Source organism: Hyperolius riggenbachi, chromosome 3 (assembly GCF_040937935.1).
Source record: "Hyperolius riggenbachi isolate aHypRig1 chromosome 3, aHypRig1.pri, whole genome shotgun sequence".
Classification (NCBI taxonomy): domain Eukaryota; kingdom Metazoa; phylum Chordata; class Amphibia; order Anura; family Hyperoliidae; genus Hyperolius; species Hyperolius riggenbachi.
Window position 1 is genome coordinate 363,833,180 of NC_090648.1, and position 144,179 is coordinate 363,977,358.

At 43.5% G+C, this 144,179-nt stretch overlaps 1 protein-coding gene across 4 annotated transcripts; it reads right to left on the bottom strand.

The window, feature by feature from the left end:
* Window positions 1-40,463: 40,463 nt before the first annotated feature.
* CSNK1A1 (casein kinase 1 alpha 1) lies at window positions 40,464-113,344 on the bottom strand. 4 transcript variants are annotated; one of them, XM_068277129.1, is made up of 11 exons: window positions 112,915-113,344; window positions 77,720-77,826; window positions 69,076-69,202; window positions 65,518-65,616; window positions 56,071-56,154; window positions 53,968-54,107; window positions 52,808-52,886; window positions 49,409-49,483; window positions 49,196-49,302; window positions 48,138-48,286; window positions 40,464-41,591 (listed from the first exon to the last, which is right to left on the bottom strand). In XM_068277129.1, exons 1-11 carry the CDS (start codon window positions 113,038-113,040, stop codon window positions 41,584-41,586), a joined length of 1,101 nt encoding a protein of 366 aa, XP_068133230.1. In that variant the 5' UTR covers window positions 113,041-113,344; the 3' UTR covers window positions 40,464-41,583. The 4 variants fall into 4 exon arrangements, with proteins under 4 accessions (XP_068133230.1, XP_068133232.1, XP_068133233.1 ...); XM_068277131.1 differs by having other exon boundaries at window positions 48,174-48,286; window positions 112,915-113,343; XM_068277132.1 differs by lacking the exon at window positions 56,071-56,154 and having other exon boundaries at window positions 112,915-113,341.
* Window positions 113,345-144,179: the final 30,835 nt, after the last annotated feature.

The window sequence follows — 144,179 nt, forward strand, 5'->3', positions numbered from 1 at the left end:
CTTGTGTACTGTAGCATCTATGCCCCCTGATCACCTGCCAATCACCCATCAATCACCCCGTCACTGCCACCCATCAATCAGCCCCTAACCGGCCTCTTGCGGGCAATCTGATCACCCACACCATCAGATCGCCTGCAGACCCAACGTCAGATCACCTCCCAAGTGCATTGTTTACATCTGTTCTCTCCTCTTAACACCCACTAATTACCCATCAATCACCCCCGTCACTGCTACCCATCAGATTAGACCCTTATCTGCCCCTAGGGCATCCAATCACCCGCCCACACCTACAGAACGGCCTCAGACCCCAGCCCTGATCACCTCGCCAGTGCATTGCTTGTATCTATTCCCCCCTCTAATCACACCTCGAGACACCCAATCAATCACCTCCTGTCACCCCCTAGCACACCTACCCATCAGATCAGGCCCTAATTTGCCCCGTGTGGGCTCCTGATCACTTGGCCAAACCCTCAGATCCCCCTCAGACCCCCTTCCGATCACCTCCCCAGTGCATTGATTGCATCTATTTTCCCCTCTAACCACCCCCTGAGACACCCATCAATCACTTCCTGTCACCCCCCTAGCACTCCTATCCATCAGATCAGGCCCAATACAACCTGTCATCTAAAAGGCCACCCTGCTTATGACCGGTTCCACAAAATTCGCCCCCTCATAGACCACCTGTCATCAAAATTTTCAGATGCTTATACCCCTGAACTGTCATTTTGAGACATTTGGTTTCCAGACTACTCACGGTTTTGGGCCCGTAAAATGCCAGGGCAGTATAGGAACCCCACAAGTGACCCCTTTTTAGAAAAAAAGACACCCCAAGGTATTCTGTTAGGTGTATGACGAGTTCATAGAAGATTTTATTTTTTGTCAAAAGTTAGCGGAAATTGGATTTTTATTGTTTTTTCACAAAGTGTCATTTTTCACTAACTTGTGACAAAAAATAAAATCTTCTATGAACTCACCATACACCTAACGGAATACCTTGGGGTGTCTTCTCTCTAAAATGGGGTCACTTGTGGGGTTCCTATACTGTCCTGGCATTTTAGGGACCCTAAACCGTGAGGAGTAGTCTAGAAAACAAATGCCTCAAAATGACCTGTGAATAGGACGTTGGGCCCCTTAGCGCACCTAGGCTGCAAAAAAAAAAAGTGTCACATGTGGTATCGCCGTACTTAGGAGAAGTAGTATAATGTGTTTTGGGGTGTATTTTTACACATACCCATGGTGGGTGGGAGACATTTCTCTGTAAATGGACAATTGTGTGTACGAAAAAAAATCAAAAATGTGTCATTTACAGAGATATTTCTCCCACCCAGCATGGGTATATGTAAAAATACACCACAGAACACATTATACTACTTCTTCTGAGCACGGCAGTACCACATGTGTGGCACTTTTTTGCAGCCTAACTGCGCTAAGGGGCCCAAAGTCCAATGAGTACCTTTTAGGATTTCACAGGTCATTTTGAGACATTTGGGTTCAAGACTACTCACGGTTTAGGCCCCCTAAAATGCCAGGGCAGTATAGGAACCCCACAATTGACCCCATTTTAGAAAGCAGACACCCCAAGGTATTCTTTTAGGTGCATGACGAGTTCATAGAAGATTTTATTTTTTGTCACACGTTAGCGGAAATTGATTTGTATTTTTTTTTTCACAAAGTGTCAATTTCCGCTAACTTGTGACAAAAAATAAAAATTCTTCAATGAACTCACCATACTCCTAACAGAATACCTCGGGATGTCTTCTTTCTAAAATGGAGTCACTTGTGGGGTTCCTATACTGCCCTGGCATTTTAGGGGCCCTAAACCGTGAGGAGTAGTCTAGAATCCAAATGCCTCAAAATGACCTGTGAATAGGACGTTGGGCCCCTTAGCGCACCTAGGCTGCAAAAAAGTGTCACATGTGGTATCACTGTACTCAGGAGAAGTGGTATAATGTGTTTTGGGGTGTATTTTTACACATACCCATGCTGGGTGGGAGAAATTTCTCTGTAAATGATCAATTGTGTGTAAAAATACAAAAAATTGTCATTTACAGAGAGATTTCTCCCACCCAGCATGGGTATGTGTAAAAATACACCACAAAACACATTATACTACTTCTGAGCACGGCAGTACCACATGTGTGGCACTAAGGTGCCCCAAGTCCAATGAGTACCTTTAGGATTTCACAGGTCATTTTGCGACATTTGGTTTCAAGACAACTCCTGGTTTAGGGCCCCTAAAATGCCAGGGGAGTATAGGAACCCCACAAATGACCCCATTTTAGAAAGAAGACACCCCAAGGTATTCCGTTAGGTGTATGGTGAGTTCATAGAAGATTTTATTTTTTGTCACAAGTTAGCGGAAAATGACACTTTATGAAAAAAAACTATTAAAATCAATTTCTATTACTTGTGACAAAAAATAAAATCTTCTTTGAACTCACCATACTCCTAATGGAATACCTTGGGGTGTCTTCTTTCTAAAATGGGGTCATTTGTGGGGTTCCTATACTGCCCTGGCATTTTAGGTGCCCTAAACCGTGAGGAGTAGTCTTGAAACCAAATGTCGCAAAATGACCTGTGAAATCCTAAAGGTACTCATTGGACTTTGGGCCCCTTAGCGCAGTTAGGGTGCAAAAAAGTGCCACACACGTGGTATCGCCGTACTCAGGAGAAGTAGTATATTGTGTTTTGGGGTGTATTTTTACACATACCCATGCTGAGTGGGAGAAATATCTCTGTAGATGGACAATTGCGTGTAAAAAAAAAAAAAATCAAAAAATTGTTATTTACAGAGATATTTCTCCCACCCAGCAATACACCCCAAAACACATTATGCTACTTTTGAGTACGGCAATACCACGTGTGGCACTTTTTTGCAGCCTAACAGCGCTAAGGGGCCCAAAGTCCAATGCGCACCTTTAGGATTTACAGGGGTGCTTACAATTAGGCACCCCTCAAAATGCCAGGACAGTAAACACATCCCACAAATGACCCCATTTTGGAAAGTAGACACTTCAAGGTATTCAGAGAGGAGCATAGTGAGCCCGTGGCAGATTTCATTTTTTTTGTCGCCAGTTAGAAGAAATGGAAACTTTTTTTTTTTTGGTCACAAAGTGTCATTTTCCGCCAACTTGTGACAAAACATAAAATCTTCTATGAACTCACCATGCCTCTCAGTGAATACTTTGGGATGTCTTCTTTCCAAAATGGGGTCATTTGGGGGGTATTTATACTATCCTGGAATTCTAGCCCCTCATGAAACATGACAGAAAAGTCAGAGATGCTTCAAAATGGGAAAATTCACTTTTGGCACCATAGTTTGTAAACGCTATAACTTTTACCCAAACCAATAAATATAACACTGAATGGATTTTTTTTCTTAATCAAAGACATGTAGCACAATAAATTTGGACAAAAATGTATACAGAAATTTTACTTTATTTGAAAAATGTCAGCACAGAAAATAAAAAAAATAAAAAATCATTTTTTGACAAAATTTTTTGATGAATATAATAAAAACTAAAACTCGCAGCAGCAATCAAATAGCACCAAAAGAAAGCTGTATTAGTGACAAGAAAAGGAGGTAAAATTCATTTAGGTGGTAGGTTGTATGACTGAGCAATAAACCGTGAAAGCTGCAGTGGTCTGAATGGAGAAACAGGCTCTGGTCCTTATGGGGCGAAAAGACTGTGGTCCTCAAGTGGTTAAAGGAGACCAGAATTTAAACTATAAACCTCCCCTTACCCCCAAATTCTTAAAGCACACCTGAAGTGGGAGGGATATGGAGGCTGCCATATTAATTTCCTTTTAAACCATACCAGTTGCTTGGCTGTCCTGCAGTGGGGTCTGGATTACACATCTGAAAAAGGCATGTAGCTAATCCAGTCAGAGCACCTGATCTGCATGATTGTTCAGGGTCTATGGCTAAAAGTATAAGAAGCAGATAATTAGTACGACAGCCATGTAATGTGCATTGGAAATAATAAGGACATCCTTCATACTCACTTCAGGTGTTAATTCATAGGAACCTGAAGTGAGAGGGATACGGATGCTGCCATCTATATTCCCTTATAAACAAAGCCAGTTGAATGAAGATGGCAGCCTCCATATTCCTCTCACTTTAAAGGATACCCGAAGTGACACGTGACATGATGAGATAGACATGTGTATGTACAGTGCCTAGCACACAAATAACTAGGCTTTGTTCCTTTTTTTCTTTCTCTGCCTGGAAGAGTTAAATATCTGGTTTTTAAGTGGCTGACTCATTCCTGACTCAGACAAGAAGTGACTACAGTATGACCCTCACTGATAAGAAATTGCCCTTTTTTTTTTTACTTCTGTCTTGCTCTCAGAATCAATTTTCTGCTAGTAAAAGTGTTTTATAGTTGGAATTTCTTATCAATGAGGGTCACACTGTAGTCACTTCCTGTCAGAGTCAGGAGTGAGTCAGCCACTTACATACCTGATATTTAACGCTTTCAGGCAGAGAAAGAAAAAAGGAACACAGCCAAGTTATTTGTGTGCTAGGCACTGTATGTACACGTCTATTATGTCACCTCGGGCATCCTTTAAGTTAACACGTTTAGGCATGGTCCATGATATGCAAATCATTCAGAGGTCATATTTTTACTATGCATATTCTGCATGCAAATATATTCAGCTTGAAAAAAACCAACCAATGGAATTTTACCTTAGCAGTATTTGATTGGTCCATTTTCAAGCTCCATACATTTACATACAGATTTTGCATAATCCTGTATGAGCTCAGAACTATTTGCATCTCATTGACCATTCCTAGTGAGCAAAACACCATGGCATTCTCACTAGACACAAAATGCTGCAGTATTTTGTTGCAAGGGGCGGGGAAGTCGATGAGCACAAAGCTACAGGAGATACTCTGGGCAGCTCATTATAAAATTAGGATTGGTAGAATGTTAAGTATTCACTGGATTTCCACTTTAAATGCACTATAAATTAACGTTTCCTCGTGCAATGTCATTTACAATAGCTTGGCAGATCTGACATTTTGGACTATTATATCTCCTAATGGGGGAATTCTCTGGGTTTTCTTCATTTTCAAATACATTTCCAGACAATATACTCTGTACAGCGCTGCGTAAGGTGTCAGAGCTATAGAAATACTAAATAATAATAAATGGCAGTAGCTCAGTCCAACTGGCAAAATAATGTGTGAGTAGGAAGGCTGGCATCTGTGCACAGATCCTATTCCGGGAGTAATTTTGAAGGGGAAGAAAAAAAAAAATGAAAATGAGATTCCCCAGGAGATGATCTAGTCCAAGACCTCTCGGGATTTGTCAGATTTTTATTGCCTGCTGTAAGCTCTAACAGCTACATAGGAACAAAGGTAATGTACAATGCAATTACTCTGGGAGAAAAGTACTCGTACACGAGTATTTAACAAGACACAGACAGAACAATTCTATCACGCTTTTCTCCTGGCAGACTCAAAGCGCTTGAGCTGCAGCCACTGGGACGCGCTCTATAGGGAGTCTTGCCCAAGGTCTCCAACTGACTAGGTGCTGGCTTACAGGAAAAGCTAATATTCAAACCCTGGTCTCCTCTGTCAGAGGCAGAGCCCTTAACCGGTATACTATCCAGCCACTGCTATTGACAAATTTTTTTTTGCAAATAGTGGTACTTTAATTACAGAGCACAACTTCTGCATTCATTTATAATTTCCATCGCAACATATTCTACCACATTCAGTAGATAATGTTAAAAAAACAAAGGATTTTACAGTTTTCTGAAATAAAAGAGGGCTACCTACACCTCCAAGCTGAGTGTTGATTCATGAAAATTATTCAATTGTCACGTGGAGTCATAAGAGAATAAAACCCTTCTCTAATAAGGCTGGTTTCACAGTGGGACGTTAAAGTCCCATGTTACAGCAGCCAGTAACGCAGCCTAACTCACAGCACTGTAAAATCAATGTGCTGTTCACAGTGCACACGTTGCGTTACATAGTAACGCAGCTCGTTTAAACAAAGTGCTGCATGCTGTACGTTATACTGGGCTAAGCAGCGTTAGAGACTGTTTGCACATGCTCAGTAATGTTGGAGGAGGAGGTCTCCCCTCCTCCGCAGCCAGCCACATGGCTAATTAATATTCACTGCACTGTGGTGACTCGTGGTGGGACTGTAATGTTGTCCGGATCATGAACGAATCGTTCATTTGATCTGGATCTTTGTGAGTCGAATCATCCAGATCACCACAATGAACGATTCGGTTCACAGTGGATGTCTGTCTGGAAGAAACAGGAACATACAGAATGTACAGTGCAGGGAAAGTCCTGTCCTGCTAGTCATTTCACCCAGTCTGCTTCCCTAGTAAAATGATTCAAATGATTCGGTTCAATGATCCGATTCAAATGATCCGAATCAGTAAAAAGATCCGGACTTCCTATCACTAACCTGGAGCGGCTGCTTTGAGAGCTACATAACGCAGCTCAATCTGACGTCCAACTTCAACACCTCCATGCGTTGCGTAGAGTTAGGGGCACTTTATGCGACCATAACGTCCCCTAAAACGCAACGTCTTGGTGGGAAAGTAGCCTAAAAGTAAATTGCCCCCCACCTTGCAAGGCTGTTTTAGGCCTTCATAATCATCTGGGGCCTTTGAGACTGCCAGATACATTTTTCCCCTTTGATGTTTTTTTCGATCTCAAAGAACTCATCTGTTTTTTTAAACCAAACTATGTAAATATAGTTACACAATCAGTGTTTTGTAACATGTCATGGCAACTCCGTTAATCCTGCAGGTTCAGATCACAGAATCATCTGGCATCTCGGTTTCTCAGATTCCCTAAACACGAAGTAGATACCACAAGTAAATAAGACATGCTGATCATTTTCTACAAATGCAAAACGTATGAATTTTATGGAAATGTAGGCAGCTTGGAATTGGACCAATGCTGTAGGTGATTTTGCCTGGTCCATTTCCTAGTTTCTTAAAACAGAATCATAATACTATACTATAACATTTGTAAAGGTCTTTTCTCCAATAGGAACCAAATCACATAAATGAACAAGGTGCTCCTCAGTGGCCATGACTGAGGAAGTATGGAAAACACGGCTGAGATGGTCAAAGTTCTAAAGATAAAAACCTTTATCAGGCCAGTGGATGGAAAGTGTACTGGTTAAGGGCTCTTCCTGTGACAGTAGAACAGGGTCAGAATCTTGGCTCTTCCGGTTTAGTAAGCCAGCACCTATTCAGCAAGGAGACCTTGGCCAAGACTCCCTAACACTGCTACAGCCTACTGAGCAGGCCCTAGTGGCTGCAGCTCTGGCACTTTAGTCCGCCAGGAGAAATGCGTAGTATAAATATTCTGTGTCTTGTCTTCATGTTGATCAGTGTGATAATATGCAAAATCACTGCTGAAGATTAAAGAGAAACTTTAACCCAGGATTGAACTTCATTCCAATCAGTAGCGGATACCCCCTTACCCACTAGAAATCTTTACCTCTTCTCAAACAGATCATCAGGGGTCTGTATGGCGGATTTTGTGGTGAAACCCCTCCCAGTGTGATGTCATAACCAAGGTCCTGACAGTTTGCTGTCTGTGAACCTCATTTCATTGTGGGAAACAACAGCTGTTTCCCACTGCCAAGCAAGCAATATTTCCCTCTGTGCATATAACTCAGCAACGAACATGCTGTACAGATCACCTGGAAGGACTAAAGACATCACCACCAGTGTTAATTTTACAATGTAAAGCAGAGAGTCAAGTTTCTTAATTGTAAAAATCTTTCCTAAGTAATTTATAAGTTAATATTGTAAACCAAAGCAATTGTATTCAGTGTTATTTTCACGACGGTTCCTCTTTATTGCACTACTTATCTGCAAGTTCATTAAAGAGTAACTGTCGGGCATAAAATCAAATCTTTATTTTTATCTGGTAAACAAGTAATAAGGATGCTTAATCAGGCAATCCAAAAGTTAGAATCATTATTACTTTTCTTGTTAAATTATTCCCCAGTTTACATGACTTATTTGGTACACAGAAAATTTGGTACACAAAAGAGAAGTTGCAGGGCATGCTGGGTTGTCTTTTTTTGCATCTCTACTTGCCCTCAGACTTAACTAATGCAGCCTGATTGGCTGAAGACTCTTTCCCTCCCGTTTTCCCCTCCTACACCTCTGTTCCTCTCTGATTGGCCAAAATTTCTCAGGCTAAAACAATGCACTTTCTATAGTGAAGGGCGGGCAAATCAGGCAGAGGAGACTAAGTCCGAATATTACATCACGACTGGCTTCAAAGTAGCCACAGTAAATATGGAAACTCAAGAATAGGATTCTCTACTTTTCCTTCATAAAATTCATAGGAATCATAACGTGGACAGTGCAATACATATGTTAAGTAGAGCAAGTATTTATCTATTCTACATATATTTGTTTTTTTTTCCTGAGATAGTATGGCGACAGCTTCTCTTTAAAGGGGAACTTCAGCCTAAAAAAAACATACTGTCATTAAGTTACATTAGTTATGTTAATTAGAATAGATAGGCAATATAATCTCTTAATCACCCTGGTTTAAAAGAACAGGCAATTGTGATTCATGGGGGCTGCCATCTGTCATGGGGCAGCCATCTTTTTGGTTGAAAGGAGGTGACAAGGAGCAGGAGACAGTTCCAACTGTCCTGTGTCCTGATTACCCCTCCCAGCTGCACACGCTAGGCTTCAAATGTCACATTCAAAATGTAAGAAAAAAAAATTTGCACCAAAAAAGCAGAATGAGAACAACATTAGAAATCCCATCATGCTTTGCACAGTATCAGGGGAAAAATGCCCGGGCAGTTTTCTTCTGTGCAGCTAAAAATGAGGCTTGCATAAGAGAAACAACGTTCTGATACTGTGAATCTGTTAAAGAAACACCAGGCCTTTTCAGTGCTGCTGAGTCGATTCTTAGTCTGGAGGTTCACGTTAAGTGAAAAGTCACATTCTGTAATTACTACCTTTTCTGTTTCACTTGCTTCAATGATTGCAGATAGAGCGCGTTCCAAATGTTCAATATTCTATTCTAGTGCAGACTAATATTTTAAGAAAACAAAACAAAACAAACAAAAAAAAAAAGGGGGGGGATTACTACTACAGATTCTGCAGATAGGAGTTTACGGTCACACAGAGACATCTGTCTGAAGCCATGTACACACATGGGAGAATGGACACCCAATATGACCTTTCATGATCGCTTCAGATGACAGTTTATCTAGGATCCCTGAAAAGAAATGTTCCCTGGCTCTCCTCTCCATATGACATCGAGTTATAAGGAGAAAGGATAACGAGCAGGGGACAACTCACAACAGCAGCCACATGGGGTGGGAATTTACACTAAATGGAACACTGAAAAGGAACAAGCTATCACGGAATGACATGTACTTACTATTGACAACAGTCATAAATGTAGAATGTGTTTATAAGAGTGAAAGATGCTGCCTGTACCCAGCTAACAGGCCTTGTGCTTCTTTTGAGAGACTGGTGTCTCTTGAAATGAAGCTGAATGGCTGTTGCTCCAGGTAAGATTTGCACCCTGCAAGTTGGACTGCATGGCTGCTCCCAGCAAATAAAGCAATGTAAAAAAAAATGCAAGGGGCTGGTTTGTGTACATCTAATTTTACTTGCCTATAGGAAAGAAAAAGATAGAAAAAAAAAAGTCGACAGTACAGCCCAATTAGCACCCGGAGTGATCTTCCAGGTATATACATATCCACAGGTCATCCAGAAAGTAGCAGCCGTCTGCTTTTACCTTCCACACAAGGCATTTGTTCATATCCATTTTTTTGTTTTTTCTTTGGTGGGTGGCTGGTGATCATGCAGCTACAGCATTAACATTCATTTCAGTCTGCACTTTACTATCCATTTGAAGTCTTCAGAGATTGGTCAGTACATGGTGGCAGTCACAAAATGCTTATAAGGTCCTTTTTTAATTTATGTTGGGAAATAAAATACTAGGCAGTTTCATTTACAAGTGCAATATTTCAAATAACAGTTCATTGATTTAACTGCAGCAACTATAATCAGACATCTATGGATTCCTGCATTTTGCCTAGTAGTTGAAGCAGCTCATGTAATATGATAGTGGGACAAATAGTTTCCGTAGCTGAGAGAGTCTTTCCAACCACAGAATGCTATGGTGTCATATTAGCCATACTAAAGTGCTTAGGAAGGATTCTATGCAGGTTCTACACTACAGACCTTGCATATCATGCAATTTAAGTCTATAAATCTGAAAAAAAACAGCAGTGAAAAAGTGTAAATAAAAATAATGTTCATAGACAGTATGCATGTGTGGAGTCATGCATTGGAATCATATGGTTGAAGTTAGCAATAGCCAACTCATAAGGTTCTCCAACACAGACCCAAACAAGCCATACAATCAACACTACACCTTTTATTAATCTAATTTGGAAAGGTGCAAGAAGCTATACATTTTAACTCATTCACTGAGTTGAGTGGACCACTATAATCATTCAAAACGTATGAAGCATCAAGATGATAGAGAAAATTTATATGTGCTGCCATCTGTCCCAACACTGTCCAATTATCTGGTAAAGGTGTTAATACCATTTCATGTGAGCACTGTGGTATTTGCAGACTGCAGTCTTCCTCACCAAAAGTCAGTGGCGATTTTCATACAAAACCAACTGGAGGAATCTATAAACCAACTGTCATTCTAAAAAAGGTACTAATAGAAATGCTAGACTAGAGTGTCACTCCATTGTAACCACTTAAAGGGACACTGTAAGGGGGGTCAGGGGAAAAGGAGTTGAAGTTACCCGGGGCTTCTAATGGTCCCCCACAGACATCCTGTGCCCGCGCAGCCACTCCCCAATGCTCCGGCCCCGCCTCCGGTTCACTTCTGGAATTCCAGACTTTAAAGTCTGAAAACCACTACGCCTGCGTTGCCGTGTCCTAACTGCAGCTGATGTCACCAGGAAGGTACTGCGCCTGCCCAGTATGGTCTGTGCATGCGCTGTACATTCCTGGTGACATCAGGGGGAGCGAGGACACGGCAACGCAGGCGCAGCGGTTTTCAGACTTTAAAGTCTGGAATTCCAGAAGTGAACCGGAGGCGGGGCCAGAGCATCGGTGAGTGGCTGCACGGGCACAGGATGCCTGCGGGGGACCACTACAAGCCCCGGGTAACTTCAACTCATTTTCCCCCGACCCCCTACAGTATCCCTTTAAGTACCTAAAAAATTGCCCATATAGAACTGATAAATGTTTATTTTAACACAAGAGTAATTACACTTTGAGGCTGCAGAAGTACGGAAGAGAAGGGCCATTTGAAATGAGAATACATAATGGAGGCTTAAAGTGGACCTAAACTCAGAAGTTCCTCTCGGTTCTTAAATATAAGCAGCAGCATAATAACCATTAAAAACAAAAACATTTCTTCATTACCATTTACATAAATCTTACAAAAAAATAGCAGTTCTTAATTCCTGGTATCCTGGAAGCACAGAAAGGGTTAACCTGCAGTGTTTACATATAAGCACAGAACAAGATCACGGCATGGCACAGTTCAGACAGAGCTGACAGCCCTGATTTAACGTACCCATACATCTAGCAATTTTTGCGGCCGAGCAACCATGAGACAGATTGCTCTCCAATTACAACACAGGTGTTGAACTCCAGGCCTGGAGGGCTATATCCATGCCAGTGTTTAGGATGGACTGTAAGAAGAATGTGTTCTACCTGATGGACCACACCTTTACTGATTCAGATTCATCAATTAATTTGAGCGGTGTCAAAAAAATGTGTGAGGACCTCAGCCCTCGAAGGACCGGTTTGACATCCCTGGATTAGAGAGAGGTATATTGGCCGCCATAAACCGCAGGCCAATTTCTCATCTTTTTCAGCATGAAATACTTTGGGAATCAGCCGCATGACGCCACCCTCACAAATGTTAGTTGAACCCCCGTCACCCATGCATTGATTTCCTTGTTCAGTCCCCGCATTCTTCTTCCTCATTGGTGCCCTAAGTGGTTGCCAACGTATTGCATGTGACCACTCGGGGCTCCAATGAGGAAGAAGGCAGGTACTCGGGGGACAGCGTGACACAGGTAAAGTAATAATGCATGCATGTAACATTTGGGGGGAGGGGCGTGGCTGGGGTTTTTGTCACATTTGTGATAATCACACGGCCGTTACAGCTGCACACCAGATAGAGTATGTCGGTGCAAGGTTTTCCAGCATGTCCGTTCAATGCATGCAAATAATTTCAGCCCAAGATTGATTGCATCGTTGATTGGACATGCTCTTGGCAGCACACATTTTCATTTGATTCGATTTATAAATATTGAATTGGATTGTTGATGGCCACCAAGTCAAGAGAAGTATGGCCACATTTACACTTGCTAATAACGCGTAATTAGACAGGCTAATTTCTCTAAACACACACACACGGAATTTCTCAGCAACTAAATGCGTATGCGGGCAGCACGGTGGCGTAGTGGTTAGTGCTCTCGCCTTGCAGCGCTGGGTCCCTGGTTCGAATCACAGCCAGGTCAACATCTGCAAGGAGTTTGTAAGTTCTCCCTGTGTCTGTGTGGGTTTCCTCTGGGCACTCCAGTTTCCTCCCACATCCCAAAAACATACGGATAGGTTAATTGACTCCCCCTAAAAATAAATTGAAATAAAAAAAGAGTAAAAAGCGCTCACTCCACAGGTGTGACAATTAATGAACTCATGCAATATTGCAATGTGATATCCACCTCTATCCGCTCGCAATGAGCAAATGACAGTATTGTCCACAAGATAGGTCACCCTAGCCCGATGAGTTGCTAGGCAACGAAACACAGGGCGGAGCCAATGAAGTGATGTCATTACGCATAGGCACAGGCTGGGATACCGGCATACAGTCTCAGCGAATTTTTTTTTTACGAGTGCATAGTATTAACAGCACAGGGGACTTGGATGCCAACTGGGAGCTGACTCCACCTATCCCCAGTGTTTACTGCATTCCTATTTGTTTCTAATTTTGACTTTTATCGTTAAACGGAATCACACTATTGGAAGCTGGCATACACCCCAAATGTGCTGAGTGGTCTAATCTAGACCCCATCTGGTGAGTGGTTTCCTGAAAGGGGGCATGGTCCATGCATGTATTCATTGTCAAGAGCGCAACTTATTTTGCTATTAAAAATAAATTGGCCCTAGACTGCAACACCGACACTACACATAAACATAGGACTATGCTCGGGAATTAGATTGTGAGCTCATCTGAGGGACAGTGACAAGACAATATACTCTGTAAAGTGCTGCGGAAGATGTTGGCGCTATATAAATACTAAAATAATAATAACAAATCTGTTGTGTTCACAGTTAAAACCGCAAATCACGATAGCAACCCCCTAGTGATTGTGGTTATGCATTGCTGTCTACCGTGATTTTTCAGCAATTGCGTTTTGCAATTCTTATTCTGGGAAATGCCCATCACCAGAAAAATGCTGCATGCGACATATTTGAGATCAGTAGAAAAATCACAAAAGCACCGCAGTGAGTAATCCCATAGTGATTACCAGCGATCAGCGAAGGCTGAAAGTGCCTGAGTGTGAATAAGGCCCAAGAGTTTAAGTCCACTTTATTAACATCAATTCCCAAGACTACTCATGAGAATAGTGGTTCTAGTCTATACCAGCATATCCAAACACTACTTCCAGATGCTCAATTCCCTCCTCCATGTCGGTTAGCTGGAGAGAAGGCAAAGCAATGGGGTGAACTAAGGAAGGAGAAATCCATTTTAGCTCACAGGGTATCATGTATTCAGACACTTAGAAAAAAAAAAATAAGGCTATAGCTACATCCACACGCTATATTACACAGGACAAAAAACCAACCTATGTACAGGAACCCCCCCCCCAAATGTCTCCCAATCTTTAGCAGTCAGATGCTTGTGCTTAGTGGTTTCCTGCTGGAAACCAATAAGTCAGACACTGCACATGGTCCTTGCCCCTCCATAGCAGCCGTGTTTCTGGCCTGTAGGCCAGTGACATGTCTGTACATGCTCAGCTCTAAACAGTCTACTGTAACTTGGATCGTGCCCGGACCTCTGTGCTCATAAGCTTATACAAGGGTTGCAAGGTGTTTTGCTGGTCCACTCAAAAGCTACAGAAAAAGCAGTCACAGGAGAGAGAACTCAGAATAGCAGTATTGTATTCAGAGAATTATAGGATCCACAAGAAAAGTAAAACAATGACACTTCATATCAGAACAGAAATTTTTCCTTCTTAACCACTTGAGGACCCACCCTTTACCCCCCCTTAAGGACCAGCGCTGTTTGTTTGGATCTGTGCTGGGTGGGCTCTGCAGCCCCCAGCACAGATCCGCGGCCACACAGAGCGATCAGATCGCCCCCCTTTTTTTCCCCCTATGGGGATGATGTGCAGGGGGGGTCTGATCGCTCCTACCTGCAGGCATGTTGCGGGGGGGGGGCACCTCAAAGCCCCCCTCCGCGGCGACATTCTCCCCCCTCCCTCTCCTACCTGCTCCCCCGGGAGATCTGGGCTGCACAGGACGCTATCCGTCCTGTGCAGCCAGTGACAGGACGTCCCCTGTCACATGGCGGCGATCCCCGGCCGCTGATTGGCCGGGGATCGCCGATCTGCCTTACGGCGCTGCTGCGCAGCAGCGCCGTACAAATGTAAACAAAGCGGATTATTTCCGCTTGTGTTTACATTTAGCCTGCGAGCCGCCATCGGCGGCCCGCAGGCTATTCACGGAGCCCCCCGCCGTGAATTGACAGGAAGCTGCTTCCTGATTAATCAGCCTGCAGCTGGCGACGCAGTACTGCGTCGCTGGTCCTGCAGCTGCCACTTTGCCGACGCACGGTATAAGCGTGCGGTCGGCAAGTGGTTAAAACAACATCAACAAGGCATTCGGGATTTTTCAGGTTGGAGTGAGCTTTGAGGTGGCCCACAATGCATCACTGCTGAATATGCAAACCATCTTTTTGTTGCCTGATGCAGTGTTTCCCCAAAAATAAGACACTGTCTTATATTAATTTTTGCTCTAAAAGATGTGCTGGGGCTTATTTTCAGAGGATGTCTTATTTTTGGGCAAACACACTGGTATTTTTCCTATACAAAATGTACATACTTATCCGTAATCTGTGTTAACAGTCGCGCTTTTCTATGTAAACGCCAACTTATTTGCTTATATACCACTTATTACAACAATGTTGCTGTTTTTTACATGCTATGTTTAAATTTAAAAAACTTTAATAAAAATGATTGAAAACAAAACAAAATGTACATACTGTCATGTGCAACCTACACAGAGCCTGTGGTATGCAGATATTGGCTCTCACTTACAAGAAGTTGATTCTGCTGATCATGTGGGTTAGAGTCTATTTCTTGCAGGCAGAGAACTCTGGCAGTCTCCCCAGAGCTATGATAGGATAAGCTGTGTGTGTGTCCTGGGTAGAGGTGAAGTGCTGGTGATGCTTATCACCACAACAGATCAGAAGGGCTGGCTCCAACAAAAACACAAATTGCCTGACACATATAGGACTGTGTAGAACTCACATTATACTGCTGCTCTCCTGTATCTAGGCTTTGTATTGAGCGTGACTTGCTGGTGTCATGTGGGCTGCTGCTAGGGCTTAAATTCAGAGGAGGTCTTACATTTCAAGCATTCTTGAAATTCCGGCTAGGTTTTATTCTCAGGGGATGTCTTACTTTAGGGGAAACACGGTAGATAAACACACCTCCAGAACCGCTGGCATGCTATGATCTGTCAGCTCGTTTATATTTGTGCCAAACTAATCTAACATGCATAGACCGTTCAGGATAGTTTGTTCCACATGGGTGCATAACATGGATTAATATGGCTCTACAGGATAGAACTTTAAACACACAGTCAGGAGTGTAACTCGAAATCACTGACCCCCCCCCCCCCCCGTTTTGCCAGGTATAGGTGTTCCTAGTATAGCCAACCAAAGGTGCCCTGGTGCCCCCAGTATAGCAAGATTTAGGTGCCCTCAGTATAACTAGGTATAGGTGATCACACTACAGCCAGATATAGGTGCCCTCGGTATAGCTAGGTATAGGTGGGCCCTAGTATAAGTGTCCCAGGAGTGCAGGAAGGGTCACAGCGCAAGAGGGGGGGGAACAATGGCCACACAGAGTGGCGGGGAGGGGAGCTCCCCCGTTAGCACTTCCCCCTCCAGCAGTGACGCAGCATCAAGCAGGCATGGAATGCAGACATACCTCTTAGGCGCGTGTTAAGGGCTGAAAGATTATTTTTTTTTAACCCTCCTCACTAAATTGCTATGCAAAACAGAAGTTTGCCTTCTGTTTTAAGTGGCAAAGTAAACCTGAGGCACTCCTAAAAGTGACTTCACACAACGTAGTTTTATTGTACATAAATAAAACACAAAACAACTTAAAAGAAGGTTTAATGTTTTATTGTCTCTGCTAAGGCCCGGTTCACACTTGCGGTTTTGTAAAAACCGCACCGGATGTCCGGACCGCACCGCATCCGGACCTGATCCGTACGGTTCCTATCCGGATCCGGTCCGTTTGCATCCGGTTTCCGTGCGGTGTGAACACGGTTGCGGTCCGGATCCGGTGTCTTAAGGAGATATACATCCTGTAAATACCTGGGGTCTGGGAGGTCAGCAGAAGGGTCTGGGGTCATTGTTGGAGACAGGTGGACGTGTGGAGACCATCCGTGGATACAGAGACTGCAGTTGGGACCATGGATCCAGGCATTTTTTACTCGTAAACCTGGGAATTCTCTCCTTCCTGTTGTTCGCCTCCTGACATATCAGACATGTTGCTGCCAAAAAGAGCTCCAGCATGACATTGCTGCTGCCCCACTAACGCTGGGCCCATGTGGTCCCCATCAAAAATGCATAGGAAGTGGGGTAGAACGTCCGGTTTTTGTAGCCAGTGTGTTGTGCGCTCTCCGGCTCTCATTGCTTTGTATTGGCCGGATGGTGCAGTCCGGCTCCGCTCCGGATACGGCTGCCGGAGGAGCCGGACCAAAAAATAGCGCATGTTGGAACGGACGCCGGAGTCCGGATCCGGTCCGGCTCCGGCAGAACGGACGCATGTGAACGGACGCATAGGCTTTCATTGCCATGCCGTGCGTCCGTTCCGTCCGTTCTGAAAGCGGTCCGGCTCCGGCACGGCGATTCCGGACGGCCACCGCTAATGTGAACCGGGCCTAAGACCGTTAAAGTGAACCTAAATTGAGAAGGATATGGATTTTTTCCTTTTAAAATACCAGTTGCCTAAATCGCCTGCTGATCCTGTGTCTCTAATACTTTTAGCCACAGCCCCTGAACAAGCATGCAGATCAGGTGCTCTGAATGAAGTCAGACTGGATTAGTTGCATGCTTGTTTCAGGGTGTGATTCAGCCACTATTGCAGTCACAGAGATCAGCTGGACTGCCGGGCAACTGGTATTGTTTAACAGGAAACATCCATATCACTCTTAGTTAAGGTTCCCTTTAAGTGTCCCAGCGCCAACATTTATGAACTATTGACCTTTATGTATAGTTTGTATAGGCTGTTAAAGCAGCAGGGACAGCCATACTATCCCAGGGAAGAAGAAGAAAAAACATTTTCTACTTACATATGTACTGTACTGACCACATTTTGATTTCAGTGAATTCTATGTAAATAGCAAAAGCATTTTCCATCTTTACTGCCTCTGACTGAAGCAAATCCTTATGTAATTCCCCCCCAAGAAACAGCATATCTAGCTTGCCTTGTAAACACATGAGAGCACAGCATAGATCATATTTCAGGAGCTTCACACTGATCTGGCCTCAGCCGATCGGTGAGAAGCAGGAATGTGGGTGGAGAGATAACAAGCTTCCCTCTCAGCAATGTACCAGATAAAGCCAGGCTGACTGGTAGAAGATTTATTACAGCAGAAAAATGTACGACTATATCAGAATGCTTGCAATGCAGGGTCAGGTCGCAGACAGCATAACACAGAGCAGTGGGTAAATTGAATTTGATTTTATGGTTAACAATCCCACTTTAAGCTATAGCCAGACCAAAAAAGCAACATTATTAATACACTAGGCTTTGTGTGTACATATCTATCACTTATCACCTCAGAGTACAAAATGAGATACTGACCTAAAGAAAGGGAAGCCCCAGAATCCTAGAGGCTCTCCTCTGTATTCCGATGTCCCATTGTGTGGTCTTCCTGAATATTAGCGACAAGACATTGTTGCTGACCACATCGGGGCGCACAACTCTTCTCCCTGTATCGTGGCCGTGCAGCAGCCACATGAAACCGGCCATGCACAATAGGCCAAAGCCACGGACTCCATGCTACTGCGCAGCCCCGACGTAGAGGGGGCCACGTTCAGCAACAGAGGGGAGGGGGTGTTTTGTGATTTGGGTCCACCAAGGGAAGCCTCAATAGAATCTTGAGGCTTCACTCTCTTCAAACTTTAGTATCATTTTGAACCAAAGCTTCGGCTTGGGATTGCTTTAAGGGCACAGCAATAGTTTAAGATTATAACATTATAAGAGTATAATGATCCTAACATTTGTACAACACCTTTTTCCTGTTCGACTCAAAGAGCTGCAGCCATTAAAGGGGAACTTCAGCCTAAACAAACATACTGTCATCAAGTTACATTAGTTATGTTAATTAGAATAGATAGGTAATATAATCTCTTACCCACCCTGTTTTAAAAGAACAGGCAAATGTTTGTGATTCATGGGGGCTGCCATCTTTGTCATGGGGCAGCCATCTTTTTGGTTGAAAGGAGGTGACAAAGAGCATGAGACAGTTCCAACTATCCTGTGTCCTGATTACCCCTCCCAGCTGCACACGCTAGGCTTCAAATGTCAAATTCAAAATGTAAAAAAAAAAAAAAAAAAAAAAAATTGCACCAAAACAGCAGACCGAGAACAACAAAATCAGAAATCCCATCATGCTTTGCACAGCATCGGGGAAAAAAGCCCGGGCAGTTTTCTTCTGTGCAGCTAAAAATGAGGCTTGTGTGAGAGAAACAAAGTTCTGATGCTGTGAAACTGTTAAAGAAACACAAAGCCTTTTCAGTGCTGCTGAGTAGAGTTTTAGTCCGGAGGTTCACTTTAAGGGTGCTCGCAAGAGGCCAACCTGCAGTGTGTTAGGAAATCTTGCCCAAGGACTTCTTACTGAATAGGTACTAGCCAGGATTTTAAATCTGGTCTCCCATGTCAGAGGATAGTGGTTGGATAGTGTAATAGTTAAAGGGGTTCTTTGGTGGTTTGAAAAAAAAAAAAAATTACACTTACCTGGAGCTTCTATCAGCCCCCCTGCAGCTGTCATGTGCCACGCTGTCCTACGATCCTCCATTCCCCACCACCAGTCCCCATCTTATATTCATCTAACAAGATGAATAATGCGCGGTCCCGTGCGCGTCATCGGGAGCTTACTGCGCAGTACGTTTTCTTGTATTGCGCAGTAAGCTCCCGATGACATGCGCGGGAACGAACATGTGCACACCCACGGTCTAATTAGATGCTTAATTAGACCGGGACCTGCAGAGGAGAACGAGGATCATAGGACGACGGCGTGGGACATGACAGCTGTAGGGGGCTGATAGAAGGTCCAGGAGACTTTTTAAACCACCAAAAAAAACTCCTCTTTAAGGGCTCGTTTCCACTATCGCGAATCTGCATGCGTCCAACGCATGCAGATTCGCACGTGGTATGCAAGTGAATGGGCCTGTTTCCACTGTTGCGTTGGTGATGTGCGGTTTTTTGAGCGGTGAAAAACGCACAAAAGAGCCAACGAATTCGCCTGAGAGTGGAATGCATGCGAATCGCATGCAATGTATTTAATAGAGAAATCGCATGCGTTTTCCCCATGCGGTTTTTGCCGCAAATTCGCATAGGTACCGATGTAAATTCACACAGGCAGTGACATGGTTAAAATCGCATATACCCTCAACTATGCGAATTTGCTGCAAAAACGCATGGGGAATCGCATCCGCATGCGATTTCATCAGCAGTGTAATGCAGGCGATTCCACATTAACGAGCCCTCAGAGCTCTGCCTCTGACACAGGATACGAATAAGCCAGCACCTATTCAGTAGAAGACCTTGGGCAAGACTCCCTAACACTGCTAATGCCTATAAAGCATGTCCTAGCCACGTCAGATCCGATGCTTTGAGTCTGCCAGGAGAAAAGGCGCAATATAAAATGTCTGGGAAAAAAAAAAAAAAAAAGTTTATAACACTTCGTTATAGCACATTTACCCGAATTCAATTTAAAATAACCCATGACTCATCATACTAGCACCTGCAACCCAATCTGCAATTTCCCTGATCATCTTCATCCTCTCTCAACAGGTATGTGATCATTTCCACCTTTGAATCTGAACTGCACTGAAATCTGCAACCAAACGCTTAATCTCATCCTGCATCTGCCTGTGTATGTCTGAACATTTCCATCTTTGGTATTTGTTCACTTTTGCTTTCTTGATCTTCCTCTATTATAATAGTGTTAGCACCTGAATAACATTACAGACATTATTGTAATTGCTATTGAATTCTGGCTTTGTGTGTTCACACTTTACTCCTGGTGGCTGGCCTGCAATTTCCATCAAAGCCTGTATTACATACAGATTTGTTTGAACTTGCAGGAGACAAGCCCACCCCTATTACTTAATTTGCATATTGTCTGCCAGCTGACCAGGCCTTCCTGATAACACATTGCTCTAGCTGTGTATATAAGGAAAGCACATTGTCGGTTCGCCTACAAATAGGTTTGCTATCTAAGGACAGCTTTCAAAGGGCCGAAAACGAATTTACCCGAATTCACCAGTAATTCAGCAGAAATAAGCACCACATCAAGGTAACATTAACTTTGTTGTAATTTACTTGCATTGCTGAACACTATTGCTGTCTAACTAGATCATCTCTGCCTTTGAATCTGAACGGCACTGTCAACAAGCCACCCCACCAAATAAAAAACAAAGAAACTGCACTGATAAGCTACTAAACGCTGCTCCATTGCCCTAGTTCAGCCCACCACCAAGTATTCTCCAGCCTCTACTACACCATTTTCCCTACCTACCTCACCACTACTCCCAGTGCAACAGTATGTAGCCCCAACACATTATACGTACCCCCCCTCATACCTGCTCCTCTTTCCCCTGATCACCCGCCCTTTGGTGCCTCATGTTCTGGCTCCATCTGCCCATCCCCCTGGTCCCTTGTCAACTTCTTGCCACACATCTTAACCTCAGGCCCACTACTGTCTCCCAGCCCTCTCCCATGCCCCTCCTCTTCCCCCCTCGCCCACAACCAAAATCACCCACTAAGCCCCTCTCCCCGCCGCACCTCCCACCCTCCCCACAAACATTCTTGCCCCAATCTCATTCCCATCCACCCCATACTCAGACAATCTTTTCCTCTATCCGGCGGTCTCTGGCATGCCAGATCTATCCGCAACAAGCTTACAACCATCCATAACCTCTTCATCTCAAAAACCCTCACTTTCTTGCCCTGAGACCTGGCTCACCCCCTCTGACCTGCCTGCGGCTGCAGCCCTGTCCTACGGGGGTCTACACCTCAGCCATACCCCAAGACCAGATAAAAGGCCTGGGGAGGGGTGGTCCTACTCTCCCCATCCTGCACTCTGTGTCCTTACCCCTCCCCCTTCTCTTTACCTTACCTCCTTTGAGGTCCATGTTATCCGCCTCTACCCCCCCTCCCAGCCATTATTGCAGTCATGTAGCACCCCCCCCCCCCCCCCCCCATCCAGTACAATATTGCACTTCCTAGAAAACCTTGCTTCCTGGCTCCCACACATCCTGTCCTCCGACCTCCCAACAATCATCCTCGGAGACTAACATTTTAATTGATGAGCCTACCACCTCTGGTGCCACTCGGCTTCTCTCACTCACCAACTCCCTTGGCCTCACCCAGCATACTAACGCCCCCACCCTCAGCGCTGGTAATACTCTGGACCTAATTTTCTCCAAAGCCATTACACTTACAAACCTGGACATTGCACCATTCCCCATTTCCGACCACCACCTTATCACCTTCACCCTCACTCCGTCCCCCTCCCCAAACTAGACGCTGGCAGAGAGATCTGCGCAACCTTGACGCCAATGTACTAGCCACACCCCTCCACTCCCTCTCCTCCTCCCTCCCCAGCCTAACCTGCCCCAACGAAGCGGCAGCTCAAAACAGTAACCTTTCTGCAGCCTTAGATCATGCTGCTCCCCTGACCTTTCGTACAAATTGTCGCCCCAACCCCCGACCTTGGCACACTGCCCTCACAAAAAACTACAAAATGAGACGAGCTGCAGAACGCAAATGGAGGAAATCCCGCCACAACCATGATTTCCTGGGATACAAGACCAAGTTGCAGATGTACCATACTGCCCTCGCTAATAGCAAACAGATATACTTCACTCACTTGATCGCTACCCAAGCCTCCAATCCACGTCTTTTTGCCAGTGGAGGAAGTCAACCAGCTGATGGCAACTTCACCTGCCACTTCCTCCCCCCTATATCCAGTCCCATCTGATTCTCTGCACCCACATTTTTCTGATCTGGCCCCTGTCCTCACCCACCTGTTCAACCTCTCCTTCTCCACCGGCATCTTCCCCACCTTATTCAAACAGGCCACTGTGCTCCCCCTGCTAAAGAATTCTTCACTTGACCCAGCTCTGCCATCCAACTACTGCCCAATCTCTCTCCTCCCTTTTGCCGTGAAAATTCTTGAACGCCTGACCAACTTCTTCAATTCCAACTCCCTTCTCGATCCTCTGCAATCTGGTTTTCGCACAGCCCATTCTACAGAAACAGCCCTCACCAAAGTGGTTAATGACCTTGCCCTTGTCAAACCCGAAGGTAAATACTCCATCCTGCTCCTCCTGGACCTCTCAGCATTTGACACTGTCGACCACTCCCTCCTCCTCCACTCCCTGCAGTTAATAGGCATTCAGGACCTAGCCTTAGCCTGGATCTCCTCCTACCTCTCCAACCACTCCTTCACAACATTTTTCAATGGCTCCTCATCCACTCCTACACCCCTCAGTTGGTGTTCAAGGTTCCATCCTAGGACCACTACTGTTCTCACTCTATACTGTCTCAATTGGCAAAATCATCTCCTCCATGGGTTTCGATTACCACCTGTATGTCGATGACACCCAGATCTCTCCTCCTCTACCATGGACATAGTCTCCGCCTGCCTCACATCAATTTCCTCCTGGATGGACGCCAGTTACCTGAAGCTTAATTTGGACAAGACTGAGCTTCTCATATTCCATAGATGGGAGAGCTGGCTGGCACTCGGGGATAGCTGTAAGTGACTGGCATAAACGTCATGCAACCAGTACAACTATGTGCTCAAGACAAAAAAGCAAAGAATTGCAATAATGGGAGGAGCAGAAAAAATGTCTGGCACTATAGTTTAATATTCAGCATATAAAAAGACGTGTAGTAAAAAACATCATTGTAGATACATTGCAAGTGGAACACTCAATGCAACAAACACATGTGCTGTGGATGACGTCTAAGCTGTACCTGGGTGTGTGGGAGGTAGCCGATGTGGGCGCCAGGAGGCGCACGGTCCTTACGACCGTTTCGCGAGGCGGCTGCCAAGCTTCTTCTGAGGTGTGTGCACAGACCTCAGAAGAAGCTTGGCAGCCGCCTCGCGAAACGGTCGTAAGGACCGTGCACCTCCTGGCGCCCACATCGGCTACCTCCCACACACCCAGGTACAGCTTAGACGTCATCCACAGCACATGTGTTTGTTGCATTGAGTGTTCCACTTGCAATGTATCTACAATGATGTTTTTTACTACACGTCTTTTTATATGCTGAATATTAAACTATAGTGCCAGACATTTTTTCTGCTCCTCCCATTATTGCTTCTCATATTCCCACCACGCACAGCTGCACCCCTCCCAGATCTGTACATCACTATCGAAAATAAAACCATCCGTCCGACCTCCCAAGCCCGTTGTCTAGGTGTTGGCCTGGACTCTGAACTTTCCTTTACACCCCGCATCCAAGGTATTGCAGATCCTGCAACTTCCACCTCCGCAACATCGCCAAAATCCGCTCATACCTGTCCGGACACCACTACACTCCTTATCCGCGCCCTTGTCATCTCCCGCCTAGACTACTGCAATTCTCTTTCGTCTTGCCTCCCCTCTAACCGTACTGCCCCACTTCAATTGGTAATGAATGCGGCAGCCAGATTGATACATTCTTCTCATCGCAGCGCCTCTACAACTCCGCTCTGTAAAGCCCTACACTGGCTCCCCATCAGCTTTAAGATCAATTTCAAAATCATGGGCTTACAAATCCGTGCACAAGACCTGCCAGACCTACATCTCTGATCTGGTCCACAGGCACATACCAGCCTGCCCCCTCCGATCCTCCAATGACTTGCGCCTAGTCGCACCACGCATATCTAAGTCTCATGCACGATTGCAGGACTTCCCCTATTTTCTGGAACTCGCTCCCACCAGCCATCAGACTCGCCCCCACCTTTAATACCTTCAAACAAGCTCTCAAGACTCACCTTTTCATGCTCGCATACCCCCCTACACCAGCACCATAATATGTTCTGTTAGACACTCTCTCAAAAGATGAACCTATTGTCTCCACCCCCACCCTTTAGATTGTAAGCCTCTGGCAGGGCCCTCCTCCCTAGTGTTTACAGCTTGATTATGCAATCTTACTGACAATCACTTTTGTGGAATAGAACACTATTTTGACCTATGACACTGTATTATCAAATCATTTGCATGATCTTGTTTTATTGTGAGTTTCCTGTATGTTCTACCTTGTATGTTAACCCATTTATCTATTGTGCAGCGCTGCGTAATATGTTGGCGCTTTATAAATACAATAAACAATAGCACAGAATTGAGACGGCTCTAATGGAATAAGATGGTATAAACCGTAATAGGTTTAGGGCAATTAATATGAGGAAATAACTGAAACTGGTGTCAGCCAGTGTCAAGGACAAACATCCAGCCTCCCGAATGAGCAATCCTTAATTATTTAAAGGGAGTCAAGCAATACAAGACATCTAATTAAAGGATGACACCTGTCTGCCTTAAACAGATGCGAGTCTGGAGACAAATGATTCCTGGGTAAGAGAATGCCAACACAGCCCTTTCTTAAACCAGAAAGCTATTGACTTCCATTATCTAGTCTAATTTCTGGTTCGTCATAAAACCACTTCTTTGGCGTCACACAACTGTTTTCCTACTCCCTGACTGCGGACTAATTACAGGGATCCGTTTTAAACAGTTTGTCTCAAAAAGGTGAGTCCGCTACTCCTACATATGCCTGCAGTGTGCTAGGGTTGAATCAAGGTATATACAAAAGAGAAAAGAAACCCTGTAAAACTAGCACCACTCAGAACAATTATGAACGGTATCAAAATATGTATCTTTATTGTATCAAATATAGCAAAAATGTTTGTGATTGTAATTCAAACAACGCACTTCACATAATATTCATGGTTTAAAAACAATTAAAAATACTTTATTAAAGTATTAAAATTATTTTTAATTGTTTAATAACCATGAATATTATGTGAAGTGCATTGTTTGAATTCCAATCACACAAACATTTTTGCTATTTTTGATACAAGATACATATTTTGATACCGTTCATAATTGTCCTGAGTGGTGCTGTTTTTACAGGGTTTCGTTTCTCTTTTGTATATTGATTAAACAGTTTGTCTGCTATAAGACATGCCCATTAGCCAAACACTTGACAAGTAGATGTACAGAGGCGCCAAAAGGATAAAATATGCTAAAATGTTTAAAATATTCGGGTGGCGGCGGTGGACCGGCCACTCAGAAATAGGCTCGATGCTGTCGCTTAAGATAAAGACAATTTACAATTTATTCACATACTCCATGAACAGAACCGCAACGCGTTTCACGGGTATATTCCCGCTTCCTCAGGCAATAAACAGACAGGAGTACACAGTACAGTCTCAAGGTCACGAATAGCGCCTCTGTTCGTGACCTTGAGACTGTACTGTGTACTCCTGTCTGTTTATTGCCTGAGGAAGCGGGAATATACCCGTGAAACGCGTTGCGGTTCTGTTCATGGAGTATGTGAATAAATTGTCTTTATCTTAAGCGACAGCATCGAGTCTATTTCTGAGTGGCCGGTCCACCGCCGCCACCCGAATATTTTAAACATTTTAGCATATTTTATCCTTTTGGCGCCTCTGTACATCTACTTGTCAAGATATCCACCCTTGGTGGTTGGGTGACAAACCCTCCTTTCCTTCTTCAGGAGAGCGACATCTTAATCCTGAGTGGGGACAGGTCTAATCTCCCCACCTGCCTATAAAGTGGTTGCCTAAACGGTAACCCATGTTTGTAAGTATAATACTTACTCCACACTAATTCTCCCTGATCCAATACATACTACACTATATTGGGCTCTCGGTTTCTCTGTTTTATTAGCCAAACACTAGTCAGCAAAAAAAATAAAAATGTAGAACAGCATAAAACAATTCTTGTCAGTGTTGACCTATTCTGCAGGACATTAAGTATGGTATTATTTAAGTTAGGAGCCAGAACAAACTATGGGGAAAAAACTAACTGATCAGCAATCCCCGACCAAACTGTGTAGCCTGAAACACTACTAAAACAAATGCATGCACAGTAGGGAAGACTAATGCTGGCCTTAGAAATGCACCAGTTTTATAAGCTTTATAAAAAAAAAAATACAAACTTGCATACAAAAAAATAAATGTTGATGTAGTTTAGAAATTTTCATTGGATTAGAAGATTAGCAAACAAAAGCCAGCCAGGCAAAAAAAAAAAAATGCAAAAAAACCCAGTGGTTTAAGTGCAATGCATTTGTTATATTCCACTCAACATGCACTAAAAAACACAAGCTCTGTTACAAATATAATGGTATCAGTATCCTGACCATACCGGATCTTGTTCATAGAATAGAATGACCCCAGTTAGTTGTAGGAAGACTAGAACCAATTTTGCATGTGTAACTGAAGTTATTTGCTTTCATATCCATATCAGTCATTGTCTTTTTCCTATAGCATGTCCAGAACAATTAGAAATCATATTTTGCAGCTTTTTTATAAAACCCTACAGTATGAATTACACTGACAAAAGCCAGTTCTTCAACCAGTTTAGTCTTGCCGCAGACTCATAATTATGCTGAAGAATGTAGACGTTGGGGGGGGGGGGGGGGTTTGAGATTATGAAAGCATTACGTGTACAGGGCTGCCATTAAAGCTTGACAAAGGTGGCCAGGTCAGCTTTCACCTTGTGCTCCAGGAAACGTGCAGTTCCCCAAAGAGGAGAACTGTTTCTGCAACAGAATTGGTTTATAAAAGCTAGTCAGTCAGCTGATTTCAGTTCAGGTGCCCATTAATGATACAATATTTATCAGATTCGATCACTTGATTAATTTGCAAAATCTACAGTAATCTGAAGGTAATGGATTGTTCACGCAATCCAGACTCTCTCACGTTCGATATGGCCGAAACGTTCTATCCCATAGTATCGTTTTGTATCTTTTTTCTCCACATACTACATTATTTTCTGTACAATTTGATGGCAAAATCACAACTAAGGAAAATATTGTAATGTTAATAGGCACCTTTGTAGCAATTGTGAGGGGTTTTCTGAACTGGGAACTGCCAATAAATGACCTAGCAGTTGAGACATTTGTCAGTTGGTGACTAATTAGCTTAAGCTCTCATTTCTGCTAAGATCCTACAGGTTTCCATTGCCCATTCACTAAGGTCTCTTTCAGATGGGCAGCTGCTCTTTTTCACCAGCCAGGTGCTTGTTAGTACTCAGTACTGGCATCACAGCTGCTTTCCTGCACCGGCCAGGTGCTTATTAGCACTCAGTACTGGCGCTACCCCCATGGAGTCTAAAGGGGCCCATACACTGGTCGAATTCAGCCATCGATCAATTCTATAGAATCGATCAGAAATCGATTCTATCAAATTCCCCAATCGATTTGCAGCAGATTTCCATTGATTTGATCTGAAAGGATGGAAAATCTAGGTTGATTTGCTGCTGGCAGCAGATCAATGGCCCATAGAGTTATATTGGATCTAATGGTCCAATAATGAATTTAGATCGTTTTCCAATAAATTTCATTCTGAAATCTATTGGAAATCTATTCCTCGAGCGTGGCACACATCAGATAGATTCCTGTCCGATTGGACTTGACAGGCATCTGCCAGAAATCTGTCGAATCTGCTGCAAATCTATAAGTGTATGACCACCTTATACGAGTGCAGAGTGGGGTTACAAACACTAATTTGGCTGCATTTAAATTTCACTGGCACGTGGCAAACAGGACGCTGAACTGCTTGGCAAGCGCTTAGTTCAGCCTCACTAATAGAGACCTGAAACATGCATGTGGAAAACCTTCTGCTCACCACTGCTTATTGTTTTATTCTAGATGTGACTAGGTTCCAGTTTTAAATATTCAGCTTATTTTATTAGTTTATTCGTAGCCACTAGATCGACGCGGGGGTGCAGTAGTTGTGATTTGCGGCACGACAAGAGCAAAAGGATTAGAATAGTGCCCTTGGCCTGCATTCAGCACAAACGCCTCGACCAAGAATTACATAGGATGTGTGCAAGGCTTTAACCTCCCTGGCGTTCATTTGTTGGAGTTTCGTCCGCGAGAGGGCTTTCTTTTTTTTTTTTTTTAAATCATGTAGCTAGCACTAGGCTAGATACATGTGTCCCCTGATTGCCCCGCCCCCGATTGCTGCCGGCTATATTTACCGCTCCGGGAACCCGCGAGAGACGTAACTTATTCATTCAGCTTCGGTCGTCGCTATAGCAACGATCGGACATGATGTCTGACAATCTATGTCATGCACAGTCCTGATAGCGACGCCTGGTGGTGATGGAAAAGGCTACGCCAGTGCGGGCTCCTGAGGGGGGGGGGGGGGGGGGTAGGGGCGTGCAAGTATAACGTTGCGGCGGCAATTGGACAACACATGTAAGTGCTAGCTACATATACAAAAAAAACCCCTCCGGTGGTAAAGGACGAGCTGAGCTTGTCCATACCGCTCAGGGAGTTAAGCTAGAATTGGCCTATTTTACCACTTCCATGTAGTATGAGAGCTTTATCTGCTCATAGTATTCACAATCTGCTGGCCCTCAAACTACATGGAGGTGGTAAAACCGGGCAATCAAAATGGATTGTGCAACAGGCTTTAGTTGGCATCTGATGCAGTCCACACGTTCTGCAATACATTGAGACGGCACCACTTATGTTGCACAACACAATGCTGCATACATTTCTGGATTTGTTGTGGTCCCATTAAAAAAGAACTACATCTGTGCTATAACACTCACAAAACAAGCCTTAACCCAAGCCTAGGGCCTGGAACCCACTGAAATCAGCAAACGCGAAACGCAACCGTTAGCGTTTTGTCTGAGCGGTTTGCAAGCGGATTCATGTGCGTTTTTGGTCATGTTTTGCAACATTGTATTTTTTTGCCCAGCGGGAGCGTAGCGTTTTGATCCTGATTGGTCCTGTGAATTTTCATTTTGTTACAGTGTGCTGAACCGCAAAACGCTAGCAAAACCGCTCAGTTTAGGTTTTGCTGAGCGTTTCCGCTAGCGGTTCAATACTTTACATTGAAGCGCTAACGCTCCCAAAATGCTGCAGGTCCCGCGTTTCCGTTTGAGAAACGCAAACGCTCCTGTGGAAGTTGCCCCATCCATTAACATTAGCCCAGCGTTTTGGCAAACTGCTAGCGTATCGCAGTGCTGCCAAAAGCGCTCCTGTGGGTTCCAGCCCTAAAAGGACACATCCATAAGATGATAAATACATGCAACTTGGATCTGGAGCAATCAGCATAACAGGAGGCCACACTTCTCCCCACTTCCTATGGAAGAAAGCAGTGAGCATTGCAACATAATGCTAATTTGGCGGGCACACTTGTCAAAGTCAGAAATATGGCCAAAGGAAGTGGCATAGGTCAGATCTAGGAGATGACATCGCACCGTGGCTGGCGAGATGACGAAAAAAAAAAAAAAAAAAAAAGTGTTTTCTTCCAGCCCAACACCAACCTTCACCTCTCAATTGTATACCACTAATCTCTCCTCTCCCTCAACACTAACCTACCCTCTTCACTGCTTAACCCTAACTTTCCCATCTCTCCAGATTGTCATGGCACAAAAATAAATAAATAAAACCAGGCAAATAGTGGAATGGCGGGAAATCCATTTTGCACTTTAGCCAGTGATATTAAAAATGTTGAAAAACGGCTATTTCCAATTTGTTTTAATTGCAATAAATAAGCAACACTGCTGAGCTGTTTTTACAATTTAAAGCAGTCTAACACCTAGCCTTACAACTTTGCTTTAAAAGATTGCTTACAGCTTAGAAACTATTATGCCAGATTTTTTTAAGCAGAAATTCACTGAATGGGTTAAACATGGCATTTTAGTTTTGGATTTAGCTAGAAATCCACATCCGTGCTGAGGTTTTGTAACAAACGTATCTTTGTTTGGAATGCAAATAGACCTCTGAAAAGCCTGTCTGGGAAGCCCTCTGTGCTCTCATCACTGAGGAGGATTTCTAGCTAAATGCACCACTAAATGTCATGTTCAATCCATTCAGTGAATTTCTGCTTAAAAAAAAAAATAATCTGGCATAATAGTTTCTAAGCTGTAAGCAATCTTTTAAAGCAAAGTTGAAATGCTGGGTGTTAGACCACTTTGGGAACCGTCACAAAAATCTTAAAATTTAAAACTTACAAATAATTGCATTTCTTCCAGAGTAAAATGAGCCATACATTACTTTTCTCCTATGTTTCTGTCACTTACAGTAGTAGAAATCTGACATTACCAACAAGTTTTGGGTTATTCCAGCTCTTCATGGGGGATTCTCAGCATGGCCTTTATTCTTTACAAAGATATTCCCTGAAAGATTTGTACAAAGATGCTGCCCAGCCTCCCTGCACACTTTTTTGGCAGTTAGACGGAGCAATAAGATTAAAAACAAGAGAACCCACCATGAGAAGATGGGCTAGTCCAAAATCTGTCAGTAAGGTCAGATTTCTTCTACTTACTAAGAGATAAAAACAGGGAACACCAAGAGCCCCAATAGTGTAATTCGTACTGGACAAGGTGGCAATAAGTTTGTGTTGCTAGATACTCACAAGTCAGGGTCACCAGCAGGCAACCACTGTAAAGGCAGGTGGGGAGATTGTCCTGACCCCACTCAGGATTAAGAAGTCGCTCTCTGTAGACAGGAAGAAAGGGTAGCAACCCTCCACCAAGGGTGGACTCAAAATTGTATACAATGAACAGAGGCGCCAAAAGTATAAGATTAGATTAAATGAGCTTAAAAACCAACTTAAATGGCAAAAATTGGAGGAAGTGGTGGTCTTACCTCCCTCAAGCAGACACGACAACGACTGCGATTCAGACAAACACATTTATTAGGAACTCCAAAAGAAATGCAACACGTTTCGCAGGTTCAACCCCGCTTCATCAGGCACTATAGGGAGGAGTATCAAACAATCTGCACAAGGATTCAAATTAAGCGCCTCTACTTACTGTAAGTGAAAGCAAGATAGGAGAAAAAGTAATGTATGGCTCATTTTACTCTGGAAGAAACATTTTTGGTATAGGTTTACATTAAAAACGTTATGATTTTCGCCACAGAGGTCCTTTAAAGGGGGTAAGAAAAAAAAGTTAATTCTTCAGAGATGTGATTTAAGTGGAATTATCACAGACTGTCAAGACTTACTGGTATTCACAATATAGTCCCACTGTGGCTACTGGATTTGTCTCTTACTTGCAATATACCTTTCACTACATTGCACAATCCCGCTAGAATTCACTGGGATATTGCTTTTTTTTTTTTTAGAGGCTGCGCAGCCATATGAATCTCATGTGCACATGATAGACAAAGCTTTGTTCCTTCAGTGGGGATAGGAGTAGGGGGTCTGGGGATAGATGGGTTGGGGGTATGTGGAGGTGAAGTGACCATTGTGGGATTTTTATGCTGTTATAGTAATTATTATGAGTGTTCAATAAAGTTTGGTATTTTTATAAACTAAGTTGTGCTCAATCAGGTCATACCCCTCCTTTACCTCATCTCAAAGTTGGTTTCTAATTCTTCAGAGAATTTCCAAAACAAAGTATGCTCAAACTCAACTTCACTGCAATCTTGGCCACTGTACTAGGCTTAAAAAAAAAAAAAAAATATTACAGTGTACAGCGATTCCAACCTTGCTTCGCTTCAGAAGTAAAAATTTAGCTACACAGAGCAGGAACCTTTTTGTTACTAGTTTTCAACACCCATTGTAGGATTTCAACTTTTTACATCAGTTTTGAATCCATATAACAGTAAGCAAGAAAGCTGAAAAAAGGCCATGGAGCCAATCTAAGGAGAGGAATGGCCAATGCACTGAGGTATGTGGATCTAGGATAAAACATCCCTTTGCTTACCTTAGGTAGCGGTGCCTTGAGTCAGGTATTCTTTAAAAGGATTCCTAAAACAGTTTCTCTTGTCGAAAACTGTTTAGGGGGTGTTTTTGATTTGTAAATCACCGATTTGTTGTGCATACTTCCTATTTTAGCCAACACAGTAAACACATGGGACAAATCATTGTGACCAGCAAATCAAAGCTTACAAAATATATTACCGTATCTGCTTTGCCTCAAGTTTTACTATACAGGAGCAACTCTACTGCTCAGGAATCTTGAAGGGTGCCAGTAATGTCCAGACTAGCACTGGTCCAAATATGCACCAAAAACTGGTAAGTAGTTAAGGGTGCTTATAACAAGGAAAGAAAAATAAGTAGGCAAGAATTGTGAATCCAGTAAAATTTACAAATTTTAGTAATTTTAAAAAGCAAGGTGGCCATTGTTTACATTACAAAAAAAGTGACCTCTAAAGGTGGCCAGTAACGATCAACGAACCAATCTGGACTTCTTAACAATCACCTTTTATATGGGTGGGGGGGGGGGGGGGGGGGGGGGGAAAGACACGTTTCAGAACAAAATTGCCATTGAACGATCATTTGCAGTCAATTTGGAACATAACCGAGTTTGTATTGTGCCAATCCAATTACAATTATCTAATTGCTTGAATGATTCTTCACTAAATCTCCCACTGAAGACTCCTGCGGCGGGAGATTTGAACGGAGGAGCCTGAGTGGCAACAAGCAAATGAGGAGAGGACCGGGAAAGGCTCTATAGGACCCTCCTTTTTCATTTTAAACATCGCTTTAGATTCACTTTTAGAGGTTGTACATAACATGTAGCTGAAGAACTGATAAGAGCCAAATTTAGAAAGAGCATATAGAACTACGGAAGCAGAGAGAACACTATAAAACCACATTTTAGTAAAACTGGTATCTACACACACCACAGCTAGTTTACTATCAGTATAACCACAGTAACAACTTATACCATACATACTGTACTGGTTGATGACATGTACGCATCTTAGAAGAGAATTGTATTTTCAGATGAAAAAAGTTATTTTCCCCTTATTGTATATAAAAACAGGAAAGGACACTCCTCTTACTAGGAAGCGACATCCAGCGCAAATAATTACTGAGGCCTTCCTTAATCACTGACAACTCTTCTCACAAGTAAAGAAGCACTACACTAACGCACAGGTTGCAGTGTAGACCAGTTCCTATTCCCTACAGGAGTTGTGTCTGCACTGCAGTCTGAGCTGGCACTGTAGTGTGCGGCTTCTTTGCTTATACCAGGCACACAGGTCAGGAACAAATTGGGCCTCAATTATTATACATTTTAACACGATTTTTATTTCTAAAGGAGGGAGAAAGAAAAAAATTAATTTCTTTATTAAAGTACAGCAATCCTTTAAAAAGTTAAACCAGTTATGTAGCTAGAGCATTACTGATTAGATCCTAATTTAAGACATTTCAAGCATACATGGGTATAAGGACAGCAGCACTTGTTGACAGGATGTGTCCTATAAAGAGAAAAGCTTTATACCTCATCCAAAGGAACTCAGATGGGTGGAGCCTTCCCCTAATGGTTCTGGGGGCACTTATGGCTGCATCCTTCAATGATGGCTGAGAAGAATTGGTTGTTCGTTACTGCTTCTCTCAATAACGGCATATTTAAAGAAGTGCTACTCTCCAACATCTTAGCCACAGAACTGTTGGAGATTATGCAGCTTTGTATGCATAAAAAGGACCACAGGAAGAAAAAAATCATACAGGATCTTTGAATGCAAAAATATCAAAACTTTGACACAAAATTGAAAAAAGGGTCTATTAAAAAGTCCTCAGAGAGGTTCCTTGCGGATGTTTCAATACAGAATGACAGCACAAGTGTAAACTTTCTTGTAGACTTAATGCATTATAGAAAAAGGCAACGACACGTTCGTTTCGGGCACAAAAGAACCCTTCATCAGGCCAAATTGCAGAAAGCACTGTCTGTTAATTCTGTAGACTAAGCATGGTCAGAACACCAAAGGAGCAAGGAGACATTTGAGCCGACCAGATGTAAAGTACACAATCCCAATGGCTGACATGTCATAGAATAGACATATCTTGCTGCAACGAAAGGAGTGCACTATAATGCATTTTTCTTCCTGTGGTCCTTTTTATGCATACAAAGTTCTGTGAAAGGGTGGAGTGGATGACCCTTAAAAGGACGGAAAGGTTTTTTGTCTTCTTGTATAAAAAAGACCAAGACTCCCAATTATATTTAAACTGGAGATTATGCAGCTGACAAATGACAGAGGAATCCCTCTGGAATGTCACTGCATGACCCAAATTAAAGACTTGACAGATAACAGGAAACCAGCATCAAGTAGAAATGTTACTGCAGTAGTCTACGATAAAGCTAGGCACACATATCCAATCTAAATTGGCCAACAGATTTTTAGTACTATGCACAGATTGGGAAGGTAAGATCTTATACCACATTACAGTGGTAAAATGTGGCAAACAAGAATGGCTGTGTGTACACGCCTTAGAGACACTGAAGCGAACAAACATTTATGATATAATGAATTGGTTGTGTAGTATGGATAATTACTAGAACATTAGTAGGAAAGAAAATATTCTCAGATTTTTTTTTTTTTTTTTTTTAACATTGCATCATTCTCTAATATTTACAGTTTACACACTACTCAGCATTTTAAAAGATTTTTTTACAGAGCAGGCTAGTGAACTTTTGAACTGTCCTCTGCAGAAACAAAAATACAGTGACTGACACTAGATAATAAGCTTCTGAAGACAGAGCTCTCTGCGACTGAAAGTCGTGGAGCTCCGTGGTTCTTTTGCAGATAACTGGAGTTTTTTTTACTCTTCCTGTACTGGAAACAATATTAGATTTAGGTCTCTGCTCATGTTTTATTTCTTAGCGTTACTACACATACAAATTTTTTTTTTTTTGCTTCAGTGTCTCTTTAAGGCCTTTTCTCAGAGGTTCTATATTTCTCTGATTGAAAGGGGGGCAAAGTGCTAAACGTAACATTTTTGACATGGAATAAAATGATTTTGTGATCAATATAAGGGAAAATAAAATACAAGCGCTTAAATTACATTTAGTCAAATAGTTAATACACTATGTTCATTCAACTTTGGAAAGTTCTTATTCTCCAAGGGGACAGGTAACAGTTTTATTAAAGCTGAATAAAATTTATTCAAAGAATTTCATTAATATGCACAGCCAGCTACGTTTCTATATTATGGTAACAAAAGTAACCTATGGTCATTATTACCAATATTCGCTTATTAAAGCACACCTGAACTGAGAGGTACAGCAAGACTGCCATATTTCTTTCCTTTTCAACAATGCACATTGCCTAATTATCTGCCTCTAATACTTTCAGCCATAGACCCTGAACAAGCATGCAGATCCGATGCTATGACTTAAGTCTGAAAAGATTATCAGCATGCTGGTTTGAGGTGTGTGATCCAGATACTACTGCAGCCAATTGAGATAAGCAGGACACCAGGCAGCTGGTATTGCTTGAAAGTAAATAAAATATGGCAGCCTCCATATCCCCCTCAGTTCAGGCGTCCTCTAGTCAGCCTCTAGCAGAAGACGTGGCTACAACAATCAGCGCAGTCAGGACTAGAACTAGTGTATGAATCTCATTTTCTTGTTGATGCCAACTGTATCCAGAGTGGAATTGGACCAATCAGATATAGTTATTTGGATTTGCCCAAATCCAAACTGCATACATATTGAAACAAAACGTGTACCAAGTCAGAAACACAAACATCTCACACATTCACTTTCGTTAAAATTATTCAATGAATTATTGAACAGTGGCCCCAAGCTGAGGCTGTGTACCAATCAGAGATGATCAAATGAGATAAATTCTCCCGAATTGATGCAAATTGTTATGCAAATATATGCAGTTTGAAAATGGACCTATCAATTTAAACCTAGTTTTATATGGATAGGCCCATTTTCAAACTACATACATTCACATAATTTTGGAAAAATTTGCATCTCATTGATCATCCCTAGTACCAATTGCTAGAGAAGGCCACTGAGAAGCTAAGAATCTCAAAAAGCATATGAACTATGGGCTGCCTGACATTGGGTCAACCAAAATGGGAAGGAAGTGCACCAGACTGACCCAATGCCAAGCTGCACACACATTGCACACAAGCCGGAATTACCAGCCTTTCATTACCCATTAGTGTTGGTGTTGAAATTCAAAACTCATTTGGAACACCGAATACTGCTTAACACCACGCTTCAGCACCATTTCAGTAACAAAGTCGGGGGAGATCACTACTTGCGCTTCACGGCGTTTCATGGAACTCTGATACTTCCTACTTTGGAAGGAGGACGTATTAGAATCACAAGAAATACATCGTGACGCAGAAGTAGTGACCTCCCTCTGACCCGGTCTGCTTGTTCGGTACTAAAGTGAGGCGGTTCAGCAGTATAGGGGAGTTCTGAATTCATTATGCCGAAATCAAACACTTTTCGCCATCTCTATCATTGACCTTTATTGCATATCCCAATTTGTGAATTATTGGGTATACTGTATTTCATAGTAACAAATTTCCCACCTCCAACAGAAGAGAAGACACCCTTCTAGCAGTCCCACAATGCTCTAGTACATGGTAAATAAACATATTACACTGCTGAATTACTAGAAGTCTGATCTTTATTATTTCAGCTGGGCGTTGAAAATACAAGAAAAGCAGCAACCAGTCTAGCCGGTCCAGAATACTGCTTTTCTAAATTTAACTGGGGTCACTTTAAGGTCCATAAATTAGGCAGTTCTTGCAAAAAAAAGTGTCCAAGTAGCAGCTACATGCATAATGTGTGCCTCTAATTTTCAGGCCAGGTCTGCGAGTCATCCCTCCAGGCCTCAGACATACACAGGAATAAAAACAGATGCTTACACCTTTTTAACATGAGCTAAAATAAAAATTTTAATTAAAACTGTGCAGTTCAGAGCACTTACATTCCAATATGTTTGGATGTTATTAACACTACAGTGAATACTAAACTTGCATGAAACCTATTTTTTTTTTTATCCGAACAGGTCGGGAGGATTCTGGGTGTGCTATGGATTTGTGTACACAGCTATTTCCCATCAGGTTTATCATATGGTCCGATTTGTCTATCGCACCGCAATCAAAAGTGACCTCATGTCATGAAGAACCATTTGGTGGTAAGCAAGGGCAATGGAAGGCATCTATATAGTGCTTGGCAATACTAGAAACAGAGATACCGCTCTTTAGTGAATAATGGAAGAAAGTGACCAAGTACACAAACCCAACATGCAGTTGGACTAAAGCTTGTAACATCCTTGGGTAAACTGACAGAGCAGTGTCTAGGGCAGGCATGGAAAAACTTGGCCCTCCAGCTGTTAAGGAACTACAAGTCCCACAATGCATTTGCCTTTATCTAAGACTCCTGCAATGCATTGTGGGACTTGTAGTTCCTTAACAGCTGGAGGGCCAAGTTTGCCCGTGCCTGGTCTAAGGGCAGCACACTTGGCATCAAAGCAGAACTATAGTAAACAGAAAGTGTACAGGTAATTTAATGGCCAGAATGAATGATGCAAATGCTAATTGTGTCTGCCTATCAGTTTTGCCAGAAAGGTCAAAGGAAAACTATTTAGAAGCACAGTTTGGGACAAAGTATTTGGTTCATTGGTATACAGGAGATCTGACAAAAGTGGTGGTGGTTATGGCAGACAGGTGTTCATCTGTCTTGCTTGCTCAGTGCTGTGAGGTTTCTGACTGCTGTACAGAATGACATTTAGGGATGTAAAAGCTTCTATAGCCTGTCAAGAGTTAGACCAGATGGAAACCCTAAAATACCCACAGCCATTTTAACTTTTTTTTGAACAATGCAGACACCTTGCATTCGATTTGAAAATAGTATTAAGTTGTTCACTTTTGCTGCTTGGGAGTCATGTATAACAAGCCCGGCCCCCACCCTGATTACATAGCAGCACAGTACTGTCCCTTTACAGTGATAGTTCCATTATTTGACTTGTTTGGGACAAAAGACTAAAGTTCCTCTTCCATCTCTAATACAGCTAAATGTTACCCAAAGACAACAATTTTTAGTAAGTGCATGTGAAGGACTATGTGCTAGTATCCAAAGAAAGAGCTCATTCCCCCCCCCCCCCCCCCCCAAATAAACTTCATGACTAGAAAGTGGACTCTGGCCTTATATGAAACAGTGAGCCATGAATTATGTAGAACCAGCCCACCCACAGCTTCAATGAAAATGCATATACATTATTAACAGTCAGAACCACAAACAAAACAAAAACCCCCAACAATTTGAAAATTTTGTATAGCTCATTCCGCATAGAACTGATAGAGGCTTGTGTTAAATCATCCAGTAACAATTAACATTTCTCCAGGACTCATTTTGCCCCTTAGATTCCATATCAGCTCTGCTGCTATAGTCTATGTTCACTTGCCATTAAGGTAACCACACATCACAATCTGGTTGCACAATAATCCAATTAACACATTTCTATGTAAAAAAAACAAACCAATCTATTCATTTTCTTATTTGGTCTACAAAATCAAAATCTTGTTCAGAAAGGATGACAAATCTCTGTTCCAGTTGGATTTCAATGCCTGAAAGCATTAAAAAAAGTCAGCTGAGCCAACCATTATCGAAAGGCGAATTGATGCAAACCGGATGAATTGAGTAGCCAGCATTGTAGTTTTTTTAAACATTCTATGTTAAAGCAGAACTAATATAGTCTTAACAGCTTTTAGGATTCATATAATAAAATCATAGCATGTTACAGAAACCCCCTTAAGTGGGGCAACATAATAAATACGTTCAAGGTTGTATATTGATCAGCTTTATAAGCTTGCCCTTATCTTGGCTACAGCAAAGTGCCTCCTCCAGTAGGAATCAACGATGTCACACAGCTATCTGAGCACCAATGGGATTGTTGCAGCCCCCTTTCGCAAGCACTTCAATTTGTATATTTTTCAGTCTGTAATTAAATTAGGTCTCTGTAACAAGGTTAACAGGAGTTTAATTTTACATGTTTGTGGTGCAGCCAGTCTATTTCTTCTTCTCCTCCTCCTCAGAGAAAAGAAGGGGTATTCAAAAGATGTACAATGTGTGAGTTCAGATACACTAGGCATTAAGAAGGGCAGCGGGGGGAGATGTGGAAGAACAGAACTTTACACAACTGGATGAGGATTAGGCCTTCTGATGTGAATGCAACTTTATTATTTTTGTTTTTTACTGATTAAGTGCAAATGTTAAACTCCAAACAAAAAAACCTTTTTCGCTTTATATAGTCTTCTAATGGGTTAGGACCCTAGTGTTTACTGCCTTCACCCCCAATAGGAAGAATTTTCTTCACATCTCTAGCCTTAATATAAACCCTTGTGGTCGTGCGACATTGGATAACAGTTTAAACTCTTTCCAACTTGACAAGTGTTTTATTTGTTGAGGTCTGCATTGGAGAAGCATACCCATTCTGACTAGACAGGAGTGTATGCAAATTCTCTCAGATGAGGGTGCAACTGGCCATATGGACTGCTAAGAGCTCCTAAAAATATTCCACACCATTCAAAACAAGTTTTTGGGAGTTTGGTTGTAACGACTGGTTAATCTAAAATTAAAATGTGGAAGGAAGAATTACACTCTATGGCAAAGGCCATCATAAATGACTGGGGGAGGGGAGTTGATCCCTGCTGGAGTCCTGTAGTCATACAAGCAGCCATTGGATGATTTAAAACACCAGTGTCCATTCACTGCTTTAACAAAAAAAAAAATAAATGCAGCTCTGGGTGGACTGACTATGTTTAACTACACAGGACTGTCGTTTTTTTGATAGAACAAGATTGACCTCTCAGAAGACATATCTGAAATCAATGTGCAGAAACTAGGCCATGGCCACCAAGGCTCATTGTGTGGCACTAAATAATATACATCTCCTACGTCATTTAACTCAATCTTGTAATGACACCATGGGAAAAACAAAATCTAATCTATATACAGGAACTGGATTTTTCAGTTTTTAATGTACTTGTAAACAAACGAAAATAGTTCAAAATAAAAACAAAGATATCCCAGATCATGTTTACAGTGATTACATTTCCTAAGCCACTTAAACAAGCTTTTAAATTTTAAGGATGTTAAGATTTGTTTTTAAAGATTTGTGACAAAAAATGCTGCAGTTTGTACATGTTATTCTTCGATGTCCTAATCTCTAGGATTGCTAAGTGTTTTCAGATCTGTGACTAAGGAGTTCTTTTTGTTTAAAAACAGAAAAAAAAAATTGCTCAGTTATATCATCTGCTTAAAATTGCAATCTTTGGTTAAATTAGGGACGTCTATTGCTTTCAGATTATCAGGAACTGGTAGCCTGTTGTGGATGTCTAATGGGTGACATCCAAAGTGCCGTCTAGGAGGAAACGCTCTGCCAATAGGTCCTAATAACCTAAAGCCATGTGGTCACCTTAACAACCATACAAAGTGACAAACATTTGGAAACAAGGAAAAGGTCTAGTAATGTTACTCATTCACTGCAGGGTTACCTGCATGTGCAACAGGTAGGCCAAACAGTGCATCAGTTAAGAATGTTTTAAGTGTACAACATGATACAACAAAAACAAAAAAGGGGGAGAAAAGTGAAGTAGTAGTTGTATATGTGAAGGAACAGAGAGTTGTGTTTCTTTTAGACAAGGGCCGTCACAATTGTCTTTAGGAAACCACTTCATGTTGCTCTTCTGAAGCAGCAGGAGTTGAAAGCTGTGTAAGGTTCAAGAGATTAACCATAGGAAAACAAAAAAAATTGGCATATGCACAATTTCTTCCACCACTCTTCAACCGCCGGATAACTGATCCACCTGTCCCACTTTCACGGGGAGGAAAAAAATTGCAATAAAAAACTGGACACCATGTTTCACTATTCTTAGTGATATTCACAATTATTAACAGCAGCTACGAGTCGGCACAGCGGACGCCGCAGGTAGCCAGTATAGACTGAAATTAAGTTCCATTTTACACCAAGTAAATGGTCTCCCACAACAACTGGCAAGTGTACATATGAACTAAAAATCTCTAAAGGGAGTGACGGGTCCAGCTCGTGCCAGGATCTGCGATGTTTGCTCCTTTTCTATTCAAAATCCTGTTGGAAAGAGGAACAGAGGCAGCAGTTTTACTTAATTCATATGGGACAAAACAAATCAGAAATGAATATTTGAGCAAGACCAGAACTAAAGATTGGGAGGAGCCAGTGCGTCACAAGTAAATGGACTTTTGCAAAACAGGGAAGGCAAGAAACTACCCTTCAAGTCATTATTAAACATGGTCTGTAGGACAAAGTCTGTAAATTCTAAAAAACACCCCACCACCACTGAAGCCCTACTAAAGGCTTAAAGCAAACTTAGGAGGTTTGCAATGCACCTTAGGGCTCGTTTCCACTGTTGCGACGCGATTTCGCCGGCATTCCGACGCTTGTAAAAACGCATGCGGATGCGTTTCCGCATGCGTTTTTACCCGCGATTTCGCATGGCAGGGTGCCATGCGAAATTAACCATGACACTGCCAGGGCAAAACAACATTGAAAAAGGTCGCGAAATCGCGGGTAAAAACACATGTAACAAACGCATGCGTTTTTACTATTAAACACATTAGCGGCGATTCGCACGGATTCCCGACGCAGGCGAATTCTGTGGGTCCCGTCGTGCAGATTTGGCCCGCCGCCAAATCGCTCCCGCACGCCGCACATGTGGAAACAGCACCGGCCACTTCAGTGTAACAAGCGAATCCGCATCTCGTCGCCGCATGCGGATTCGCTATGGTGGAAACGAGCCCTTACTTGATACTTGCCTCAGGAGAGGAAAGCCTCTGGATCCTAATTAGGTCTCCCCAGTTGTCATCCGCAGCTCCATTCCAGCTCCACCCATCCCGCTCAGGCAGAGATATCCAACCACCATCAGGTCCTTGCTACTGCACATGTGGCTCCCACAGCAGTAACGTAGCCCCAATCCAGCCAGGCTACTTCAAAGAAAGCCAAGTGGGACAGTGTTAATGCGCCTGTGCAAGCTGCTGAGAAGTTCTCTTCCTGGGATCAAAACACTTGAACGGGGCTGCAGAGAAGGACGAGGGAAGCTTCTATAGGATCCAAAGGCTTTCCACTCCAGAGGTCCCTTTCTCACTTTACGGTCACTTTAACATAAGTAGGGCTAGTGATGACCAATTCAGCACTGCCTGGCATGTTTCCTAATCTATCCCCCTTCATTTTCAATAGCAGTGGAAGGATGAGACATTGGAGTTTATCGGTCACCAATGTGCAACTGACCAAGCAACTTTGAGCGGGATATTTCCAGCATGCCGAATACATTGTTCTGATTGATTTTAGATGGAAAATCAATCAAAAGAACTAATGGGCAGCCACATTAAGACACCCATCTTTTGGCAGGATATCAATGCCACAAATGTATAGGCACCTTCTACATACATATAGCACACTACACTTTTTCTTTAATAGCTTAATTTATTGCTTTTTATAGGCATCAGTCACAGATGATTTAAGTTTAGCAGGCCTAACTATTGCCAATGAGGACGTCGTGGGGGGGTTGGTCAAAAGTACTTCCTAAGAATTTTCAGAAAGAAGTTTTAAGAGCTACTAGGCCTGAGACTTAGAGGGGAGTGACATTTACAAAGCAGGATCCCCACCATCTACCAATTAATCTTTGTGGAACTAAATTCTTCAATTAAGTCCAAGTTGATAATCAGTGTAGATACAGCCGTAAGATACAAATTTTACTCTACAGTGTCGCACAAAAGAAAACGAGTTCATCCTAAAGTCAAGGACTATTGCGAAATGTACATGTGGACAGAAACAATATGTACCCCATTTAAACAGATCCAAAACCAAGGAATTACGCTGAGCACATAATCCTCAAATTCTCTGGGAGAACTCTAGGGAGATTAGCAGCATGCTTGCAGGAAAAAGAACCTTCATTATTTTTGCATTAATAATAAAAAAGGGCTGTCTGCACCCATACACACACCAGCAAACAAAACATAGTAACTAGAATACTCTGACCAGCAACAGCTGACACTCTCCATATGGTGCAGCTTAGGTGGAGTCACAGCAAATATCTCCTGGAAGGCTGCTTTTTTATTATTAAAAGTAACAATTAACTTAGTCCAACTACATCGCTGTCAAGTCCATTTCAGAATTAGTATTAGCTTCCTCTCCAAGCAATGAATCATGAACTGCTTTGGCAGAACTTCATGCCACAATGACACTGTGTAGTAAATGTCATGGCACACGCTCAGTCACCAAACAAGGCTTTACCAATGTTTGTATGGCCTGTGACTAACTGTAAATGGAGCTCTGCTTCACTGCAAACACTCTGCTTAACAGCCACAACAAAACAAAAACCTGATCTAGTTCATCTAGAAAACACATGCTCCACACTCAAATCTATCTCTCTATCTCTCTATCTATCTATGCCTTGGACTTCAAGTTCCCTATAGTCCTTTAGGTCACTCGGTCTTCTCTCGGCCCCCTCTGCTGTGCCATTGCCCCCCTCCAAAAGCTCACCAACTAGACTAGTGATGAGCTACAGTGAAAGCATGGCTCTTGATCGGGCTCCCATGGCCAAGAGCACCCTGCGCATGCACAGTTTATGAGACTTTACAAACTGGGCATGCACCGAATGCTCCCGGCCACAGGAGCTCAATCAAGTAGGCACTTGGTCTGAGCAGCGCATGCACAAAAAAAAAAAAAAAAAAAACTTGACTAGTTTAGTCACCAAGCTTTAGGAGAGGCAGAGCAGCACAACAGTGGAAAGTGGGAGAAATCCAAGCTACCTGAAGAGTTTCAGTGGCTGGAATAAGCCTCATGTAAGTAAAACTCCAATCCCCCCCAAGGGTTTGCTTTAATACACATACCTTTTACACCTTCCCGACTGCGTAACGCTGATAGGAGACAGGAAGGTGGCAGCCCCAGGACCGCCTAATGGCATCAAGAGCAGTGGGGGGAGATTAGCGGGGATCGCACCCAGCATTGCTTTACTTTCAGAGCTCAACTACGTTAACGGCCTGCTAGCCCACGATTGTGGCTAGCTGGCTGATAGAAGAAAGAAAATTGGCTTTTTACTGTTTACAGCGCTGCAATCTACGCCCATAATGTGATCCCCTCTCATAGGCTAATGTCTGAGTGGTGATCACTGATAGGATCTCGGGGGGGGGGGGGGTGTAAAAAAAAACACACAAAAAAACCATATACATATATACACACATGTCAACCACATACAAGGCTTCCTTCTAAATAGCCGCAAAGGATACCAGAAGGGAAAAGACAAAAGGGGGGGGGGGGGGGGGGGGGTATGAGGCAGACCTGTATGGCGACCTGTCTGATTGCCCGAAAAAACACCAAGTTTTTGAGCAAGCACCATTCACTATACGATAAAATATGGATAAATAACCAAGAGTGTGCAGAAAGGAACTGATATATCATATACACAAAACAAGAACAAGTAGTTCCCTAAAAAACCGCACCACTCAATATATCAGAAATACAATTAATCTTTATTCAGTACAAAAATCAATAAAAACACTAAAGACAATACATAGTGGGGCACTCCATAATATTAATCAATGAAGATTTATACATAAAACCACAATGCCTGTTAACTATCCCATAAATAGTATATAGAGTAAATATGAGGTAGTAATCAATTGATCCACAGATAAGGTGTCAGCTGCACTATTCAATGCAAAAAATGTGTACTATAGAATTGGCATCTATATATGACATACCAATATAGATATTGATAGGATATTGGCATGTCATATATAGATGCCAATTCTATAGTATTCACTTGGGAACAGTCCTTTCTTCCTTTTGATAGGGACTTCTGTCCCCGTTTTCTTATTCTGTTACTTTTTATTTCAGTGCGTCCTCTACATACCCGGCAACTACATTTCCCAGACTCCCTTAGGACAGTCACAGGAAATGGGGCGGCGTCCAGTGGTGCGGCTTCCGGTTGTGCGCGGCTGCGCACACTCTATAGAGGAAAAGGGCTTCCCCTGTCACCGCCCACATAGGTCCTTTGGTAAATAAATGGCCGGCCGAAAACATAGGTCCTTATGCCCAGACGAAGCTGCGCATTGGAGGCAGCGAATCGCGACGGCGTTTGCGGGGCACACTTTTCTCTTGTCTGATTCTCATCCTCTTGGTAAGCTGCAGCCTCATATCTTTGCCCTTACTGTTCTTTCACACACTTGTTTGTCTTCATTATTGCAGTCTTGCACGCTGGTTCTCTCACCTTTTCTATGGGTGGTTTTTTGTACTTTACCATCCCTTATGATATTATGCACAGTATATTGTATATTGTTTACACTCATTTTTTGCATTGAATAGTGCGGCTGACACCTTATCTGTGCATCAATTGATTACTACCTCATATTTACTCAATATACTATTTATGGGATTGTTAACAGGCATCGTGGTTTTATGTATAAACCTTCATTATTGATTATTATTATTATGGAGTGCCCCACTATGTATTTTTAGTGTTTTTATTGATTTTTGTACTGAATAAAGATTAATTATATTTCTGATATATTGATTGAGTGGTGCGTTTTTTTAGGGAACTACTTGTTCTTGTTCTGTCCTGATTGCCCACCGCTCCCACCATTCTCCTTTGCCTGCTAAATGCCCCCTGGCAACCTCTCCCAGGGCATTAGCGCACAGCTCCATGCTGTAGGAGAGAGCATATGACTTAATCATGATGTCATGCGCATCTGGGCACGGTCATGCGCTGTAGGACGTGCACAGTAGGGCCAGCACCTGCACAGTGATGCCCAACTGTGGTGACCCAGAAGAGTTTGCCAGGAGGCATTTAGCAGGCATGGGGGGGGGGGGGGGGGGGGGGGGGGGGAGGACAGAGAAGAAAGGGGAAGCAGTCGGCAACCAGGACAGCTCACCGCACATGCCTGCCCCCCACCTCCCGGTTACTCATCTTTTCTGCTCTGGTATCCTTTAACACCTGTGCAACACTCATCTTAAAAACAACGTGGCAGTAAGAAGGTTCTTCCTGCTGCTTTAACCTTGGTGGTAAACAGTGCCTGACTGCTTAGAATGCAGACTTATCCCTTAAGCACAGAATTTGACAAGTTCACTTTCTTTTAACCTGAACCAAGCTTTTCTTCACAAAACCACAAGGTTTTCAATAAGAAAAAAAGGAGTTTGGAAATTAATTCTTAGCGGTAAAGGTCAGCAGTGAGTAAGTCTACAGAATGAAAGTAAATTCACATGCAGATGATCCATATCTAGAGGCAAAGGTCTTCTGGAAATTATGAATCACCTCTGACTACAAGAACTGGCTTACAGTTTATGAGGCTGGCTTGTTCTAAAACAAATACTACAAGGCAATTTACAGATCCCATGTGAATCCTGGTTGTTTTGTCCCTGAATAATTCCAGTCCCTGGTCAGATATCCATACCCTCCCTGTGCCTGGACAGCGGCACTCCAGTTCACCGGTTGTGCGGCAGACCTGTAGACAGCAACATGTTTAATAAAATTGGAGAAGCTTATGGTGTTCCATGGTTTGGAATTTACCAAAACACAGCTCTGATGGGCATATATGAAAAGTTCATGTCTTGCTCAGTAAATATACATTTTTAAACATGTTTAAGCAACAATAAAAAAAATTAAATAAAAAATAGAAAGTGACCAATTACTGGTCAATGAAAGCCACCAAATGGTTAACATGGAATATTGTGACAGAAGATCATATTAATAGAGATATTGGAAGAAGAAAAAAAACACATACCCCAGGTGCAGTCAACGCCCCCCCCTCCCCCACAACAAAATTATAAAACAAAAATGGACACTACGCCATAAGAGGCTCATCAGTCCCAAGGGTGACAACACAGCATGATGAGGTCATGGTGTCCAGTTACAGTACATTTGAGCCATGAGCGAAATGCTCAAATAAGGAATAATATCCATAGACCAGTTATCCTATCTGCAGGAGCAGAGGATAGCTGTCATTGAGCTCTACAGCTTCTGCACCACCTGTTTTTTTTCTTAGTGCTACACCAGGTAAATGTTACCTTTAAAAACAGCAAAGGCGTGAAACATTTCAGACTGTCACAATTTTCCAGTTATTTTTATACAAAAGACCAATCACCATATTTTGTCCAGTGTAATGACAAAAGGGGCATGAACTAGGCAGCAGCTCCCTTTTGCATCACAAGGACGGAGGGTAGGGGAAAGAGCTGCAGCTTACAGCAAGAAGGAAGCTTAAACTCCCAATAACCCTTTAAGTGTTAGGTCCAGGAATGTGAACCAAGCAGCTTTCACATTCACACCACCAAAAACTGGTTTCCGCAATTAGAAAAGGGAGTTAATGTATGAAAGAGGTGCAGTTAAGATGACCCACAATCCCAGAAGATGAGAGATTGCCATAAATAAATTGATACACAAATAAGGTAATCTGAATTTAAAGTTAGTAGTCAAATTTTCCAAGGACGTCTTTTTTTTTTTTTTTTTTTTTTTTTCTTTTTTTCCTTCAATGAGCCAAATTGGTTTTGTAACACCTCCTCGATCTAACACTCTCTCAATTATAAATATTTCAATTGTGTCTGGTTTTTCCCTGACAATTTACTTGAATTCCCTGCAACGTCTCTTGGTTCTTGGCTACTAACCTTTCATGTTACTCTTGGATTTGTCAGTTTGCTTGCCTGTGGGGGTTTGGGCTTGCTGGCCCTGCCCACTGGAGGAAGCCGCTTGCTGAGCTGCCTTCTGCTTGAGCATTGTCCAGTCAAATGTGTAGTCATACTGATGGTTCAAGGTTCTGGAAGAACAAACAGTTTGCAATCAGTTAAGAAAGAAAAGGCACCTCCAAGTCTGATTTTGTAATGATATGAAACTGCACCTAAAGTGGGAGATAATCAAAAAGGCACATAAAAATGTGAAAAAACTAAAAGTCCAACAACTTCTCTGTGACACCACGGCTTGCATTTGAGCCCAGGGTGTCACAAGAGAAAGAAGAGAGATATAAAGCTGGGAGACTTTCAAACACTTCACTATATGACCAGTTATCAATGTTTTCTCTATGTAAGAGATACTGTTAGGAAATTTCTAACCAGTGAAGTCAATGCCAGCAGAAAAAAAAACAAAAACAAAAAAAAACACAACACATTAAGTCTTCTTTCTAAACAAAAAAAGGTGAAAAAAAGTTGAAATAAGAAAACAAAAGCCATCTGGGGTGGAGTGGTTTTATTTCCACCATTTAGAAACTAAGAAGGTTCAAGCCCAAGAAAATGTGCTGCTACTGAACTAGACAATCCAGTTATCAGCCACAGCTGGACATAGTGAAAATGTATGCAAATCTTAAGCGTACACGCACTACTTCCGCCGACTGGTACCTCAGACCCTCCCGCTGGGCGGACATTCAGCCGACAGTAGTGTCAGACCCTCCCGCTCAGCGGATCGTTTAGAAACAGCCTTATCAGTCTGCCGACAGCGCGTACACACGCCACTTTCGGCTGAACGTCCGCCCAGCCGGAGGGTCTGACGGACCAGCCGTTGGCGGAAGTAGTGCCTGTGTACGCACCTTAAGTTACCCAGGTAAATTTAAACCAAGTTTTTCAATAGCAACAAACGTTTGCTATCCCTGATTACTTAGGTATAGCATTACCACACATTTTTTTGCCGCTTCCTTTTTATATATATGGATAAATTAAAATGATAAAGTACCAACCTGAAGAGAATTCGGAAGAGCTGCCTCAGATACATATAATCGGGTGCCTCTTCGAAACGCAGTCCACGACAGTAATTAAGGTACATTGCGAATTCTGCAGGAAATCCCTATACAAACAGGAGAGGGATAGAAAGGTTTTTGCTGAACATGCAGGATAGGTCGCTTTACAAAACTGGTATTGACAGTTTATGCACTTTAAAAAAAATTGCTTACCTTACACAAAACTTCGACAGGGGTGGACATTTTCTTTTCACTGATCTTTTCATACTTTTGTTTCTTGGTTGCTGCCTGTCAAAGGAGACATACAAGCATCAAACACCGTTCTGGTAAACAAGAGAAGTATGAAGTAAAACAGGGACCCAACATGCAACACTACATAGTTTTACATTATACAGCAGTTCAAACTTTACACTTTAAGTGCTGATTAGAAATGTAAAATATATAGGTTGGCAAGGCTTCTGCCCCTTTGACCACGTTTTGTACCAAACCCTAGGTGCCAGTATGTCAGGGTAACCAGCCTGCTACTGGTCTTGCAAAATGCAGCTTATCAAAGGGGTGAGGCTATAACCCTAGTCTCAGCACGCGGCTTCTCCCTGATATCTCTCAACTGGAGTATGAACCACTGGCTGGTGTATGATAACTATCTTATTTGTTTGACTAAACAGCTGCATCAGTTACATTGGAAGCAAGGATGAGGAGAAGAGTAGCAAATTCAGTTTTGCTTGTGGTAAAACTTAAAATTCTGGTAGGCATGAGCAGGCTGTGACACAGTTTTAACACCCCAAATCTTGCAGATGCACTGCATGCGGATCTTCATCTTCCAGACATCTACTTTCACGGCCAGAAGTTCAGCCATGAAGAAAATGGAGGTGTTGGGAAGATGAAGAGCTGCAAAATAAAGGTTTTGGCATCATACTAAAAACTGTAACCATTGCCAATATTTGCTGCAACCAAGCAGCGAGTAACTGAACACTGTCAAAATAATTTCAAATTTTACAAAAAAAATGTAAGCTTGAGAGGGGGGGGGGGGGGGGGGGGGGTGTAATTAAAACCAGTTTACTATAAGAACATATCATACCAAAAAATAAAGACCTATGAATATCTTCTAGATGCACTGTTTTTTAGATAATTCAGACATCCACTTTGCATTTAGATATACCAGTATTTTTAAGTGCATTGCAAAGTTTTGAGGATTGCATATCTTTGTAATATACCAAAAGCACCTAGAAGATTGCATCCTATAGCTCCATTCCCCATTGATATAAAGCCCCATCTACACGATAAGATTCTTTGTGCGATTCAATTAAGATTCTATTTATGATCTGATTAAATCTGACATGTCCGATCGGGATTTGATTCAATTCGATTTGCCATTGTTTTACAATGGCGAATCGAATCCAGATCAGACACGTCGGATTTAATCAGATCGTAAATAGAAATCGTACAAAGAATCGTATCGTGTAGATTGGGCTTAACAGTGCAAGTCTGCTACAGAGAGAGCTGTCTAGACTACTCCTTGCTCACCTTGATGGGATTGCGGGAGAAGCAACTAGCCAGTCATTCCCTGTCACACATTACCTGAACCTGCTTGTCTCCTCCGTAATTGAAAGATTTTTTTTTGTTGATACTATTAAATATTAGTATAGCTTCACGATAATCTGTGCTGTTAGATTCTTTGGACATCAGTTCAGTGTGGTGTGTTGTACAGATGCGCCACTAGTTTAGTTGCTGTGGAAGAGGAGGGAAGGGGAGAGGAACGATAGCACAGCAGATAATGGTGCGGCTTATGACAAGTAGGGTTAGGAGGAAAAGGCCTCAGTCGGGTCACTAAAATTCTGCTATACTGGACCTTTAGTGAACTTTGGGAACACCTGAACATAACTTATATTCTTGGCTGAAACAGTCCTAAGTGACTGCCTTGGCCGAGTTATCTAATGTTTTGTCAGCACCATGCTTTCTAGAAGAATCTCTGGGTGACATGATTTTTCCATAGAGAAGTTCTCTGAATAGCTTCAAAAACAGCATAATCCCACATTTACCTTTACTAACCATGAAAGACCCAGGGGTGAGCTAAGGCTTTAATATAATATGTATACAGATGTTGCTTCCCTGATCAATTATGACACTTGCCCATCACAGATGTCTGCATACCATGTACGGCAGCTCTAGCGTCTTTCAGTATGACGACCTCCTCATGCCTCTCCCTACAAACACTCAACTACTGACCATTTCTGTTTGCAGCCCATAGTTGCTAATCACTTGTTCATGTCTGAGCCCAGAAAACAGGAACTGCACTGAAAGGAACAGGAAGTCTAGCACAGAGCATTTATCCGATCAGAACTCAATCAGAAGTAAATGCTTCGTACAAGAATGCATACATGGCAGTATACAGACTGCAGAGAATAAGTGCTTGTATACAGGCAGTCAGGAGGTCCACAGATTAGGCCTGAACGATTTTAGGAAAAGATTGAATCGCACGATTTCTGTCAAATTGCGATTTCGATTCAATTCACGATTTTCTTAAAATAAAGCTTTTGTACTAAATTCACAATGCACACCATGTACTTCGGCCAGTTATCAAGCCTGAAACACACCGTTTTAGGATTAATCAGTCTGCTCACTCAGCTCCTTTATCAAATGCACAGTGTCCAGCAGGCCAGCACACAACAGCTTTGCAGATCAGTGAGATCACCATGCTGTTTGCCTCAATCAGAATTCTGCTGTGCAAAGGAGGCGGAGCTGTGATAATTCCATTTCCCATTTACAAGCCTAAAGATTTGATTACTGGCCATACTTTTTTTTGAGTTACAGGCCCAGCTGGAGTGAGTGTGAGTGCTGATGACAGGTGCACTAGAGGGAAAATAAGTGAGACCCTGCGGGCCGAGTCTGCCGTCCGCCCAGCCGATTACGCGCTGGGACTCTGGGAGCACTGTTGGAGGCAGAGGGAAATGAGCGAGAGCCTGCAGGTGGAGTCTGTCGCGCGGCGCCTGCCCACCTCATGACACGCTAGGTGGAGTCTGTTGCGCGGCGCCTGCCCACCTCATGACACGCTAGGTGGAGTCTGTTGCGCGGCGCCTGCCCACCTCATGGCACGCTAGGCAGAGTAGGAGGGCAAGAGAGCCGATGACGTAGGAGGAGGAAGCGGCGCACAGCGGGAGAAAGCACAGAGTGATTAGCCACCGCTGGGAAAAAGAGCCGTTGAGCCTCTGCTACTTGACCATAGAGTGGCAAATTGGAATGCATAGCGGGAGGGCGCGGGATATCGGAAAAATCGCTGCTCTGACGATCACGGAATCGTCGTTTCCGTGATCGCGATTTCGATGCAAAAATGATAAATCGTTCAGGCCTACCACAGATCTTAGGGGATTACAACTTGTAATTTATTGAAATTGCATTATTGATCAGAGAACAGTTTGATGCTCATTAAATGCATATTGTAATGTCACATCCGTAAGATACCAGCACAATGTCTCTTAAATCAGTAGCAGTAAAAGCTCTACAGCCTATAGCACTGGATAGTCTCATGCCCTGTAGATACAAACGAAACCCATGTAAAGTACACCCAACTGAACTAAGATAACTTTAAACAGTAAAGCATGGTGCATGACATACCTTCAACCCTTGCCAAGGAAGGCTAGTTCTGTTGAAATACATTAGCACATATCCTAGAGACTCCATGTCATCACGACGACTGGGAAAAAGGAAATAGAGTATGAACAGATCTTTAACCATATTCTATTTTTGCACAATAATATCAGCATAGTCACCATTTTAAAGACCATTTAATATCAGTCATGGTAATAAAGGCCATTTTAAGTCTAAACTGAAGAGTCAATAAATGAACCATACGCCCATATACAGTGCTTGGAATTTACTCTATAGGCCTTTAAAGCTTTAACATATAAAATGCAATATTACAATTTTGCTGCTCGTTATTCAGACATCAGAGACCCATCTCCACTCCTGTTCAGAAAAAGTCTTCCCGGCAAACTGCTGCTAGAAATTCAATATGATTTACTGTTAGTTGTCAGCAACAGAGCTTTACTGACTCAGCTGAGGTGTAAATCAATGTGTGCATCAGTTGAAGACACAAAGATATATTTCACTGGTAATTATGTGCCCCATAAACAATAATTCTGTTAGCAGATATTATGGAAAATAAAGTCCTAATTTAACTTCAGCAATCTGACAGCAAATGAGAGGACAATGCACAGGCATGAAATGCACAGATTCTCTGACGTTCCCACAGGAATAAGAGACATTAGGAGACAAGTTTGCCTGACGTGGAGCAACACTTGCACGCTTAAAGGCTTAAAAAGTGTATACGAGGAGATGAGAGAACATTTGATACTTACCTCTGTAGAGAGAAGCCTCTGGGTAAACCAAATACTTCTTCCATCTCCCACGAAATCACAGATACAGCGCTGGGTCTGTCCACGCTTATTTGACAAGTGTTAGTCCAATACGTTCAAATGAACACGGCTGCACTGTGCAGGCCGAAAATAGCCCATGCGGTAGCATGTAGCCACTCGTGAGCAGCCTTCTCCTCAGATGGGAGAGGCAGCTGTGAGGAAGGTCGACCCGGAAACCAGCAGTTTTGGGGAACATACAACATTTATACGGTAAATGGGGTAAATGTGGTGATCCAAGAAACTCAAGCAAAACTGCAGCCTTTCAGGACCATGGATGCTTGGAGCAAAAATAATCCAGTAAAAAAAAAAAAAACAAAGACAAAAGTAATGTTAACCCTCTTTCAACTGAGAACTCATTACCTCTGTTCAATTCCTAAGTGGGCATTGATACTAGCATAGCGGGCCGTGCCAGTCAAGTTTTTGTCTTCTCTGTATGGTATGTGCTGCCTTGTTCTGTTGTCTCTGTACTTTTTGGCCAGACCAAAGTCTATAAGAAATAACTTTTGGAGAAGAAAAAAAATAAAATAAAAAATAGATAACACTGTTAGAACGTGGATCACAGACAAGTCAAAATAGTTGAAATTCTTAACATGCTTTAATCATCACAGCACAGTAATATTTGAGAAAAAAAAGCCACCTGATTTTTCAGTGTCATTGAAAGGCAAGATTTAATGCTTTTACATTCATCTGATTAGTGACTACTACACATACAGGAAGTGATTTAAGCAGGATTAAATTAAAATGCATTGTAGCTTAACTAGACACTTGGCTCATGTAAAAGAAATGCCTTTTCAATATAAATGAATGCTCATGCATGGAGACATTTAGGAAACAAAATGTCCAAGTCCATGCATGCTGCACTTCAAGTCATTAAAATCAGAAACTGCAAAACATTTGTGAAAACTTTTAAATAGATGCCTGTATTTAATGAGATGGGTTAGTAGAAACTAGTATAGTGATTGCCTTAAAGAAATTCTGTATGTATGTATGTATGTATGTATGTATGTATGTATGTATGTATGTATGTATGTATGTATGTATGTATGTATGTATGTATGTATCTTGCTATGCTATGAGGAAGAGCAAAACACTTCACAAAGATGCACCGCCCTACATTGTACCGTGTACTTGATAAACAAGATGCTATACAACTCAGCAAAATTTGGCCAAAGTTCACTACACAATTCTTCACCTTTTAAATTCATAACACTTGGCATCTCTCGCAACATGGCATCAAAAACATGCACAGGCATGTAATTGCCTTCTCATTGTGTCCAGTCAGAGAGCAGCAGGAGGACTTTCCAATGAAAATGCACATGACAGAGCATGACAAAAATTTCCTACAAGCGGCTAAGGCTATGAAGTGAAAAGATAAAGCCATAGACGTCATACAGCTTGGACTCCTTCCACACAAGCAAGGTTTAAAGGTAGTTCCAATAAATGCTGGCTCACAAATACTCAGTAGCAAGTAACCAGTTACAGTACAGTCTGTACCAGTCAAAACACAAAAAGGGACATAATTATGCACACTCCATAAAGAGTGCAGTATTCTAAAGTACTGCTACAAACAAGGCACTGCGATGTGCATAAAGCTACAAAGGCTAATAAACACACCACCACCAAAATTAAATACACTATAACAGTCATATGCCAGTATTCAACTGTGCCAAAAGCAACCCACACCTTAAAATACAGGCTACACAATTAAGCTACTCCAACAAAAAACACAAAAACCCTAATTTTTAAAACCTATATTTAAGTACACAATTCAAATATCACACTATAAGATCAATACAATATAGCCTTTAACATGTTATCTGTTACCATAACGCCTCCTAAAGCCTTAATCTACCTTAAAGCAAATAAAAGCATAAAAGCCATCCTGTCAGTTTGTATAAATGTGGAATGTCCCATGTCTAAGGGCTGCTTGCTGTACAAATGCACGGATGTGTATTTACTACCAAGAAAAAAAATAAAAATATGTGTTCTTCATGGTAAATATTGTGTTGGGACACTTAATGACAATTTATCTAAGGGTGAATAACACAAATGCATTCAATTCCATGAGTCAATGATTACACATTTACAGTGCAGGCAACCTTTGCCAGAAGGGCTAACAGATACTGGCACAAGGCCCCAGAGAGCGTGGTGGCTGGAGTCCTAATAAGGATGTAAAATGGTTTACAGTTTCCTCATCCCAGAAGCATGCTCTTCTAGTTGCACAAATAAAATGAAAACCAACAAAAATCAAAAATTACACAAACATTCAGCACCAAGAAAAAGGCCAAGAAAATTACTTAGTAATGTTACATGTTTGCCAAGTATGTCTGAATAATGCCAACATAAGAGGTGCTTGTGCAAGGCCTGGATTGTTTGGTTAAAATAAAGGACAAGGGAAAAACCAAGGATAAAAAAAGCACATGAGATTGGGGTGGAAGTTCGAGTAGGAGACAGTTTTCAGACCTGGTTTAATCCTGAGAAAGATGGGTCCTGAGAAGTACTAACAGTCATGCTTCTTTTCCTCTTCCCCACTGGAGATTCGAAACACTGAACAGACAATAGAGGGTGGCAGTGCATCAAACAGTATTGCTTACAATGCAACAATGGCCGGCACAGACAGGCAACACCGAGGCGATAAAAAAAGAAGAAAAAGAAAAAAAACAAACAGGGGAGTCAAATGCCATCCTCTTTCCAACAGACAGCTACGGGTCAGTAAATTTGTGCTCAACTCTTCCAAAGTCAAATTGGTTCATTTTTTTTTTTTAGAATTAAGAATAGACTGTCCACTTGCTGGTCACCAAATGACTTATTGGGAATAGAACACACCCGTCACTTCCATAGCAAAGGAACGAGTAGCGCATCTGTTATGGAAGCAAATAAGGTGGAAACTTTAATTTCCCAAAATGCCCTTCCTCAATCATCCATTCAAACGATTTAGCAGAAAATCTTCAGTAAGGAAGAGGCGTAAGGCATTTTGTCACCTGAAAGAATACAGTAAGCATGCAGGGCTTTTGTTACTAAAGGAGCAGAAATTCTGACAAATTACAGAAAAATGACCAGGAACAAGATTACCAGGAGGTTCTGCCAATTACATATCCTAAAAACCTACATATTATAATGCAGGCTAAATTCCTGCAAACTGAAGTTTACAATCAATTTATAAAAAAAAACAAAAAAAAAAAACACAACTCAACACGAGTAGAAGACCACACTTTGTGTAGGTCGTGGGCCGTCGAAAAAAGATTGAAGATGAAAACTGCTCTTTCCTGAAGTATAGGTCTTGGTGACAGGAAAGCACAACATATACATTCATGAGGGCTAAATGAATTGTAGGAGAAGGGAAGAAACACTAGGGGGAGGGGGGGGGGTTAGGGAAAAAAATTATGGTGGTGCTTCAGAAAGCAAAAAAATAGGGACCGTAGATTTGCATAAGTCCCACAATTATGGCAGTCATACCAATCTGTAAACATACTGCCAAATGTACACACTTCCAATTTTCTAAACACTACATTAGCAAAGGCATATTTAGGAAATGTACAACAAAATGCCCTTTCTAAACTAGCATTCTTGAAAGGACTAATGATACGCTCCATGTCACACAGAATTGCACAAAACCAGTAGGAACTCCTGTAAATGTCTAACTGTAGTCCATCTCTATTGGCTCAAAAAAAAAAAAAAAAAAAAAAAAAAAAATCAGCAACGCAGATTACTTTTTTCTGTCCAGAATTAATACACAAGAAGATTAAAAAGTTCTAATCAACAGTAACATTCTGGAACTCAGATTATTTTAGGTGAATTCTCACTGTTGATTACTAGACAGGTCTTGGAAGACAATGCACTAGTTTTAAACTTTACAGATGTTAAGATGGAGGCTCTCACAGAAAGCAGGTACAATGAATAAGCCGTCACAAAAGCTGAGATGGATCTGTATTCTTTATCAGTTAGGTAGGCCAATTTCTTCCTTTCCATGTCAAACGTGAGTTCCAAATCCATTCAAAACAAATGTTTGATAAAAATATTTGTGACTCAGTTTACAAAAATTGGAAGTGTGTGAGAACGGAGGGGAAGTCTTACAAAAAAAAAAAAAAAAAGGAAAGGGCAAATGATAACTAAGATATTACCTACCATAAAAGGGTTAAAAGAACAACTATCATAAAAACCCACCACCATTAGACAAGTAGTGTTACAATTTGCAACTCTGCAATAATAGAACTATTTGCAAATCAAAATTTTATATTTTTATAGTTCTCTCATTTTCATTATTAGTGCACGATATCCGGTCCCGCATTCCATTTTATGACAACTCAAAAATAAACCTGGGTACAGGCAGAGTAGTTGGGCCCATAAAACCTTATGCTCTAAAGGTGGGTACACACGTCAGATAAAAGTCTTTGGAAAATGAAAGCTCAAAGATCAATGTTACCCCCTGCCATGTAGTATGAGAACCATACTCTACACTGTCTATTCTATGGAGCTGAAGTCCCCATCAGAAAAAAATCTTTGCAAGATGCTGCACACAAAGATGCTGTACACATGCAAAAGATCCGTTCCTGCAAAATGCATTGATAGTCTATATCTGCAGATCTCATACACACCTTGTTTAACGGACATTCATCTGCAGATCAGACAATTCTCTGCCATCTGAAGATCCATCCTGGTGGATCTGATCTGCAGATAATTGTCCGTTAAACAAGGTGTCTACGAGATCTGCAGATATCAGACTATGAATGCATTTTGCAGGAACAGATCTTTTGTAGGAACTGATCTTTTGCATGTGTACAGCATCTTTGTGTACAGCATCTTGCAAAGATTTTTTATCTGATGAGGAGTTCAGCTCCATAGAATAGACTGTGTAGAGTATGCCCTCATACTACATGGAAGGGGGTAAAATTGGTCTGTGATCTTTAATTTTCCAAAGACTATAGTCTGACGTGTGTACCCATCTTTAGGCAGAGGTGCCCACACTTTCAGCCTGTGAGCTACTTAAAAAAAATAGCATGTCAAAATTATCTACCCATGTACAATTTTAGGAGCACACTTGTATATACACAGAATGGAAAATGTAGTGGGGTCAGGATCTACCATAGAGTCCTTTGCGATCTACCTAATGGAAAATTCTGCTCTAGAGCAATGTTTCTCAAACCTGTCCTCGAGGCTCCCCAACGGTGCAGGTTATTTCACCTATGCACAGGTGGGGCAATTACTGTCTCAGCTAGGTGGATTCCATGTAGCAGGCACACTAATTACCCCACCTGTGCATAGGTGAGGTTACCTGCAAAACGTGAATCGTTGGAGAGTCACAAGGACAGGTTTGAGAAATACTGCTCTAGAGTCAATACAAAATAGCATTTAGATCTGCAAGGTACTTCTACCTGTACTATAGACAGGAGGAGAGGGGGGGGGGGGGGGGTTGAAGCCACAAGGAGACACTTGACAGCTGCAAGAAGGGAAACTGACTGGGGAAGGTTTTTCTAATTGCTTGTAAAACCTACATTATACAGCCCAACCAGCGTTTCTACAGACCATTACCTGATCTAGACAAAAATGTCCAGAGTAAGCAAGTGTCATCTTGTGCCAGTAGATCTCTTACAATGCAAATGTGTCCTGGAAGACAAAACATGGGTGCCATCTAATATCCTGCGTAATCCTGTATCTGTGTCTGCGGAGCAGTGCTTTTCAGCGCTGCTAGATTTGGGCGCAGCCGGCGCCTCCATAGACTACAATAGGAATCACTCCTATTGCAGCGCTCTGTAAGTAACGTCGGAGCCGTCAGCAGACGGAGCCAAGGTTGCTTAAAAACAATAATTCGGCCTCCAGCAATCGCTGGAAGCTGAATTATTTCATTTCCCCACTATCCATGGCGGCCTGGAGGGGGAATAGTAATTAAATCGGCCGGACTTGTACAGAAGCAGGATCAGCGTAATACCGCTGTATCCTGCGCCCAAGTCTACCAGCGCTGATTTCAAATGTACTCTGTGTCCGTGTGTTGCGCTACTGCACATGTGCAGGACAGACAGCCATTGGGAAAGGAGGATGGGGCCAGGGAGACGGGGGTGCGCACCGACTGGCGGCGTGAAAAAAAACAAACCTAGAGCCCATTTTTAAAAACGGGCTTAGGTTAACTAGTAAATATAATAAAAATGTCCTCTAAAGTCCCATTAATAAATGTAATCCCTCATCTTTTGGGGTTAAAGGGAACCTAAACAGAGGGATTTTGAGGTTTCCTTTTAAACAATACCAGCTGCCTTGCAGTCCTGCTGATCTCTTTGGCCCTAGTAGTGGCTGAATCACACACCTGAAACAAGCATGCAGCTAATCCAGTCTGACTTCAGTCAGAGCACCTGATCTGCATGCTTGTTGAGGGGCTGTGGCTGAAAGTATTAAGAGACACAGGATCAGCAGGAGAGTCAGGCAACTGGTATTATTTTACAAGGAAAAATCCCTATCCTCAGTTTAGGTTCCCTTCAAGGCCAGTTGAAAACTGCAGAGCACAAATAAGGAGCAAGAGGAATCCCACCATTCACAGAGTGCAGTTAGCTACGAAAGCCTCAGTGGAACTTTATTCTGGCAATGTGTGGAAAGAGATGTCCTCTGCAGACAGTTATAAAAAGGCAGTGGAGAGCTTACATGGTGCCTCAAGCCAGTTAGGGCCTCGACACCATATTTTAAACAAAATTACTGGAAATGTTAAAGTTTGTGGAACAGATCAGTTAAATTAAATTCATCAGCCCTTATATTTTTTTTTTCTTTTGAGTTTTCTCCAAGGAGATGTTTCTTGATCTTCTCTGAGGCTTCACACTTAGACACGGATAACACCGGCGATTTTTGCCGGCGCTTTGCATGAGTGACTTTTCCGCGATTTCACGCAGAAAAATCACTGAACACTGTGGCGATTTTGCCACAATCTCGTTTAGTGCTTCTATAGCACTGAAATGCGATTGCGGGGAAATAGCCTGAAAATGGCGCAGGCAACGCGTTTGCATTTTGCGTTTTAGGGCGATTTGCGCAAATCACCCAAGAACGGGCCCACAGGGTTTAATTGCACTAGCACTTTTTAAAAGCGCTAGCGTTTGATCGTTTTGCCGAAATCGCAGCAAAACACTTTTGTGAATGGGCCCTTAAGCCACTTCCCCCACAGGGTATTTTACCCTTCCTGCCAAGAGCCATTTTCAACAGACAGCGCTCCTACCATTCATTTGGCCATAACTTTATTACTGCGTCTCATACCCGACTGATCTAGCGTTTTTTTTTTCACCACAATTTAGGCTTTTTGTGGGCGATACCCATTTTCAGTAATTACTTTCTATGCATTTTATAGAGGGGGGGGGGGGGGGGGGGGGGGGAGGGGATGAACAATTTCTCCAATTTCATCCCCTATAATAGGTTTTAAAATAAGCAAAGCTACTATGAAATAAAACCCACACATTTGCCCATAAGTAAATTCAGTTCCTAGTATGAATGAACATGGCCCTGATTGGGGTCATGTCCATTTATTCCAGGCACTGTGATTGGATCGGCAGTCGCCGCTATGTAAATCCTGCCGTTAATGTGCGTTGGGCACACCCACCACAGCAGTACTGTATGCGTATGCTCGTCCAGATAGCCTAATGCAGCTCCTATCTGGAGGACTCTAGTCGTCCAAATAGGATTAACTGGTTAAAAATAACTTTTTTTAAAAAATAGATTTTCTTGCTTGCTGATTGTTTAAATAACATTTTGAAAAGGTGTGAAAATATGACTCAAGTGAGAACTCAAAAGAAAAAAGTTAACTGCATGTGATGCATCATTTCAACTCCTCCTAGAAAACTACTTTTCTTGAAAGGCATAGGTAACTTAACCCTCCACCTAATACACATCAGGCCGTTCCTCTATATCCAATAGCAATCACTGGTAGCTAGCTCAGAGTCCATATGAAAAGATCTGCTTAGACAGGAAAGGTTGGTCGGTTTTTCAGGCCAGGGTAATTTAGCAAAATCATCATGTAGTGTTGTTGGAGAACCGGTATGCCATAACCTAAATATCAATGCTGCATTTTATTTCGCAACAAAATTGTCTAATGGAAATGAGTACTTCAAGATAGTTGTCATTTAATTCATAAATCACCCCCCCAAAAATAAAAAAAAAATAAAAAAAATAAAAAAAAGGAGGAAAGGGGGGGAGGGGGGGGGGTTATTTAAAAAATTATACTGGGGTGTGTTAGGGGTGGCTGAAGCACCTCTGTTGGAACCCAGTTCATATTTTGGCCTCAAGTTGGCATTCATACAGGCAAACAAAGGTAAACATTAGCTTTCAAAAGAGAAAGGAGGAAAAAAAAAAAAAAAAAAACACAATTGGCAATCTTGCTTCCAATAAAAAGATGATTTACACATTTGTTATAATACTCAGTTTTAAATTAATTATGCACAGCATGCTTATTGATTTGCCAATTGCTGCCTGTCTGCCCGCTTAATACATATTGGCACTGTCAAGGAAGCACGTTATTGTTAGCTCAATAAATGTAATGCTAGATATAAATAAAATGCAAAGATCATGCAATACTAAAAAAACACTTATGAACTAAAGCAGCAGTATTAATTATGGAACAGCTAAATCAAAATGAAGTATGCAGTGCTGCAACAAGACAATACATAAAAACTGATCTCAAAAAAATTATTTTTTTAAATAAAATATGGCAGACTTAAGGCTCATACACACATCAGACTATAGTCTTTGGAAAATGAAAGATCACAGACCAATCTTACCACCCTTCATGTAGTAGGAGAGCCATACCTACACAGTCTTTTCTATGGAGCTGAACTGCCCATCAGAAAAAAATCTTTGCACAGCATCTGTGTGTGCAGCATCTTGCAGACACAAGAGATCAGTATCTGCAAAAGATCTGTTCCTGCCAAAGATCCGTTCCTGCAAAATGCATTCATAGTCTATGAGATCTGCAGATCATCATACACACATGATTTAACTGACATTCATCTGCAGATCAAGCAATCATCTGCAGATCAGAAAATCCATCCTGGTGGATCTGATCTGCAGATGAATGTCAGTTAAATCATGTGTGTATGATGATCTGCAGATCTCAGACTATGAATGCATTTTGCAGGAACGGATCTTTGGAAGGAACAGATCTTTTGCAGATACTTATCTTTTGTGTCTGTACAGCATCTGTGTGTGCAGCATCTTGCAAAGATTTCTGTCTGATGGGGAGTTCAGCTCCATATAAAAGACTGTGTAGGTATAGCTCTCATACTACATGAAGGGTGGTAGGATTGGTCTGTGATCTTTCATTTTCAAAAGACTATGGTCTGATGTGTGTATGTGGCCTAAGGCCCTTTGTGTCCAACTTTTCTGTAGGCCGGTGTTTTCAAAACTTGTACTCACCAGCAGCACACAGGTGAGGCTGCTCATCTATATGTACCTAGTCATATGCATCGGAGCAGTGCTTTTCGGCGCTGCTAAGATTTGGGCGCAGCCGGCGCCACCATGGACTACAAAAGGAATCACAACTGAGCAGCGCTCAGTGAGTAACGTCGGTGCAGTCAGAAGACGGAGCCGAGGTTACTTATAAAACAATTCGGCCTCCAGCAGTCGCTGGAAGCCGAATTATATCATTCCCCCACTATCCATGGCGGCCTGGAGGGGGAATAGTAATTAATACGGCCCAGACTTGTGCAGAAGCAGGATCAGCCATATACCGGCTGTATCCTGCGCCCAAGTCTACCAGCGCCGATTTCAAATATATGATATAGAGAGATAGAGGATATATTGTACGTGAATTGTTGGCAGACTTCAAAATAGGTGGGAGACTGTCCTAGGCAACAACAGCTTGGTCAAATTTGTGAAAGATAAAGATGATCAGAACAGATGAGAAAATACAAGACTGTCACCTGAACAGCTACTCAAGTGACAGAAAAAATGAGCAGTTTCCTGCAGCTCTGCTTGTACACGCACCTGTCAAAGCAACAATCTAAAGCCTGGTAGAGACCTTCAAATTTTATTGGTCAATAATTTTAACCACCTCCATGTAATATGAGGGGCAACATATTTTGAATGTTATGAACAGATTGGATGTAACCTCTCAAACTACACTAAGGTGGTAAAATTAGTAAGTGAATGGCCAATCAAAATTTATGTATATGTTACGTTTAGAACCCGCAGTGTGGCCACTTTTAGTTCTGGCCGGCCACTTCGGGTTCTGGCCGGCCAATATGCGAAGTGGCCGCAGCGCACCGGCCAATGTGAGAAATGTTTTGTTTACGTCGTCTCGTTGCGGCCAAATTGATGACAAAACTTGCTTAATTTAATGAAATATAGCCGGCGGCAATGTAATAGATGAAGCCTCCGGCTTTCGCACTGCCTCTCACCGATCCCACCTCCCTCCTCTCCCCGCCTCCCATACAATACGTAGCAGCCGGCGGGGACATGCAGCCGGAGAGTCGTTCGTCGCGGCAGGGGAATCCTGCCGTTCCTACAGAGCGGGTGCTGGCAGAAGCGATGTCTGCAGCCTCCCCCGCTCTGCTGCGACAAACGACTCTCTGGCTGCATGTCCCCGCCGGCTGCTACATATTGTATGGGAGGCGGGGGGAAATCGGGAGAGGCAGTGCGAAAGCCGGCGGCTTCATCTATTACATTGCCGCCGGCTATATTTCATTCAATTAAGCAAGTTTTGTCATCAATTTGGCCGCAGCGAGACGTAACGTAAACAAAACATTTCTCACATTGGCCGCTGCGCTGCGGCCACTTCGCATATTGGCCGGCCAGAACTAGAAGTGGCCACACTTCGGGTTCTGGCCGTAACATATATACCAGGCTAAAACACTGAAGCCAGTTTAAAAATGAATTTTTACCTTTTACGTGAGGCATGTTTGCCCGTTAAAACGCCGCCATCCCGCGGCAGAACAAGGGGTCTTTACCCCCCCAAATCCCCTGTTCAAAATCCATGGCTTTCTTGGTCGTGGATTTTGCTGCTCATGGAGGCAGATCTTTAAGCTGCAGCTCTGCCACCATGCGTGTCAATCAGCCGCGGATCTCCGCCTCTCCTCTGCCCCTCTCAGTGAAGGGAGACAGAGGGGTGGGCGGAGGCGGAAATACGTGCTGATAGACGTGTGTTGAGGCAGGTGCTACAGCCAAAAGCTCTGCCTCTACACTGAAGCGCTCCCCACAGTGTGCCCCAGGGGATTTGGGGGTAAAGACTGATGTCCAAGCATTTTGGAAACAAAACAAAAAAAAAAAAAAAAGTCAATATGACACTTTTATATGCCCAAGAGCAGGGGTGTTTGATATTTGGATAACTTCATGTACCATATTTTGGTTCTCACACAATCAAGTGATTTTCACAACATCTAGCTGAAGCTGCAAATTGCTAGCGTCAATTCTTGTGGGTGAAGCACATGCATCCAGACACAATTTTGTGCTATGGTGGACATACATGCCTAGTCATGTACACTACATTACCCGGCTGTATGTCCATGTGTGCACACATGCTGACCTTAGAGATCACTCAGTGGATGCCTTGACTCCACACACCCATAAGAGACAAATAATGTTCTAACAGCCCCAGAGCTGTGAAAACAAAACCCTGATTTTAGCAAATAACTCAAAAAGTATTTTTAAAAAAATCAGGAGAAAAACTATGCAAAGGGCATTTGAGCAAGTATGGCTTTACCTCTGGTGTTAAAGTACCCAGTGTCTGTAGGCTGTGCATAACTCATTTAATTGCCAAACAATTTAAATACAGCAACATGAATCACACTTGAGCATACCCAAGCTATAAGATGGAATGAGAAGTGAAAAGCTTACTTACACAGCAGATCCAAAATGTTAAAAAACAAAAAATTGACAAAATGCCATGTGTCACTGGACTAAAAGCAGGCAAAACACTCTATAAGAGAACCAAGGAACACAGATTATACTAACCTTATTACAGTGACGTCCAATGCCCATTAGAAAGTTATCAGGTTTGATGTCTCTGTGTATAAAATTTTTTGTGTGTACATATTCAATTCTACTGATCATCTACATAAAGAAAAAAGAAAATACGTTAAGGAGACAAACAAAAATAAATTTCATACATGTAAATCATTAGCACAAGCACAAAGCAGCAGAAGAATGTGCAGCCCTTACAGAAAGAAAACAAAATTAAAAATAGGAATATGCATCAGATAATTCACAGGAACCACTCTGCTGCAAGCAGAGCAAGGCTTCATAGCTTTGTACTGCAGCAAGTCACACAAAGCTTAAGAAGTGAGCGGAAAATTGATCGGAAATCAGATCAGACATGCTGGAAATGGTCGATCTGGCAGTAAATCTGCCAGAAAATCTCATTGGCTATCATTCATTAAAGTGTTGTCGGTAAAGAGAATCTGTGCGGGAAAACACCACTGTCGGTATTTTAGACTTCTGTGTGCTCATTCATAAAACTGTATACAGCTGCGATAGCGCGAAGATTTCCCGAACTAGGCAGGCAGTAGGCTTGCGGAAACTGGAAGCTGCCAAGTTGATACATTTCTCTGTGTTCCGCTCTACTGCAGCTGCCTGGGAGGTCTGTGTCTCCATTCACTCAGTATGGTTATCGCCACATCCGAGGGAGCGGTATTTCCCAACCACACACCGCTTGCGGTAAGATTTATGAATTTACATTTTGTTACGATAGTCACCGCACAAGGCGGGGATTTATCGCTTTGCTCGGAAATGTCAGCTTTTCATGCGGAGCCTCTATGAATGGAGAATTTGCAAAGTGTTCGGTAAAGTCAGCTGTTTTAAGCATTTCCGCATGCGGCAATGCTTTATGAATGATAGCCAAAGTGTACTATTAGATCTGAACTCAGACTGGATCCAATATCAGGTAGTACAAGGTGGCATTACATGACTGATCACTTATCACATTCGAATGTCTGGTTTAACAGCTTCATACTTCACAGCACCAGCCTCCCTCTCCAGCGCCACGTGCCCTCTGCCCAGCCAAAATATTTGACTGAGCAAAACATTGATGGGCTGGGAGGAAGTGTCAGTACTTATTCCTCTCGGCCAGTCCTCAGGATACCTCCCCAACTCGCCGCTAATGGTTCCTATATGCTGTTACATGGTCATAATGATAGGGTGCCGATAGCTGTACATCATCATTCCGACCTTAATTACCAGAAGACCGCACAAAGTGCAGCTCTCCAGCGTGCTGTGTACTTTAACAGCATATAGGAACCATTAGCGGCGAGTTGGGGAGGTAGTCCTGAGGACAGGCACAGAGGAGGAAGTACTGACACTTCTTCCCCGCCCTTCATAAACGTTCTGCTCAGTCGAATACAGTCAGTTGAGTACAGGGGACACTGGAGAGGGAGGATGGTGCTGTGACATGTTACAGCACCATACATAAGACAGCATGAAAAGTACGTGTATAATATAGCGGTTCAGGGGTAGTTTAAGATTCCTGACAACTTTGGCATATCAGCTGTGTCACTGTTGATACAGCAATAACTTTTTATTACCCATTTCATCACTAGTTGGTCACGCAGCGTACCATTATCACCAGCCTGTGCATCTGTAGCGATTGAATGAGATTCTTAAAGAGTAACTGTCAGGCTGCAAAAGCTAATTTAAACCTCTATTCTCCTGTGTTAAACAGTTTAGAAGGAAGCCAAAAAGGCAATACTGCAGTTAAAAAGCTCTCTTACTTTAGATGTTTGCTGACAGCAAGGCTCCGTATTCCCAGGCTCCTAAGGAGGACGCAAGCCGAATAACAGATACTGCAAAGCATTCTGGAGTCCTCCCCTGGCTGCTAGTGAAGCTCAAGTTTCAACAGCATGTAACAGTCTAGCTCACAGCACTAATAAATCTCGGGCAGAGTACACTGCAGGAGTCCGCTATTGTTCCTAGCCACATGGCTAATTAATATTCACGGCACACTAGTGTTATTCAGTACGAGCTTTTCTGTGATCAGGAAGCAGGCAGGACATGACGACACATTTGGCTTCATAGGAGACAGACAAACATGGAACCTGCCATAGCTGTCAGCAGCATCAATCTCTGCATATACTATATACAAATTCTGTGAAGTACAAACGTGGACAGTGAAATGCATATGTAATGTAAGTACAGCCAATCTTTAGCTACTGATATATGTGTTTATTTTCTCTGAGACCTTATACCTAACAGCTCCTCTTTAAGGCGCACAGTTTGGAGACCACAGTGTTGTACGCAACTTAGCAGAAGCATTGCTAAGCAACAACACAGCAATGTATCTACACAGCTTGGGTCCCTGAGCTGTTGACCTAATGATCGCATCCGAACGCAATCGACGGCAGCCATTACAGGTGCTCATGAATATTAAAGAGAACCTGGAGGTGGATGGGGGGCAGATGGGACAGAGCCATGTTCTCTGCCTAATGATATGGCTGTGTCCCCCAACCGGCACTCTCTGCCCCCCCCTACCCCCCACTATTGCCCCCCGAGTTTAGCGACAAGATTTGTTGCCAACTTGGATGTTAACAGAGGGGAGAGGATTTCCCTGTTTAAGACGACCGCCAGGGGGCGTTCCTACAGGGTTTCCTGAGCTGCCATTGGGCAGCTTTCTCCCCCTGGCCATGCCTCCTGCCGTTCCCCCGCCTCCCTGCACACTATGAGAGACAACCCACTATCTCAGTGCAGCGTTGTGACCCTCAAGTCAAAGTGGGCTATTGCGGCCCACGGGAGCGGCGGGGAGCAGCAGTTTGTGTGGCTACCGATCCTGATCTGCTCAGCCCTGCAGATCAGGTGGCTTTTTTTTTTTAGCCCATCTCGGGCTCTCTTTAAGGCCAAGCATAGGCGACACAAAGGGTTAGACTGGTAGGAGTTAACATTTCACACACTCACTTAAAAAAATATATATTTTTTTTACTGTAATTTTACTATGGCAGCAATCCACTATTGAATGGGTGCACGAGTGTCGGGGGCGTGCACAATTTCGGTGGCTTTTAGTGTTGGATGCAAGTCTCATGTCCAGGATGCTTTAGAGTAGCTAATTTGAATGTGAGACTCCAGTCAAGGAATGGGAAGTGATTAGGGACAAACAAGACATCCCACTGCAAGTAGTACAAGCTACAATGCCGACAAGCTGTTGAAAAGCACAATTCAACAACCGCTTGTAACCTCCTATAGCCGAGTTCTAAAGAGAAAAAACCCATTAAACGGGAATTTCCTCTGCTGATCTCTACTGCATTCACCTGCTGTGAGTGTACAATCCCCCTCCCTACCCCATGTGTATGGTGAAGAGGTCTCCCCCAGCTAGACGCCTGACATTCCATTGCAACAGCCTAGCCTCCTCCTTGCATCATTCTGCTGCAGGAGTGACATAAGATGTCCCTGGGATATGATGCTGGGAGCTGTTAGCAAAGTGCCAATTAGGGGGCAGATGGCAAGTAGAGAATGCTAGAGGACGGGTTCTAAAGCCTCACACAAGAGAATACAGTAATGAGGAAACAAGGATATTAAGATCCAACTTACCTGATCTGCTAACATAAGCACAGTTTTCATTGTGAACCTGCGTGAACAAAAATTGAACAGATCTTCGAGACTTGGCCCAAGCAAATCCATGACTAGAACATTGTAATCTTTTTCCTGCCCATACCACCTAGAATTAAACACACAAAGAGAAATATTTGAATATACACAATCATAAAACACATGATGAAGCACATTTTCCGAACTATCATGTTATACAAAGTCATACAACCCTGAGCCCTGAAAGTTACATTTAGCATGCCAAGTCCCACCAAAAACAAAATGATAGAAATAAAGGATTGGACAAACACTGGTAACTAAAAATGGACCAAATATCACCAATTTCACAAAATAGCACATTCCAAAACTGACAAAAGCAAGCTGTAGGTCGCTTCTGCATCCAAAAACATGCCAATTTGAATTTCTCATAATTTTTGATGGCTGCATTATCTAAAGCCCCGTCTACACGGGGAGATGTGGTGATCCGGCGGCTCGATCAGCCGCCAGATCGCCTCTTACGCGTGCCCGTCGCGTCCCCGCTCGCGCGCCGCATTCGATTCCCTGCCGGCGCCGCTTATCTTCCGCTTGATTCCCTGCCATTGTCCCCTCGTGGGGAGAGAGCAGGGAATTGGCGGAAGCAAGATCCGTCCTGTCGGATCTTATCTGCGGCTCGATTGATAAGGAGCATCGCGGCCGCATCTACGCGTGTAGATGCGGCTTAAGAGTACCCGCTGACAAGCCACTGGCTTGGCTGGAGTCAGCCTACTATTGGTTGCGCAAAGATCTTGTGTTATCAGGCAACAGCAGCATAGGGAATAACCACAGTCTGCGTAGGGAGATAATTTTGCAGATAAGCTTCATATGCTGTTTGATAACAGAAAACTGTCATTAGGAGTGATCCCACTGACCCAGCAAGCATGATCAACAGCAATACATGCCCAGCATCTTGCACCAAACAAAATAGCATCCTCCCTGCTTCATTTTTACTTCATTGCAATGTCTTAACTGCTAGTCTGTAAACACACACACCTCTGAGGAAAACCAAAACTAAGACCTAAAGCCTACATTTTTCAAAAATTCAGCCTCAGAGAAACCACCTCACTAAATGTTTGGAGAGGGAAAAAAAAAAAAAAAGGGTGACGTTTGTGCACAGACACTTACAGCTGGTCCACACTAGGTCCGGAAACGTATCCGTGGCTGCGTTTTTCAAACCTGATGAAAAAACGGAGTCCCGGATACTAATGTTTAAAATAGCAGCCAGCCTCACCCAAGTAAAAAACGTATCCGTCTGCGTTTGCGGGGATCCGTTTTCAAAACCTGAACGGAAGGTCCGGACCTGCTGCATTTTCACGCAATGGATCAGGACCACGGATACACGCAGGGGTAGTGAAAGCAATGAGAAAACGCATCTCCAGCTCCACAGGCAAAAAACGGATGTGAAAACGGATAGCCTGAGCTTTATGATTGGCCCAAAAAATCCTCCCACTCCTTCCTAATGATAGAGACGTTTTCTGTCAGGGAAAAACCTGAACGGAAACTGATACAAAACTGATGCAAAACTTATGCACTTTCATCAGTTTGCAGTACGGTGGGTACTTCCCCTGATCCGGACTGCAGTGTCCGTCCTGCAACCGGGTCTAGTGTGGACCCAGCCTTACTGTAGACCGCAGGGATTGACTCAAACCCTCTGGTGACAGTTCGGAGCAGAGCACTGTACACAAGAGTCACTAAGCTACAGCCTAACAATGCACCCCGATACACAGGGGATGGGGAATAATAGCACATTAGCGCATTTACATCACACAGTGAGTTTTATAGATCAGTTTTAAAGAATGAAAGGCTTGTGCACATGCACACAGTTGGGGGTGCAACTTGAAGGCTTTACAGGGCTGCATGCAAGCAGAATAAAAAAAAAAAAATTCTCTTTACACTATCTGTTCAGAGACTTCAGATTTGCACATGCGCTACAGCCAATTTAGAGAGCTTTAAAAATATCAAATTTCTATTCTGTAGAGATTTAGGTATTTATGCTTTATTAAGAGTATACAGAAAGTGACAAGATGCTGCAATCTCTTTATAATAGCACAATTAAAGCTCCTAAATACAGTGGTTTGCAAAAGTATTCGGCCCCCTTGAAGTTTTCCACATTTTGTCACATTACTGCCACAAACATGAATCAATTTTATTGGAATTCCACGTGAAAGACCAATACAAAGTGGTATGCATGTTAGAAGTGGATCGAAAATCATACATCATTCCAAACATTTTTTACAAATAAATAACTGCAAAGTGGGGTGTGCGTAATTATTTGGCCCCCTGAGTCAATACTTTGTAGAACCACCTTATGCTGCAATTACAGCTGCCAGTCTTTTAGGCTATGTCTCTACCAGCTTTGCACATCTAGAGACTGAAATCCTTGCCCATTCTTCTTTGCAAAACAGCTCCAGCTCAGTCAGATTAGATGGACAGCGTTTGTGAACAGCAGTTTTCAGATCTTGCCACAGATTCTTGATTGGATTTAGATCTGGACTTTGACTGGGCCATTCTAAACACATATATATGTTTTGTTTTAAACCATTCCATTGTTGCCCTGGCTTTAGGTTTAGGGTCATTGTCCTGCTGGAAGGTGAACCTCCGCCCCAGTCTCAAGTCTTTTGCAGTCTCCAAGAGGTTTTCTTCCAAGTTTACCCTGTATTTGGCTCCATCCATTGTCCCATCAACTCAGATCAAAGGGGGCCGAATAATTATGCACACACCACTTTGCAGTTATTTGTATAAAATGTTTGGAATCATGTATGATTTTCGTTCCACTTCTCATGTGTACACCACTTTGTGTTGGTCTTTCATGTGGAATTCCAATAAAATGGATTCATGTTTGTGGCAGTAATATGACAAAATGTGTAAAACTTCAAGGGGGCAGAATACTTTTGCAACCCACTGTATTTAACCATTTCTATTAAAATCAATAAAGGCTGAAGCAATGTTTTAATATCTTCCATACAAAAGCAGGGTCATAAAGGAGCATTGGCTATTACTCTTTGTGGGAGATTTTATGCTTGCAGCCATGTTGTGGGCTAGCTGATGAATGCCCAGTAAATTTGTGATATGCTGGTGCAATGTCACATATGGGCACATGCAAAGGAATTTCCCTGGAGATGGCAAAGATCAGCACCTTTTTGTGGCTTTAGTCAAAGAATCCAAGCATCAGAGTAACTGCCACATTGTAATTTACTATATAAAGACCATACCTTATGTTTAAGAGTGACCTTTGCTTAGCTTCCCTATGGCCTTGTTCACATTGCATTCCGTTCACGTGCCAGTCCGGCTGAGCGGTTTTTGGCGCACATTTTTCCCCCCCCCCGATTCCCTGCGCTTGGGTGGGGAGTTTGTGCTTAGTGTTTTAACCGTTTTTGTAATTCACTCCCGGACGCAAATCAGGAAGTGAACTCATTGACCCGGAAAAGAATAAATGCAATGTATATTTAACCACTTGCCGACCGCACGCTTATACCATGCGTTGGCAAAGTGGCAGCTGCAGGACCAGCGACGCAGTACTGCGTCGCCAGCTGCAGGCTGATTAATCAGGAAGCAGCCACTCGCGCGAGCGGCTGCTTCCTGTCAATTCACGGCGGGGGGCTCCGTGAATAGCCTGCGGGCCGCCGATCGCAGCTCGCAGGCTAAATGTAAACACAAGCGGAAATAATCCGCTTTGTTTACATTGTACGGCGCTGCTGCGCAGCAGCGCCGTAAGGCAGATCGGCGATCGCCGCCATGTGACAGGGGACGTCCTGTCACTGGCTGCACAGGACGGATAGCGTCCTGTGCAGCCCCGATCACCGGGGATGAGCAGGTAGGAGAGGGAGGGGGGAATTTCGCCGCGGAGGGGGGGCTTTGAGACGCCCCCCCCCCCCCCCGCAACAAGCCTGCCCACCAGAGCGATCAGACCCCCCCTGCACACCATCCCCATAGGGGGGAAAAAAGGGGGGGCGATCTGATCGCTCTGCATGAAACCTGATCTGTGCTGGGGGCTGCAGAGCCCACCCAGCACAGATCACAAAAAATAACGCTGGTCCTTAAGGGGGGTAAAGGGTGGGTCCTCAAGTGGTTAAAAACGCAAATGCCTTATTGCTCGTTTTTCAATTTTCCTATACTTTCCATTGAGGCAGAATCACCCCAAAAAAAGGGTACACGCACAGCTTTCCTAGCCGCACAGCGCACGACCTGAACCTTCTCATAGACATTCATTGTCCACGCAGTCAGGAGGAGTTTTTGAAAACTACACACGGCGGGAAAAAAAAACCGAAACCGCCAGCAGTGCGAACAAGCCCTAGTAGTGTACAAACATTATCCAAAAGCCTCTAGTTTATCTGTTCACAAATGCATCACATTCAGGTCCATAGCTAAGACTTGCTCCTTGTCAACAGGTCAATCTCCAAACCTTTTACTTTAACAAGACCATCTTTGTAAGAACTGAATTCTCCATTGAGATATGGTCTAGCCCAGGCATGGGCAAACTTGGCCCTCCAGCTGTTAAGGAACTACAAGTCCCACAATGCATTTGCCTTTATGAGTCATGACTGTGACTGTAAGACTCCTGCAATGCATTGTGGGACTTGTAGTTCCTCAACAGTTGGAGGGCCAAGTTTGCCCATGCCTGGTCTAGCCCAAAACTGGTCAGATTTTTACTGCCTACTGCAAGTTACAACACCACAGGAGAAAGACAGCCTATGTGTACACATGTATTTTAACTTTTACCATATTGGTCCTTTAACCTCCCTGGCGTTCAATTTCCCCAGGATTTTTGTGCAAAGAGTGATAAAATTAATTTTCATAAACTTTTTTACCTTTAACTTACCAAAATGTGTCAATACCGCTAGGAAGGCTTAAGGCCCCGTTCAGTCTAGAGATTGTCAAAGCGGTGGTTTTTGCAGTCGCTGGCACCAGCTCCGCTCTTTCCTGGCCCCCTCCTCCAGTAAGCCCCGACCCGCTCCGCTGCATCACAAGGAGCGCTGCCCAGCAACTACGGCCGCCAGGAAGTGACTTGGTTGCTTTCTGTTACAAGCCCTGCAGCCACTGTGTGCGAACACTTGCTGCCTCTCCACCAAAGCCCACAGGGCAATGTGGCGAGGCCGACTGGAACACACTAGAGGAGGCGGCTGGGAGCATAGCAGGTACCAGCAGTGGCGAGGGGGAAATTTGGGGGGGGGGGTTAGAAATCTGGCTATGTGCACTAAATGGGTATCTGGATGGCTAACCTGTACTGCGGCAACTATATGGGCCAACCTGTACTGCAGCAACTATTCTGGCTAACCTGTACTGCGGCACCTATAGCTAGCTAACCTTTACTGGGGCACCTATACTTGGCTACCTATCCTGGGGGCACTTTAAAGCCCAGTGCACACCAAAACCGCTAGCAGATCCTCAAAACGCTAGCAGTTTTTGGAGCAGATTTCAGAGCGATTCTAGGCATGTTTAGAGACGTTTTCTAAACATGCCTAGAGTTTTTGGAGCGTTTTTGTGTAGCAGATTACAAATATTGTTACAGTGAAAGCTCTTACTGAACAGCTTCTGTAACAAAAATACCTGGAAAACAGCTCTGATCTAGCGTTTTCCAGAGTGGTTTGCGTTTTTCCTATAACTTTACATTAAGGCAGAAACGCTTCTGCAAACCGCAAATGTGCAGCAGGAGGCACGTTTGCGGTTTGCTAAAAACCTCAAACCGCTGGTGTGCACCATTCCATTGAAATACATTAGCCAGGAGTTTTTACAGGCGGATGCGGTTGGCGGATCGGTGCTAAAAACGCTTGGTGTGCACTGGGCCATCCTCACCATCGGTGTGCTGATCCATCGTTGTATATGGAAAATTGTGAATCGAAATCGCAATTAGACAAAAATCATGCAATTCAATCTTTTCCTAAAATCATTCAGACCTAGGGACCACAGACAGGTACGTGGACCAACTAAGGACATGTACACAATGTTGCGCTCGCTTTTTAAAATTGCTTGCTATTATTAAATTGCAAAGGACTTTTGCATTGAACCAGTGTGTACAGGTCTTCACGATTTTTCAAAAGACCTTGCAATTAAAAAAAAAATCGCATTCAATTTTAATAAGCGCAGCAGTGTATACAGGGCCCAACAAGCTAGAACATGATTGCATTCCATTGGTTCTGGAGGTGTGTTTAGCTTTCAGGGACAACAAATATGATTTGCATTTTCGGCAGTGACGCTCTGTGGGGCACCTCAAAGCTCATTCCGACATGAATAATCGCAAATACGTTCTGATTTAAAGAGAAACTCCGACCAAGAATTGAACTTTATCCCAATCAGTAGCTGATACCCCCTTATACATGAGAAATCTATTCATTTTCACAAACAGACCATCAGGGGGTGCTGTATGACTGATATTGTGGGGAAACCCCTCCCACAAGAAACTGAGGACCGTGGTACTCCTGTCAGTTTCCTGTCTGAACCTTGTTGCATTGTGGTAAATAGCCGTTTACAGCTGTTTCCTACTGCCAAAAAAAACATGCAGCAGCTACATAACCTGCCAACAGTAAAAATGTCACCATGTAATAAATGTCAGAATGTAAATCAGGGATTTAAAAGATTTTACAATGGGCAAATACTGACTGAATCATTTATACATAATTGTAAAAATGAAGCACTTTTTTATTACATTATTTTCACTGGAGTTCCTCTTTAAGGCAGCAAATTTCTGTTTTGCATAGTGTTTTAGGGCCCATTCACACTTGAGCGTTTTGCAGGCGATTTTGGCAAAACACTCAAACGCTAACGCTTTTCAAAGCGCTAGGGTAATAAAAGTTTATGGGCCCGCTCTCATTTGGGCGATAATCGCAGCAAAACGCCCAAAAACGCTAAACACAAAACATAGCCTGGACCATTTTCAGGCGATCACGTTTTAGTGCTATGGTAGCGCAAAACGATCGGGGGGGGGGGGGGGGGGGGGGGAAGGAGGCAGGTGTGAATGGCGATTGTTTGGCGTTTATCGCCAAAACCGCCAGAGCAAAGCGCTAGGAAAATAGCTAGCGTTTTGCCATCAGCAAGTGTGAATGGGCCCTTAGAGGGCTTTTTTTGTCACCCTCGAAGTTCTGGTTCAACATGAGCTTGCTGTGCAATCCGCAACGTCACATCAATTAAGAAGGACCACTATCATAAAAAAAAAGTAGGCGGTTAAACATCTGACAGAACCGACAGGTTTTGGGCCAGTCCATCTCCTGGGGGGGGGGGGGGGGATTCTCAGGGTTTTCTTTTTCAGCAGCATTTCCTGAACAGCAGCTGCAAAGTCTGACAAAATAGTGTTCAAGTGATTAGGTAGGCTGGCTAGTATCTTACTATTTTGGCAGTTAAACTACTGTTTAGAAAACCCTGAGATACTAGCCAGCCCACCTAATCACTTGCACACTATTTTGTCAGACTTTGCAGCTGCTGTTCAGGAAATGCTGCTGAAAAAGAAAACCCTGAGAATCCCCCCTTGAGGAGATGGACTGGCCCAAAACCTGTCGGTTCAGTCAGATTTTAACTGCCTACTTTTTCGTGATAGTGGTCCTTTTAAGGAGCTTCTACAGTAAAAAACTCTGCAGCAAGATTTTGGAATGTGGCTTTAAGACATGCAGCTCGACACTAAAGAGCAACTGAACACCTTTTTGTAGTAGATGTTTCATTGCTACAGGCAATTAAAGCCCAATACGTAGCTGCAACTTCTTTCACCTGAAAATGATCATTTGAGAAAATCTCAGGTCACCGATGCCTGTACATACATCCTGCTCGACTGCCTCAAAGCATCCAAACAAAAGCCAGCATACATTCATTGTTTTTGTGTTTACTATGAGGTTTTGGCGGATACAAGCAGTGTCTTCAGGCCACAGAAAGAAATACCCAGACTTTTCTATGTATGGATAATTTATTCCAGCCCAACAAAACCCAATTTATTCCAGCCCAAGTAAAATTTTACGCATTATACCCGTAACGCGTAAAAATGTACTTGTTGATGTCTGCAATAGCTTCCTGCACCAGCAGGAATGCGTAAAAACGTACGCATAGCGGCCGGCCGACTTCCACTCGGCAAAAACAAAACTAGCTGGCAGCGGGGGACCAGAGTAGCCATGAGTGACTGCGAGGGCACAGGATGGCTGCAGGGGGCTGGTAGATGCCCCAGGTAAGTAAAACTTTTTTTTTTTTTTTTTTTTTTTAGAGTTAAGGTTCCCTTTAAGCTGGTATTAAGGGCTCTTTCACACTAGGCAACGGGTGCATAAACCCGATTTCGAGAACGCGTTATGACCTACGGCAGTCGGCATGTTGCGGTTCAACGCTGATGAGTGGCGCTAGTTCTAATACACCTGATGGGAAGCTGCTTGCGCCCCACAATTAAAAGCTCCCAGAAGTGTTACATCATTCTCTGGAACGTTTTAGCTAATGTGAAAGGTAACATGAAAGTCTATTGGCATAGCGCATCATAGGGGCATTCCGTCAATACGGACGGAACAGCTCCTAGTGTAAAAGAGCCCTGAACTGAACAAAGATGTCGGAGGCAATATTTCCCGCGTATACATTACAGTACACCATCACACTTGTCCAAGGAAAAGCCAAAATATTTGAATGTGAAATATTTCTAAAGAGGACTTACCGGATGTGAGGGATGCCAACTCCTCCCTGCAAAATCTTATAAAGTTTACTTTCGTACAACAGCTGTGGGTGACGTGCTTTCTGTGACTCGAGCTTTACAGCAACTTCCTGTAAAACAAGAAACAGGAGATGGGCAATTACATCTTTTTAGAAGAAAAAAAAAAAAAAAAATTTAAAATAAGTTGCTTACAATGGAAAATATTTGAAGAGCAGTCCTGCTTTTACATTTATATATCTCTACCGCCAATTGTTTTGATAAACAATTTTACCTCCACAATCAGAACCCATGTTAGAATCCGAACCATGGCCTGAGAGGGATATGGAGGCTGCCATATTTATTTTGAACAATGCACGTTGCCTGGCTTTCCTTCTGATCCTCTACATCTACTTTTGGCCATAAACCTTGAACTAGCATGCAGATCAGATGTATGTGACAGAAACAGTTTCAGGTATTTAATTCAAAAACTACCAATGCCTGTAAGATCAGCAGCGCTACCAGGCAACTGGTATGGTTTAATAGGTACCGGTAATAAATATGGCAGCCTCCATATTCTTCTAAAGTCAGTTCGCCTTTAAAGTATAGACTGGCGCGTAACCAAAAGCAAATTCTCAAATCCTGTCTTAATACATTATAAGTTAAAAAATAAAATGCAAAAAAATAAACTGTTGGCCTGCAGAGACACTCGATGTCTCAGGCAACCATCGGGAGCCACATGCTGCACAGATTATTCGCAAGCCTGTTACTACAGAGTGGGGCTCAGCAGAGTGGCTTCCTATAGGCTGGGTGAGTAGGAGAATTTCTTTCAGGCGCACTCAGGCGTTGCTAATTATCCAGCATGCTGCATCTTGAATTGACACTGGGAGGTTCCAGTACACACGCTACACTACAGTCAAGATCAGGACCTTATAGCAGTTCTACAAGTCTACATTCCCCTCAGTGATCCAATAGATCAACCCACATTATTATAAGAACATATAACAGCAAACTTGCAGTGCCTGAAACGGTTAAAAGGTTTAGTTCCACTTTGTACCGTAGCAGAGAACAAGGCTCATTTATGGATGTGAGCTTTTATGCAAGAAACTATTGCCCCCAAAATGGCCAGTACACTGCTAACACTAGTGACGGTTTGATTAACCACTTAAAGGGAACCTGTACTGAGTAAAATTATTTAAAATAAGCACATGACATAGCTGCAAATGAATATTACATACTAACCTCACCGTCAGTTCCTCTCAGAAGATCACCATTTTCTTCTTACAGTGATCCCTTCCAGTTCTGACAAGATTTTGTCAGAACTGAAATATACCAGTTGCTGTCAGTTACAACTGAAAGTGTAAGGTTATGTCCGTGTTTCCCTATGGCTCAAGTGGGCGATATAATAGTTTAACAGTATGCTGACCAGGAAGCTGTTATGGGGCAATGGCAATTTTCAAAATGGAGGACAGAGAATTCCATCAATCACAGTGGACAAACAGGTTGCAGGAGAGGAGAAAGACATTGATGAGCAGACTACAGGGGGAAGTATGACTTGTGTATGTTTATTTTGACTTTATTTTCTGTTCAGGTTCTCTAACTACTTAAGGACCACAGTCTTTTCACCCCTTAAAGAGACACTGAAGCGAGAATAAATCTCGCTTCAGTGCTTATATTCAGCAGGGGCATGTGTGCCCCTGCTAAAACGCTGCTATCCCGCGGCTAAACAGGGGTCCCTTACCTCCCAAATCCGCTCCGTTCTTTGCGGGGATCTCTTCCGCATTCAGGCAGGGCTAACGGCCGCAGCCCTGCCTCACACGCGCCTGTCAGCGCGTATCTTCGCCTCTCCTCGCCCCTCTCAGTCTTCCTTCGCTGAGAAGGGCGGGGGAGAGGCGGCGATGCGCCGCTGAGAGGCGGGGCTGCAGCAGTTGGTCCTGCCTCAAGAACATCAAAATCTACGACCAAGTTGGTCGTTGATTTTGCAGGGGGGGGGGGGAGATTTGGGGGTGAAGGGACTTCTGTTCAGGCGCAGGATATCGGCGTTTTAGCAGGGGCACACATGCCCCTGCTGAATATAAGCACTGAAGCGAGATTTATTCTCGCTTCAGTGTCTCTTTAAGGACCAGAGCCTTTTTCATACAACCTACCATCTAAACGAATTTTACTTCCTTTTGTTGTCACTAATACAGCTTTCTTTTGGTGCCATTTGATCGCTGCTGCGATTTTGAGTTTTTAGTATATTTATAAAAAAAAAAAAAAAAAAAAAACAGACATGAATTTTGTCAAAAAAAAAAAAAAGGTTTTTTTACTTTGTGATAAAATTTGTCAAATAAAGTAAAAATTTCTGTATACATTTTTGTCCAAATTTATTGTGCTACATGTCTGATAATAAAAAAAAAAAATTCAGCGTATATTTATTGGTTTGGGTAAAAGTTATAGCGTTTACAAACTACAGGGAGTGCAGAATTATTAGGCAAGTTTTATTTTTGAGGAATAATTTTATTATTGAACAACCATGTTCTCAATGAACCCAAAAAAACCTCAATATCAAAGCTGAATATTTTTGCAAGTAGTTTTTAGTTTGTTTTTAGTTTTAGCTATTTTACGGGGATATCTGTGTGTGCAGGTGACTATTAGGCCTAGTGCACACCAGAGCGGTTCTGCTGCGGTTTGCGATCCGCTTGCGGGTGCGGATCCGCTAGGGTAATGTATTTCAATGGGTTGGTGCACACCAGAGCGGGAGGCGTTTTGCAGAAACGCATACTCCCGGGCTGCTGCAGATTTTGGATTGCAGATGAGTTTCTGCCTCAATGTTAAGTATAGGAAAAACGCAAACCGCTCTGAAAAACGGCAATTCAGAGCGGTTTACCAGGCGGTTTTTGTTACAGTAGCTGTTCAGTAACAGCTTTACTGTAACAATACATGAAATCTACTACACCAAAAACGCATCACAAAACCGCAAAATGCTAGCTGAAACGCTACAGAAAAAGCGTTTCAAAATCTGCTAGCATTTTGCGGATCTGCTAGCGGTTTTTGGTGTGCACCAGGCCTTACTGTGCATAATTATTAGGCAACTTAACAAAAAACAAATACACCCATTTCAATTATTTTTACCAGTGAAACCAATATAACATCTCAACATTCACAAATATACATTTCTGACATTCTAAAACAAAACCAAATCAGTGACCAATATAGCCACCTTTCTTTGCAAGGACACTTAAAAGCCTGCCATCCATGGATTCTGTCAGTGTTTTGATCTGTTCACCAACATCATTGCGTGCAGCAGCAACCACAGCCTCCCTGACACTGTTCAGAGAGGTGTACCGTTTTCTCTCCTTGTAAAGCTCACATTTTTTGATGGACCACAGGTTCTCAATGGGGTTCAGATCTGGTGAACAAGGAGGCCATGTCATTAGTTTTTCTTCTTTTATACCCTTTCTTGCCAGCCACGCTGTGGAGTACTTGAACGCGTGTGATGGAGCATTGTCCTGCATGAAAATTATATTTTTCTTGAAGGATGCAGACTTCTTCCTGTACCACTGCTTGAAGAAGGTGTCTTCCAGAAACTGGCAGTAGGACTGGGAGTTGAGCTTGACTCCATCCTCAACCCGAAAAGGCCCCCACAAGCTCATCTTTGATGATACCAGCCCAAACCAGTACTCCACCTCCACCTTGCTGGCGTCTGAGTCGGACTGGAGCTCTCTGCCCTTTACCAATCCAGCCACGGGCCCATCCATCTGGCCGATCAAGACTCACTCATTTCATCAGTCCATAAAACCTTAGAAAAATCAGTCTTGAGATATTTCTTGGCCCAGTCTTGACGTTTCAGCTTGTGTGTCTTGTTCAGTGGTGGTCGTCTTTCAGCCTTTCTTACCTTGGCCATGTCTGAGTATTGCACACCTTGTGCTTTTGGGCACTCCAGTGATGTTGCAGCTCTGAAATATGGCCAAACTGGTGGCAAGTGGCATCTTGGCAGCTGCACGCTTGACTTTCCTCAGTTCATGGGCAGTTATTTTGCGCCTTGGTTTTTCCACACGCTTTTAGCGACCCTGTTGACTATTTTCAATGAAACGCTTGATTGTTCGATGATCACGCTTCAGAAGCTTTGCAATTTTAAGAGTGCTGCATCCCTCTGCAAGATACCTCACTTTTTTTTTACTTTTCTGAGCCTGTCAAGTCCTTTTTACCCATTTTGCCAAAGGAAAGGAAGTTGCCTAATAATTATGCACACCTGATATAGGGTGTTGATGTCATTAGACCACACCCCTTCTCATTACAGAGATGCACATCACCTAATATGCTTAATTGGTAGTAGGCTTTCGAGCCTATACAGCTTGGAGTAAAACAACATGCATAAAGAAGATGATGTGGTCAAAATACTCATTTGCCTAATAATTCTGCACTCCCTGTATGGTGCAAAAAGTGAATTTTCCCATTTTGAAACATCTGACTTTTCTGACCACCTGTCAGGTTTCATGAGGTGCTAGAATTCCAGAATAGTTTAAATACCCCCCAAATTACCCCATTTTGGAAAGACATCCCAAAGTATTCACTAAGAAGCATGGTGAGTTCATAGAAGATTTTATTTTTTTGGCACAAGTTAGCGGAAAAATGACACTAACAAAAAAAAAGTTTCCATTTCTGCTAACCTGTGACAAAAAAAAAAACAAAAAAAATGAAATCTGCCACAGACTCACCATGCCCCTTCTCTGAATACCTTGAAGTGTCTACTTTCCAAAATGGGGTCATTTGTGGGGTGTGTTTACTGTCCTGGCATTTTGGGGGGTGCTAAATTGTAAGCACCCCTGTAAAGCCTAAAGATGCTCATTGGACTTTGGGCCCCTTAGTGCAGTTAGGCTGCAAAAAAGTGTCACATGTGGTATCGCCGTACTCAGGAGAAGTAGTATAATGTGTTTTGGGGTGTATTTTTACACATACCCATGCTGGGTGGGAGAAATCTCTCTGTAAATGGACAATTATGTGTGAAAAAAAATAAATAAAAAAAATTGTCATTTACAGAGCCATTTCTCCTAACCAGCATGGGTATGTGTAAAAATACACCCCAAAACACATTATACTACTCCGGAGTATGGCGATACCACGTTACACTTTTTAGCAGCCTAGGTGTGCTAAAGGGCACAACGTCCTATTCACAGGTCATTTTGAGGCATTTGGTTTCTAGACTACTACTCACGGTTTAGGGCCCCTAAAATACCAGGGCAGTATAGAAACCCCACAAGTGACCCCATTTTAAAAAGAAGACACACCAAGGTATTCAGTTAGTAGTATGGTGAGTTCATAGAAGATTTTATTTTTTGTCACAAGTTAGCGTAAATTGATTATTTTATTTTTTTCACAAAGTGTCATTTTCCACTAACTTGTGACAAAAAATTAAATCTATGAACTCATCATACTCCTAACAGAATACCTTGGGGTGTCTTTCTAAAATGGGGTCACTTGGTGGGTTCCTATACTGCCCTGGCATTTTAGGGGCCAAAAACCATGGAGTAGTCTGGAAACGAAATGCCTCAAAAAGACTGTTCAGAGGTATATGCACCTGCAAATTTTCATGACGTGATCTATGAGGGGCCAAATTTTGTGAAACCGGTCATAAGCAGGGTGGCCTCTTAGATGACAGGTTGTATTGGCACTGAAGTGCAGGATGTTCTCAAATCGTGACCTGGACATGGCAGCAGAGAACATGGGCATGTGATGTATTGGGTGCATAGACCAATAAGACCGCAATACATTTTTTGACTAGATCCATGTTAGAGGAGCTGTTAGGTATAGGGTCTCAGGCCTGGTGCACACCAGAGGAGTTTTTCTGAGCGTTTTGAGTTTTTAAATCTGCTGCTAATGTTATCCTATGTGTATGTGCACACTGGAGCAATGAGGTTTTGTAAAAAACCCCATAGCATTACACTGGGAAGAGCTTTTAGAGGTTTCAAAAGCTCTTCCCAATGTAATGCTATGGGTTTTTTTACAAAACCTCATTGCTCCAGTGTGCAGACACATAGGATAACATTAGCAGCAGATTTAAAAACTCAAAACGCTCAGAAAAACTCCTCTGGTGTGCACCAGGCCTTAGAGAAAAAAAAAAAAAAAATACATATCAGTAGCTAAATACTGGCTGTACTTACATTACATATGCATTTCTCTGTCCACGTTTGGATTTCACAGAATTTTTATATAGTATTTGCAGAGAATGATGCTCCTGACAGCTCATGGCAGGTTCCAGGTTTGTCTCCTATGAAGCTAATTGTGAGGTCATATCCTCCCTGCTTCCTGATGATTCCACTCACAAAGAAGATCGTAAAGGACAACACTACTGTGCAGTGAATATTAATTAGCCATGTGGCTAGGAACAATAGCGGACTCATGCAGTATACTCTAACAGAACTTATGCCCTGTGATTTTTCAGTGCTGGCTGCTGTTAGAAGCTGCTGTAACATGAGCCTGTAATGTCTCACTGAGAAAGCAGCCTAGGCGTGATAGGGAAATGAAGGGGGATGACCCAAGGTACTGCAGTGCGAAGAAGAGGCAGCCCCAGAATGCTTTGCAGTATCTGTTATTCGGCCTGTGTCCTTAGGAGCTTGGGAATAAACAGCCTTGCTGTTTAGCACACATCATAGTAAGAGAGATTTTTTTTTTTACCTTCAGTATTGCCTTTTTGGCTTCCTTCTAAACTGTTCAACACAGGAGAATAGAGGTTTAAATAAGCTAATGCAGCCTGACAGTTACTCTTTAAGGAGGTGGCCCCCCGAAAAAAAAAATGTTACGTTCGGAAACTTGGAGTTGTTTCCACTGAAAAGGCTGGGCACGGTAGCTTCTTGGATTGGCAGTTGCGTATTGTGTGGCATAACGGTTGGTCTCAGGCCACAATTAAGTCGTAGAGACTAGCAGTGATTAGAAAAAAAAAAATTCTGTCACTGCGGTGGGGCGGGTGAGGGTTTGGCCGGGTGATCAGAAGCCCGCAGGGGGCATAGATTCAAGCAATACACTGGCGAGGAGATCAAGGCTGGGGTTTGAGGGTGTGTGCGGGTGTTTGGGTGCCCACAGGGGGCAATTTAGGGTCTGATCTGATGGGTAGCAGTGACAGGTGGTGACGGAGTGATTGAGAGGTGATCAGGGTGTGATTAGAAGGGAGAACAGATGTAAACAATGCACTTTGGAGGTGATCTGAGAGTGGGCCCGTGGGCGATCTAATGGTGTGGGTGGGTGATCAGATGCCCTTAAGAGGCAGGTTAGTGTCTGATCTGATGGGTGGCAGTGACAGGAGGTGATTGACAGGTGATCAGTGAGTGAGTACAGGGGAGGATAGATGTATACAGTACACTGGGGGGGGGGGGGGGTGAACAGGAGCCCCCAGGGGGCAGTTTAGGACCTGATCTGGAATATAGCATTGACAGATAGTGACAGGGAGTGATTGGGCGCAAACTGTGGTCTGAGGGGTGGGCAGGGGGGGGGGGGGGGGTCTGATGGGTGCTGTGGCCGATCAGAGGGGAAGGAGCAGTGTGCTTGGGTGCATACTAGGGGGGCAGCAGCCTGCCCTGGTGGTCCCTCGATCACTGGGACCACCAGGGCAGGAGGCAGCCTGTATAATACGCTTTGTATACATTTTATATTGTATGTATTATACACTTTACTTGCGGCGATCGAGGGGTTAACAACCCGCCGGTGCTTCAGAACGAGTCAGGTGGGCGGAGCCAAATGGCGCCGGCAGATCGTGTCACTGGTGACATTTCGCCGCATAACCACTCCCTCCGCCGATCAGCTGACGGCGGTCGTTTAGGCCCAGCCATTGCGTCCGCCCATCGGACGTGGTTAAAGGGAACCAGAGATGAACGTTTCACACAAAATAAACATATCAGTCGATAGCTTGTAAAGAATGAATGCTCTACCTGATAATTTCACCGCTCTGGTGTGCCTTTTTTAATGTTTATTATTATTATTATTATTATTATTATTATTATTATTATTATTATTATTATTATTATTATTAGTTATATAGCGCCGACATATTACGCAGCGCTGTACAAAAATTTACACACACACATATACATATATACATATATACACATATACACACACACACACACACTCTAACTGTCCCTCAAAGGATCTCACAATCTAATCCCTACCATTGCCATATGTCTATTTTATGTGGTGTAAGTACTGTAGTCTAGGGCCAATTTTTAGAGGGAGCCAATTAACTTTTCTGTATGTTTTTGGAATGTGGGAGGAAACCGGAGTGCCCGGAGGAAACCCACGCAGGCACGGAGAGAACATACAAACTCTTTGCAGATAGTGCCCTGGCTGGGATTCGAACCAGGGACCCAGCGCTGCAAGGCGAGAGAGCTAACCACTATGCCACCGGGCTGCCCATTATTGCTCCAGGAAAAATCAAATATGGCCGCCGGCTCATATCCCTTCTCCTTCCGGGTTATGAGGTGTTCTGGATGTGCTGTTTATGCTATATGAGACTATGCTGCTATCAAGGCTAAATGCAGCCTTTCATCTGTGTGCTTTCATTTTGGTATGATGTACAGCTGCCTGTAGGAAGTGTCTCTCATAGGAATGAAACTGCAGTCATCAGTATCTAGTGCACACAGAGCACACAGGGATCATATTGCAGCCACACAGCTTCTCTCTCAGCTAGAGTTGGGCGAACTGTTAGCGCAACTGCAGCCGAACTGTTCGGCTGCCCAACCTGTCATGTGGCTGTGGCTCTTACTACTTCCGGGTCGCAATGACCCGGAGTAGTACGTCTGCGCTGGCCCGGCGGAGCGCGTCCTAGATCGCGCTCCCGTTGCCGGGCACTCTCTGCGCATGTGTGTGACGTCACTCATGACGTCACACACATGCGCAGAGAGTGCCCAGCAACGGGAGCGCGATCTAGGACGCGCTCCGCCGGGCCAGCGCAGACGTACTACTCCGGGTCATTGCGACCCGGAAGTAGTAAGAGCCACAGCCACATGACAGGTTGGGCAGCCGAACAGTTCGGCTGCAGTTGCGCTAACAGTTCGCCCAACTCTACTCTCAGCAGGAGCAGCCCCTCCTATGTCATCACAGCTCTCAGTATGCAAAGCAGGAAATCTAAGCCAGGAGGTGGCAGGCTTGGGCTTGAAAAGACTCCACAGAAGAGTGACTCAGCTATAATGATTCCAGGTCAAACCTAGACTGAGCCAGTCGGGGATTCTTATCACAGCTGCTAATAGACTAAGCAGATAATGAAACTAAAAGCAGGGTAGGTGTTTACTGTCATGTTCCCACTGATAAATGTAATAAAATACATGAGGGTGCTTCGTCTCTGGTTCTCTTTAAGGACTGCGGTCTTAAACCCCCCTAGCGACCAGACTTTCTTTTTTTACATAGGGCTCCATGCAGGGCCGTACAACTCAGCACAGAATTGATACCCCCCCCCCCCCCTTTTCTGCCCACCAACAGATTTCTGTTGGTGGGCTCTGAGTGTGTTTAGTGAGTGAGTGTATTATATATTTGTATTTAACCAACCCCCCCACTAGCCAATCACAGTGATAGGCTTATGTTAGAGCCGATCACTTCCTGGAGGCCCAGAGGGGACAGCCATGTCACACGGCTGTCCACAGTACAGCGCTGCCTTAGATCGCAGTGCTGTACAGTGTAAATAGACACCGTCTAACAGTCCATAGCGGTGATTGCCGCTGGGAGACTGATAACGGAGCAGAGCTCAGTCATTCCAGCAGGGATGCGCGCACATCGGTGCACGCGATCCCCTTCCATCTGTGCCGCTAGGACTTCACGCCAATTGGCATAGAGTGATCCTGGGGCTGCCACCGCGTTCAAACCTTTCGGCGTAAAGCGGTCAGCAAAAGGTTAAAGCGGAACTGAACTCAGAACCAGGGCTGTGGAGTCGGTACAAAAATCTTCCGACTCCAACTCCTCAGTTTATGAAACCAAGACTGAATCAAACTCCGGGTACCCAAAATGGCTTAGACTCCGACTCCTTAGTCTAATACTTCACAGTGCTGTGGACTTTGTACAAAAATCATCCGACCAGACTCCCACTCCTCAGTTTATAAAATCAAACGACTCCGACTCCTCAGCCCTGCTCAGAACTTCCTCTCTGCTCTAAAAAGATAAGCAACGGCATAATAACCTTTGAAGAAAAATATTTGTTAGGGCTTGCTCATACTATGAGCGTTTTTCAATTTTTTAACCACTTCAGCCCACAGGGTTGAAATTTTTTTGCATCTGAGCAACTTTCACCTCCCATTCATTTGCTAATAACTTTATCACTACTTGGCACAATGGATGGATCTATATCTTGTTTTTTTTGCCACCAATTAGGCTTTGTGGGTGATACAATAAATTAATTCTCAGCAAAATGTAAATCCATTTTAACAGGAATATTAAGAAAGAAATGGAAAAAAAAAAATCATTCCTCAGCTTTTGGTAATTATAGTTTGAAATTAATACACGCTACCATAATTAAAACCTATGTACTTTATTTACCAATTTGTCCCGCTTATTACACCATTTAAATGATGTCCCTATCACAATGTATGGCGCCGATATTCAATTTGGAAATAAAGGTGCATTTTTTCAATTTGTGTCCATCACTATTTAGAAGCCCATAATTTAATAAATCATATTGATATACTCCTTTGACATGAATATTTAAAAAGTTCAGACCCTTAGGCAACTTTTTTTTTTTTTTATTTAAATTTGTATGTGGGTATTTTTTGGTGTGGGGGTAAACAGGGTTTTTTTTTTAATGTATTAAAATGTATTTAACACAAAGTGTGTTTTTGGTGTAATTTGCTATTTGGCCACAAGATGGCCAAAGTCAAAAAGTCCTGGGAGCGATCGATCTCGCTCCCAGGCAGAAGAAAGGAGACCAGAGCTCAGAAAAGCCGCAGCGTCTGAAGAGCCACTGTCGGCTTTTCTCCGGGGGGATCTGATCAGCGAAAGGGATTTATAATCCCCTACACTGATCGGTGGGCTAACGGCCAGCAGCGGGGGTGCACACGGGGGGCCGCGGGAGCATGCGGGAGTGCGCGCAGCCTAACTGGACGATAGGCTTAAGTGGTTAAAAGCAATGACGATTTTTAAAAGCATTTTAAAAGCGCTTGAGCAATGTATGCGAGTTCTCACATAAGCGATGTGATGGTCCTGCACCATTTCCTGAGCATCTGCGATTCAATAGAAGGTGTAGAAAAAAAAAAAAAAACATAAGCGCTCGCAAAAGCGATTGGAAATTAGATTTTCTGAGCTCTTTTCTTTCTAAAGTAAAATTACAGCTATTCAGTTCCAGGTCAAAGAGTTTTCTGCATCTCTCAGAGGTCATGTTCTACTGTAATGCAAAAGTTTGGAAACACAGTCTGGCGTCTTCTGTTATCACTACCTGGAGTGGCACATGCGACTGACTGGCTGTATCCAGAGTGAGCAGGAAAAGAACACAAATGGGAGCTCACCAAGTACATATGGCCCATAAAAAAAACAGGTATTGTCACTTACCTTCTATACGATTGTTATACCGTACAGTCACGGTTATCGGGAACGCAACTAAACAGCAGTCTCAACCAATCAGCACAAATCACCGGCAGCACTCAGAGTGGTGAAAGCAAAAACTTCGTTGAGTCTGCTGGGTTCCACAACTCCCCCAAGGATAAAAGGAAGCATCAAGCAATATAGAGGAAATATCTATCCCTCCAGCCCCTGGCAGCAGACATTTCCCTCACTGCAGCTCCGGCGTCCCTTCCATTGGAGATGCCTCGCCAGGTCGGCATCTACGCGACAGCCACTTGCAGTCGAGCTGATGTGATTCAGAGTGTACTGCGCAGACGTTTTGCACCTGCGCAATACACTCCAGATGTTGTGAGCGGCTGTCACACAGGCACAGAAGATGCGGCTGTCAGGGTGTGGAGGAAGCCCGGGTAAGTAGATCTAATTTTCTCTATATTGCCTGATGCTGCTTTAACATACTTTCAATCATGATTATGTATATAAAGTGTGGTATAGTATTGTAATAGCTTGGCCAAATTTTTTGCATTCTCAAGCAACCAGAAAGCACACTGATCTGTGCCAGATATCCGAGACTTATTTACTTACACGCCTTATTGCTGTTAAAATTGGACTTTGCAAATTTCCTTTTCCTGCTTTGTGCTTACTCACTCTGACTGCAAAGCTGCAGCTGAGCATTGTCATGTGTATTGCTGTCCCCACCAAGTCCTAGCACATACTCTGTTTAATCAGAGCCTGCAACAGAGATCAGCTAAGGACTACTGAACTTCTATAGGGGCCCATACACTGGTCGATTTCAGCCAATGATCGAAGGCCGTTTCAACCACTCTGATTGAATTGGCTAGAAACTGATGCAGTAGGAAGCATGATCGGTCAGCCGAACAACAGATAGATTTGCTGGATTAGTCCAGAAGGAAAATCTAGGTCGGTCAGCTGCTGGCAGCAGATCGATGGTCCCTAGAGTTGCATTGGATCAAATGGTGCAATAATGCATTTCGATCAATTTTCAATAGATGCAATCTGTTCCTAGTGAGTGAACACGTCAGATTCCTGTCAGATTCAGCCAGACAGGCATCTGATGGTCGAATCTGCTGCAAATCTAAATGTATGGCCACCATATGCCCCTTCATAACTGTTACATGGGTTGGAAGCAGAAAGCAGTCAAGGACAAGCAGCAAAAGAGGACCAGGCATTTCCAACGCAGCCTGAAGATAAGGAGCGAAACCACTAAGAAAATGACACGTTTATGCATACATAACTTGCCACAACACCACCACCCTCCAGTGAATATTCACCATCATGACGAGGATAGGTACTGTATTAAAAACTATGCATGCTCAGGTTCACTTTTAGTACTTACACAAATGGGTCTGAATGCACAAAACAAAACAAAAAAAAAAAAGATAGCCAACAGCAGCATGTAATGTGTAACATGACTGGGTAAAAGACAGGTTGGGAAGGTGGATTTCTAGTCTATAGGTCCGTACACACGCCAGACTGCAGGCAACGACGGGTCTGTCGTCGCCTCCCGCTGGGCGGGTTTTCAGCAGACAGTCCGGCGTGTGTACAGTCTGTCGGCGGACTGATACGGCTGTTTCTGAGCTATCCGCTAGGCGGATCGCTCAGAAACAGCCCTATCAGTCTGCCGACAGACTGTACACACGCCAGACTGTCTTCTGAAACGCTGGCTCGATACCGGCACATTATTCGTGGAATGGATCAGGTTTTACAGGCAACAGTTTGGCCTGTTCACATTGGACAAAACAAAAAGATTGTCAGCGGACCATAATAAAAACAGACCTTAACTGAGGTGAACAGATCCTATGTTAAACAGTAGGGTCTGTTCACATTTCTCCGTTAGAACCGATCCGTTCGGTCTCTTCTGCAGAATGGACTGAAAGTTTGGGTCTGCATTGATTTTATCTAGATCCAGGAATATGTCGCATTGACCGCGCTCTAATGGTATGGAGAGTCACTGATGGGAAAATGATGCCTTTAAAAATAGACCAATGTAAATGGACTGGTTAATATTGGATCCATTCTTGTTCGCTAAACTGTCCTTTTTTAGGCCAGTGTGAACCGGATCTTAGAGGTTAGTGCCAGTGGCGTATGAAATGGAGCAGCACTAGTTGCTTTGAGGAAAGCTTCTACGATCACAAGTGCCACATGTAGGAATTTATAACAATGTGGATACTCCCTCATACAGCAAATTATACCTTAAGTTTTATCAATGACTCAGCCATTTACTTATTTAAATTGTGGGCTGTCACATTTATAAAATAGTCGCAATTCAAAGACCTTTGTCACTTTTACATGGAAAAACAATCCTATCCCTTTTTGACAATACACAAAATGAGAATGCAGGAAATGCAGGGCATTTGTCATCAAGGCACTTGGCCAGAACTCTTGCACAGGAGACCAGGAAAAAGAAAAATCCACCCTTTGTGCTTTTATAGAGAACAGCCTGTCTAATTCTCCCTTCTCGGCAAGTAATGAGCTTGCGCAATTTGAGCCACCAGCTGTCTGCCGACACTGCCAAATTCTGAGCTAATAGGTAAACGTGGGAGATTAACCCTTTCTGTGCTCCCAGAACACCAGGAAGTAACCATTTGGCAGAATCTTAGTAGGAGTTCAATAAGCTAACCAAGGAAATGTTTTTCTTTAAAGGGGATAACCCTATTGCTTTTTAAGAGCGGAGAGGAAGTTCTGAGTTCCGATCCATTTCAAGCATGAGCTGCTTATGTAGCAATTGAGGGAATGGAAGCCACTAAAGCCTATCTGTAAGTTTTTGGATGAGAATGAGAAACATTTTATTGTTGCACACCTGTATAAGGCAGATAAAACAATGAATATTTTTCTGCACCAGATTTTTCAATTGACAATGTGAAAAATGTGAATGAGGAGTATCGAGGCCTTAGGCCTGGAACCCACTAGGAGCGCTTTTGTGAAGGGTGTGCGATTTGAAAAACTTTGCTAATGTAATGCTATGGGCGTGATCCCACTTGAGTGATTTGATTTTATAAAAAAAAAAAAAAATAAATAAAAATAGGATTGCATAGGCAAGAGCTTTTTAAAAATCCCTAGGCTGCTAGTGGGTTTGAACCCTTATGTGGATTTTGTAAAGATCAACAGCAGAGAAGACCTAAGCCAGGTGCTTCAAACCAGTCCCCAGCCCACCAAACAGTGGGAGTTAACTGAAAAATCCCCACTTCCACTGGTGTAGTACAGATGACGATTTTACTTATACTCTGACCTAAAATATATATTTTGTTCTTTGGCTTGAGAACAATTATTTAACACTAACAAAAAGCACTGGTATATTACAGTTTGGGATCCTTCTCTGGAGAGAGTACTGGAGAATGAGGTTGAGGACCGTTTTAAAGGGAAGGTTCAAGCAAAAAAAAAAAAAAAAAAAAAAAAAAAAGAGTTTTACTTACCTGGGGCTTCTACCAGCCCCATGTAGCCATCCTGTGCCCTTGTAGTCACTCACTGCTGCTCCAGTCCCCCGCTAGCAGTTTTCTGACCTCGGAGGTCAGGGCCACATTGCATACATTTATACGCATTCCAGCTAGTGCAGGAACAAATATTTACGCGTTGCACCACTAACGCGTAAAAATGTATGCGTTAATGTTCCTGCACTAGCGGGAATGTGTAAAAATGTACGCAATTCGGCCCTGACCTTCGAGGTCAGAAAGCTCCCAGCGGGGGACTGGAGCAGCAGTGAGTGACTACGAGGGCACAGGATGGCTGCATGGGGCTGGTAGAAGCCCCAGGTAAGTGAAACTCTTTTTTTTTTTGCTTGGACCTTCCCTTTAAGTACCGTATTTTTCGGACTATAAGACGCACTTTTTCTTCCACAACAGTGGGGGGGGGGGGGGGGAAAGTCAGTGCGTCTTATAGTGCGAATAGTAAATTTTGACCAGCACCTGTTTGTCCACCATCCTGTGTTCTCCATTCTATGCCATGTGCGTCCTCAGCGCAGTGTCTGCCCCCTTTCTATGTCCCCGTCCTCACGCTGCAGCCACTTTTTACTGTGTCCATTGTCCCCTGTGCAGCGTTCTTGTCCCCGTCCCCGTGTATCATGTCCCCATGTCCGGACTGCTGTTTCCGTACTCACGCTGCAGCCACTTTGTATTGTATCCAGTTTCCCATGCGTCCTTGTCCGCGTGTATTAAATCCCCATGCCCGGAATCATGTGCGTGTAAATCGCCGCAGCCACGCGACTCTGATAAGGAAGTAAGCAGAGGAGACATCTACCAATCAGGCGGGGGGCGCTGTCCCAGACCGCCAATCGCTGCCGCTTATTGCTCCTGCTTCCTTTTTGATAGGAAGCGATGGTCTCGCCGGCGGGACCAAGGGGAGTGCGCTGATTGGCTCCATTGTTGGAGCCTTCGTCCCACCCTCCAGACTGCGTTCAAGGCAGAGAGAGAGAAGGGAGCACGAACGGCAGTGTGATAAGCGGTCCGGGGAAGCGGCCCCCTATCCGATTGGTAGATGTCTCCTCTGCTTACTTCCTCTTCATTGGAGCGTGGTTGCGGCTATTACAGGCACATGATTCCAGGCATGGGGACGTAATACACGCAGACAAGGAGGACGCTGCACGCATGGGAAACTGGATACAATACAACATGGCTGCAGCGTGAGTACGGAAACAGCAGTCCGGACATAGGGACAAGGAGAACGTTGCACACAGGGGACACCGGGCACAGTAATAAGTGGCTGCAGCGTGAGTATGGACACAGCAGTCCGGGCACGGGGGACACAGGGACAAGGAGTGGACGCTGCACACAGGCACAGGGGGCACTGGGCACCTACAAAGTCATTGGCTTCAGCTGAGTGTGCACACAGGAGTCTGGGGACATAGGAGACAGGGAAAAGGAGAGGGACGCTGCACACAGGGACAGGGGACATCAGCTACAGTATGGACACAGGGGTCAGATGTAGGGGGATGTAGGAAGGAGGACAACGGTGACAGGGGGACACCAGAGGAGACAGGAGGACAGAGCATGGCACAGGGTAACTCCAGGGGACACAGTGGAACACCAGAGGATGACATAGGGGGAGACAAGAAGCACAAAGAAGGCTCAATAGGGACATAATAATTAGGGGGAAAGATCCATAAGACACCCCTGCACTATAGAGGCACCAGGTTTAGTATATTTTTTCCCCCTAGTTTTTGACCTCTAAACCTAGGTGCGTCTTATAGTCCGGAGCGTCTTATAGTCCGAAAAATACGGTACTGGTTCAAATTTGTGTACCTAGCTGGGTGAAAGATGGAAGCACAATATGCTCATTTTTTCCCCCTATACACTACAAATAAGTGGGACAATTATGTGCTTTAGCTGGCCTGTGTAACATGAAAATTAGAAGTAAAATTTAACAAGTGCCAAAATTTGGTTGAAATTGCTGCTTCAGGTTCTTTAGTAGGCTACACAGCCAACCAATAAGCTGGAATTTGTTAAGATACTGGTATTTGTCTATGAAGGAAATTAAGTTCTGCTGTGGCCATAGGGGGTTTGTCTGATGCTGTGGAAACTATCACCCATTTTAGGCAATTGCTCAACTGTCACTGATACATTTGTTGTATCGAATGCAACTGCTGGTCCTGTGTGTCCCTGATAAGCTTCTATAGTACAATCTGCTGCAGCTGTTGGCTGAAAATTTTTTCGAGGATCTTCATGCGCAGGAGTCCCAACTTCAGCCCTTGCCATCAGGGCTTCAATTTGCATTTCACATGGCAATTTTTGGGCCAGCTGCCTTCAAGTTGGACACCATGTCCTAGTCTCTCCAGAAACCCGATTACCTCTGAAATATCCTGCATCAGAATTAATGTGAACCAAGCACCATTTCAGCACCCAGGGCTTCTAAGACAGTCTGGGGTAAAGACCCACTCACAATAGGGAAATTAGCGGCCGGTTACCGCTAATTGCCGAAGCACTAGCGCAATTTTAACTATATGGCAGTGAAGCCGCCGTTCGCGGGCGTTTCACGATTAGCGGCAATCACAAACACGTTGCATGCAGCATTTTGCCGAGACTGAAGAGCAATCGCGATTAGCATGCTATGAAAGCAATAATCGTAGTGAATGTACCGTGATAATAGCGGTACAAAACCCCACTCAATCGTTTTTGCATTTATAAGTGTGAATTGGGCCCCAAAATCTACTTCATTCAGGTGCAAAACAAATCAACTTATGCTGTGTACACACAAAACGATTTCTCGCTCGATCATTTCAGACATGTTCGATCGGGTCTCGATCGATACAGCCGGCGATTTACTCATGCTAAGTATACAAAAACGACGGCTGTATCGATCGAATGGGAAATCGCATTGTGTGTACCCAGCATAATAGCTGGTTGACCTTTACAGACCTGTATGGTTATCAGCAGTGTTCCCATAGTTTACATTGACAAAGGGAACAAAGAGCAGTCCAGAAAATTGCTGGTGTCCTGTTTTTCTTTTTTGTTTTTAAAAAATGCACTTGAACTTTTTGGTATGGTGGTTATATGCCTTATGGATGTTTTACACATAGGATATGCTCCTCCAAACCCTAGCCAATCACCCAGCCACATTGGGATTTGTGCAGCTTCACATTTACACATGAAAACGCAACAATACAAGGCTTGGATCACAGGTACCCAGAATTCACTTCTAAAAGAGTTGTTTACATGTTTGCTCAAAGCAGGAATTTTTTTTTTTTTTTAATCCCCTTGTAATCCACCCACTTCAAACTACATTTGCTGTGAAGACACTTATGCTGGGCATACACGGCAGTAAATTGCCCTTATCAATCGAGCCGCTGATGGCTTGATTGATAATATCCGACAGGTCCGATGACCTGCCGGATAGATTCCCCGCTCGATCCCCGCCGGCGGACAATAGCGGGGAATTGAGCTGCTGAAAAGGAGCGCCGGCGGTGACGAGCGGGAATCGATCCTCGCGGACACGCGGCAGGAGTCGATCCGGCGGCTAATAGGCCGCCGGATCGACCAGTGTATGCCCAGCATTATTCTGCAAGGTTCACAGATCCTACAGATCTGCAGCAAAGTAGGGTATGAGGTTGCACTGCTAGAACTACAAACACAGAACATTTATATCGCGCTTTTCTCCTGGCGGACTCAAAGCGCCAGAGCTGCGGCCACTAGGACGCGCTCTATAGGCAGTAGCAGTGTTAGGGATACTTTCCCAAGGTCTCTTACCGAATAGGTGCTGGCTTACTGAACGGGCAGAGCCAAGATTCGAACCCAGGTCTCCTGCGTCAGAGGCAGAGCCCTTAACCATTACACTATCCAGCCACCGCTGGACACTATCTAGCAAACTGAGGTAGACAGAGGGTTAGATGTGTGGGAAGTATTTCTTCTTGTTGTCCATACCAGCGAGTCATATTTCTAGATTTGCAAAACAGCAATGTAAAATGACAGTAAATAGGACAAATATTTTAAGGTAACTACCATAATAGTGGTCACACACAGGACACTTACTGTACTCCGATTTAAAAAATATTTACAACTAGCATTCCTTAACTGCATACATTTACCTTATGGTAAATATTTTTGTCACAAATTTGCTTTAAAGGGTAACTCCGACCAAGAATCAGTAGCTGATAACCCCTTTTACATGAGAAATCTATTCCTTTTCACAAACAGATCATCAGGGGGCGCTGTATGACTAATATTGTAGTGAAACCCCTCCCACAAGAAACGTACGTACTCTTGGCAGTTTCCTGTCTGTGAACCTTGCTGCATTGTGGGAAATAGCTGTTTACAGCTGTTTCCAACTGCCAAAAAACTATGCAGCAGCTACATCACCTGCTAACAGTAAAAATGTTCACTGGAGTTCCACTTTAAATGCAGGACCTTTGCATTTATGACTGCTTGCTTTCTGAAGGGGTTAACCAGAATCAGCTTCAAAAAGGGTTTTTCCATAAAGATTCACATCAGTGTCAGCACACAACCGTAAACGCAAGCTACTTACAATACTTTCAATAAACTGGCAGCCATAGGGTCCAGGATCAGAACTGTAGGGCGATACAGGCGGGTCCCTCAACAGTAGCCAAGTAATGCATACTATTGCTATTGGGGGAGAGAATGTCACGATAGAGATATATACACAATGTGTATATATACACTATACACAGCGAAGCAACCTTATATGACCAACTGTCCAGAACAACATGACTGTGGAAGTTTACACAAGATGCTGGATGCTTGCTAGGAGATATCTCAAGCAATGTAGACTGCAATGCATTCACCAGTGGTGATAGCAATTCAAATCAATGAGACCCGCAGCACCGGCACAAGAGATTCCTAACCACTAAGGGCCTGTTTCCATTTGTCAGAAATTCTATGCGGTGGACTATGCAGAAAAAAAATATATCTACACAGCAGAGCCATCACAATTTGCACACTGCCAGGCTAGTGTGCGATTCGCATGTAATGTATTTAATAGGAAATTCGAATGAGTTTTCATTATGCAAATTCATGTACGTTTTCTCTTAAAATCAATGTAAAAGCACACAGGCACTGACATGGTTAAATTCGCATAATTACTAACATATGCAAATTTTAATGTGTTTTTGCATTAAAATTCACATACAATCGCATGTGAATTCGTTTTTTTCTGAAACGGAATAGCACCAGTGAAAACGGGCCCCAAAGGACATCTTATACTATCTGTGTTGTGTTTATACACATTTAATTAACACATGGCAACATTGTACGCTTAAAGAGGAACTCCAGTGAAAATAATTTAATATAAAAAGGTGCTTAATTTTTACAATAATTATGTATACATGATTTAGTCAGAGTTTGCTCATTGTAAAATCTTTCCTCTCCCAGATTCACATTCTGACATGTATTACATGGTGACATTGTTACTGTGGGCAGATTATGTAGCTGTTCTGGCTTTAACCGACAGCTATAAACAGCCATTTCCTGTGTGTGTCATTGTTACATTGTGGCAGTTTGCCCAGAGTACCGTACGGTACCAGAGCCTCTTGTGGGAGGGGTTTCAGCACAAAATCAGTCATACAGCGCCCCCTGATGGTCTGTTTGTGAAAATCATTATATTTTTCATGTAAAAGTGGGTATCAGCTACTGATTGGGATAAAGTTCAATTCTTGGTCGGAGTTTCTCTTTAACTATGAATGGGAATGTCTAAAAGCTACACACACGAGGTTTAAACTACATACACACGAGGCATGGATGGCTGCAGTTGCATGGAGACAAACAACAGTTGAAAGTCTCCAGCAACGACAGTTGTATACAAGCGATGATTGTATACACGCGGCAACAACCTGTCTGCAACATAGCGGAAACTGTTGCTCAGCAACTTCTGTTGCAGGTTCAATGAACTGTCGGACTCACAAGATTTGCTAGAGACTAGCAAACACACGACCACACCGACTTGAGACTAGCGACGGTTGCCGTCGATTAGCCAAGTCAATTGCCTGGCAACAACAGTTCCTTGCGCGCGCCTCATACACACAGAGGACCTGTCACTGCAACATGTGCGTGCCATGTGTTTCCAGCAACAGTTGTAGCCCGTGTGTATGGGCCTTAATATTCACTGCAGTCCTAGCTGGCCCCGCCTCTTGCGCTGCTGCAGTGCCTAGGGGGTACATTATTCCTATGTCCGAGAAAAGCCTACGGTGCAATGTGTGTAGTGTATGTTTCTGTGCAAGTTTCCCTGTGTGTACTGGGTTTGTGTGTTTTTCTGGCTGTAGTATGCGTTTATCTGCATGTACTGTGTTTCAGTGTAGTAGTGTGCGTTTGTGTGTTTCAGTGTAGTAGTGTGTGTTTGTGTGTTACTGTGTTTTTCTCTGTGTATAGAGTGTGCGTGCATGTTTCTCTGCGTGTACTGTGGAATTTCTCAGTGTCTCCTGTCAAATGGCTTTGAGACCATTGGCAATTGCCCAGGCTGCCCTTATGGAAGCGCCTACCCTGTATTTCCCTGCTCCACTCCACCAGCTGAGGAGAACACTGGTGTTTCAGTGACAGTAATGCAGCCTTTTAGTATCAGGCTTACCAGCCTCACAAGTAAGTAGAAATGCATAAAATTGTAATTATAAATATGATATATTCTGTATTTTATTGTGAACTTCACAAATTGTAGAAATGCATGATGGACCAGGTGTAATCTTTTTCCAGTACAAAAAAAAAAAAAAAAAAAAAAAAAAAAAAAAAAAAAATAGTTTTTACAGCAGGGAATTTTGCTTTTTTACTTCCTGTTCTGATGACACCTGTCACAGAAAAAAGGAAGTTCAGAGAAATCTCATCAACTAATAGATAGCTGTAAAAAATAAAGTTTTAAGCTGCAACACTGCCCAGATGAAAATAATGCTTTGGATGCAGTTCTACTGACAAGCTATTAAGTCTATTAATGTCAGTTTATCTGTGTTTCATGGTTCTCAACCCCACTACCCTCTAGATCAGGGATGTCAAACTCAATTACGTAAGAGGCCAAACAGCCGAAGTTGTGGGCCAAACGGTTTATTGTGACTTAACATTTATAGCCTCAAACCAAGTGCTGGGAATCACAGCTCCTCTCTCCTGGCGAGTTAGCACAGTGGTGCAGTTTAACATTTACCTACTCCAGTGCCGCCTTGTAATTCCTCTGAAGTTCCCAACAGCCACACATTCTATGCTGTTTTGGCTCCAAGTGCATGTCACAATCATAAGGAGATATGGAAGAATAGAGTATGTGACTGCCAGGAGGATCAGAAAAGATGGTGCATCACTGGAGCAGGTAACCATAATGCTGAGGATACACGGTAGCACCTGGCGGCTCGATTAGCCACCGGATCGACTCCCGCCGCGTCCCCTATCCAGCGGATATTGTCAATCGAGCCATCAGCAGCTTGACTGATAAGGGACAAATGCTCCATGTATGCCCAGCATTACACTGATCTGCTGTGCCACTCTACAAAGGTGAGTAGAGTGCGTGCATACAGGTGTGTGCTTATTCCCAGCTACAAAAGGGGGTCTGGATCCTAGGAGGAGGCCCCATGCTAAGATCACCGGTGGGTCCCATCAATTGTTAAGGCACACTAGCTCAAACTGACATGGCCTCAATTCACGAGGCTTAACTCCTGTCTTTAAAGAGAACCTGTACTGAGTAAAAATATTTAAAATTAACACATGGAGGCAACTTCAAATGAACATTGCTTAGTTACCTTGCCATCAGTTCCTCTCAGAAGCTCACCATTTTTTTCTGACAATAATCCCTTCCAGTTCTGACAATATTTTGTCAGATCTGAAATATATCAGTTGCTGTCAGTAAAAAAAATCAGTTGCTGTCAGTTATAGCTGAGAGGAAAACTGATGTACCAGGTAATGTCCATGTTTTCCTATGGCTCAAGTAGGCGATGTTACAGTTTAACTGTGTGCTGACCAGAAAGCTGTTATGGGTAATGGCCATTTTCAAAATGGAGGACGGAAAATTCCCTTGATCACAGTGAACAAATAGGACGTGGGACAGGAGAAGGACACTGAGGAGTAGACTACATGGGAGGCAAGTATGACTTGTGTATGCTTATTTTGACTTAATTTTCAGTTCAGGTTTTAATAACTCTTCTGAGCTGTTTTACAGTTATCACAATTATATCACCATGGTGATAACTAAAACGGCTCAGAAGAGTTATTAACCACCCTGGCGTTCTATTAAGATCGCCAGGGCGGCTGCGGGAGGGTTTTTTTTAAATTAAAAAAAAAAACTATTTCATGCAGCCAACTGAAAGTTGGCTGCATGAAAGCCCACTAGAGGGCGCTCCGGAGGCGTTCTTCCGATCGCCTCCGGCGCCCAGAATAAACAAGGAAGGCCGCAATGAGCGGCCTTCCTTGTTTTGCTTAGATCGCCGCCATAGCGACGAGCGGAGTGACGTCATGGACGTCAGCCGACGTCCTGACGTCAGCCGCCTCCGATCCAGCCCTTAGCGCTGGCCGGAACTTTTTGTTCCGGCTACGCTGGGCGCAGGCGGCTGGGGGGACCCTCTTTCGCCGCTGCTCGCGGCGAATCGCCGCAGAGCGGCGGCGATCGGGCAGCACACGCGGCTGGCAAAGTGCCGGCTGCGTGTGCTGCTCTTTATTTGAACAAAATCGGCCCAGCAGGGCCTGAGCGGCAGCCATCGGCGGTGATGGACGAGCTGAGCTCGTCCATACCGCTAAGATGGTTAAAGACAGGAGTTAAAGTGAACCTCCGGACTAAAAATCTACTCAGCAGAACTGAAAAGGCTTGGTGTTTAACAGTTTCACAGCATCAAAACTTTGTTTTTCTTACCAAAGCATCATTTTTAGCTTGATTTTTAGCGAAGCTCCACCCATCAAAGAAAAAAAGCCCGGGCTTTTTTCCCCTGATGCTGTGCAGAGCATGATGGGATTTCCTATGTTGTTCAGGTTGCCTAGCAACTGGGAGAGGTGCTCAGGACACAGGACAGTTGGAACTGTGTCTCATGCTCCCTGTCACTTTCTTTCAACCAAAAAGATGGCTGCCATCATAAAATCAAACATTTGCCTGTTCTTTTAAAACAGTGTGGGTAAGAGATTATGGCTTCAATTCATCAAAGGGTGTTCGATAACAAAACCCCAGTCCTTAAAATACCGCATTCGGTATTTTACACTTCACTGTGCTAATTCATCAATATTTTCCCATGTGTGGTAGAGGTTCCTTAAGTTACCGAACTACTAGGCTTCAATTCATCAAAGGCTGTTCGATAACAGCAGAATGGTGCAGGGCAGCTTGGAATGTCCCTGTTTTGTTACAAGCTGATAACAATAGAAGGCATCCAGACATCCCTTTAGATGTAAAGGTGTTATAGTTACTGTTATTTATACTGCCTCTGCTGCTCTGAATCTGTCGATCAGTCTTTCTTAACATTTTATTTATTTGCCACAACGTAGATGAACTTCCTGGAGACATTACAAATGTCATGCTTGGCGATTTCACCACCAGCATCTTTGCATTATCAAACAGGGCCTGAAAGGGTTACACCACCGAAGGGAATCTGGGGACATATTTTGACTTGTTCTCTCTGCTCACTGCCTGGGGCGTCTGAATGCTTGTGTGGAGAAGCTTGTGTGACCTATCAGCGGCACTTGCAGGAGAACAGGGGCTGTTTCTATTGGCTGCCTGCTCCTGCTAATCATGAAAACATTCACACAGAAGGCTTTCGAAGCCTGTAACGACAGGGGAGAGCTTGAGATAAACACCGAATGTGTTAGCGAATGTGGGAACCTTGATGAATTAACATTTGTTGAGCACATGTCGGTAATTTATCTCATTGCTGTGTCATTTCAGCTTCTCATTCGGTAACAGCTTTGATGAATTAACATTTTCTAAAGTGCTTCGTTAAGTCAGCTGTTTTCAGCATTACCGAATGCGGTAATGCTTGATGAATTGAAGCCTATATTACCTATTTTAACATAACTAATGTAACTTAATGACAGTATGTTTGTTTAGGCTGGAGTTCCTCTTTAAGGTTATTGAATTGAGGCCATTGTTTCAACCAGAAATAATGTCACTGTGTGCTCCTCTAAATGGGAAGCAGTGCGCTGTTCTTTTAGTGCTTACAATGTTGGACATCTGCAGCTCTCAAGGGCCATATAAAAATTGCAAGGAGGACCACATTCAGCCCACAGGCCTTGTGTTTGACACCTCCCCCAAACTGGGAACTCCTTTTATTTCCTGTTTCTGTGTAATTCATCAGATGAACATCAGTATTGGTGGCGTTATTCAAGCTACACATCAATTGGATGTATCGGTAGTTGCGTCACTGGTTGTCCTGATTGCACAGTATGGCAAACTGCTCATTTAACTATGCTTCTCATTGTTGTACGTTTTGCCCACTATACAGCGCTACAGAATATGTTGGCACTAGTCCAAAACCTCAGATTTTACTGCTTACTGTAAGCAATAGATGATAGAGTATTAAAGTAGTTTATAATTAATTTTATACTTGGAGATATCTACATTTTATATCTATTTTTTTCAACGATAGAGGTCCTTTAAATAGTGTTCCCCACATAATTTTTTTCCAGCCGGGTGGCATGAAATAGTAGCAGGGTAGTTGCAAAAAGTAGCTGGGTGGGGCAATATGAGAGAATGCAGGGCCGGTGCTTCTGTGCACAACTCTGCTTATAGTATGAGGAGGAGGAGGTTAGCTGATGACAGCCAGGTGCTCATCAAAACCAGCCGGGTGGAGCACCCAGCCAAAAAAAAAAAGAGCCGGAGGAGAACACTACAGCAGTATGTCATATACATAACTGAGCACACAACACAAAAGTCCTTAACAACCCGCCCCCGAACACCCCCCCCCCCCCCCCATATATACACACATCACTGTTTAGTTTGAACAGCGTAACAATACCCAAACCGCCTTTGGCAAAAAATATACATAAAATGTCTAGCAGCAGTAGTTACAAAAGGTTAACAATACCTAGCATGTATCCCCAGACATAAGCTACACTGTATACACAGGTGTTATATGATAAACCCATTCCCAGGGTTATCTCTTTTTTACTCCTCCCCTCCACAAATAAAGTGTCAATACACTCCCAATACTTGCCTCTAAAGCTACATACTCACGGGGGGGGGGGGGGTCCACACGTCTCACCAGAAAGGCAGAGACGCGGTGGAAGCTGTTTGTGAATGGAGATCCCCCGGCCGGATGCTCCATTCACTCGCGTAGGTCTCCTGTCGCTAGCCCGCGTACTCACGCGGGACTAGCGACAGTTCCAGCGAAGTCGCGGCGACAGCTGTAGCCGGCGATTGAACATGTCAATCGCCTGGCGACGGTTCGGGGCGCACGTTATACACACGGGCGACCTGTCGCCGCAACACGCGCGTGCCACGTGGCTGCGCCGACGGCCGTACCCCGTGTGTATGGGCCTTAATGCTGGGTACACACCATGCAATTTCCCACCCAACAGGCGGTAATCAAGCAATTATTTCCGACATGTCACATTGGCTCTCCATCGATAGTGATCGATTTTGCGTACTTTTAATTGGAAAATCGATCGCTTTATCAATCAGTTGCACTTTGGACATGCTCACACAATGCCATGTATTGTCTGTTAAGCCATCGACCGGGTGGGACATTGCATCTTGTGTACCCAGCATTTAGGTTGATACACAAAAGAATAAAATCAAAGATAAGGTGGCCATACATCAAGGGATTTTGGTGGCCAATTGCCAAAGAGACGATCCGATCAGAAAGCGATCTGTTGGCTGCCATAAGCCGCAGACCAATTTTCAATCGAATAAAGCATGAAATCTTTTGTGAATCTGCCTTTTGACACTGCGCTCCCCCGTTTTATGTACCTCTCAACACCCCCCGTGGATTTATACTTCACCTGTCATGCCATTCCCCTAGTGTCCACATTGTATTTCCTCATTGGCGCCCCAAGTGACTACTGGAGTTATAGCATGTGTGACGTCACACGCATCCTGCACGTTCAATACGCCAGTAATCACACGAGGCAGCAATGTTGTGTGTGGAAACCGCAGCAGACACTCCAGGGACGGCATGACAGGTAAAATATAAATGTACAGGCATTATGGGACAAGTAAAAAAACTTTTTTTTTTGGGGGGGGGGGGGGGGGGGGGGGGGGTTGGGGAAGCGGCTTGGGGTTTGCATTACATCAGGCATGTTGGCCTGACATTCCCCAGCATGTCCGAGGGATACATATACATTTGACCAATTTCGCCCTGAAATTGGTTGAATTGTTGATTGGGCATGCTTTTGTTGACACAGCTTTTCATCCAATAATTCACAATTTGGATGGTTGATCTTTCTCCAAGTCAGATGTATGGCCACCTATAGCCGCTTCAGATGGCGGCAATACAGGCAGTAACGCGTAGTGATGGGAAGTTCAGTTCTTTTCAGTGAATAGATTCATCCAAATCAATTCATTACAAATAACCGAATCATGAACCAAAGCGGGGAAGTAGGAGTAGGTAAGCTCCCCGCTCGCTCCCATTAAACATTTTAACAAATTTTGCATGCTTTTCAGGGTCTGTTTGGAGGAAAAGATTCAGCAGGACAGAAAGGCAAATTTTTATAATAATAAAAAAAAAAAAAATGTAATGGCAGCCTCCATTTCTTGCGCATGCTGACCCTTTAAGATATATTGGAAATCTTAAAGGGTCCCAGCGGAGGATCAGAGGTGTGTAGGAAGATCGGGGAAGCCTCAGGATAGTCCACCCAGAGGCTTTCTTGATCTCCCTACACCCCTCTATTCTTCCACTGGGACCCTTAAAAGCAGTATAAACCCCTGACATAATATTCAATAAACACATTTTCCTAATTTTTATACGCCATATGGTTGTCATATTTGTTTTTGTGCATAACTATTATTATTCAGTTAGAAATTACAAGTTCCCAAAGTACAATTTTTTTGCTCTGAGAGCTGACATTGCATTTTATTCATAACTGGTTTATTCACCTTGAATTTTGAGCAGAAATGCTTTCTGAGGGCTGGTGCACACAGAGCGGCTTTTTCAGCGTTTAAGCCGTTTGCGGCTGCGGATACGCTTGGTCAATGCATCTCAATGGGGTGGTTCACACCAGAGTGGGAGGCGTTTTGCAGAAACGCATTCTAGCGGGGCGAGGCATTTTTTGGATTGCGGATGCGTTTCTGCCTCAATGTTAAGTATAGGAAAACCGCAAACCGCTCTGAAAAACGCATGTTCAGAGCGGTTTTGCCGGCGTTTTTGTTACAGAAGCTGTTCAGTAACAGTTTTACTGTAACAATATATGAAATCTACTACACCAAAACCGCTACAAAAAACGCTAGCTGAAACGCTACAGAAAAAGAAAAAAAAGCGTTTCAAAATCTGCTATCATTTTGCGGATCTGCTAGCGTTTTTTGGTGTGCACCAGGCCTGAGTGTCCGTCTATGTTCAGGAGTGTCTGATCTTTCAGAGAAGTATTTACTTAAAGGAATCGTCAGGCAATTACCTGGGGCTTCTACCATTCTACCAGCCCCATGCAGCCATCCTGTGCCCTCAGTCACTCACTTCTGCTCCAGTCCCCATCGCCAGGGCTGTGGAGTCGGTCCAAAAATCCACCGACTCCGACTCCGACTCCTCAGTTTAGGATTCCACCGACTCCGACTCCGACTCCACGACTCCGACTCCTCTAATTTGCATATTACAATTTTGTTGATTAAAAGTATGTAACATGAAATTCGTCTCTTAACTGCCAACGCTTAGGAATTTTACAAGACAACTGAAGTGAGAAGGATATGTAGACTACTATATTTATTCCCTTTAGACTAAAACTAGTCCTTGGTAAGAGTACTTGTAAAAGGTACAAACCTGAACAAAGAACATCTATCAGGCCCTAGGCAATGTAAGTGTGGGTACATGTAAGAATGATGTGCAGGTACTCTGCAGGGGAATGAGGAGATTGTAAACAGACAACACCTCTGTGTTCAATGTGCACAGCATTCTCAGTGGATTCCCTGCAGCTCTCTGGGGAGTGCATATGTAGAGTATAGTACTACTGTGTAACAAAGTAAACCTGAGACAGATGAAATTAAAGTTTTATACATACCTGGGGCTTCCTCCAGCCGCCTTCAGGATAATCAGTCCCTCGTTGTCCTCCTCCGCCACCTGGATCTTCTGCTATGAGTCCAGGTACTTGAGCCAGTCAGGCGTAGTGCGCATGCACACACTCCGCCGCCAGGAGAATACTACACCTGTGCAGCACTATTGCGCAGGTGCAGAATGTTCCTGGCTGTGGGAGCGGCATGCGGCCGGACAGCGCTGACTGGCTGAATTACCAGGACTCATATCAGAAGATCCGGGTGGTGAAGGACAGCGAGGGACTGCTTAGCCTGAAGGGGGCTGGAGGAAGCCCCAGGTATGTATAAAACTTTACTTTTCATCCGTCTCAGGTACCCTTTAATTTGTAGTCACCAAACCAAATTTTAACAACATATCAAATTATTTGATTTCATCAGCAAAGGGAGTGCATACATTTGCATAAATCAGCATCAATGCAGAATTATTTCCATCTCGTTGACCATCTCTATTAGTGACACAGCTACACATCAGGCTTTATTCTTACAGCATAGATGTTATTTAGTATATATAAGAGATTCCTGTGTACACATATATACAGTCACAACCAGATATGTATATCTGACCTTAAAAATATGGGGACTGCTTTATTGAAGCAGCACAAGTAACTAATTTTGATTGGTTTGTTTCATTTTTGTGGACTAAGCACAGCTATTACTGTATATATACATTATTTTTAATGACTATTATCTGAGAAATAGAACATTTTATCATATTTTCTATTTTAATTACAGTTACAAATTCATTAGGAGTCGGAGTCGGAGTCGGTGCATTTTTTCCCGACTCCGACTCCAGGCACCCAAAATTGCCCGACTCCACGACTCCGACTCCACGACTCCGACTCCACAGCCCTGCCCATCGCCAGCTAGTTTCGTTTTTTCCGACCTCGAGGTCGGCGGGCCGCATTGCGTATTTTTACACATTCCCGCTGGTGCAGGAACATTAACACACATTTTTACATGTTCGTGTTGCAACGCGGAAAAATTTACGCATTGTACCACCAATGCGTAACAATGTGATAATGTTCCTGCACCAGCGGGAATGTGCAAAAAATGTACGCAAAACGGCCCACCGACCTCAAGGTCGGCAAAAATGAAACTAGCTGGCGGCAGGGGGACTGGAGCAGCAGTGAGTGACTACGAGGGCACAGGATGGCTGCATGGGGCTGGTAGAAACTTCAGGAAAGTCAAACTTTTTTGCCTGACGATTCCTTTAATTCAAGTGAGGAATGTAAACACAAGATAACATCTCCAGTTCGGATGCATCCAGCTTTCTCAGCAGGGAACTTGTAAGTCCGGTGTTGAACTAATTGAATGCTGTTCTACGAAAAAAAAAATGGTGGTAGTATATGCTGTAAATCTTTTAGAGCAAAGAAATGCTGCGTTTCATTCCACTTTAAGGTATCAAACATCACAAAGACACATCTGAGGAGCTTGAAAATAAGAAAAAAATGCAATTAACTGGGGTTTCCACCAGCCCCTGCCAGCCGTACTGTGCCCTCGCCTCAACTCTGCTCCCCGCTGGTGGCCCGGGGTCACCTCTGGCGCAAGATTCCCACTGCGCCCGCACCTTTCAGAGTCACGCTGATGTCATCCGCGCTCCGTACTGCGCTGACGGCATTGCTACTCAGTGAGCCGCACACTGGAGTGCAAGGAGATGCTGACCTGGCGAGGTCGGCATCTGCACCGGAGGGGACCGGGAGCCACCAGAGCTGCAGCGAGGGCACAGGACAGCTGCCAGGGGCTGGAGAAAGCCCCAGGTAAGTGGACTTTTAATACTCCTCTGACTTTCCCTTAAATGTGAAATATTGAAGAATGAACTACTAAAAATTGACAGGAAGTAATTCTGATTGGTGCAATTTCAAGCTGCACATAATTTTCATGAAATTTGAATGCAAGGAGAAAATTGCATCCCATTGATCATCCTGGCACTCTATACTGTAAGCAGCCTGTTTCTCCTCCCAATTCAATCTTCCCAGGTCTGTTCATGGCACTCAGCATCACTGGCAGGCAGAATGTCAACCAAAATCATCATTATTCCAGTCAAATACCTAGTGTCAGTATGAGTTAGCCCTCTTGTGTTGATAAACCTGGTTTGAAACCACTACCTAATACCTATATGAAGTAACAATTATGTCCAAGTTTTATTCTAAGCTACCACTTGAGCCGGACTCCAACAGCCAGTGGAAGCTGACAGTGTAGACTGTTCTCAGATGGTGCGTTTGGAGCCAGCGGCAGATGCATTTCAACCATTGGCTAAATGGGAAACAATCTCTCAAGGAAAAATTGTGAACATCACAAGTGTGTTCCGCTTAACATAATGAATCCAATGATTCGGTTGCAGACTCAAGTATGAACAGATTTTATTTACAAAATAGGATTTATTCACTGTCAGTTAATCATTGCAGTTAAACTGACATAAAAATGTCAGTTTACCCCTACAGTGTAAACCAAGTCTTATGCTCAGAATTCACGATTAGTTTCTGTAGGCACATTTACTAGCCAATCGATTTTCCAATCAATTTCCATTTACTTCTACGGAAAGTTGATCAGAAAACGATCGAGCCATCTGCCCCCGCCCCCCCCCCCCCCCCCAAAAAAAAATCATGGTGTAATCCCAGCATTAGGTTTGGTTTCTAGTCACAATTCAAACATACTGATAACTTAAATGGCTACTCTAAATACAAGAAAAAAAAAAAAAAAAAGTGGCTCTTAAACATTGTAGGGGTACTAGTATTCAGAGTCCCAAGGCAAGGCCACAATGTATTCAATGCCTACTACAAAGTGCTGAGTATACTGAACCCGAGTCACTATAAAAAGCAAAAATATAAGTTTATATATACACACAAAAAGGTTGTTTACTAGGAGTAACGTAATGTTTGGCTAAAATGACAAACCAAAAAAAAAAAAAATTCAGGTAGGAAGCAGATCATAAATAACTAGGGCATTGCTAAACAACCGGACCTGAGCCGACAACTGTCCATTACTGCACCACCAATTATACAGGAATGATTCATGCCAGAATATTGGGCAGACCTATGGGAAATGCAACCACAAGCAGGAGGATGAGAACTAGACAGACATTTATTCCCCACAAATTAGTCACACAAACAAAATAAGAAACTGCTCTATCAGAACAGTGCACCCCATCACCTGATAATGCTATGCTCAAACAAACTTCATAAACAGCATTTAGACAAGAACCATATCCGATGGATTGTCAATATACTAAGACAGTGCTGTCCAACTGGCGGCCCGCGGGCCGCATCCGGCCCGCCAGGCCACCTGCTGCGGCCCGCTCGTCTCCCTGGGATGCAGGCATGGCTTGCGCTATGGGCGCCATGCCTGCTCCCTCTTACTGTGTCCCCGCTGGCCTCTCCGGTGTCGCCGCTGGCCCCTCCTATGTCCCCCTGCTGCCGCTGCCTCTCCTATGTCCCCCCGCTGCCGCTGCCTCACAGATCAGACCTCACAGATCGCGGCGACTGATGTAAACAGAGGGCGCATGGTACCCGCACGGAGTACGTCACATGCGGAAGTGAATCATTAGTCACTTCCGCATGTGACGGTCTGCCGCGCGGGTGTCATGCGCGCGCTCTGCTTGCTTCAGTCGCCGCGATCTGTGAGGTCTGATCCAGTGGGGAGACCGGAGAGGCCAGCGGGGAGACCGGAGAGGCCAGCCCCAGAGGTAATGCGCTCGCTACTGGTGGGGGCACCTGTCACTAACTGGGGGGGCACCTGTCACTATCTAACTGGGGGGCACCTGTCACTATCTAGCTGGGGGGCACCTGTCACTATCTAAGTGGGGGGCACCTGTCACTAAAGGGGCATTCTGCTTATTTATGTGAAATGCTGTCTATTTATGTGCCTCATGACTGCTGAATTTGTCGTGTTGGGGGCCTCATGATTGCTGAATTTGTCTTGTTGGGGTCCACATGATTGTTGGGGCATCACGATTTTTTGGGGGCCTCATGATTGCTAAATTTGTCTTGTTGGGGGCATCATGATTGCTGAATTTGTCTTGTTGGGGGCCTCATGATTTGTTGGGGGCCTCATGATTGCTGAATTTGTCTTGTTGGGGGTCACATGATTGCGAACTGTGAGACTATGGAAAAGCTGAATCGTCATCATGAGACAATAGCATTAAACCTACTTTTTTAGCTTTTTAAAACGAAAAATAAAACTGGGAGGTTCTAGCAAGAACCTTCGGCCCTCCACCATGGGGGCTGAAAAAAAAAATGGCCCTCCATGCCCATGAAGTTGGACAGCACTGTACTAAGATATAAACGAATACAATATACAGATAAATATAAAACTGGCAAGTATGCTTCGGTGTAGCAGTGTAATGTCACATTAGATCTCCCCACTGTACAAGCAGCAGAAATCTTATTACGCAGTGGAATACAGATTACAAGCATTGAGCTAAGCATAAAATATATGACATCAGAAATCCTCATCTGAACCAGTTTATATAGCTATATCAAACATCTGGTCAGATTTCTATGGCAGGTTACATTTGTTTTCACTAGCAGTTCTCTGGTTCATTGTGTTGGGGAAACAATTTATAATAACTGAAGAAAACAAGTCTTCAAGCTAAAAAGCACTAATATAGGAGTTACCATATGCTGCATTACAGCAGAAGAGGATTTACCCTCACAGGTTTTACACATTCAATACTGCAGTCCTCCGACCTTTTGTCCTACATATGCGGTATTTCACATATTCCACAGTGGTTTATTGCTCTCGATTTGCAGCTCTAGGTTTTTAGGACACTATAAACATGGAGTTTTTACCTAGTGCTCCAGTTTACTACAGCATCTTAAAAAAAAAAAAAAAAAAAAAAAAAAAGAGGGCTCCCTACCAAAACCATATTGGCCTAAAACTAACCATATATTTCAATATTTAAATTTGATCACTCAACCCCAAGGGCTATCCTAGTATACAGCTATTTCAAGTTACAAAATGTTTAACATTGCAGTATCTTTAAGACTAAAACCAAAATACATTTTCCCAGTGTTGACAAAAATAATTTAATTTACTTCTGTACAACCAATTTTTTTCATAATGGTTTACTTAATAATCATATTGTATTTACTTGAGTGATCAAGTCTATCTATAGGGTCAGAGATAATCTGGTTTATACAATTTTACCACTTCTATGTAAGGTAATATGAGGGACTGGCTAAAGTATCCATTCAAAAGCCTACTCACTAACTTTACCCTTCTACTACAAAAATGTGGTAAGGCCCCATTCCCACTTGGGAAAGCAAAGTGACTGCTATTTTGTGTTGCAGCATTATACTTTTTTTGGGCAATTGTGTTTCCTGATGAGAATCACAACATAACAACTGGCAAAATAGTACATGTAGCATGTTTGCGATTGCCAGAAATCACAAACTGGCTGCAATTGCTTCAGTGCGAGTAATCCCATAGGGTTATTAGTGCAGCAGTGCTCTACTGATCACCAGCAAAGCGCAAATCGCAGGTAAGAGCAGCTGAGCGCAAACCTAGCCTGAGACTGTATGATCAAGATATCAGTGGGCACCTGTAAAGAAATGAGGGGGTGGGGGGGGGGGAATTCAAGCTACTACCAGCTATTTGATCTACAGAAACTGAAATTAATAGAACCTAAACCACAACTTCACAAAGGGCTAACCAGATTTCAGAAAACTAATCATTAAATCAAGCTGCCAGTCAATCTGGCTTTCCAAACCTGATAAGCCATGTACAGTGTTCAGCCTCTGCTAACTGTAGGATCAAGAACACCAAGTATACACAGTTACATATAAACATCACATATTTAACCATTATTAGGCTAATCTGGTGCTATTCAACCAATCTGCACTGAGCTGATCTGTGACTAGTTTGCTCCTATGGAATGTTTAGTGTATGGACACCAGAAGACTATTGTAGAAACATTAAATTGAGAGTTTGACGTAGAGCGCTCAATGATCTCAGTGCAGTGCTACAAGTCATCTCAGCTGTGTGGCCGTAACTCCTAGCAGCGTACAAAGCCTAGGCTGAGACTCCAGCAGCAGCACAATAATCAGGAAACACAGCAGAGTGGGCGCCATAGCACACGGCCGCCGCCAGGAGGCGCTGTGCCCAGGAGGCCGAGCTGAACAAGGCCGCGTTACCTCGCCATTCGTGATGTTGATAGCCAGGTAGATATCCCCGAAGGAACCAGATCCAATTTTCCGCACCAGTTTGTATTTCCCACCAACGATGAATTCGGCCTTGGAGCCGCTGCTGCTGCTCGCCATGTTCCGATTGTAGTTGTACAAGATAACGGCAGCTGGTGTAGCCAGCGCAGCCCAGCACAATATGGGCGTGTGGGTGTCCCAGTGAGCAGGGAGGAGAGGTCACTATGCCTGTGAATAATGGCGGCTCCTCTGCTCCCCTTCTGGCCCGTGGACTCGCTCTCTCCCCTCCCTGAATGACAGCCGCAGCCCCTCCGCTCCTTCCTCAGGCCGCCATCTTGTGTTCTCTCCTTCCTGCTCGCCCGACCGTTTTCACTCCCTCACCACAAAATGCCCTCCTCCGTGCCGCACTGCACCCTGGGTAGAGGAGAGGGAGCGCCCGACGTTATTCCATACAGCCACCTAGGCCCGCCCCCTCATGACACGTTACAAGCTGTGACGTCTCTTTGCGCCCGGGTAGCCGACGGCCATGTTTGTTAGGGGCGCTGTGTTTTTGGAGTAATTCTAGTGTATTCTAATGACTGTATAATAAACGTGTAGGTGATTCGACTAATAATCTCTGTTCACTCACATGCAGCGGCGTGTTGTGTACGCAAATTGCTCATCTTACCAGCTCACTTCACATGGATTCTATATATATTTATTATACAGTAATACGGTGTATAATCATGGCTATATGCCATTCCAACGTGCTGTCAGCGGTAGCAGCGCATTTCTCAGTGATGCGGTACTGTGTAGTGTCACGGCGAGGCCGAGTGGTAAAATGGCTGCTCTCTTCACACCCTCCCGCCGGGGCTTCCCGGAAAATGATGGCTGGTGGGGAGAGCGCAGGATGCTTCTGGTTATCCTCGTACCCTTGGTAACCGAGCCAGGCGTACCTGAGGCGACCCTGCAGGATTAACAGGACCCAGAAAGTGATATACTACTCACTGCCTACAACATACACTGCTGCCCAGTTACTACTATTCCAGTATTACATTTTTGATAAACAGAGGCACTGCAAGTACTGAGCTGTCGTTTTTTTTCACTTGCTGAACCTCTACCTACACTTAAGTATCATTCACATTGCATTCTGCTTGTGTTGGCGCTCATGTTGGGCTTTTGGGGAAAAGCACTTTTCTAAGGCCCTGTTCACATTAGCAGACGGCCGTACGTTCGGAACACACACCATCCACGTTTGTATGGGTTGCGTGGCTGATCCCATTCACTGAAGTTAATGGGTCAGCCGCCTGTTTCTGGAAAAAATGCATGACGCATGCATTCCCAGAGAGCACTGGTCCGGAACGCATGCAGTGTGAACATCAGACAGTGCACTCTATGCACGGTCAGATGTTGTGCGTGTCGGCCTCCTGCACACGTTCCCGAAACACGGATGGAAACGCGTGCAGTGTGAACGGGGCCTAAGCGCTTTTCCAGAGCGTTTTTTTAATTCACTCCCTGATGCAAGTTAGGAAGTGAACTCTGACCCGGAAAATAATACATACTTTGGCTATCATTCATAAAGGTGCAGTCGGTAGTGCGGGAAAACACTGTTCTTCTCCGCAATCGGTACTTAAGACTTCAGGGTGGTCATTCATAAAAAACTTGCCTGTTGCGATACAACTGCGGAGGTTTTCTGAAGAAAGCTGGCAGTAGCATGGCGGAAGACATGCGGAGAGATAAAAGCTGCCCGATTCCCTCCGTGCGCTGCTGTGTCTGATGCTGCTTGGGAGGTCCGTCTCATTCATTTACAAGTAATCCGCCCGCCTATCGCTACTGTCGAGCAAGCGGTATTTTCCTTCCGCATACCGCTTGCTCTAATCTTTATGAATGGATGTGTTTGTAACTTTTTCTAGATAAATCTAGAAAAACTCCGCACAAGGCGGAAATGTATCGCTCTGTCAGCTTTTTATGCGGAAAGAGCCTTTATGAATGGGGATTTTGCTGAGTGTTCGGTAAAGTCACCGGTATTAAGCATTACCGCATGCGGAAATGCTTTATGAATGATAGCCAATGTATTTATTCTTAAAAATGCTCACGAAATCGCTGCACAAAGCAATTTTGTGAGCATTTTTCCTATACCTTCCACTGAGGCAAAATGGTACATGCAACGCTTTTTTGAACAGATCGGAAACGAACCGCTCTGATGTGAACTCTCATAGAGAATCATTGCACAAGCGCTTTCAGGGCAATTTTGAAAAATCGCCAGCGCTTAAAAGAATCACAAAGCGCCTGTAGTGTGAACTAGCCCTAATGGCTGGAACTCCGGAACAGGCGTGGGATTTTGGGTACTAATCTACTTTAATTCAAAATTCTAATGAAGTTTAATGACTTCACCTGTGACCTTACTAAGCGCCAGTGATTTGTAAGGGCTCTTTCACATCAGAGCTTGCGTTGGAGAACGCTCAAAGCATACGTTTTGTTGTATGCCTTTTACTGCGTTTTGATATGCGTTGCACTGCAGTGAGTGTGCGTTTTTAATCCGTTTTCAATGCGTTACTGCACATAGAAAAACGCAGGTAATTTTTTTTTCTTTTAGTTGTCAACTTTCTACATTGTTCCTCTGTTGCATTCTGGGACTGATTGCCTGCGTTAACGGATTAAAAACGCGCATAGTGTGCGTTTTACATTGACTAACATTGTAACGCATAAAGCTAGCATTGGCCAAAAAACTGCGCCTGGGTGCAGTGGAACGCAACGCACAAAAAGGCTGCGTTATATGTGAAAGCTAAAATGAAAGTCTATGGACTTTCATTTCACCTTGGGTAACGCAAACTTTATCCTTTGCGTTGAAACGCAGAAAATCTGCCCTAATGTGAAAGAGCCCTAAAGCTCTTGCTCCTTTTTTAAATAACATTTCACACCCATAGCATTACATTAGCAAGAGCTATTCAAATCACAAGCACTGAGACTTTGTTCGTCAGCGCTAAGCGATTTATTGAGCTTTTTCTAAAGCACTTTTCCCTGCGCTTTGTGCTTAGAAAATTGCTTTTGTAAGCGTTTTTCCAAGCGCTTTTGCAGAGTGATTTCAATGTTCACTTCCTGACATTAGTCAGGATGTGAACTCTTTGATCTGGACATTTATAAATACAATGGGCTCTATTCACAATCACACATGCGGTAAGACATTTTTTTACCGCTATATCACCGCCAGTGATAATTTCCGCATTTTTCCACATTCACTAAAAATGTTCCGCATGTTTCCCGCATGCGGGAACAATGCGTAACATTTTTTGGGAAACATGCGTAATTACATAGTAAACATGCGGAAACCATGCGTAAAAAAAGTGGCATAAAAAAACTTGTCCAAAAAAAAATTAAAGTCCAGCAAACACAGCACTCAAGGCTCCAGACTCCATTTAAGTCAATGGGCAGCAAAATATATCACCAAGAACTAGTAGGTGATAAAAAAAAATCGGTAGTTAAGTCAGAAATAAGGCGCCCTTTTTTTGTGAATTTGGGGGTTTTTTTGCGGGAATTACTGACTTTTGCGGACTTTTACAGCATTTTTTACGCATGCGGGTAAACAATGCGTACAATTTTACGCATGCGGAAAATAATCATGCGTAAAAATTTGTGAATGTCAAGATGGTCTTTTTTCAGTCAGGAATTTACCGCAAGTGCATTTCCGCATGCGGAAAATGATGGTTAATAGAGCCCATTGTATTTATTCATAAAATCGCTTACGAAATTGCAATAAAAAGCGCTTTTTCAAGCGCTTTGCAATTTCCCTATACCTTCCATTGAGCAAAAGCGCTCAGAAAATGGTACATGTAGCACGTTTGCAATTTTAATAAAATCGAAACGCGCACATGTGAACAGTCTCATAGGAAATCATTGCACAAGCGCTTTTATGGCGATTTCTGAAATCGCTAGCGCTTAAAAAAAATCGGAAATGCTCACAGTGTGAAAAAGCCCCCAGAAAAGGCTTAGAAAAATGCTGCCAGTGGGTTCCAGGTCTTATACGGTTCTATTCCTGCAATTGGAGTTGTATTTTAACTGTTGATGTAGCCAACCTGAAACACAAGTTTATCATACTTCGAAATTGCCTTTAATACAGTGGCCAAATATCCCAGTTTGCCTTAGATATGATCCAGAATTAGGGTTCCCTGCCCCAGGCACAAGTATGTGTCAGCTAAAGTCCAATGTAGGCCACCGAATGGCCCAGCTGCTTGACTTTGGAGCTGCATAATTGGCTCCCATGCACCATGCCCGCCTCTTCAAAACATTTGCCCACTCAAAGGTCAGAGACATTTTTAAGCACACTAAAGGACATCTGAGGAAAATTTAATAAATTAGCTTTACACTATGCTCACTTTCTGACATTGTTCCCCTAGGTTGGGTCCAGAAAAGTCTGGTTACTGTACTTTGTATCTCTAAATCTGAGAATAAAATTACAGAAGAAAGACCCTGGTTGTCTTTCTCCTGATGCTAAACATTGTTTTTGAGGGGGCCTTCCCATTCCCCATGCATAATCTTTATATCTCCCCAGAATCCTGGAAGTTCATTCAAGCAACACCGATCAATTATCACTGCAATTTTCACAAGTGCAGTGAAAGACAGCACTTAGCTGTGCACACATGGTTCAGAAGTCACATGAGCACAGTTCAGAATCACATGCCGCCTCTTAGAGGAATTTCTGGAAAAGTACTTGTTGAAGAGATTCAGGCTACATTCACAGTGGGAAGTTGCGAAGCTGCATTATAAAGTCCTATAACGCAGCTTACCGCACTACAATGCTAATCCTATGGGACGTTCACAGTGTAACGTTAGTGTCGCATTGTAATGTGAAGCATTATGGTAACTCACTGCTTGCAGTGCGTTATCGCTAAACGCACACATACCAGGTACAGGAAAGCATACTTTTCATTCCCTGTATGCTTTACTGTACCTACTGAATGCAGCATTAACATTATTTTTTAGCATTGTGACTTTAAAGAGGAACTTCAGCCTAAACAAACATACTGTCATTAAAGAAGTCATCAGGGAGATTTACATAAAATAAGCGCTACTTACCAGGGGCTTCCTCCAGCCCCAAGCTCCCAGGATGTCCCTCGCTGCAGGTCCGTCCCGGTCCCCGGCGATGACGTCAGAGCTCTGTACTGCGCCTGCGTGAGTGGTGCTGTCAATCACCGCCACGTGGGCCGGAGCGGACTGCGCTTGGGGCTGGAGGAAGTCCCCGGTAAGTAGCGTTTATTTTATGTAAATCTCCCTGATGACTCCTTTAAGTTACATTAGTTATGTTAATTAAAATAGATGGGAAATATAATCTCTTACCCACTTTGTTTTAAAAGAACAGGTACATTTTTGATTTCATGAGGGCAGCCATCTTTTTGGTTGAAAGGAGGTGACAGGGAGCATGAGACACAGTTCAAACTGTCCTGTGTGCTGATCACCCCTGCCAGTTGCTAGGCAACGTGAATAACAACATAGGAAATCCCATCATGCTTTGCACAGCATCAGGGAAGAAAAGCCCGGTCAGTTTTCTTTCATGGGTGGAGCTTAGCTAAATATGCACCTAAAAATGATGCTTTGGTAAGAAAAACAAAGTTCTGATGCTGTGAAACTGTTAAAGAAACACCAGGCCTTTTCAGTTCTACTGAGTAGATTTTTAGTCCGGAGGTTCACTTTAACGTCACATTACAACGCAACGTCCCACTGTGACTAAGCCCTGAGACAAATACTTATGAGGACTAGGGAACAGGAAGTATCTTGAGGACAACCAGCAGCATGAGCACACTTAGGAGGAAGCAATTTAGACCTTGATTTAATTTTTTTTTACCCAATTCAGGGGAACTTTATTTAACCTTGCAAATATAGCCAGCAAACACACCTGCTAGTATGTAATTGTTGAGATTAGTAATGAGCCATTAAAGTTGTTTGAAACATTGCCTTTCTTCTTTGTTCTAAAAGATTAATCAAAGCTTAAAATCTACTACCACAAAAAAATAAGTAGCAGAACAGCATTCAAACAGTTAAGCACAGCACTTTGTTCTTTAGTGGAAAGCTCCTTGCTTCAATGGAAAGCTTCTGCTCGCATTCAGAGAAGTGATAACATTCTCTTCTGTTTACAGTCCTTTGTCAGATACATTTAGCAAACTGCAGAAACTGAGCTGAGAAGCAGAAAGAGCTCAGAAGTGATCACTACGTAAATTATAATATTTAAATACAGCAGCTATTCAATAATATGCAATGGCAGCTTTCAGAGCACATAAACTGTACTTTGGGAATTTGTAAACAGACAATATTACTTGTGCACAAATGCAAATTTGATAACTGCATGAGTAATAAGTAGGAAAACACATTTTTATTGAATTATATGTCCAAGGTTTATCCCACTTTAATATGTTATGTAATGTACTGTTTATTGTACTGTGCCAACACTCCATAATATATTAGTGGGTTATAAATAAATGAGATTTAAAGATGTTTGTTTTCTAGCAAGAATGTTGGATTTAAAGCTTGTCTAACTCTGGAAAGAAAAATAAAATTAGATATATATATCTCTGTAGAGGGAAGCCTCTGGGTAGTTAAGAGAGTTCCCAGGTTATCCTGTGTGTGGATTATGACTAAGGCCTCTAACCCACTACAAAACGCTATCGCTAATTGCAATTGCTAGCGTTTTGTATGAGCGGTTTGCAAGCGATTTCATGAGCGTTTTCAGGAGCGATTTTTAAAAGTGTATTCTGTTTGCTAGCAGTTGTGTAGCGATTAGCGTTTTAACTCTGATAGGTCCTTTCAATTAATTTTTAATTTTGTTACAGTGTGCAGTAACTTCAAAACGCTAGCAAAATTGCTCTGTGCAGGTTTTGATGAGCGATTAGGCCAGCGTTTATATACTTTACATTGCCGAAACGCTAATCGCTAACGATAAACGCCAAAAATCCTGCATGTCCTGCGTTTTGCAATTTGGTAATCGCAATTGCTGCAGTGGAATTTGGCCCATCCATTAACATTAGCTAAGCGTTTAGGGAAATTGCTAGCGGTTTGAATCACTCCCTAAACGCTCATAAAATTGCTCTAGTGGGTTCCAGCCCTGAGGCTACATTCATGGTGGGCGTTGCGTTGTGTTCCCTGTAACAGCAGAGATACAACGGATTGGGAAGACGGCAATACACGTTATCTGCGCATTATGTCACATATAAAGTATACAGTCAAGGAAAAGTATGCTTCACTGTCATCGTCTGCAAACCATATTACAAAGCACCCACTGTGCCACTCCACCATGAATGCCATTTAAAGGTTCCAAAAACAAAAATGTTCAACATTTTCACATTTTTATTCAGCAACTTTTGTCCATTTTAAAAACATTAAATAAAATATATACCCGATTTTAATTTAAGTGTTAAAAATGGTCTTTGGTGGTGAAGTGGTTAAACTAGTATTTTAAAATCATCCTGTGTATGGTCATCCTTAGGTCTCGTTGCCATGTCAGCGCTGCATGCAGGTGGCCGCTGCAACGCACGACAGTACGGTGCTATACGATTCTCGCTGATGCAGTTGCGAACCAATTTATATACAGGTATAATAATTGGAATCACATCACAAATTCACAAAAATGCATGCAACCATCCATTGCAATTCCACAGTAAATCACAAAGCATGGGTGGAAACTTTAAAAACATATACAGTCCATGCATGTCTAATGTCCATGCAGAGTGCATGCACTGCTGTACACTGTGCATTGCTGAAAACTGAATCAGCAGCACACAGTGGAAATGAGGCCTTACAAGTCATGTTCCCTGGTAGGGATTGGGACTCAATCCAATAATTAACCAACTCATGATCAGTCTCAACCAATTGGCAAGCCAATGCCCTAACCTCAGGAACTTGATCCCTTGGGCAACATTGCAGGGCTAAGTCTGTACAGACACATTACTAGCAGATGTAGCGGCACACCTGTGCATGTATAAATGCAACTGTACTACCCGTGCGTGAGTATAGTCAACCCCTGCACAGTAGCACAAAGCCAATAGTGCAGTTTTGCTCTCCATGCATAAACAGCTTCATGCTACTGCATAGCTACAGGCCGTACTTGAGAATGCACTGTACTGCCATGCTCAAGCATGGATGGGAGCACTGCCCTTAAGAAAAAGTGGGTTCCGGGCAACAGGGGTGGGGTTGAGAATGATCTAGGAAACCAGCATCCACAGGTTTCTTATGCAAAGCCTGGTACACACCTTCATCGTTTATTAGCCAATCCCTGACCAATTTTACCACCTCCATGTAGTGTGATGATAGTGAGATCTGATTGAATAATCCCACACGGTGTGAGAGGAATGGGAATGTGGTACTGTACTGTGCACACTGCCAAGTAGAGATGGCCCGAACCTCCGATTTTTGTTTCAAGGGGTCTAACACCTGGAGGGGGGCATGGCGGAGTGGGATACACGCCAAAAGTCCCGGGGGAAAAAAAATCAGGATTTGACGCACAGCAGGGTTTAACCTCCCTGGCGGTAAGCCCGAGCTGAGCTCGGGCTATGCCGCGCAGGAGGATTTCTCCGGCTCTATTGGGGCGATTCGCCCCATTCAAAGTGCTGTGCGCGCAGCTAGCACTTTGCTAGCCGCGCGCACAGCTTGATCGCCGCCGCTCTGCGGCGATCGCCCGCACGCAGCGGCGAAAACCAATGAGTTCCGGGCAGCGATATGGGCTGGATCGGGTGCGCCTGACGTCAGGACGTCCATGACGTCATTTCGATCGTCGCCATGGCGACAGGAGAAGCCAAACAGAGGAACGCGTTATATACGCGCTCCCCTGTTTGCTATTAGTGCCGGCGACGATCGCACTAGAGGGACACATGCGCCCTCTAGTGGTGTTTCATGTAGCTACCACTCTGGTAGCTTTACATGAAACAAAAATTTTTTTAAAAAAAGGATTTTTTCACATTTGAAAAAAAAAAAAATTAACCGCCAGGGAGGTTAAGGGCAGAAATCAAATTTTATTGCTAAATTGGAGGCCTAAAGTGCTTTAAAACATCTTGCATGTGTATACATCAATCAGGTAGTGTACTGCTTCACACTGACAGACCAAACTCACTGTGTAACGCACCGCAAACAGCTGTTTGTGTAGTGACGGCCGTGCTGGACTGGTGCGCACCATGGCCAGAGTGCAGGCGATAGCGGGTTTTTAAGCCCATATGGTCGCCGGGCTGAGGTAGCTCAATGACAGAACAGTGACTGTCCAGCTGAGCGAATTCGGTCTGTCCACAGTGTTGCAACAACCTTATTTTCCCCCGAGACACTCATATAGCTGGCGGTCATTGCTTCATTGTGATACGCAAGCCCCTTCACCGCGGCAAGGTAACGATCACGAAGGGGAATTGGCACATGTACATGCCTTTTGTTTTGTTGTTGCAGCTGCAGTGCAGCCAGAAAAATTAGGCAGGCATGTTCACGCACCAGAAAAATTATCATAGCGGCCGCTGCAGCCTTAAAAATTCAGGAATCCGCTTGGAGCCTAGGCCCTGTTGGTGGTGGCGGCGAAGGCAGTCAAGCGGCCTGCAGGCAGAGATGCTGTGTGGGGACCGACTTAGTCTTGGGGCAGGCAGTCACACAGCGTGCAGGCAGAGATGCTGTGTGTGGGGACTGACTTAGTCTTCGGGCGGGCAGTAGCCCTCTGGGATCCATGCCTCATTCATTTTAAAAAGGTGAGGTACTGAACACTTTTGTGACCTAGGCGACTTCTCTTCTCAGTGACAATGCCTCCAGCTGCGCTGAAGGTCCTTTCTGACAGGACGTTTGAGGCAGGGCAAGACAGAAGTTGGATGGCAAATTGTGACAGATCTAGCCACAGGTCAAGCCTGCACACCCAGTAGTCCAGGGGTTCATCGCTGCTCACAGTGTCTATATCCACACTTAAGGCCAGGTAGTCGGCTACCTGTAGGTCAAGGTGTTGGTGGAGGGTGGATCCGGAAGGGCTAAGGCAAGACGTTGGACTAAAGAATGTCTGCATGTCCGACATCACCATGAGATCGCTAGAGCGTCCTGTCCTTGCCTGCATGGACATGGGAGGAGGAAGATTACTGGCAGTGGCACCTTTATTCCGTTGTGCTGTGACATCACCCTTAAACGCACTGTAAAGCATAGTTGCCAGCTTGTTCTACAAGTGCTGCATCCTTTCTGCCTTCAGGTGAGTTGGTAACATGTCCGGCACTTTGTGCCTATACCGAGGGTCTAGTAGCGTGGCCACCCAGTACAGGTCATTCACCTTGAGTTTTTAAATACGCGGGTCCCTCAACATTCTGGACAGCATGAAAGATGCCATCTGCACAAATTTGGATGCAGACGTACTATCCATCTCCACTATTCGGAAAGAATTCCATGACTACCACAACCAAAATAGCACACTGCTAATTGATAAAAAAAATCATAGTTTATTAGGGACGTATCCCAGAAAGTATTAAAAACAATCACACGACCAGTGGGCGCTGGGTAAATGATCATCAAATGATAATTGGTACAATTACAAAGTACAGATCAATAATAGATCGTGAACATGAAAGTCATAATAAAACATTAATTGCCCTGTGTTGAAAGGCCAATCTCCAATAATAACTATCCTGGATCCCAATACAAAACAATAGGAAACACAGCGGCAATATAAACAATAAATATAAACCAATAGAGGACTGCTGATCACTATACTTACATAAATAACCCTCAGCGCGACCGGTAGTGGAAAGAACTCACATGTATCGCACCTCCACGGTGCTTCTTCGGAGATAAAAACAATACCACAGGAAACTTGAGCAGCATAAGCCCCCTGTGACGCCTGATGTGGTTGTTCTTCCGCCTCCTATTATCACTAGTATTACAAATGTGCAGCTGTCACACACACAGGTACCGTGAACAGGTATGCAGTGGCTGGTATATAATAGAACACTGCTTGCGGCCACGTAGTTAGGTGCATTGAACAGGTATGCAGTGATTGGTATTACAAATGTGCAGCTGTCACACACACAGGTACTGTGAACAGGTGCAGTGATTGGTATATAAGACTGCGTGTGGTCACGTAGGTAGGTGCACTTCTGAATTTTTTAAATAGGGGGATCCCAGGCGATCGGGGGTGCCGGACACCTTTACTAGCTAGCCTAGTGCTAGCTAAAGGTTTTACAGATATGTGAGCAAAGTATTTAATTATGAGGGACTCCTGAGGACAGAGAGCGGTATGTCCGACACAGTGTCGGGCATACCGCTAAGGAGGTTAAGTAGCTAGTGATGCCCCTGACTGGCAGCTCTTTAGTGAAATGCCGAGAGCAGGGTGCGTAACCTCTCACTTACACTCTCATCAGGACTCTGCATTGGAAAAGAGGGAGGCACTCAGGGAGGGGAGTGTATCATCCATCATCGGGCGCCTGGAGGCACATGCCTACAAGTGCCTTATGGTAAATATGGCCCTGGCTGAACCCCCATAGTCAACTTACATACATATTTGATAATTGCTACTGTGATATAGTAACATTCCTAAAAAGGAGGTCACAAAGCAGAAGAAAATCCAACTTAGCTGAACACAAAATGTGACTTTATTACAAGGCCCAGGAGACTAGTATAACATTAGGCCATCTCAGAGAAATGCACATCATATACATGTTGGTGGTCTCTATCAACTTATAATTTCCTTCTAACAAATGATATACTAGTTTACAGGCTTGACCATTGGAAATATGGACTTCCTTAAAGGGAACCTGAACTGAGAAGGATATTGATTTTTCCTTTTAAAATAATACCGGTTGCCTGGCAGTCTTGCTGTTTCTCTGCCTCTAATACTTTTAGTCATAGCACTGAACAAGCATGCATAGCAAGTGCTCTGACTGAAGTCAGACTGGATTAGCTGCATGCTAGTTTCAGGTGTGTGACTCAGCCACTACTACAGCTAAAGGCATCAGCAGGAGAGTCAGGCAGCTGGTATTGTTTAAAAGGAAAAATCCATATCCCTCTCAGTTTAGGTTCCATTTAAAGAGAAGCCGATCTCTAAGCCGATTGGAGGAAGCTTACGGAGGCAGTGAGGGAAGGGATACAGGCTCCCTGCCTGTATCCCTTCCCTCGCATCCTCCGTAAGCTTCCTCCAATTGGCTTAAGGTGGGTACACACGTCAGATAAAAGTCTTTGGAAAATGAAAGATCACAGACCAATTTTACCCCCTTTCATGTAGTATGAGAGCCATACCTACACAGTCTATTCTATGGAGCTGATCTCCCCATCAGATAAAAATCTTTGCAAGATGCTGCACACAAAGATGCTGTACACATTCAACAGATCAGTATCTGCAAAAGATCTGTTCCTGCAAAAGATCCATTCCTGCAAAATGCATTCATAGTCTATGATATCTGCAGATCCCATACACACCTTGTTTAATGGACATTCATCTGCAGATCAGCCAATTATCTGCCGATCTGAAGATCCAACCTGGTGGATCTGATCTACAGATAATTGTCCGTTAAACAAGGTGTGTATGGGATCTGCAGATATCATAGACTATGAATGCGTTTTGCAGGAATGGATCTTTTGCAGGAACAGATCTTTTGCAGATACTGATCTGTTGCATGTGTACAGCGGTCTTTGTGTGCAGCATCTTGCAAGGATTTTTATCTGATGGGGAGTTCAGCTCCATAGAAAAGACTGTGAAGGTATGGCTCTCTTACTACATGAAAGGGGGTAAAATTGGTCTGTGATCTTTCATTTTCCAAAGACTTTTATCTGACGTGTGTACCCACCTTTAGAGATCGGCTTCTCTTTAAATGGAACCTAAACTGAGAAGGATATGGATTTTTCCTTTTAAACAACTATAGAAGAAGCGGGGGAGCGGCGCTGAGTGGCAGCCGAAAGGTAAACAGCCAACTAGCAACAATCTGCATGTCGCTAGCCTGGCAGTTTTTATATTGGCAGACAGAAGAGCACGGAGGGAGACTGGGGGCACACTGTAAGGACACAGAGGCTGGGAATTGTATGCAGAATGTGCCTCTGTGTCCTAATATTGATGTCAGAAACCCACCTGGGGTTCTCTTTAATGCTGAATACACACGGTGCGTTCGCGCACTCGATTTCCCGCTCGATTCCCGTCGATTCGTTTATTTCCAACATGTCCGATTTGGATTTCGATGGATCGTTAGGTCGATTCGCATGCAAAGTATGTCAAATCGACCTAATGATCCATCGAAATCCAAATCGGACATGTTGGAAATAAACGAATCGACGGGAATAGAGCGGGAAATCGAGTGCGCGAACGCACCGTGTGTATCCAGCATAAGATAAAGTAGATCTTTTAGATTGTAAGCCTTTGGCAGGGTCCTTCCTTCCCTAGTGTATTCTACATGATCGTTTGCTCCTTTTCTATGACAGCCTCGTACTTGTATTACTGGGCCTACCTAACCAGCCCAGAATCGCATGATCATGTATCTTGTACCCTGTTTGCTTTGTATAACTTTGTCCTATGTTGTATAACCTTGTCTGTCATCCTTGCAGAGCCGGCGCTACAATAGAGGCAAAGGGGGCAACTGCCCCGGGGCCCCCAACCTCTGCAGGGGCCTCGCGCCGCCGACCCTGCTAAATTATGCCTGCTCCCCCCGCTCGCACTGCGCTCCAGGGCCCTTGTATGAAGCTGAAACAGAAATTAACCTATCCTGGTGGGCGGCAGCTACAACGTCAGGGGCACTCTCTCTCCACGCAGTCCTCCTCCTCCTCTATGACCCGGTGCATATTTACACATAACACGCGCCAGTTCATAGAGAAGAAGGAAGGACTGCGTGGAGATAGAGTGCCCCGGACTGTGTAGCCGCCGCCCACTGGGATAGGTTAATTACTGTTGCAGCTTCACACAAGGGCCCCGGGGTGCAGAGAAAAAAAGGTAATGTGGGGCGGGGTGTATCAGTCAGGGGGCCCAATTTAGTTTGCCCCAGGGTCCCGGAGCCCCTTAAACTGGCCCTGCATCCTTGTATGATTGTATATATTTATTGTCCAGTGCTGCGTAATATGTTGGCACTTTATAAATACAATAAATAATAAAATGGCAAGAAGACAATTTGCACTGACCAGCATAAAACCCACCAGCTCTGGATGAAGGAGGTTGCACAAGTAGTAATAGGTGCTCTCCTCTTGCTATAAAAACTACGAAGGATTACCAGGAGTCATTTTATTAGGTGCCAGTGACTTTTGCAAAACCAGGTTTCACTTAATTTTTAAGTGGCCTGAATTCTAAACTGTAATAAAAACCAGGGAGATCCCAGCTTAAGATTTTGTTTACTGTTGCTTGCATATGTCTTATAATAATTTGTTAATATTGCTTGCACCATTTTCTTTTTCATTAAACATTTGAAAATCTTTCAGCTGAATTTCTAAAATGCTCTACATAGAGATAAAATATATCTGCCTCTCTGAAAATGCTGCCTCAGTGTAAAATTTGTTACATTCTTGTCTGCATTGCCGGATTTCAGGCAAGGCCATAAAGGCCTTGGACTAGGGCACCAGGAAGCAAGGGGCGGCAGCGGGCTGGTACACATGTAGTAAAGCTTCCAAACGTGAACTGCAGTGGTCTGGCAAGTGTCTGGGATTTGGGGGATGAAGGGACAGGAAACGGGGGAAGACTACTGTCTATGACCTGAGCTGTCACTCATCGTCGCCACCAGCCGCTTTTTGAGACCAACTCTGCCCTTTACTTAGCTCCAACTTGGGTTGGAGCTGCAGCATGGCAGGAGAGGAGAGAAGAGGTACAAGGAGGTGCTATGCAATTTAAAAATTGCACCACAAAGGTCTTAAGGTCAACAATAAGAAAGAATCGAATAGGCCCATTAATTGGATAAAAATTGTAACCAATGTGATCATTTCAAATGGAATCGATCTGCAAAACTGATAAGATGATTGAAAAAAAATCCGTTGTTTGGTACCACCTTGTCCAATCAGTCGGAAGATTGATCATTCAGTAAAATTGTATTGTTATTGGGCACATTTAAATCTATTGATTGCTGATTGCGTATGTCGATGGGGGGGGGGGGGGGGCTGCTTGTCTGACCATTTGACAGAGACATATTTAAAATTCAGAATTGCTTACTGTGCACAGTGAATGTAACCATTTAAGCATGAGAGTTGTGTGCAATATGGGCATGAGAGGTTATTTAATCACTTCAGCCTACGGCCATTTTTACCTGTCAGTGCTCCTCCCATTTATTAGGCCATAACTTTATCACTGCTTCTCACACTTCAATGATCTATATGTTGTTTTGTTTCACCACCAATTAGGCTTTTTGTGGGCTTTAGTTGTTTTCAGTAATTACTTAAAGGGACTCTGACCTCTAAATAAAAACGAAAATGGTACTCACCTAGGACTTTCTGCAGCCCACCGTAGGTTCGGGAGGTCCCACGGCGTTCATCTGGCTCTTCTCCCTGGGCCTGTCCAGAAATGGCTGCCCGGCGGCTCCCAGCGACACTGGGCCCGAGTGTCGGGCTCCTCTTCCTTAAACGTCACAGCTGTCGTCACCATGCCGACCGCCTCGCGTCATCACAGCGGCCAGCGTGACAGTACTGCGCATGCGCGGTTTAATCGTGCATGCACAGTACTGTCACGCCGGCCGCCGTGATGACGCGAGGCAAATACAAATACACTATTTCTCCAATTCCACCCCTATAGTTTTAAAATAAGAAATGCTACTATAAATAAAACACACCTATTTTATTTGCCCATTAGTCCTGGCTATCACAACATTTAAATTATGTCCCCAGTACAATGTATGTCGACAATATATTATTTGGAAATAAAGGTGTATTTTTTCTGTTATGGGTTTTTTTTTGTGTCCCGTCAATTGCAAGCTCTTATGTACTAAAATAGCAGTAATACACCCTCATAACATACATATTTAACTTTTCACCACTAGATGGCACTAGAAACACATCCTGATTTACCAGAAAGTGTTTAATTTTTTATTTTTTTTATTTTTTTTAGTTTACTTTGGTTATTATGAAAGGACATGGCCCCTGATCGGGGTCATGTCCATTCATTACAGCCATGTCCATTCATTACAGGCACTGCGATTGGTTCAGGGAAGCCTTGCATCCCTTCCCCAATTGCCGACACGGAAATGCCGCCAGGTACAAGCCATAGTCAGGCACGCATCCGCCGCTTAAACACTGGACGCATATACGCATCCAATTACTTTTAACCACTTCAGCCTTCAGTCGCTTTTCACCTTATGCATCCAAGCAATTTTCACCTCCCATTCATTCACCAATAACTTTATCACCTGTTTTTTCCACCACCAATTTTGGGTGGTACATTTTGCTAAGAATTATTTTTTCTAAATGCATTTTAACAGGAATATTAAGAAAAAAAAAACAGACAAAAAAAAATAATTTCTCAGTTTCCGGCCATTATAGCTTTAAAATAATATATGCTACCATAGTTAAAACCCACATATTTTATGTATAATTACACCATTTAAATTATGTCCCTATCACAATGTATGCCACCAATATTTTAATTGGAAATAATGGTGCATTTTTTCAGTTTTGCATCCATCACTATTTACAAGCTTATAATTACAAATATAATAGTAATATACCCTCTTGACATGCATATTAAAAAAGTTCAGGCCCTTAAAGGGACACTTAAAGTGAATGGGAACCACATTTAAAAAAAAATGAAGCAAATACTTACCTTACCTGGGCCGTATAGAGCCTTCCGTCTCCTCTCTCGGTGCCCTCTATCCTTTGCTGGCTCCCCCCAGGCGTGAACGTGCAATAGAGCGTGCTTGCGCAGGTGCAGTACAGTGCCGCCCTTCTTCAGGAGCACTCGGGCTCCCTGAAGACTTCTGAAGCCTCCTTTGGCCGGGTAAAGCAGTATTTGACTAAATTAGTCAAATACTGCTACCGGGCGAGCCAGCACTGGAACGAGGGGACCAGGAGAGGAGCGGGAAGGCTCTATAGGACCCAGAGCCTTCCCTCTCCTTGGGTAAGTATCTGTCTCATTTTTTTAAATGCGGTACCCATTCACTTTAAGTCTCTGTAAAAAAAATGAGTTTTACTCACCTGGGGCTTCCAGCAGCCCCCTGCAGCTGTCCAGTGCTCACGTAGACTCCAGGGGCGTAGCAATAGAGGGTGCAGAGGTTGCGACCGCATCAGGGTCCTTAGGCCAGAGGGGCCCACCTTCAACCACAGTATTAGCTCTTTATTGCTCCTGTGCAGATAATATTCACTTCTATAGATGCTTTGAATAGTAGTAGTCATTAACACACTGTTTCCTATCCCCTTCTTGCACCTCTGACACTGTAGTTGTCCTTGTTAGGTTTTGGTGCGCTGTATCAATGTTTATGTACAGAGTGCTTGGGGGGCCCCATGTAAAACTTGCACCGGGGCCCACACCGTCTTAGCTACGCCACTGGTAGACTCCATCAGATGCTTCTGGCCCCACCGGTAGTCACTTCCGGTTTCGGCGACAGGAGCCGACAGGCTGGGAACGCGAGTGATTCTTCGCATTCCTGGCCACAATAGCGCCCCCTATGCTGCTATAGCATATATCATATAGCAGCATAGAGGATGCTATTGTGGCCGGGAATGCGAAGCATCACTCGCGTTCCCGGCCTGTCGGCTCCTGTCGCCCGAAACTGGAAGTGACTGTCGGTGGGGCCAGGAGCATCTGATAGAGTCTACGTGAGCACCGGACAGCTGCAGGGGGCTGCTGGAAGCCCTAGGTGAGTAAAACTCATTTTTTTATAGGAACTTAAGTGTCCCTTTAAGTATCTATTTTTTTTTTTTATCAACTTTTTTTTTTATTAAAAATTTTATTGTGTGTGTGTGTGTGTGTGTGTGTGTGTGGGGGGGGGGGGGGGGGGGGGGGAGGTTAAAGCATGGGAACTGTATTCCTATTCATTGATCTCCGGGCTGACAGGAGCACGTGCACTGGCGAACTGAGGGGGCTATTCCGGGTGTCTGGAACCTCCCCCCTGCACTGAGCTGTGTATTCAGCCAGGGAAGCCCGCATAATAAAAACAGCCTCATTCTCCCTCCCTTCTTACTTCTGGTGCCTCCCTCCAGCTAATAGAATGAGAGAGACAGCCCAGCTTCCCTCACAAGAAGATGCAGCCTGCAGTGAGAGAATGTTGATTATGGAGTCCCGGACTCTCCACAGCACAGAAGTGTCAGACATGATGAAATTAGAGTGCAGGCAAGCTGGTAAATATGCACAGCATGATGCAGAGCTTGCCTGGACTCAGGGTCTGTGGGCAAACATCTGTCTAGTCTCTCCCCATTGTTATAATGACTGCATGTGTGGGTAAGGTGTTTAACAAGCTGAAAAGTTTTTGACAGTCCCTAGACTCCAGGAGGGCTTCTTTCTGACTTGTGTGAAAGACTGACAGGGACAGGAGTCCGATTACAGGCAAGTAGCCTGTGTGATGTGGGACTGCAATACAGATAAGTTCTCTGCTTCATCTCAGGCTATTCTCAATTTCTCCACTCCTCTCTCTGGGCTAGTGCACGCCAAAATGACAATAGCAATCGCTAGCAATTTGTGAGTGTGATTTTGTGAAGTGATTTTCAGAGCGATTTTTGAATGAATTGCTCAAAAACATGCTACATGCAGTATACCTGCGATTTTGAAAAAATCACAATGCTGCTGTGAGAACACCCACATAGGGTAACATTAGCCAAGCGCTTTTCAAATCACTGTTGATTTGAAAAACGCTCAGAAGCACTCTTGGTGTGCACCAGCCTCCTTCATTCACCTTTGTTTCCCTCTTCCCCTAGAGCTGGCTGTGTGTTCTTGTCATACAGGAAAGCTAAATAAAAGTGCAATCCTGGTGAGGCAAAATATTATTATTTAGTATTTATATAGCGCCGCCATCTTCCGCAGATGCATATATCCCTGCATCATATGGGTATCGCTTGCGCTATGTGACACTATGTAGCATATTCCACTGAATTGTCCAAACTAAGTCTATCTCCTGTTCCTCTCTTGGGGAGTTGTTCCAGCGCTGTACCCCGTTCACATTTGCTGCTACCAGAAGCCCTCAGAAACACTTGTGTCCTTGAGTACTTCCAAAGATAGGCAGCTCCGTAATACGCCAGCGCACTTTTGTGCATGGGCAGTATGGAGCCACCTGTATTCGGAAGCACTCGGGGACATACGTGCTTCTGGACCTTTCAGGAACCCCCCCCTTAAAAATCCTGCGTTTGCCCCTGACGCAGGCATGCGCAATTGCCTGCGGGAGCGCGCGGCAGCAGCCTTTTGGACACAGCAGCTACGTCCAAAAGACTTAAATAGTTAAGCAGCACCTATGTGGACGACTGTAGTCGTCCAGATAGGCTCAAGTGGTTAAACCGCCTTAGTGGTGGGTGCTTTCAGCTTGCTGGTGCTTGGCCTAAGATTCAGAGAGCTAAAAATAGCTCTACAAAGCCACTGTTGCACATATGTCCCAGTTCACTCACTGCTTTCAATTTATAACTATAGGTTTCATAGGCCTTGATTTATGAACCTACAGTAAGATTGTGCACACTGAAAGTTTACCATTACCACAGATGACAGCATGGTGCGTGTTGCCTAACTAGCAAGGCCTGTGTTTTCTAAGTTACGCAAGCATTGCTAGGGTGACAGGCAGAACAACCCTTATCATAGGTTCATGAATCAGAGCCATAGCTTTATTCATTAAATCGACTACAGTACTAATATTGTAAAAACTGACGTCACAAGCATTTGCACTTTCATCTATTTATAAACTATTAATCTTTATTAGAATTTACATTTATAAATATATTTTCTATTTTTGTACCTGGGGAGTATGCCAATACAGTATACTGTATTGTTTATTTTGTATATTTTTTTAATATCATTTGAATTTTAATAGATGGTGACTAACCTCTATTTACATGCTTTTTAATGTACTTAGTGTTTCCTAATTGATTTCTGGCTATTTCCCTAATAAACTTGCATCTTTGTTCAATATTTATTAGTGCACTGGTAAATTTGTATGTTAATTATGCAGTTATGGTGACTTTGTTCTTTGAATTCTAGTTAGTATTTGGGCAGCCAGTATTTGTAACTCAGGAATCTGGTTTGTTGCTATCTTACTGGAAACAGATCTGCAAACTATAGTAACCTATTTGCACCTGCTTAGGATACCCTTGAATCACTGAACTTTCTATACAACCAGGTATTGTGTAAATGAACACAAAGGGAGGACTGTGGGTTGGAGATGCTTCAATCTGAGGAGATAAAAAGGCACCTATTGACTAAATGTGTATACACACGTCCAGTTTTATGCCTGATTGTCGTTTAAACTGGTCGTTTGAACAACTTGAAGTGCAAACAAGTCGTTCAAACGTCATGTACACACTGAGCAACAAAGTGGCTGATATGAAAATTTACCTAATTTACATGTAATTTAACCAACTTGATAATGGACTGGATAGAACAATGGACTACATTAACTGACTGATCAAACGACTGTATGTTTGAATGTCTTTAGACATTCCCTTTAGATTGTAAGCTCGCAAGGGCAGGGCTCTCTCCCCCTTTTGTATCTTGGTAACCATTATACATTTTATTCATCATTTTAATTTTATCACTGTCATTACCGATTCGATAATTTGTATTTTGTATCATTCTTTGTATTTTGTCACTAATTATGTATTTTGTATATTGGTGTACACCATTGTCTGTATTATTATGTACCCCATGTTTGTTTCTTACTTTGTACAGCGCCACGGAATATGTTGGCGCTTTATAAATCAATAATAATAATAATTTCTATTAGTAGGAGAAACGACTAGAAGTCGTTTGTACATATGTACAGACCTGACAGTCGTTTGAACGACAGTTGGTCCAATGGATCCGCTAAGCGAATTGGGCAAACAGGCCGTTGTCAGTCGCTCAACATCACATTCAAAACGACATTCCTGGATCCTTCAGCTTTTTCACAGTTGGCATAGCCTCCACTGCGCTTCATCTGCTGACCAGCTTAAAGAGACTCCGTAACAAAAATTGCATCCTGTTTTTTATCATCCTACAAGTTCCAAAAGCTATTCTAATGTGTTCTGGCTTACTGCAGCACTTTCTACTATCACAGTCTCTGTAATAAATCAACTTATCTCTCTCTTGTCAGACTTGTCAGCCTGTGTCTGGAAGGCTGCCAAGTTCTTCAGTGTTGTGGTTCTGCTATGAACTCACCCTTCCAGGCCCCTCTCTGCACACTGCCTGTGTGTTATTTAGATTAGAGCAGCTTCTCTCTTATCTTTTGCAAGCTGGATAAATCGTCCTCTGAGCTGGCTGGGCTTTCACATACTGAAGAATTACAGACAAGGGCAAAGCTGTTTGCAGGAAGAAAAGGGCAGCCTGAAACTTCAGTGCATGAGAGATGCAGGGGGAAATAAACACACAAATGATCTCTTGAGATTCAAAAGGAAGGGTGTATACAGCCTGCTTGTGTATGGATGTATTTTCTATGTGTGGACATACTGTACATCAACCTACTTCCTGTTTTGGTGGCCATTTTGTTTGTTTATAAACAAACTTTTTAAAACTGTTTTTAACCACTTTTAATGCGGCGGGGAGCGGCAAAATTGTGACAGAGGGTAATAGGAGATGTCCCCTAACGCACTGGTATGTTTACTTTTGTGTGATTTTAACAATACAGATTCTCTTTAACGCTATAGCTTTTCCATTCCGGCTCACCAGAACGGAATTGCCAATTTCCGACCGGAATTGCGGAAATCTCCATTCCGTGGAATCCGACGAGAATCCCGAGGAGGAAGGAAAAAGAGGAATGGATAATGTTGGTGTATTCAGCATATTTGAGTTCCGATCAATGTTCCAAATTCTGCCAATCCAAACCTGAATCTTTGTGCATGTGCACAGCGATGGGATGTTAACTCACCCAGTAGTGCCAGCGCACAGAGGTGGTGACGGGTGAGTAAACACTCCCTGCTGTAGTGCAAATACATGAACATTCAGGTTCTGATCAGTAGAGTTCAGAACAAGATTCCAAATTCAAATATGCCGAGTGCACCAACACTAGGAATGGATAAAGCACAGAGGTATGTGGATCCAGCATATACATACCTCTGTGGTTACCTTATGTAGCTTTGCCTGAAGTCAGGCATACTTTAAACAGCAAGTAATAGGAAATACCTGTATTGGAATACTTTGGTTATTGTATGGAAGCCCGGGTAGGCTCTAGTCATAAAATGTTAACTCATTTCAGACTAATGACTGTGGTCCCTTTAAGAACCAGAGCTCCCCCTTTTTACACTTCCTGATCAATGAGATTGGCTTACAGTGAACAGGAGGTCACGAGCCAATGAAAACGCTGCATGACCAAGGTACGAAACTCAGCTGTCTTTAGCAGCAACGCACTATTGCTTCCTGTGCATTGGATCGGGCAGTCTTAAAACTACACCACATCAGGCTTAGGAAGCCATGAGAGCAGATTTAACTACAACCAGTCCAAAACTAGTTAAGCTGGGCTATACCACCATCACTAGGGATGCTCAAAATTCCAAATCCGCCGAAATTCCATTTTAAAAGGAATTCCATGCAAATCTCAAATTTGGTAAAATTCCAAGTTTGCATTGTAAAATCACAAAATTGTAATTTATGGCAAATATATTTTCACGCTAACTAGAAGGTTAATTGTGGTTGGTGCAAATTTGCCAAAAATATGTTCACAATAGGTTATAATTTTTCTTGGAAAATTAGCATTTTCACATGGAATTTTGGCATAGAATTTTCATTCAGGAAAATGTTTGTCCATTCATTATACACACATAATTCATGTATGGTAACTTTAATTTAGGTGTCTGAACTCTGATAATCCTGACTTTCAACTTGGAATAGCAAAAGTCAGATGAATTTGGAATTTCACAAAATCCATGCGCTCGCTCATTCCCCACAGCCATTATAGGAAAGTATGCAATTTCCCTTGTAAAAGAAAATGTACTTTGCAGGAATGAAATACAGTATTAGTTATACATTGTTTGGAAATGATTGTACAGGTAACGTGAATATACGGTAGCTGTTCCTAACTGTCTGTAACTTATCTCAAAGAGCTCCATAGATCATGGGACTTTGACACCTGGGTGATTTATACAACAGCTGGTATTACAAAATATACTGGAGTGACTTCCTGAGTATCTGGATTTTTTCATTTGCTACGTCAGTGATTTAAGCAGGTTTTTTGAGTCAAGCATGTGTGACCCTTTCATTCTTCCATGTTCAATTAGTCAAAAATGTCAGTTTGGTTTCTCTGACATTTCTTAGTGTGACTGGGTGTAAAATGTATAGAGAAAATTTAAAGGGATTTTGACTCAAAACTCACATGAATCAGAGGATGTACACAACACCTCAAGAAAATGAGAGACTTAAGGTCCGTACACACGCCGGACTGCTGGCAACGACGGGTCTGTCGTCACCTCCCGCTGGCTGGAAACAGCCGTATCAGTCCGCCGACAGACTGTACACACGCCGGACTGTCGCTGGAACGCCCACCCAGCGGGAGGTGACGACGGACCCGTCGTTGCCAGCAGTCCGGCGTGTGTACGGACCTTTAGTTTCTCACATCCAGACATTTGGTTAAGCCTCTCAGCTGTCATCAAGGCCAATCTCATGGAGGAGTCCCTAAGCTAGCAGTGCATGAAAAGGGCGCAGGATAAAGCCAAAATCATTGTTTTTCTGCAAGGATAAGGAAACTATTGGTTTGCAACTAAATATACTGCATATACTCGAGTATAAGTCTAGAAATTTAGGTCTGATTCACTTCATAAAAGTATAGGGGTCGACTTATACCCGAGTCACGAGCACACAGAGTTATGTGTGTACTAATAGTGACCTACCCATTTGCAGCAATTTACCCAGTGTTACGTGATACTTTGAGGAAAGGAAATGCCAAGAAAACACAGGTGTGAAAGTCCTGGCCACAACAGTTAACAAGGAAAGAGGCATAGGGGAAATACTGGGCTGCATAAAAAGGAGCTAATAATTCAAGCACTTGGGTGCCTGGAGGAGGTACTGGCTGCACTTAAAGTGGACCCAAATTCAAAATACAAGATTTTAGAAATAAAACCTATTTTCTAAATTATAATAATAAATAGCAGCCTTTTTCCAGCTGCATAACGACAAATATAAAATATTTTACATTTATTGGAGGAACCCCTCCCTTCCTTTCAAAGTGCCGGGACAAAATTCCGCAAACTGGTGGAGTAGATGGTGTCCAGCAATGGAGGAATTGCTAATGGCTTCCCCCAGTATAACCCTAGTTATAAAAAGAGAAGGGTGAAAAGCATGCACTGAAATGATCATAGGTTTGAAGGAGTGTTTATTTATCTTTGTATCAGGGGTGTAGCAATAGGGAGTGCAGAGGTTGCGACCGCATCAGGGCCCTTGGGCCAGAGGGGCCCTCCCATAACTACAGTATTAGCTCTTTATTGGTCCTGTGCTCATAATAATCACTTCTATAGATACTTTGAATAGTGGTAATCATTAACAAACTGCTCCCCATCCCCTTCTTGCACCTCTGACACTGTAGTTGCCATTGGCAGGTTTTGGTGCGCCGTATCAATTGTTATGTATAGAGTGCTTGGGGGGCCCCATTGTAAAACTTGCATCGGGGCCCACAGCTCCTTAGCTACGCCACTGCTTTGTATGTGTCAGAGTGGTGCAACTAAATATTTTTAATAAAAAAAAAAATGTTTGGTTTGGGTCCGCTTTAAGGGACAGGAGGGGTTAATGGCTGCAATACTGTATGCAGTGCAGTCATTAACCCCTCCTGAACCCCAAGTGCAGCCATTAGCTTTGCTGGGTAGACTTATACTTGAAAGTACACTATAGAACAGCACAACTACTCGGCACTCAGTATTTTATCTTCTGAGGGACAAAGAACTTGCTCTGCATCTGTATATATAGATAGAGTCCTCACCCCAAACTGCACATGTGTAGTGGCTCGCTGGACAAGCTGGGAGACGTGCAACTGGGATACAACGAGCAGAAAACACTTTGCAGAAATACTTTACAACAAGACAGACCGGGCACTGTCACTTTAAACGCTTTTAATCCTCTTCATGCCATTATAGGAAAGTATGCAATTTCCCTTGTAAAAGAAAATGTACTTTGCAGGAATGAAATACAGTATTAGTTATACATTGTTTGGAAATGATTGTACAGGTAACGTGAATATACGGTAGCTGTTCCTAACTGTCTGTAACTTATCTCAAAGAGCTCCATAGATCATGGGACTTTGACACCTGGGTGATTTATACAACAGCTGGTATTACAAAATATACTGGAGTGACTTCCTGAGTATCTGGATTTTTTCATTTGCTACGTCAGTGATTTAAGCAGGTTTTTTGAGTCAAGCATGTGTGACCCTTTCATTCTTCCATGTTCAATTAGTCAAAAATGTCAGTTTGGTTTCTCTGACATTTCTTAGTGTGACTGGGTGTAAAATGTATAGAGAAAATTTAAAGGGATTTTGACTCAAAACTCACATGAATCAGAGGATGTACACAACACCTCAAGAAAATGAGAGACTTAAGGTCCGTACACACGCCGGACTGCTGGCAACGACGGGTCTGTCGTCACCTCCCGCTGGCTGGAAACAGCCGTATCAGTCCGCCGACAGACTGTACACACGCCGGACTGTCGCTGGAACGCCCACCCAGCGGGAGGTGACGACGGACCCGTCGTTGCCAGCAGTCCGGCGTGTGTACGGACCTTTAGTTTCTCACATCCAGACATTTGGTTAAGCCTCTCAGCTGTCATCAAGGCCAATCTCATGGAGGAGTCCCTAAGCTAGCAGTGCATGAAAAGGGCGCAGGATAAAGCCAAAATCATTGTTTTTCTGCAAGGATAAGGAAACTATTGGTTTGCAACTAAATATACTGCATATACTCGAGTATAAGTCTAGAAATTTAGGTCTGATTCACTTCATAAAAGTATAGGGGTCGACTTATACCCGAGTCACGAGCACACAGAGTTATGTGTGTACTAATAGTGACCTACCCATTTGCAGCAATTTACCCAGTGTTACGTGATACTTTGAGGAAAGGAAATGCCAAGAAAACACAGGTGTGAAAGTCCTGGCCACAACAGTTAACAAGGAAAGAGGCATAGGGGAAATACTGGGCTGCATAAAAAGGAGCTAATAATTCAAGCACTTGGGTGCCTGGAGGAGGTACTGGCTGCACTTAAAGTGGACCCAAATTCAAAATACAAGATTTTAGAAATAAAACCTATTTTCTAAATTATAATAATAAATAGCAGCCTTTTTCCAGCTGCATAACGACAAATATAAAATATTTTACATTTATTGGAGGAACCCCTCCCTTCCTTTCAAAGTGCCGGGACAAAATTCCGCAAACTGGTGGAGTAGATGGTGTCCAGCAATGGAGGAATTGCTAATGGCTTCCCCCAGTATAACCCTAGTTATAAAAAGAGAAGGGTGAAAAGCATGCACTGAAATGATCATAGGTTTGAAGGAGTGTTTATTTATCTTTGTATCAGGGGTGTAGCAATAGGGAGTGCAGAGGTTGCGACCGCATCAGGGCCCTTGGGCCAGAGGGGCCCTCCCATAACTACAGTATTAGCTCTTTATTGGTCCTGTGCTCATAATAATCACTTCTATAGATACTTTGAATAGTGGTAATCATTAACAAACTGCTCCCCATCCCCTTCTTGCACCTCTGACACTGTAGTTGCCATTGGCAGGTTTTGGTGCGCCGTATCAATTGTTATGTATAGAGTGCTTGGGGGGCCCCATTGTAAAACTTGCATCGGGGCCCACAGCTCCTTAGCTACGCCACTGCTTTGTATGTGTCAGAGTGGTGCAACTAAATATTTTTAATAAAAAAAAAAATGTTTGGTTTGGGTCCGCTTTAAGGGACAGGAGGGGTTAATGGCTGCAATACTGTATGCAGTGCAGTCATTAACCCCTCCTGAACCCCAAGTGCAGCCATTAGCTTTGCTGGGTAGACTTATACTTGAAAGTACACTATAGAACAGCACAACTACTCGGCACTCAGTATTTTATCTTCTGAGGGACAAAGAACTTGCTCTGCATCTGTATATATAGATAGAGTCCTCACCCCAAACTGCACATGTGTAGTGGCTCGCTGGACAAGCTGGGAGACGTGCAACTGGGATACAACGAGCAGAAAACACTTTGCAGAAATACTTTACAACAAGACAGACCGGGCACTGTCACTTTAAACGCTTTTAATCCTCTTCATGCCACAGATAATACACAGACATCTGCCATATAACGATACATCAAACCTGGATATGCAGTGGTGCGGGGGGAGCTGGGAAAAAAGGGCGCAGGCAGCTAGTGGACAAAAAGGGCGCCGCCATTCACTCCCATAATAAATAACGTTTAATGGGCGCAGAGCAGGAAAAAAGGGCGCTGGAGCTAAATAAAGTTTACAAACGGCGCCCGGAGATGTTTAATGATTTATAACTGAGCTTGTGGTGATTTACGTTTATAAAATGCACCCGTGCCGAATAACGTTTATAAAAATACTAAACATATTTATCCTATTTAACTAATTAAAACATTATTTAAAGTTTTATCCCTTACTGTTTTTAAAACATTATTCACAAAATAAAGCGATCAGTACGTAATGTAAATTGCAATATATTTAGTCACAATTTGTAAAACATTATTATCCACATAATAAAGCGATGACTAAGGGGGGTGGTTAGGGTTAGGCATCACCAGGGGGGTCTTAGGTTTAGGCACCACCAGGGGAGTCTTAGGTTTAAAGAAAAGGAGCAAGAAAGGGCAGGCTCAAAAAAAGAAAGATATATCAGCAGAAAAAGAAGAGGAGAAGGAAACAAGAGATACAACCGATCCTCAAAAAGAGAGTACAACCCCCCAGGAAAGGGAAGAAATAACTCAAAACGTAGTGACAAGAGATAGAGAAGATGAGAATAACATTGTCAACTTGACCAATTTTCAGTTAACGTGTAATCATGTCTCGGTTTTGAATAAGGGGTTATCCTTTTCCCCAGTTTGTGGAGGGGATCCCTTTGACACATACCGAGACATACAACTATTCTTGCGCAAAGTTTTGCTGAAAAAAATGTTCTCCAAACAATCGATAGAGAAGCCATCTATTGATCAATTTGACAATGAAGAGGTGCATATAATCCCATTAAAGGAAAGAGAAGCCATGAGAGACTTGGAGTTGTTGATTAATGAAGGAGGAACAGAGAGTTGGGGTGAGTATGATGAGGGATCAATTGTACCTACCACCCTTAAAGAGAATCTGTATTGTTAAAATCGCACAAAAGTAAACATACCAGTGCGTTAGGGGACATCTGCTATTACCCTCTGTCACAATTTCGCCGCTCCTCGCCGCATGTGGCTTCCGGAACCCACAGATCACCAGTTTCCTTCTGCAAAACGAAGATGTCATAGCGAGAGAGCCTGGCTCGGAGGAGGATGGAGGGACTTCCCCACAGCGTGACCGCAGAACTTGGAGTCAGTCAGAGCGTCACATTTGCGGCTTCCCCACAGTGTGACCGCTGCACCTGGTCCTCCAAGACCTTCAGCACAGGGAAGGAGTCTTACAGAGAGCTGTGCATGTATGGAGAGGATCGGTAACTTTCCACACCGTGACCGCAGCACCTGGCCCACCAAGACCTTTAACACAGCCCTAAGGTAAGATAGAGGTGCTGGGTGTCACTTCCAATCTGTGTGAAAGAGATATCTCTCCCCACAATGACATCCCAGCATATCAGTGTAACATCTCCAAATTAGTGTAGGTGGTTTGTTACAGTAGTTGGGGGCACTGATGATTAGTGTAGCTGAGAGGTTGTGGGGGTTAATTTAGCTGGGGGGCAGTGGGGATTAGTGTAGTTGGGGATTACTGTAGCTGGGAAGTGAGGTGGCAGCAGGGGTTAGTGCAGATTAGATAAAGTAGCTTAGATAGAGACAGTTTTAGGGTGTAATAGGTCTACAAGACGTCCCTGTAACATAAATGCACCTAGGTTTAGTTATACATTTTTTTCCTGATTTTTGTCCTCAAAACCTAGGTGCATCTTATGATCAGGAGCGTCTTATAGTCCGAAAAATACGGTATATATTTTAAATGATGTGGAAGAGAAGGATTAATGTAAGGGAAAAATTTGTTGCGCTATAATAATGTCACAACAGGCATATGCAACTTTAATGAGTACTTAGTAGAGCACAACGTTACCACAGGTTTTTAGAGTCACATGACACAATACTGGAGTGATATCTTATGTTTTGTATGATGCACTAATTGTTCACTTTGAGAACCACTTACTTGTATTGTTATGCCTTGTTATGCTACTGTGTTGTGATAGTGGCATGCAGCATAAGTTTGTATGCACAGCACAATGCAGTCCTTCTCACTGCCTCGCCGCTGGACAGCGAGTCTCCGCCCCTCCACCCCTGACCTCACTGACATCAACTCCTTTGCACCAATGACGGAAGCCGGGGGAGCGGCTTGGAAACTTTTCAGAAAACCCCCCGGCGCCCTCATTACACAGGACACACGCACGTGAGCAAGCGCCAGTCCGGTGTGAAACGGCTGTAGTGCCATCCTTCTACCCCCTGGTCACCCGAATCCCAAGCACCCCCGCACCACTGCATATCCAGGTTTGATGTATCGTTATATGGCAGATGTCTGTGTATTATCTGTGGCATGAAGAGGATTAAAAGCGTTTAAGTGACAGTGCCCGGTCTGTCTTGTAAAGTAGACTTATACTTGAGTCAATAACAAATTCCAGCTTAAGAGGGTTGAATATTTTGATCGACTTATAAACAAGATTGACTTGTATTCGAGTGTATACAGTAGGTTAAAATGAACAATGGTTTCTAAAGTCATTTTAATGATGTTAAATATTGCAAAGCCAAATATTTCAGTTTTTATAATTTTTTCATCTATATCTGAAATAGAATAATCAATAAATAAGCGAGGTAGGTTCCTGGTTCACAGTAAGAAGTGGAAGGGGAAAAAAGATAGTCCTGAGTTGACACATCCTAACAAATATGCATGTTTGCATGCTGTTGGGGATGCTTCTACTGGAGCAGCAAGTCTGCAGCAGGATATGTCCTCTAGCAACCAGGGGACTGAATGCTGCAAGGAGAATGGGAATAGGAGTACAGCTAAGGCCAGGCAGGTGTTGGTGGTAGGGGACTCTATTATCAGGAGGACAGATAGGGTAATTTGTCGAAGAGACCTTGCATGTCGTACAGTATGTTGTCTCCCGGGTGCTCGGTGCTTCGGCATGTGGCGGATCGCATAGACAAATTGATGGGTGGGGCTGCGGAGAACCCAGCTGTCTTGGTGCACTTTGGTGCCAACCACAAAGTCATTGGAAAATGGAAGGTCCTAAAAAGCGATCTTAGGGAACTAGGAGACAAACTTAAGACAAGGACCTCCAAGGTGGTGTTTTCCAAAATACTGCCAGTGCCATGTGCTTCACCAGAAAGGCAGCAGGAACCTAGGGAGTTAAATAAGTGGCTAAGAAGTTGGTGTAGGAAGGAAGGGTTTGGGTTATTGGAGAACTGGGCAGACTTTTCAGTCAGCTACAGACTCTACTGTAGGGATGGCATGCACCTAAACGGGGAGGGTGCTGCCATGCTGGGGGGAGGGGGGGATGGTTAGAAGGTTGGAGGAGTTTTTAAACTAGGACGGGGGGGGGGGGGGGGGCTTGGGAGCAAAGACTACACGTGGGTTAAACAGAATAGATAGTCAATTGTATCCAGGGAATATAGAGGCTGGAGAGGGGGTATGGGGAAGCTCAAACAGCAGGGGCGTAGCAATAGGGGTTGCAGAGGTTGCAACCGCATCAGGGCCCTGAAGGGCCCTCTCTCAACTGCAGTATTAGCTCTCTATTGGTCCTGTGCTCATAATAATGACTTCTATAGATAATTTGAATAGAGGTAATCATTAAACTGCTCCCCATCCCCTTCTTGCACCTCTGACACTGTAGTTGCCATTAGCAGGTTTTGGTGCGCCATATCAATTGTTACATACAAAGTGTAAGACTTGCATCGGGGCCCACAGCTCCTTAGCTATGCCAGTGTCAAAGAGTAAGGAGGTGACCCCCCCTCACCTGGGTCCCTCCCGCTCCCCCTTGAGCTAGTTTCTTTTAAAATCAATCCAGCAGCAAGCGACGGACTGGGAACTCACTCACTTCCTTGTGTTCCACCGCTCGCCGCATCACTTCCTGCAATGCCGCTCTCTGTATTTCAGTGGGCAGCATTGCAGGACGTGGCAAG

Bases quoted from the DNA above. Each gene is read 5' to 3' on its own strand.
- CSNK1A1 (XM_068277129.1), bottom strand. From the start codon at position 113,040: ATGGCGAGCAGCAGCAGCGGCTCCAAGGCCGAATTCATCGTTGGTGGG. The intron at 54,108-56,070 runs GTCTGAAAACTG...CTTCTCCAAAAG, and splicing joins CTTTCTCAGGATTAAACCAG to TTATTTCTTATAGACTTTGG. The intron at 49,303-49,408 runs GTAAGCAATTTT...CTGTTTGTATAG, and splicing joins CTGTCGAAGTTTTGTGTAAG to GGATTTCCTGCAGAATTCGC.